This window comes from Azolla caroliniana, unplaced genomic scaffold (assembly GCF_043228905.1).
Source record: "Azolla caroliniana isolate FFs.n. ecotype wild unplaced genomic scaffold, voAzoCaro1.0.p SCAF_21, whole genome shotgun sequence".
Taxonomy (NCBI): Eukaryota; Viridiplantae; Streptophyta; class Polypodiopsida; order Salviniales; family Salviniaceae; genus Azolla; species Azolla caroliniana.
The window spans coordinates 11,657,030-11,801,208 of NW_028230456.1; the positions used below are offsets into that span (position 1 = coordinate 11,657,030).

The 144,179-nt window shown below is 45.2% G+C and overlaps 4 protein-coding genes and 1 pseudogene across 4 annotated transcripts; 3 read left to right on the forward strand and 2 right to left on the reverse strand.

Moving 5' to 3' along the window:
• Positions 1-37,588: 37,588 nt before the first annotated feature.
• Positions 37,589-57,232, forward strand: LOC147850631 (O-fucosyltransferase 2-like). Its single transcript, XM_087336512.1, has 10 exons — positions 37,589-38,140; positions 38,400-38,489; positions 38,615-38,714; positions 38,803-38,876; positions 38,946-39,034; positions 55,434-55,554; positions 55,628-55,771; positions 55,853-56,214; positions 56,334-56,574; positions 56,898-57,232. Exons 1-10 carry the CDS (start codon positions 37,598-37,600, stop codon positions 57,207-57,209), a joined length of 2,076 nt encoding a protein of 691 aa, XP_087192638.1. The 5' UTR covers positions 37,589-37,597; the 3' UTR covers positions 57,210-57,232.
• Positions 45,190-46,102, reverse strand: LOC147850632 (secreted RxLR effector protein 161 pseudogene; annotated as a pseudogene).
• Positions 57,233-60,130: 2,898 nt separating the features above from the next.
• LOC147850633 (pentatricopeptide repeat-containing protein At3g57430, chloroplastic-like) lies at positions 60,131-61,232 on the forward strand. Its single transcript, XM_087336281.1, has 4 exons — positions 60,131-60,344; positions 60,458-60,574; positions 60,694-61,024; positions 61,118-61,232. The coding sequence occupies exons 1-4, from the start codon at positions 60,131-60,133 to the stop codon at positions 61,230-61,232; spliced, it is 777 nt and encodes a 258-aa protein (XP_087192407.1).
• A 9,632-nt stretch (positions 61,233-70,864) lies between these two features.
• On the reverse strand, positions 70,865-74,246 carry LOC147850634 (uncharacterized). The gene is made up of 3 exons (XM_087336282.1): positions 73,956-74,246; positions 73,443-73,739; positions 70,865-71,175 (listed from the first exon to the last, which is right to left on the reverse strand). The coding sequence occupies exons 1-3, from the start codon at positions 74,244-74,246 to the stop codon at positions 71,149-71,151; spliced, it is 615 nt and encodes a 204-aa protein (XP_087192408.1). The 3' UTR covers positions 70,865-71,148.
• Positions 74,247-83,195: 8,949 nt separating this feature from the next.
• Positions 83,196-86,195, forward strand: LOC147850635 (TOM1-like protein 1). The gene is made up of 3 exons (XM_087336500.1): positions 83,196-83,796; positions 84,554-84,793; positions 85,554-86,195. Exons 1-3 carry the CDS (start codon positions 83,269-83,271, stop codon positions 85,980-85,982), a joined length of 1,197 nt encoding a protein of 398 aa, XP_087192626.1. The 5' UTR covers positions 83,196-83,268; the 3' UTR covers positions 85,983-86,195.
• Positions 86,196-144,179: the final 57,984 nt, after the last annotated feature.

Below are 144,179 nucleotides of genomic sequence, written 5' to 3' on the forward strand. Positions count from 1 at the left end.
ATCCGGAAGACCATGATGGCGAAACACCTCCCGCATGAGTAAATCGGTTGTCTCTTGACTAGTGATGGTCTTCGTGCATGGAAGGAAATGCGCCATCTTCGTAAAACGATCGACTACCGTGAGAATAGAATCAAATCCCTTGGAAGGTGGAAGATCCGTAATAAAGTCCAAGGAAATAGATTTCCATGGGCTCTCCGGAATAGGCATTGGCTGTAATAGGCCATATGGATTATGTCGAGGCTTTTTTGATCGGCAACATGTATCACAACTACGAACATAATCCATAACAAAATGGCAAAGCCGTGGCCACCAATATCGGCGAGAAATCAACTCAAAAGTCTTGTGGATGCCGAAATGTCCAGCCATTGGCGTGTCATGACATTGTTGCACGACATTGAGTCGAGAAGGACCGTCAGGCACATACAAGAGAGTTTGTCGAAAAAGCAAACCATCATGCCAATTGAACTGGGTGTAGTCTAGACGAGGATTTTTAGATTGAGAGCTGGAAGCACGATCTGGGATAATATGACTCAAAACCTCTTGGGCGAATGCATCTGTCGCAATCTGCTCCCGAATGGAATCAAGAAGCCTTGAATCTCCTGGTGTGTTGATAGTATGTATTGCCATTACTCGAAGACGATCAGGACCTAAGAGGATTTGCTTTTGACTTTCAAATGCGGCCTCTCCTGGTTGAAGTTCCATATACGAACGTCGAGATAAAGCATCTGCTTTTCCTTATTGCATCCCAGGGCGATATAGAATTACAAAATCAAAACGAGTTAAGAACTGCGCCCAACGAGCTTGTCGACGATTCAAGACTCGAGCACTTTGGAAGTATGTTAGATTTTTGTGATCATTGAAGACAATAATCTGTTGAGAAGAACCCTCCAAAAAATGACGCCATTGTTGAAAAGAATCCACAATGGCAAGAAGCTCTTTGTTGTGAATCTCATAGTTGATTTCTGCGGCTTCAAATTTCCGTGAATGAAAAGCCACAAGGTGCAGTTCGCCATCTTCACCAATCTGGGATAGTATGCTTCCGAGTGCGAAATCAGATGCATCAACTTCAAGTATAAAGCGCCTCATTGGATCGACATGCATTAAAATTGGTGCAGATGTAAACGCTTGCTTTAAACCCTCAAATGCAGAGTTCGCATCTATACCCCATACAAGTGGTTGATTCTTGCGCGTTAGTTGAGTGAGGGGCAATACAATCTTTGAATAACCTTTGATGAACTTGCGATAAAAGTTTGTGAACCCCAAAAAGCATTGTACATCTCGCATAGACTGTGGTGTTTGCCAATCCAAAATTGTTTGAACCTTTGATGGATCCATAGAGATGCCATTTGAAGAGACTATGTACCCCAAAAATTCCACTTGACACTGGTCAAAACTACACTTCTCCAATTTTGCATAGAGACCATACTCTCGTAACCGTTGCAAAACTTGGCGAACATGTATCTCATGCTCCTCTTGAGTTTTTGAGTAGATCAAGATATCATCCAAGTAAACTATGATGAAGATATCGAGGAAGTCTCGAAAAATGTCATTCGCCATATGTTGGAAAACTGTTGGTGCATTCGTGAGACCAAATGGCATCACTGTATATTCAAAATGACCATAGCAAGTGCGGAATGCGGTCTTCCATTCATCCCCAGGACGAATTCGAACAAGGTTGTAGGCACCTCGAAGATTTAACTTTGTGAAATACTTTACTCCACTGAGGCGTTCTAGAAGGCTTGAGATCAATGGTAGAGCATATCGGTTTCTAATAGTTACTTTATTCAAGCCCCGATAATCCACGACCATACGAAGCGTACCATCTTTCTTCTTAACGAAAAAGATGGGTGCACCCGCAGGAGATCTTGAATGTTGGATAAAACCATTTGCCAGGTTCTCATCTATATATTCTCGAAGAACCTCTAACTTCGTGGGCGAAAGGTTATAAATTGGCCCCCATGGAGGCTCTTTTCCTGGCTGCAAATCAATTGGGCAATCATAGGGTCGATGCTCAGGTAATCTATTAGCCTTCACCTTATCGAACACATCGGAGAATTCTATGTACTTCTTTGGTAATTGGACCACCAATTCTTGTGAGCAAGATGAGGGAGTTGCTAAAACCGCAAACACCATCATGTCTTCCTTCCTTCCATCCTCACGTAACTGATGTATAGAGATTGTTGAAATCATGTGGGATCGTAGATCCTTTGTTGGAGTTTCAAGAGACTCGGACTGTACTATGACTTCTTCAATAGTTCTTTTTCTCCAATCAATAGTTGGGTTATGTAACTCAAACCAAGGAAGACCAAGAACTAGAGAGTGCTCTGGACTACTAATGATGTTGAATGAGATGATACTAGCCAAATTACCTAGGACTACACGAATTGATTCAGACCCTTCGACTATATCACCTGATGCTATAGAGCGACCATCGATGACTCCTACAGGTACTGGGTTCGGGAGCTTGTTCAAGATGATGTTTTGGGTCAATGCAAACTCGCAATCCATGAAACAAGAATTGGCTCCAGAATCTAGGAGGGCAGAGGCTAGGACTCGATGACCTGTAGATGTGCTAAGCTCGACTTGTGCAGAAAAAACTCTACTAACTTGATTTGATGAAATGGAACCACAACTAGGTACAGACTCTACATATCTAGGATGGTCCAACCAAATGGCTCCTATTTTGGCCGGACTTATTCATTTAACACATCCTCTAATTGGCTCAAGACATCAAATCTATTCTCATGGCATGGGTTATTAGGCTTAGTAGTTAAGTTATTAGAAGTGATAGTAGAACTCATGGTAGGGTTGTCATGTGCACTTACTTGGTAAACTTGTCATCTAGGTTTATGTGGACAATTCACAGCAATATGTCCTGGACCACCACAATAGAGGCATAGGCGATGCGCCCGACGTCGTTGTTTCTCAACATCTTATAAAGGCCCTCGACGTTGTGTTGACTCTATTTCCATCGGAGTGGGACCATCCCTCGTAACAGGTCTGGGAACTTGTGGCAGTGTTGCGACTATTGAAGCATACGTCTGTTCCGGTTGACGGCGTAGCATTTGTTGACGTTCAGAACGTCGCTCAAATAGGCGATTATCACATCGCACAGCTCGACTAATGGCCTCTGTAAGAGACTTTGGATCTTCGTGGAAAGTAACAAGAAGATCTTTGACATCGTTACGCAAACCCTGACGAAATTGATCCATTAAGGCTGCCTCATCCCAAGGGATGTCACATGCCAAGAGATGGAAATCTGCTGCGTAGGTTGAAGCAGGACGATCTCCTTGTCGGAGTCTTCGAATCTTGTTTATTGCCATTCTAGTGCTATCTGTGTCTCCAAAACTAGCTTGAAACTCTTTAACGAATGCCTCGAAATCCTCCAACAATGGTGATTTCTTCTCTAGAAGTGGTGCAAACCATACTAATGCGGTACCGCTTAGCAAGGTTCCTATTAATCCCACACGAGCAGCATCAGTTGGGTACCGATTGGGATGTAACTGAATCACCAAACGGACTTGATTCAGGAAACCTCGAAACAAAGATCGCGTACCATCAAACTTGGTAGGGAGGCTAATCTTTGGTTCCCTTGGGGAGTTTTGAACCCCCGCCACTTGTTCTCGTAATGTTAATATAGTAGCCTCGAGTTGATGAACCCATTGTGATAACTCCTCATATTGATGAGCTTTCTCGGTACTCACTTGTTGTAAATCCCCGAGTAGCCTATGATTTTCTTGCTCTAATGCCACAAACTTAGTCGTGAGCATGTCGAGCTCAGAAAGGACATGCATATACTCTTGCTTGCTGACGGAGTCCATAACTGAGGGAGAAAAAGAAAGAAGGGAAAAGAAGAAAGCTTGCTAGGTTTATTGGAAAAGGAAACAGAAAGATTCGGTTCAAATTGTCGAGACTCGTGGGTAGAAGATAGAGTGAGAGCGAGAGCGAAAGAGAGAGGGTGTGTGTGTGTGTGCCTGAGAGAGAGAGAGAGAGAGAGAGAGAGAGAGAGAGAGTGAGTGAGAGAGAGAGAGAGAGAGATAAGACTTGAAATAGGAATGAGATTATATTATGATGAAACAAGATTACAATGAGTAAGCTAAGGGCTAAAGACTGGTGTTGAACCGAATGAGTTGAAACGAATGTATAGACAGTTATTTATAGGTCCTTATGGAGTAATCTAGAATGTTCTAGAATATTTTAGATTTTATGATAAGAAATATAATCATGAAATATTAAAGGATGTTCTACAATAATCTAAAATGTTCTAGAATATTCTAATATCTTGTAATAACTAGAAACATAATTATTATAATCACACAACATATATGTTATTACAATGGTTAAGGGTTCAACACATAAACCAAGATGTCGTGGGTTCGATTCTTGATAACCAAAATGTTATCTTCATGACACAGGCCCGGTGAGGAGTGCTCACCGGATGAAGGGACATATTCGAAAATATGTTTCTGAGAGTCCATTGGGGCTATATTTGTAAATAGCCGAAAAGTCATATTAGTATAAATATGACTTAGGGCAAACTTAGTGCGTAGCTGTTGTCATTCTTGTTGGTGCAAGATTTTAGTGTAACCGTGTATAGAGAGAGAGTGTGTGTGAGAGACGAAGAGGACGTTGTCCCTGTTGTAACCGCCGCCTGTGGCGAAGACAGTGAACAAGAGGTCGTTGCCTCTGTGTTCATCTATTGTATATTGTAACATAGTGATAGTTTGCAGTCTGTGGACTACCGTGGTTTTCCACATAAACATCCTGTGTACTCTTCTCTTTACTGTGTCGTGCGTACATTACCTGTTTATCTGTGTTTGATCCTAGACTCGGTTGTGGCCGAGCGTTGTTTTCGGAGCGTGTAGTCCTTTCACGACATTCCCTTATTCTATAAATCAGTGTAAGTGTGTATCACAATGTTCTACTTCAAATTGTAATTATTTACAATTATGCCTTCATAGATTTAGGAATCTTCTACAATTATCATACTCATGATAGGTTTCTCTTTTCTTCATTTTCTTCTTCTTCTTCTTCTATCTACTGTGATTATCACACTCAGGATAGGTTTATGTCTTCTTTTCTCTCTTCTTCTTCTTCTTCTTCATCTTCTTCATCGTCTCTCTTCTATTCTTCTTTCTTCCTTCCTTTGGCTTCTTTTTCACTAAAATCTTTTTTTCTTTTGCTTTTTGTTAGGGTTTTACTTACATTTTCTTTATAAATACGTATTATACCTATTTTTTTATAAATACGTTAAATACCGTATTGGAAAAATGTACATGATATTTGACTGAACAACATTGAGGTATAGTAGTACTATACAAATGATGAGGTACTATACGTATTTAAACGTTAAATACGGGTACGTAAACAACCATGGATCGGAGACGTGCAGGAGCCGGTGGTGGCATTGGTAGACCATGGTTCGGAGATCAACCTGATGTCCATGGACTTCTACAAGAAGGGTAAGTGGCCGATCAACGCCAAGCACGGGTGGAAAATACAAGCGATGACGCGTGCCACGGAGGAACTACACGGGGCCTACCCAAATGTACGAGTGAAGGTCGGCGATGTCGAGATTGATCAGCACTTCTTCGTGCAGGAGACATCCTTGCACCCAGTGATCCTCGGCGAACCGTACATCACGGCAGCACGCATGGAGACGAAGGTGTTGGATAACGGTTCGGCGTATGCCCGAGTGAAGAGCCAAGATGGGCGGCACTCCTTCCGATTTCTAACGGTGTGATCGAACCACGAGTGCAACCGCGAGACCCTCGGCAGCAAAGGTCGAGGGGATTTTTAGAGAGGGCTATCAAGGCATGGGGTCGCAATAGTCTGGACACCCCGAAAAAACCCCACAAGTGTACCATAGGAAGGAAACCCTGTACTATATAGACAGGAAATTTAGGTTCTCCGACAACAGAGGCTGTACAATAACCGGCATTAGCAGCCGGGAGAAGAAGCGGGCGGAGGAACGTCTCAGGGCGTGCAAAGTCCTAGGCCCCGACGAAGTGATAGGCAGCGTCGTGGAGGCGGTCTCTTTCGACAACACCTTGGGAGATCTAAGGAACGTGCTCGAAGAAGGCCTCAATGAAGACCTAACGATTCTAGTTAGTTCGGAACGGATGTACGAAGTCATCGCCGACTTCGAGAAAGGGGTCAAGTCGAATCAGACGACCCGTGTGGATACAAGGTACAAGACTGTGGACCGAAAGGTGAGGCCAATCGTGGCACCCTTGCCGGAGGGCAGCGAGTTACGGATGAAAGGGGTCGCGTCGAACCCAAGTTTACGAGATCCGGCCGGCATAGGACACCGGTTCACCGAAATAACGCTACGGGAGCTCAAGGTCGGTGGGGGTGGCTTTCTACTACCAGTGGAGGAGGAACAATTTCGAAGAATGCTCGGGAGGCACGAGAAGTCCTTCGCATTCTCGCCGGAGGAGATCGGGTGCGTAGACCCGACTGTCGTTGAACCAATGGTTATCTTCACGGTACCACATGTACCGTGGAATCTCAAGCCAATTCCAGTACCCAGAGCTCACATCCCGAAGTTAATGGAGTTGCTGAAGCAGAAGGTGAAGATGGGCATCCTCGAGCTATTGAGTGCCCCGTATTCAAATCGGTAGTTTACCATGCCGAAGAAGAACGGCACATTACGCTTTATTAAGGACCTGCAGCCGGTCAACAAGGTCACCATTCAAAACGTCGAAATCGGACCGACCATTGACGAGTTCGCGGAGGCCTTCGCCGGAAGGTCGATTTACTCGGTCGGGGATCTGTACTCGGGGTACGACCAATTCCAACTAGTCGTAGAGAGTAGGGATATTACGATGATCCGGACTCCCCTCAGCCTAGTGTGGGTGTGTACCCTTCCGCGAGGGACGAACTCAGTAGCGCACATGGTGAATGCGATGAATAAGGTGCTAAGAGACTGTATCCCGAACATTACCATGCCCTTCTTGGACGACATCCCGATCAAGGGATGTCCGGTGGAAGATAGGGACGAAACGATTGGATCAGGTGGGTGTCAGAAATTTGTTGTGGACCACATCGGCAATTGCGAGAAGGTGCTACAAAGGCTGGACGGCACGTGGCTCACCTTCTCTGGGGAGAAATCGGCTTTCAGACAATCGGAAATCATGGTCGTCGGACACTTGTGCAGGCCAGGCCTTATGGCCGGAAACCGTCTCCAACCAAGGTAGAAGCCATCTCCGCGATGAAGGAAGACTACAAGTCGATTACGGAAGTCCGGAGGTTCTTGGGAGCTTGCACGTTCTACCACATCTGCATACCGCATTACGCCCACATCGTGGAGCCACTCTACGGGTTGTTGAAGAAAGGTCGCATATTCGAGTGGAGCGGGGAGCATACAGAGTCGGTCCGAAAAATGAAGGAAGCGCTTGTCGCGGCACCGACGCTCTAGAAAGCGGTTTACGAAAAGGATGTTCCGATTTTTGTAACCATAGACATGAGTCCGATCAGGATAGGATGGGTGATCAACTAGGAGGATGAGAACGGTGCGAGGTTCCCCATTCGGTTCGGTGCGAAAGTACTCAGCTAGCGACAACGAGGATACGCCCAGGTTAAACGCAAACTCTGGGGTATCATTTCGGCGGTCAAGGCCGACAGAGACTACCTGATCGAGACAGAGGTGATAATAGAGACGGATTGTCTACCGATCCTCGGTATGGTTTCCGGATGCGCGACACCGAACCTGGCGATGCTCAGGTGGATCGCGTACATTAACTCCCTAGACCCAGAGATACGACACATTTCCGAGAAGAGCAACACCACGGTCAACATGCTTTTGAGAGAGAGGTTTGATGAAATAGGCCGCGGCTCCTGCCTTATGCATTGTGGGCGGACCGAACTATGCACAGTTCGGTAACCGGGTTCATGCCGGCAAAGCTGATGTACGGGCAGAAGCCGATCATGCCGATGGAGTGAACGATCTCCTCATGGGCCACGGTGGGCTAGAGAGACGAGATGAGCCGGGAGGAGTTGTTAGCAACACGAATCTGACAACTCGAGCGAAGACCAGAGGACGTGGAACAAGAAACGGCGAAGCTGCGTGTGGCGAGGGCATGGAACAAGGGGCAATTCGACCGGATTTCTAAGGCAGGACCACAGGGGCCCTAGACCGAGGAGTGCACGAAACAGGGAGGGGAAGAGAGCAAAAGCAGCGAGCCAACGATTACCGGCTACATACGAGTAGCTAAACGAGGACCGGCATGCAGTGCTCACCGGACCAAACGAAAACACAACTAGCTCTCACCGGCTCACCGGATACACAACAGCATACAAAGAACAAACAGGGGCGCGCTCCAAACCAGTTACGAGACAACTACAAGTTAGAGAGCACACAGATACACCGGGAGACGACAACTCATAGAATTGATTCAACCTAATAAGTGATTACAATGCTCCCAAGACTACAATCGGCACGACAGTGACCGACCAAACACACACCCACGCACACACACCGAAACACCCAGTGGAGCCCCTGTTGGAAGCACTCAGGCTTCTCTCGCGAGCAGAGGCGACCGACCAAAATCTGCAGAGATCAACGAGAATGAGGAGAACAATGCTCGATTCCCAGTCCGACAACACTTCGTCCTCGCCAAAAACGTGATTCCCTTTCAGCCTTCTCCCCTTCCTCTTTATAGCCGTCGGGGAGGTTCTGTCACATCCTATTTACATCGTGTTTATTCTCTGTCCCTTCGAGCAGAGATACACATCGATTTTGTAGCTAATAAATACGGTGTCGAGAAGAAAACCGTCCCGAAGCGGAATCCGGGAATAGTGTGCATGAACCGACCATTACACGCGGGCACAAAGTTTGATGTATTGTACATAGTTAGGTACAAACCGGCCGATGCAAATATCATAAGTAGCGCGTATTCATTAGGTGGGAAATCGAGGAGTATCTCTGTCCGAAAGGACAAAGAATAATGGTGGTGTGACCTGTTCTAACGTCTCTCCCTCCTTGGGCTATAAAAGAGAGGGAAAGGGGTAGAGTCAGGGATCACGTTCTGGGGAGGACGAAGTGTTGTCGGACCGGGACCGAGCTCTTCTCCTCTGTCTTTTTCTGTTGTTGCTCTCTGCATGTTTTCGGGAGGCTGCCTCTGCTTCATGGATAGCCCGAGTGCTTCCAGTAGAGTCTCCATCTCGCGTTTCTGTGTGTGCGTGTGAGTGTTAGGGCGTTGTCGCTCACCGGCTTGCCGGTTGTAACCGTAATCATATATATATATATGTATGTATGTATTCGTCTTGTTTTCCGTTGTTGAATCAGTTGTGAGCTCTGTGTATTGGAGTGTGTGTGTGGCTCGGCCATTGTTCCTGTGTCGCTCCTCCCTCTATTTGGTTATTCCTCCATTCAAGGCCCCCACGGTCCCGCCTTAGTCTCTCCCGCACAAGCGGGACAACACGACAATGTTCTACCTAGTATATTTACATCAGGCCGACCTATTCCTAGTTATGTACAAACTTGTCAATTTACACGTCCACATGTAAAGGTCGGTTCACCTGCTTTATCCACCAATTCCTCTTAAGGCCGGTTTTCTTCACAACAACGGTCTACTAAAGAAGAAGTGGAGGTTCGAATGGACGAGCGAGCATACTTTTTGTTGGGAATATGTCCCTCCAGTGGGAGGAAGAGTTGACTGTTCGGAAAGCCGACTGTCGAAGGGTCAAAAATAGTGATTCGATTGTTTGAGAATTCGACTGTTATTATTATTATGGTAATAATAATGATGATGTTAGGAAACAGATCACTCCGGATGGGGAGAGAGAGGAGCCGAGTTAATAAGGGACTTGGCTGAGGCCGAAACCAGAATCGTGTATATAGCCAACTCGGGAGACTCTACTTGTAAATAGTCTCAATGTGCGCCCCATGAGGGCTAGGTATGTAAATAGCTAGAAAGTTGTGTAAGTATATATGCAACTAGGGCAAACTTTAATATATAGAATAGATAGAGAACAAAAGTTAGAGATTTATTGTGCGTGTGTGCAGAGTGAGAGAGAGGTGTGTGAGCCACGCCATAGTTGTGTGAGTAACAGCAAACACGAAGAGCCCTGTGTGGCTGATCCACTCATAAGAGTGTTGTAATCCTCTTTGTTGTTGTATATCCACGGTCTATAGTGAAGATCTGTTCCCGTGGTTTTCCCCGCTTTAGGGTTTCCACGTAAATCTCTGTGCATAGTTATTTGAACTTGTCTTTGTGGCATCCTTGTGTGATTCGTATTTCAGCGCGTAGTTCATATATTTTGATTTGACCAAACGATTTCTTTCAACACTTTTGCCATCCGAAGGCTGAAGAAATTATTGATGGAGGCACCTGCATTACGGAAGGCGGACTATTCAAACGGCAAGCCCATTTTCATGACCCCAGTCCGACCGGAATTGGATGGGTTATCAACCAAGAAGACGAAGATTGCAACCGATATGCAATTTGGTTTGGTGCGAAAGTGTTAAGTGATAGGCAAAGAAGGTATGCCCAAGTGAAGAGGGAGCTATGGGAAATCGTATCGGTGATCAAGTCTGATCGTGACTACCTTATTGGAGCAGAAGTCATAATCGAGAAGGATTGCCTACCAATCTTGGGTATGATATCTGGTTGTAGTACACCAAATATTGCCATGCTACATTGGATTGCATATATCAAATCACTCAACCCGAAGATCCGTCATGTAGCTGGAAAATATAATGTCGTTGCAGACATGCTATCACGAGCAAGATACAACGGAGAAGAAGATCGACATTCTGATGAAGAGGATGTTGGCTTGGATTTCTTTACAAGTTCCTACGCTCGGGTGCTAACTACTTTCATAGAAGAGGACTACGAAGGCGAATTCGTGGAGATCGGGAAATACTTGAGTTCTCTCCAAAAAGATGAATCATGATCGATAGAAGACTTCCACTAAATTCGGAAGAAGGCGTACAAGTATTTCCTTAAGGATGGATCTCTTTGGAGGCATGCAAAAAAGAAGAATGGAACTTTGATGAGAGTTATCTACAAGCTAGAAGACCGACAAAAACTAATGTCTAAATTTCATGATAGTGTTTTTGCAGGCCATCGAGGAATATGGGCTACATTCGCGAAGCTTAAGGAGAAATATTGGTGGCCGGGCATCTACAAAGATGTAGTAGCTTATGTGGAAACATGTAAGGAATGTCAAATGTTTTCGAATGTTCGTCATCGAGATGAACTTCATCCAACTTACCCGTTGGCTATGCATTACAAGTGGATGATAGACATTGTAATGATGCCAATGGGGCGATGGTAGATGAAGTATCTTGTGCTCGCGAGAGAGGATCTTACCAATCAAGTTGAAGGGCAAGCATTGAGAACTAAGCAGACATCATCAGTATGCAGATTCCTTCTTGAAGATGTTATTTTCAGATATGGATGTGTCGGCAAGATAGTGGTTGATAGAGTCGAGCTGGACGTTGTCGCGAAAATACGACGAGGATACGTGAACTTTGAGGCAGAACCCCGGGGCCTCCAACCGGAAGATATCATATTCGTATGATTATATTAAACAATTAATACAAAATGATAAAGATTCACAAATTTCATTAATAAAGGGAAAGAAAGATTACAATCAATCTCAAGATTGAGATTACAAAAGTTTTATCTTAAGGAGATTGCTAAAATAATAGATTAGAAGAAACTAAGATGGCTAGAGTAATAGATTAGAGGAAATTAAGATATGAATTCTATAGAGATTTAGGGTTCTTGTCTTTGATAAGAGATTATGGTTATATGAGTATTATGGTTTCCGTAGGGAAGATTAGCGTTTTTGAGTGTTATGGCTTTCGTAGGGAAGCTTAGGATTAGGTTATATGAGTATTATGGCTTCCGTAGGGAAGATTAGGGTTTTTGGATTCCGTAAGGAAATTAGGTTTTATGAGAGATATTGCTTCCCTAAGATAAGGGAGTTGAGAAGGAAAAGAAAAAGAAATATCATATGGAGAGAGCCTGAGTGTAAGAAAAAAAATGGAATATATATAGAGTTCTCCCTTGATCATAGCCTTTCCACTTTTTGTTGCATGGCCTCTACTTTTAGTTGCCTAGCTTTTTCTTTTAGTTGAATGTGACCGTCCACATGACCTTTACTTTTTGCATGCACTCCAACTTTAGTTGCTTGCGTCCACATGGCCTTTACTTTAGTTCTCTTCACTTTACTTTAGTTTGTTGCATGATCCAATCTTCCGTCCCTCCGTGTCCAACCTCGTCCGGTAGCCGGTTCCGCCCAATCGCCGAATCCCTCGCCGACCGGTTCCATTTTGCTTGCCGGCCAGTTCCAGTTCCGATTTTGCTTGCCGGCCGGTTCCGGTTTTACTTGCCGACCGGTTCCAGTTCCGGTTTGCTTGCCGGTTTCGGTTTCGGTTTTGCTTACCGGCCGGTTTCCGGTTTTGCTTGCCGGCCGGTTCCAGTTCCAGTTTGCTTGCCAGTTCCGATTCCGGTTTTGCTTACCAACCAGTTTCCAGTTTGCATACCGGTTCCGGTTCCGATTTTACTTACCGGCCGTTTTCTAGTTTTGTTTGCCAACCGGTTCCGATTCCAATTCCGATTTTGTTAACCGGCCGGTTTTTGGTTTTGCTTACCGGCCGGTTTCCGATTTGCATATCGGCCGGTTTTCGGATTTGCTTACCAGCCGGTTTTCGGATTTGTTTACTAACCAGTTTCCGGTTTTAGGGAATTTGGCCACCATCATCCATCAAGACAAAGTGGCCAAAGTGCTCTTAGCACAAATGAAAAATGAGGGAGCTCAAGGTGCTTATATAGCCAGGGCCTTAACTTTCCTATCTATGTGGGATAGTTCTAATTTCCCTATCTTCTCAAACTTTATTTTCACATAACTTGATATGTATTTCTCCATTATAGTAAAATACGTTTTGAAGCTCTTGAGTATATCCATCTTTCTATAGTAAGCTACTAATCTAATCTATAATAATTATTTCATTATTTTTTTACATAATGTGTGAAGATTCACACGACAACGCCAAGGAAGCTAGAGAATTCTTCTCTAGGATGGGAATCAAACTATCTCTTACCATGGCGTATAATCCGGAAGCGAATGGGAAAGTGGAACGTGAACATGGACCGATTGTGAAGGCTCTAGTGAATGCTTGCAATGGGAAAATAGGAGAATGGCCACGTCTATTGCCATTTGTACTATGGGCTGACAGGACTACTCATAGCATGGTGACGGGATACATGCCGACAGAGCTCATATTCAAACAGAAGTCGATTTAATGCCAGTGGAACAAAGTATTGTTTCATGGTTTGCATTGCCATGGCAAGATGAGATAAGTAGAGAAGATCTTCTAGCATTGAGGATTCGACAGTTGGAGCGGAAGTTGGAAGATATAGAAGTGGCTAAAGCGCAACTAAAGAATGCAAGGTTGAAGAATAAGAAATACTTCAACAAACGTAATCAATTTCGTCCGAGGAAAATCATTGAAGGAGATTGGGTGCTGGTCTACGACAGTAGCCTAGACAACCAACATAGTACGGCTCGAAAATTTTCACAACGATGGTTTGGACCATATGTGGTGAAGAAAGTGGAAGATAATGCAACATATCGTTTAGTAGAACTGGATGGTACACCACTTGTTTTGCCAATTGCAGGAAAGAGAATCAAGGTCTTTAAGAGAAGAGAGGCCCCAAATCTTGATCAAGGACGGCCTGGTCAAGGACGCGCGCGCATTTGCAGGTTGCAGTTTGATCGGCTATGGCGCACGGCTCGGTCACGACGTGTGCATGCACGGAGGCGTGCATGGCTCGATCAAGGACGCGCGCTGTCACGTTATTACGCGCGTGCGTGGAGAAAGGCAGGACCACGGGGGTCTTGGACTAGGGAGTGATGGAGCGTAGGAAGTCGTGCTTCACCGTCTCCGGGGCATCCCAGAAGCAATCGAAGAGAGAGAGAGAGAGAGCGTGCGCTTAACACCGACTCACGCACACACACACACAGGCCAACCCGACTCACACCCTTAAGTACAAGAAATGCAGGAAAGGGGAAGCACCCGACACCAACGAAGACGCGAATATACACAGACAGACGCAAGCATATACATATATATATATAAAGAAGAATACATTCCCGGCGTCGGGCTGGACCGAGGTAGGTTACAGTAGTCGTCAGCTGCCAAGCCGCTGGTCGGGGAGCTCACGGGCGCGTCGCGCCGAGCGGGGTCTTGCGCAGGAGATGAGCTAAAGCAAGCCCTAAGCGAACACGAAGGGGAAGAAGAAGAAGAAGAAGAAACTAACTCTAAACCTAACGGTATACCCTCTAATGCAAAATGGGCAACCCCCACAATGGTGCCTTCTCTCTCCTTTTATAGCACAAGGAGGGAAGACCGTTTACAAAAGTGAGACTAAAATATCCCCTTTCATTCAAAGGGGATATTTGCCTTGATTTGGGGTAGGGTGAGATTGATGGCCCCTTAACTCCCACCTCCTCACAAACAACTAGGTACCTATGTACCGGATAGTACCTCTCTCTCTCTCTCTCTCTCTCTCTCTCTCTCTCTCTCTCTCTCTCGTGGATGTGCGTACAACCACATCACCTTTATACCTTTATTACTATTACAAATACATTATGTACGTGTGCAACGTTGCACATCGCTCTTTGGCTCTCGTTGCTCGGGTTTCCGCTTGTGGACGAAAATCTTCACGACATCCGCCCCCACCTAACCGCACATCCTCCGGTATGTGCCAAAACATAGGGGAGAGAACACGAGATTTTCGGCCACGACGACTGACCGAGTCCTTAGCGTCCTCGTGGGCCCACCCGGCTTTGTCTTCCACTTCGAGCAAGACCACCCCGTCCACACGAACCACCACCGCCTTCCGGCCCACCATCCTCGCCGAATGGTCTCGAACCGTCGGCGCCATCCGATCTGCCACACTCGACGATGTTCGCCGAGTCATTGCCTCCACCCGATCCGCCACCGACTACATCCGACCCGCCATATCCGATGCCCGTGCTTTCCTCCCCGTTCGGTCCTCCCGAACGCCGTCGCCGACCCGGTTGCTCTTCCTTTGTCCGCCTCGTATATCCTCTGGATGCGCTCCCGGTCGCATGCCGGATTCCGCCCTTTGCGTGCCGCACACCTCGGCGTGCCGACTCTCTCCGCTCCGCGCTTGCCTTCCGTAGGCTTTCCCCGTATGTCGATGTTGCCCTCCGAATGCGTGCTCGTGCTTCGGTCCTTCAATGACCCCATCACGCGTTTTTCGCTTTCCCCTTTTTCGCCTCTCTCGTAGTAGAGCGTATCGTCATCCCGACCTCCGTGTCGGTGTCCCTCGAGGCTCTCGTTATCGCCTCGCCTCGACTTGCGCCCTCTTGGCCCGCTTGGCCTTGTATGCCCTCCGGGAAGCCGTCGCGCTTTCTCTTCCCGGTGTGTACCCCGTTGTTCTCCGCGCATCTCCTCCGTTTTCCCAGATACGACTCTTCACTCATGCTAATCGTGCTCGGCCCATGTCGTCGATCTTGGTGTTTCGCCGCGCCGTCCTTCGTCCCGCGCTTGCCTCTCGAAGGCTTGACCCGACCGTCATCGTCGGTCAATCGTTGTCGCCCATCCGTTGTATGCATGCTTGTGTCTTGGCCCTCCACCGGCCGTATTGCATGCGTCTCGTGTCGTGCTTCCGCCGTAGACCCGACCTCCGCGTCGGTCTCCAACTCCTCGCCGCCACCCACCGCTTCTTCGTTCTCCTTTCGATCCGCGACCGCCGATGCCTCACGGGTAAGTGTGGAGGGTTCCTCCCACTCTCGGTTCACCACCAAGTCCTCGCCTCTCAAAGGCTCAATCGGTCCACCGTTTCCGGTCACTCGTTGACGCTCTCTCGGATGCATGCTCGTTCTTGGGCCCTTCACCGACCGTAGTGCATGCCTCGTGTTACGCCCTTCATCCGCCGTAGACCCGACCTCCGCGTCGGCCACTTCTTCCTTTGTCACCGTAGCCCGTTCCGACCCGAGCTCGCCATCTTGGACCCGCTCGTCCATCATCTCATACCGGATACCCGCTCCGATAACTTTGTCCGCTTCGGCCTCCGACTCCTCGCCGCCACCCGCCGTCTCTCCAGTCTCACGTTGATCCGCAACCGCCGAAGTCTCTAGAATGGGTGTGGAAGGTCCCTCTCGCTCTCGGTCTTCTAGCAAGCCGTGATCACCGTGCCCACTAGGCCTCCTTCTCGCTCTCACCGACTCCCACCGTAACCGTACCCGGCCGGCTACGAATCGATCAAACAATCCCGGTCTTGCCGGCTTCCTTCGGTTCGTGCCCGGTTGACCGGCCCCCGCTTCACTCTTCTTCTGTTCCGCCTCCCGGTCGGGTCGGATTACCGACCGGCTCATCTTTCGGTCGGGTCGGTTCCCGACTCGCTCCTCGATGCCGCTCCGGACCTCTCCTTCGGTCTTTTCGCACGTGCCCACTCCGGGCCTCTCATCCTCACGGCCACCGTCCATCTCCCCGGTCTTATGTCCGCGCTCGGGCGCAACCGCCGAAGTCTCCGGCCCCGGTGTCGAGGGATCTCGCCTCCGTCCGCTACAAACCTCCTCTTCATCATTTCGGTTTCCCGCCTTGCCGCCGCCACCGTCCGTCTCTCTAGGTCTAACACCGGCTCTCGGGCCGGTTGCCGGAGTCTCTAGGACCGGTGTGTGGAAGGTCGCGGCACCGCCGCTCGTCTCCTCTTCTTCCTCGATTTCGCAAGCCTCGAGTATGCTCGCGAAATCCTCGTAGAACGTTTCGGGCAACCGCGTCCTGAAACTTTCGCCCACTCTCGAAGTGGCGTCCATTGCTCCGTAGATATCGGCCTCATCCATGGCCGTCCTCTTTCCACAAGTCGAGAGGGTCGCTCGCTCCGCACCCTCTCCCACATCGTCGCCGTGGTCGTCCGCCTTGCCGCTGCCACCGTTCATTACCCTAAGTCTCACGCGGGCACTCGGGCCGGCCGCCGGGGTCTCTTGAACCGGTGCGTGTAAGGTAGCAACGCCGCCGCTCGTCGATGCTATGCCCGTAGCCACCTCCATTCAGACATCGTCGTCCGTGGCTACCCCGCCTCCGTATATGCAAGCATCAATTATGCTTGCCGCCTCCTCTTCCATGGTCTCCATACCGTTGTCTCGATTGCCCGCCTTGCCGCCGCCACCGCCCATCGCTCTAGGTCTCACGCCGGCAATCGGGCCGACCGCCGGTGCTTCTAGGGCCGGTGTGTGTAAGGTCGCGGCACCGCCGCTTGTCTCCTCCTCCCTCGATGTTTCGGGCCGCCATGTCCCGAATCCGTAGTTACCGGCCTCCATGGCCGTCCATTCGCCGCAAGACGAGAGAGTCGCTCTTTTCGCACCCTCTCCCATGTCACCATCGTACGCTCTCCCGGCCTCCATATAGGCCCCGTCTTCTTCGTCTAGGGAGGCTTCTTCCACCGCATCCTCCGATCGCCTCCGGCCCGTCTCCATAACAAGCCCTTCTTCGGCTCCGATTTTCGCCTTCACAAGCTCGCATGCCTCCCGTATTAGCACCTCTAGGTCGAGCTCCTCTGAACCGTTTTGCGTTGAGCTCTCTTCCGGCGGTAGTGCGTACCCACTCACCGCTCTCTCTTCTCCGCCGATCGCGGGCCGTGTTGTGGCCGACCGCCTCGCATCATGTTGCCGGCACCCCCACCGATCGAACTCATGTCGACCTCTTCCTTCCGGTTCCATGTACCCGTACGCCTCCAATAGGGCTCCCTCAAAGGACACCCACGACTCATGAGCTTCTCGTAGCTCCTTGACCTCCTTGTGCACCGATACGGCCGCCACTCGAGGAAAATACTCTAGCCGCATCGCCTCGTCTACGCCCCCTTTCGCCATCTCGGCATCGTACGCTTCCAAGAACCTCGGGACATCGTCCCCGTTGAATTGGCCGACTCGATCGACCACCCTCTCGACGGCTTGTTGAGCCACATCTCGCCTCGCCTTTTTCCGTCGCGCATCCATCATGATCTTTGCCATCATCTCCTCGAAGTCGAAGTCTTCTTCAATCTCCATGCTCCCTTGCCGCCCTTCACGTCGGGTTCACCAAAGATGTCGCGTTATTACGCGCGTGCGTGGAGAAAGGCGGGACCACGGGGGTCTTGGACTAGGGAGTGATGGAGCATAGGAAGTCGTGCTTCACCGTCTCCGGGGCATCCCAGAAGCACACCAGAAGCAACCGAAGAGAGAGAGAGAGAGAGAGTGTGTGTGTGTGCTTAACACCGACTCACACACACACACACACGCACACACACAGGCCAACCCGACTCACACCCTTAAGTACAAGAAATGCAGGAAAGGGGAAGCACCCGACACCAACGAAGACGCGAATATACACAGACAGACGCAAGCGTATACATATATATATAAAGAAGAATACATTCTCGGCGTCGAGCCGGACCGAGGTAGGTTACAGTAGTCGTCAGCTGCCAAACCGTCGGTCGGGGAGCTCATGAGCTCGTCGCGCCGAGCGGGGTCTTGTGCAGGAGATGAGCTGAAGCAAGCCCTAAGCGAACACGAAGGAGAAGAAGAAGAAGAAGAAGAAGAAGAAACTAACTCTAAACCTAACGGTATACCCTCTAATGCAAAATGGGCAACCCCCACAATGGTGCCTTCTCTCTCCTTTTATAGCACAAGGAGGGAAGACCATTTACAAAAGTGAGACTAAAATATCCCCTTTCATTCAAAGGGGATATTTGCCTTGATTTCGGGGAGGGTGAGATTGATGGCCCCTTAATTCCCACCTCCTCACAAACAACTAGGTACCTATGTACCGCATAGTATCTCTCTCTCTCTCTCGCGTGGATGTGCGTACAACCACATCACCTTTATACCTTTATTACTATTACAAATACATTATGTACGTGTGCAACATTGCACATCGCTCTTTGGCTCTCGTTGCTCGGGTTTCCGCTTGTGGACGAAAATCTTCACGACAGCGCGCGCACAGAGGCGTGCACAGCTCGTTCAGGGACACGCGCGCGCACGGAGGCGTGCACGGCTTGGTCAAGGACGTGCGCGCGCACTTGGGTGTTCAGTCGCGACACACGGGCCAAACTTTATAGTTGATTGATCATATGGCCGAATATAAAGACGTTGCATACAACTAAAAATGGAAGCATGCAACTAAAAGTGGGGATGCAAAGGAACATCAAGGGCATGATCAACAAAGAAACCCATATATATTCCACTCCCTTCTTTTCTTTTCTTTTCTTTTCTTTTTCTTCTTGGCCCCCTTATCTTATTGAAGTCATAACACTCAAAAACCCTAATAGTTTTATCGAATCCATCCCTTGAGGAAACCCTAACCCTAGTTTTCTCTTAAGTTATATTTCGAATAAACCCTAATTGTTTCTTATCTAAGCCATATCTCACAAACCCTAAACTTTGATAATCCCAATCTTGGGATTGATTGTAATTTTTCTCTTCTTTTGCTAATAAAATTTGCCAAACTTTCTCATTTCCGTTAATTCTTAATACATAAACGTACGAATTTGGTATCCTTTGGCCGGAGGCCCCGGGGTCCTACCTCAAGTTCACGTATCCTCATCGTATTTTCACAACACCGTGCACTATCTTCTCCTTCTTGGTTGATGACCCATCCAATTCCCATTGGGCTCGTATCTACCGTGACGTAGATGGTCATCCCTTCTTTGTAAACGGCTTTCCTTAAAGCTAGTGTTGCCACCAGCAACCCTTTTAACCTCTTCATTGCTACTGTGTGTATTGGTTCCCATTTGAATTTTCTCCTTTTTTCAGGAAGCTATACAAGGGTTCAGCCACATGAGCATAGTGCGGAATCCAAATGTGGTAGAACCCACATGCTTCTAAGAATCTTCGGACCTGTGTCTGCATTCCACATTCTTCTCGCATCTCAGGAGAGGGTTTCCGTCCGTATGGTTCACAAAGATGACCCACTACTAGGATCTTGTGTTGGCCAAATGCCGATTTTTCTCCAGAGAATGTGAGCCCTGCGTCTTCTAGTCTTTTTAGCACTTTTTCATAGTCTTCAATATGATTTGAAGCAAAACTTCGACATCCATCTTGATCTAAAGACTCGTCCTTCTCTGATTCAGGGCACCCTTTAATAGGGATATCATCAAGGAAAGGCATTGTAATATCTGGGATGTAGTCTTTTAGTACTTTGTTCATGGCATTCATCATATGGGCCACCAAGTTAGTTGCTCCTTGTGGTAATGTACACATCCTTACTAGCCCGATGGGAGTCTGTATCGTTGTCATGTCCCGACTATCCAAAGACAATCCCACCATTACGAATGGTGACCTTGTTTACCGGTTGCAAATCTTGGATAAATCTAAGTGCTCCATTCTTCTTCGGCACCGTGAACCACCGATTTGAATAAGACGCATTAGATGGCTCAAGGATTCCCATTCTAATCTTTTCCTTTAATAGTTCTAGCAATCTTGGAATGTGAGATCTTGGAACGAGAATTGGCTTCAAGTTCCATGGCATATGGGGTATTGTGAAGATAACCATTGGTTCCACAAGCATTGGGTCAACACATCCGATCTCTTGTGGGGAAAATGAAAATGCTTTCCGGTTGTCGTGGTTATACGCGTATACGTGCAACAACTAAGGCAGGACCGCGGGGACCTCGGACCAAGGAGTGAAGGAAGAAGAAGGAGAAGAAGAAGACGAGGGGGGGGCGAAACAGGACAGCAAATGAATACTATAGATTACGGGAATAACAATACACAACCGGCTCGGCCGGAGTCAAAGCAAGGGGGCCTAGTCACACAACACACACAGACGCGCGTGAACATCAAGGAACAATGGGGAGCCTTTGTCGAGAGCACACGGGCTTCCTACACGAGCAGAGGCTTCCAACCAAATCGTGCACCAAACAAAAAATGAGAGAGGGACAAAGAGGTCGATCCCCAAACCGACAGCACTTCGTCCTCCTCCAACGCGGATCCCCTCCTCAGTTCTCTCTCCCTCTTTTTATAGACCAAGGAGACTGAGAGCGCTTACATCAAGTAGTTAAACTGCCGCTTTGGACAGAGATTTCCCTCAATATCCGTGCTTCAAACTCCCATATTCCACTCTATCCATGCAAACATTTAAGTACCTATTGAATCCTAGTTCCTAGCACTTACTATTCCTATGTTATTTACATGAGTTTATACATAAAGCCATATTTGAGCACATCCACGCACATTCGGTTACTTTTTCCCCCGTAGCCAGAATTTCCCACGACATCCACCCCCACCAAACCGCACATCCACCGGTATGTGCCGAGAGAAGGAAGGCGGAAATTCCGAACGTTCGTTACTCATCACCCCCCTGATCTGTCGACCTCCCGGTCTACCCCCGGTCCATCCTGCTCGTCGTCCTCGCTCTTGTACTCCAGATCTGGCTCCTCTTCGTGCCGCTTCTTGAAGGCTTTTATCCGCTTCCCCACAACCAGTACCACTATCCTCGTTCTATAGAGATCCGCACGGTGGTACTTGGTGTTACCGTTCGTGCTCGTCACCACGTAAGGCTTGAACCATCTCCTCAGAAATTTCCGCGTAGACTTGTGCTTGTTGTCGAGATTGCTATCGTAAACCAACACCCAGTCTCCTTCCTCGATCTTCTTTGGTCTCAGTCCGTGCGTTCAGTCGAACCGGTCCTTGTTCCTTTCCCGCGCCGCGTACATTTTTGTCTTCGCCCTTTCCACGTTCTCCGCTCGAACTGGCGAATGCTCACTGCTAGTAGCTCCTCTCGACTCATCTTATATGTCCAATTGATCGCCGCCCACGAAGAGATCGTCTGTTCCACCGGCATGATCGGCTTTTGCCCGTACATGAGTTCCATCGGCATGTACCCCATCACCGAACTGTGCGTAGTCCGGTTCGCCCATAACGTGTAAGTCAGAAGCCGTGGCCAATTCCCAACTTGTCCCTCACACGCCCTTACCAATGCCTTCATAATTGGGCCATGTCTGCGCTCCACCTTCCTGTTGGCTTCCGGATTGTACGTCGTAATGAGAGAGAGCTTAACCCCTAAACGGCTGAACAGCTTTTCGATTTCTCGTGCATCCAGCTCCCCTAGATCGGCCACAATCTTACCCACGTACCCATATCGGCAAACCATCTCTTCAATCAGGAACCGACACATGGCCACGGTCGTCTTGTTCTGCAGTGCATGGCCTTCCACCTGGTTTGTTAGATCCTCCCGTGCTAACACCAAGTATTGCATCTACCCTACCCCCATCGGCATCGTGACTAAGTCTACCATCCACTTGAAATGGATTGTCGGTGGGAAGGTCGGGTGTAACTCATCTTTGTGCCGGTTCACGGAATGCATCTGACAGCTCTCGCAAGTCATCACAAAGTGGTGCACGCCCCGGTACATTCTCGGCCACCAATACTTCTCCTTCAGCTTCTCGAAGGTGGCCCACGTTCCACGGTGTCTAAACCAAGGGAGCTCATGGTACTCCAACAGCAGCGGCATCTGATCTTCCCTCCTTATCACTACACAGAGTGGAGTGCCGGTGCATTTCTTCGAGTGTCTCCATATTCTTCCGTTCCGTAGGAAGAACCGATACGTCTTCTTCCGGATTCGGTTTTCTTCATCTCTCGTCCATGCCGCGTCCGGTGTCATCGTGCTCAGAAACCTACCGATCCGGAGCCACTCCCCATCGTACCCGTTCTCATCAAACTCGTTCATGGCCTGAGTACTCCCCTTTCTCGCCATCATTTGAGTTGACTCGAAGAAGTCCACGCCAACTTCTTCGTCTTCCGACACCATGCAGTCCTCGTCATCAAACGGCGTTCTCGAGAGCATATCGCCCATGGCATTTTCTTTCCCGGAGATGTGTTGAATCTCCGGACTCAAGGACTTGATGTACGCGATCCACCTAAGCATAGCCAGCTCCGGAGTTGCGCATCCGGAAACCATACCGAGAATCAGTAGGTAATCCATCTTGATTACTACCTCTGCCCTGATCAAGTAATCCTTATCGGCCTTGACCACCAAAACAATACGCCAGAGCTCGCGCTTAACCTGGGAGTATCCTCGTTGCCGCTCACTCAACACCTTCGCTCTGAATTGGATGGGGAACCTCGTGCCGTCTTCGTCTTCCTAATTGACCACCCATTCGATTCCGGTCGGACTCGCGGTGCCCCTCCCATAGACCGCCTTTCGGAGAGTCGACACCCTCTTCAGCCTCCGAACCGATTCCACGTGCTCTTCTTTCCATTCAAACCTATGGCCCTTCTTTAACAACCCGTAGAGTGGTTCCGTGATGTGCATGTAATGTAGAATCCAAATCTGGTAGAAGGCGCACGCTCCCAAGAATCTACGGACCTCCATGACCGACTTGTATTCTTCCTTCATCGTGGAGATGGCTTCTACCTTCGTTAGAGACAATTTCCGACCATACGGTCTGCACAAGTGCCCCACTACCAAGATTTTGGATTGCCCAAAAGCCGACTTCTCCCCGGAGAAGATAAGACGAGCGCCCTCAAGCCTCTGCAGTATCTTCTCGTAGTCAGAGATGTGATCTACGACAAACCTCCGGCATCCATCCGGTCCAACCGATTCATCCTTAGCTTCCACCGGAAATCCTTGATTGGGATGTCATCCAAGAACGGCATGGTGATGTCCGGGATGAAGTCCCTCAGCACTTTGTTCATTGCATTCGCCATATGCCCCACCGAGTTGGTCCCTCCTTGCGGCAGGGTACGCATCTAAACTAAGCCAAGAGGGATTCGCATCGTCGTGATATCCCTACTCTCCACGGCTAGCTGGAACTAGTCGTATCCTGAGTATAAGTCGCCAACTGAGTAGATCCACCTTCTGGCGAAGACCTCCGCGAACTCATCAATAGTTGGCCCAATTCCTGCGTCCCAGATGGTCACCTTATTAACCTGTGGGAGGTCCTGAATGAGGCGCAACGTGTCATTCTTCTTCGGCACCATGAACCATCGATTCGAATAGGGGGCACTCGAGAGTCGACGGCTCAAGGATATCCATCCCAACCTTCTACTTCAACAACTCCATCAACTTCGGGATGTGAGATCTCAGTACTGGAATTGACTTGAGACTCCACGGCACGTGTGGTACCGTGAAGATTACCATCGGTTCGACAATGGTCGGGTCGACGTGCCCGATCTCTCCCAGCGAGAATGCGAAGGCCTTCCCGTGCCTCTCAAGCATACTCCTGAACCGGTCCTCTTCCACCGCTAGTAGGAAGCCACCGCCACCGATATTCAGCTCTCGTAGCATCTTGTCGATGAATCAGTGTCCTATGCCAGCCGGATCTTGCAAGCTACAAATATGTCTTCTCTTTCGGTTCTCACCAGGTCCTCTTCATCCATAACCGGATCCTATCCAGAGGGATCGATTTTCTAAAAATCTCCCCCTTCACTACGGCATGGGATGTCTCGTCAACCCAATCTGCTTTCGGCACGCATACAACTTGTCGGTTGTCAACACCTTGGTCAACATATCTGACCTGTTCTCCTCCGTGTGGATCTTCGTCAGCACGAACTCTTGATCTTCTACTCTCTCCCGGATCTAGTGGTACCTCCGCTGGATATGTTTCGTCCGAGAATGGTAGGCAGCGTTCTTTGCAAGGTGGATGGCACTTTGACTGTCGCAGTAGAGCCGGTATTCCTCCTGTTGGATCCCTAGCTCTCCGATGAAGTCCTCCGCTGGATATGTTTCGTCCGGGAATGCTAGGCAACGTTCTTTGCAAGGTGGATGGCACTTTGACTGTCGTAGTAGAGCCGGTATTCCTCCTGTTGGATCCCTAGCTCTCCGATGAAGTCCTCCGCTGGATATGTTTCATCCGGGAATGGTAGGCAACATTCTTTGCAAGGTGGATGGCATTTTGACTGTCGCAGTAGAGCTGGTATTCCTCCTGTTGGATCCCTAGCTCTCCGATGAGGTCCTTCATCCAGATTATCTCCTTGCCAGCTTCCACAACTGCCATGTACTCTGCCTCCGTGGTTGACAACGCAACCATCTTCTACAGCCTCGATTGCCACGAAATTGCTCCCCCTGCATAAGTCATGACTTATCTGGATGTAGACCGGCTGGTATCTGCATCAGCCGACGTATCTGAATCGGTCAATCCGTCAAGTTGGGGATTACCGGAGCCGAACTAGAGGCACATACTCGAGGTGCCTTTCAGATACCAGAGTATCCACTTCACCGCGTTCCAGTGCTCTTTAGCAAGATTGCTCATGACCCGGCTCACCACTCCGACTACATATCCAATATCCGGTCGGGTACATACCATCATGTACATCAAGCTCCCGATGGCAGAGGCATATGGTATCTTCATCATATCCGTCTTCTCCGCCTTTGTCCCCAGGCTTTGTTTTCCAGATAACTTGCAGTTTTCTGGAAGTGTCGATCCGACCGGTTTCACCTCCAACATGTTGAACCATTGAAGCACATTTGTCACATACTTCTCTTGTGACAACCACAACAGCTTCTTCGACCGGTCCCGGATGATGTGCATTCCCAATATTTGTCTTGCCAGACCCAAGTCTTTCATTGAGAAGGTCTGGTTTAGAGCCTTCTTCAGCATCTGAATCTTGCCTTGGTCTCATCTAACAATCAACATATCATCCACATATAGGAGGAGTATCAGGAAATCTCCTCCGTCAAATTTCTTCACAAACACGCAGTGATCGGCCTGCGTCTTGTGGTACCCTTGGTCGGTCATGAAGGAGTCGAACTTCTGGTACCATTGTCAGGGGGCTAGCTTCAATCCGTATAAGCTCTTCTTCAACCGGCACACTAGGTGCTCCTTCCCTTTCTTCTCAAATCCTTCTGGTTGATGCATGTAGATCTCTTCTTCGAGGTCGCCATGTAGGAATGTCGTCTTGATGTCCAGTTGCTCTACCTCCAGGTCCATGCTTGCCGTTATGCCCAATACCATCTGGATGGATGTCATCTTTACTACCAGGGCAAAGATCTCATCGAAGTCCACTCCTTTCTTCTGTTGGAACCCCTTCACCACGATCCGGGCTTTGTATCTCGGTGGGTTTTCGGCATCTCCCGATTTTAACTTGTACACCCACTTATTCCGGAGTGCCCTCTTTCCTTTCGGCAACTCCGTCAATTCATACGTGTGGTTCTCATGCAGGGAATCCATCTCGTCCAGCATGGCACTCAACCACTTGCGGTTGTGGTGTCTCTCTTTGCTTCTTCGAAGCATTCCAACTCCCCCTCATCAGTTAGCAACACATGCTCTACATCCGGAAATCTCCAGGGGACTCTTCTCTCTCGGAGAGGATATCTTTGTCCCTGGTTTCTGACTACCAGTTCCTCCGTTTGTTCCTCACCCGAATCCAATTCAGGATCTTGTCCGGTTTCGGTGTCTTCTTCTTCTTCGGTCAGTTCTGTTTCTTGCATAGTTCCTAATATTCGCGTACGTCCAATTTACTAGACGTACGCGAACGTTTGCAAACGTACGCGTATGATACGCGATATTCGTTTGGCTTCTTTTTTTTTTTTGACTTTTTTTTGGTTTTTTAAATTTTTGATATTCATAATATTTTGTGAATAGAAGTGACATCTGACACACATACACACATACACACACACTCTCTCTCTCTCACACGAGAACTGACAGATTTTCTCTCTCTACAAAATCTAGATATCTAATATACATATTACATACTCCCTCACACAGACAAAACCCATAGCTCCTCTCTCTCTCTCTCTCTCTCTCTAGAGTCTAGATATACACTCAATCACTGTCTCCTCACACATGCAAAACAGGGCTTCTCTCTCTAGACCACACACGCTCTCTCTCTCTCTCTCTCCCCCTCACACACACACACTATGTACACCATATACACCATATGTATATATAATATATCTATGTACCGCGTATGGATTTCAATCATACTTGGAGCCTTTTCACGTATGAGTATGATACGAATATTGGCGTTTGAGTATGACACGAATGAGACGTATGGCTAGAACTATGGTTTCTTGTCCGTATCCAGCCGGTTCGTCGAGTGTCATCCGGTTACCGGCTAACATCTGGTTTTCAACCGGGTAAGTCCTTGTGTCCTCAAACCGGTTTTCATTGGATGATCCGGAGTTCATCTTCTTCTTCTCCGACTCCCAGTCGGCAATGGTCCTGCATTCCATGAAGACTATGTCCTGACTCCGGAACACCTTCTTATTGACCAGATCCCACACCCGGTAACCGAACTCATCATCACCATATCCAAGGAATATGCATGGTCAGGACTTCGGATCCAGCTTTGCTCTCTTGTCCTTCGCCACATGCACGTAAGCGAGACATCCGAACACCTTTAGATGCCGGTAGGATACATCCTTGCCGGTCCATACTCTTTGTGGGGTGTGTCTCCTCCAAGGGTATTGAGGGTGATCTGTTTATCACATAGGTCATCGTCGTCAGCGCCTGAGCCCAAAACGTCTTGGGTAACTTGGCATGTGCCAGGATGCTCTGGACTCTCCCCATCACGGTCTGGTTCATCCTTTCGGCTAGCCCGTTCAAATCTGGCATCTTCGGCACGGTGAATTTTTGTCGGATTCCCTTTGACCGGTAGTACTCCTCGAACTGCCCACGGTATTCTCCTCCGTTGTCCGCTTGAACCGCCTTCAGCTTCCGGCCAGTTTCTCTTTCCACTCTCGCGTGGAGTTCCTTGAAGACGGATAGCACCTGATCCTTCGTCTTCAACGGTGAGACCCACAGCTTCCGGCTATGGTCATCTATGAATGTCATGAAGTACTACAATCCAGCATGTGACTTCATGTCCACTTGACACACATTGATATGCACCAGCTCTAGTGGTGCATTCCATCTCATCAATGGTCTTGACCGAAAGGACGTTCGGTTTTTCTTGCCGGCCAGGCAATCGGTGCACTTCTCAAGTTGCACATCCTTCACCGGAATGAGATTGTCTTCAACAAGTCTCTTCATCCCCTTTTGACTCATGTGACACAACCTCTTGTGCCACAGCTCACCGACAGTGTCGGATGCTACATTCAATTCTTCCTGGCATATCCGAGCATGCATCAAGTATAGTGTGTTGACCTTTCGGTCTCGAACCACTATTAGGCTTCCTTTGCTGAATTTCATGACTCCATTCCGGATGCTACCCGTGTAGCCTTCATCAGCTAGCCGATAGGCTGATATCAGGTTCAGTCAAATCTCTGGAATGTGTTGGACATCCTTCAGCAGCAATCTGCATTAGTTGATGTTGTCAACAACACATCTCCTATGTCAACAAATCGGCAGGTCCCTTCATTCCCCATCCGGACACAACCGTGATCTCTGACTGTGTAGGATGAGAAGCACCTCCGGTCCATCAGGTGGAACGACGCTCCAGAATCGACAACCCACATTGTCACATCGCCAACAAGGTTTAACTCATTCTCCTCGGTAATGAGCATCAGTTCTTCTTCACTCGTTGCGATCACCGACGTTGCTTTCCGATTCAAGCCTCTCCGGCCCGAACCGTTTCAGTCCGAACTCTTCTTTGAATCGGTATTGCCGGTTTCTTTCTCTTTCCGGAAATGCCGACAGTTCTTCTAGAAGTGCCCTGGCTTCCCACAGTAGAAGCAAGTAGACCTCCCCCTTTACTTCGACCTCGTCCTCGATTTTTCCCGGTTTTGGGGACTCCGATACCGGCCTCTTCCCCGATTGTGGTCATCTTCCGTGACCAAGGCCTTCGGATCGGTTCCGGACTCCCGGTCCTTCCGGTGACCTTCTTCATCTAGCAAGCTTGATTTTACCCTTGCCAGGGACAATTGCTTTCCTTCCGGCCTAGCGTTTCCCAACGTGACAACTAGCGTCTCCCAACTATCCGGGAGGGAACCGAGCAGGAGTAATGCGAGTACCTCATCGGCAAGATGTACTTCCAACGAGGTTGCCTAGTGGATTAGTCCCTGGAAGGCATTCATGTGCTCCGCCATACTGGGGTCATCCTAGTATCGGAGCCTCACTAGCTTCCAGAATACCGAAACCTGATTAACAGCATTCTTGTTCTGGAACAACTAGCGTCTCCCAACTATCCGAGAAGGAACGAAGCAAGAGTAATGCGAGTACCTCATCGGCGAGAGGTACTTCCAACGAGGTTGTCTGGTGGATCAGTCCCTAGAAGGCATTCATGTGCTTCGCCATGCTGGAGCTGTCCTAGTACCGGAGCCTCACTAGCTTCTAGAATACCGAAACTCGATTAACAACATTCTTGTTCTGGAACATGATGCCGATCTCTCCTAGAGTTCATGAGCCTTACTTTCCTCATTGAAGTTGTTGTACATACTCATGTCGATGAAGCACCGGATGTATGCCATCGTCTTCATGTGCATCACCTCCCACACTGTGGCATCGATCTTATCCGATCTCTTGTCCCCGAATTAAACCGGAAACCAAAGATCTTTAACCACCAGCATATCCCTCATCTTCAACTTCTACACTGAGTAGTTGGAGTCGGTGAGCTTGAACATGCCACCGAACAATTCTTCCATTTCCTGTGTTGTTCCCTCGGATACCAGTTTGAAGAGAACAACATGGAATATTGCTCAGCCACAACCGAGTATTGAATCATTTCAATGAGAATGAAACACAGAAATGGGAAATAAAGAGTGAACGCACGTACACACACAAACAATAGAGAGTACTCAGGATGTTTATGTGGAAAACCCTAATAGGGAAAACCACGAGAGCCCACAGACTCCAATCTATCACTATATGATAAAGGTACAATCAGAGACTCGAAGGCCGACCTCGAGCTCTGTTTCTTCGTCGAGCGGCGATTACAACAGAGTATCGCTCTATATCTCCTCTCTCTCTCTACAATAGTTATACGCATACAACAATATGACAACAACAACCACTATCAAAGTGATTGCCCTAAGTCATATTTATACTTATATGAACGTAGGGCTATTTACAAATATAGCCTCAAAAGGCTTACTCAAAACATATTTACAAATACGTCTTCTCTTCCGGTTCTCACCGGGTCCATCCGATCCGGTTTCCGGATCTCTTCCAGTTCTCACCAGGTCCTCTTCATCCATAACCATCTGGAGGGACCGTTTTCCCAACACATACGAACTAGTGGAGCTGTCGAAAGGAAAGAGGGCACTCCGGAACAAGTGGGTGTACAAACTGAAACCGGGAGAGACTGGAAATCCACTGAGGTACAAGGCCCGGATCATGGTCAATGGTTTCTAGCAAAAGAAAGGAGCTAATTTCGACGAGATCTTTGCCTCAATAGCTAAGATGACTTCCATCCGGACAGTGCTAAGCATAGCGGCAAGCATGGACCTCGAGGTAAAGAAACTAGATGTCAAAACGGCATTCCTCCATGGTGACCTCGAAGAAGAAATCTACATGTAGCAACGGGAAGGATTTGTGGAGAGAGGGAAGGAGCACCTGGTTTGTCGGTTGAAGAAGAGCATATACGGTTTGAAGCAAGCTCCCCAACAATGGTACCGGAAGTTCAACTCCTTCATGAAAGATCAAGGGTACCACAATACGCAAGCCGATCACTTCGTGTTTGTGAAGAAAATTGACGGAGGAGATTTCCTGATATTGCTCCTGTACCTGGACGACATGTTGATTGTCAAACTCCTGGAGGAGCGCTGACGTGTTCCTCCCTTTCCCGGGGGTCTCAACCCATTCCATGAAGTCCCACTTTGACAACCGAAGCGAGTCATCGAACCCGTACTTCTCAAGGAGCCGCCCTTTGAACTCCTCCCAGCTCTGGCAGCCAACCTGCACTTCGAGCACCTCTGCGTGGATGCCTGGTGTCACCACCCGAGGGAATCCGGTCAGCCGCCTATCCTCCAAGATGTTCCTCATTATCATCTCGGCCCGATAGGTCTCCAGATAACTTGTAGCATTCTTCCCTTCAAACCGGCCTATAATGCCGATAATCAACTCAATGGCCTTGTCGAGGGCACTTGTACCCTCGCGAGCGTTCACTAGACGGTCAACGGCCACCGCCATGGCTTCGGCGAGTTCGGACCCTCTCATCTTCTAACACCTCTGCCGCCTTGTTTCACGTCGGGTTCACCAAATATGTCATGTTGTTATGCGTGCGCATAGGAAACCAAGACGGGACCGAGGAGTGCGCGAAAGTAGAGAACGGAGAGAACGGAAGCGATGGATCGGCAAGTACTGGTTGTCGGAAAGCACCGTGCTCATCGAGTCAGACGAGAACACAACTACGCGAGAGTTAGACAGAGAAGCGTGCCTGGTCGGTTACAGAGACAACAACATATTAGAGAATGTCACAATAAAACGAGGAGACCACTTCCCAAAAGGAATTGATTACGACTAACAAGTGATTACAACCGGCACACCGGTGACCAACCAAACACACGCACACACACAGACACACACAGAGCCGAGTTACGTAGTGGAGCCTCTGCCGGAAGCACCCAGGCTTTCCTCATGAGCAGAGGCAACCGACCAAAATCCTGTAGAGATCACATAGAAATAGTGCTCGGTCCCTAGTCCGACAGCACCTCCCCCTTTCTCCTAAAACGCGATACCTGCCAGTCTTTCTCTCGCGCCTCTCATAGGCCGGCGAGGGAGGACTGTCACATCTCCTGTCACATCATCCTTATTCTCTGTCCCTTCGAGCAGAGATACGTTTCGATTTCCAAAATATGTTCTATATATAATCTATTTACATCGCGTTGACCTATTCTTAGCTATGTACAAGTTATTTTAATTCTGTGCGCCTATGTGTACACGTCGGTTCATGCGCTCTGATCCCCAATTCCCTTTATGGCCGGTTTCCTCCATGACAACGTTATTATTTTTCACTCATTGGTGATAAGTAGGACACTTATTTGGTGACACACATGCAAATGGTCTCTGACAAATCATCAGAAATTTTGATCTCCTTTGAGTATTACATAAATGGTGCACAACAATGTTGTAGAGTGGCATTTAAAATTTCTTTATGTGTTAGCAATATGAGATTACATAGAGTGCAACAAAGAGTTCTTAATGATGACATTAGTATTAATGGCAATTACGTTCCAAGTATGAAAGGAGTAGTTGGAAGACATGCAACCAGTTGGATGAAAAATTACTTTGAGCTCAATGGTTACAAATTTGATAACTACACGCGTAGAGAAGCATGCAATGCTTACAAATCTGAGATGTTGACCTCAAGCAAGAAGTACGTTCGTCACCTATATCCAATTTACAAGATTGTGGACTACATGATTTTCAAACGTTATCATACCTCGAAAAGTTTGTATGGGTTACTGTTCAATTTGTGCAAACCTGAAGAGCATGGCTAAAGGTGCCAAAACAACAAAAGAAAAGGACAACCATAAAAAGTTGTTGCAGGAACATCACGAAGCTCAAGTGTTAGAGCGAAAGAGGACAATGGTTCATAGAAAGAAATCATTGAAAAATCCAACTCAATACATGTGTCTAATTATCGATGGCATGGATCAGAAATAGACTTGTCTACCCCATATGAGGAGGCTTCCTAAAGATGTCAATGGCAAATGTCTCGTACAAATGCATGTGGTTGGTTGCTTGGCTTATCCTGGGACGATTAAACCTCATGTCTTCATTACATACCCTAACGTCCATAATGACCCCAACCTTACGGTTACTATGATTCATAGGGTTTTGATGTATTGGGGGCAACCCTTGCCCCCTTTACTCAATGTTCAATTGGACAATACTGCTAGGGAAAATAGGAATTCAACTGTTTTTGGATATTTGACTATGTTGGTGAACCAAGGTGTGCTCAGGAAAATAAAGGTGAATTTCCTTCTAGTTGGTCACACTCATGACCATATTGATAAGATGTTTAGTACATTCTCAAGGCAAATGTCTTGTCATGATGCTTTCACTTTACCTAGGCTGGCTCAAATCATATCTGATGCAGATACACCACGTCCGAAAGTGGTGCACCTAAAGGAGATATATGACTTCAAAACATTCATATCAAATGGTGGGGAGGGAAATTGTAAAGTGTTTAGTCCAACTAAATAATATAAGTTTCAATCACATTTTCTTAATAAAGAGAAACGATTTAACTGTTTCGACATTGTTATATGCAAAGCAATATTCGTCTTCTCCATGTTGGGAGCTTGAATGTGGTTGTCAATTCTTGGTCCATATGCCATCTGCTACAGTTTATGGCGCAAAACAAATACCAATTGAGACGAAAAAGGAATTGCACGATGTATCCGTCGATGAACAAAATAGTCGTTGGATACAAGCCTTAACATATAAAAGGAAGCATATTGATAATGCAAAGAAGTATGTTGCACAAGAAGGTACATCATGGTGGGATGACTTCTTCATTGATCAAGAAAAAATTATTGATAGTTGTGTTGCTAAGTTTTAGAAATGCCATTTACATGGTCTATACAACAATTAGTTGGCTCACAAACATTAGTTCATGCACCCAATGTGAATCTAGAGAATTTGCTTCATCCACAACAAAAAGACATTTACGTGGGACCAAGGTTATAAAAAACAGTAGAATTTAGGATAGTTACTCTTGCATCTTTACTTTTAACCATAATACTGATTGGAGAATACCTTTTTTATTCTTTTGCTTTATAAGATAGGGGGTTGGATCCAAGAAGGATTCGAATTAACCGCATGCGCAGTCCCAACCAACAAAATTCAAAATAACAAGAATATTTTTTCATTCAAAAGTTCAGAAGGATGGATAACCTGTGATTTCCCCTGCAAACAAAAACGAAAAGATCAAAAATTTCCTCGATTCTGCTTGTTCCTATACTTGGTGCCTAACCTAATGGGTCACAAGAAGTTTAGGTGGCAATGAAAATTACAAGAATTGAAGGTTGGCATGTTAATTGCTACTCCTGCAGATGTAAATGACCTCAAGCACCGATTCTAGATTGGTAAAGTGTTGGATGTGGTGATGCGTGAAGACCAAAACGAGATCGATGCTATAATGGTGCATTGGTATAACACTAGAAGTAAAAAATGCATTTATTGGGAAATATACTTTAGAGATGTTGGAATGCGCAAGGTCAAGGGGTAATAGAAAGTAGAAAAGAAATATATGTAATACATCAACCCTTAACATTGCTGAAGTGGATATTATTGTGTATGACTTTACATTGACAAAAGTTGGGTGATTAAGAAAGTCAACAATAGATATAATCATTGAAAAATTACTTGTTCTACAAGGTGTCTCTGATCGAAGGAGAACAAGATTAGCAACTCATGATTTAGAGTCACACCATATGGTTTTAGATGAAGATAATGCTTTGATTAGAACACCTGAAGATGGAGAAGATCAATCACCTTTGTATATTAGTTATAGTAGTGATGCTCACGAAAGGAACAATGACAACTTGTAAAACACTCATAAATGTATATTTTTGCATATAGATGTAACAAATTCATTTTTGTAAGAACTCGAGTGATATAAAAGTTATATTTATTTTGATCCATAAACTCCATCTTGATGGTTGTTGATTCTCAAAACCATTAGTTCTCATGTTCCAGAATTCAATCTGTGATGTCACTTTTCAAATTTGTCCCAAATTTACGTATTTTTAATAATTTAAAATGGTGGAATTTTGAGCATTTTAAACATCTTTATGAGAATATGTGATATTGGTATCAATGTGTTACGTGAAATGGATGTAAAAACCACAAAAGCTTAGGGAATATTGCTTATCCTTCCATTTATGCGCGATCTTTCCACTAGTGAATGTGAACACGTTAATTTGGTCATCATACTTATCATATTTGATCATCATAAATGAAAAGGAGACTCTACATATAATGCATATAAAATTTAATAAGTTAAAACTAGGGTTTAAAGTTAAAAGTTGAAAGTTAGAGCCTATAAGGAAATTTTAGAAGTATTTTTTAACCTATAAACCTTTAAAACAAACCACATAAGCCAAAACCGATAAGCCGCTAAACCATGAAATTCAAAACCAAACCAAATAGTAACATTTGAAACCAAACCAAACTGTTTACTTATCTTCGAACCAATAAACCATTATTAAGCCACAATTTAACGGTTCGATTTGGTTTGAGCTGAAACCGGGCCCATTGCTATTAACAAGATTAACAACCGAGAGAGAGAGAGAGAGAGAGAGGCACACAAGAATGTAATTATAATTTATATCATTCAATAAGTTACAAGAGAAAGAATGGCGACATCATCTACAAACTAGTTACAAGTTCAGTTATATACTAACTAAGCTAGGGCTACTACCCTTTGATCATATTACAAATATGTCCTAGTCTAGTTTGTCCAAATGGGATAATGTGGATACGGCCATTATATCCTCGTATTCGATCTACCAATCAACCTTTTTAGTAACCTAATTTAACTAAATTCCTTCAATGCACACCCCACATCACGACACTATGAAATGGTAAAAAACGAGCCATAGTCCCTTGCTAATAAAACCTGACTTTGTGTTGTGCAATATAAAGAGGAAAGACTTGTAATCCATTCCTCAGAGAAACCAAACCTAGAAAACGTACCTTGCAAGGAATCCCAATCAACACAATCACAAGGTTTCGCAAAATCAAGCATAACAATTGTCAACTTCTGTTTAGATTTGGTAGCTATTACAGTTGATTCCAAAATGTATAAACAATATCCAAGATACTTTGTTCATGAACGAAAACTATTTGTGTTGAGTATATAATTGTAGGTAATATAATTTGAAGGCGTATACTGATTGTTGTAGCCAAGGTTTTATAAACTGTGTTGAGTATTGTAAAAGGGCACCATTTCTTGATATCAAGTAAAGGACCCTCAAAAATAGGTATATGGTAGATAAGTCCTTCTATAAAATGTGAAGGCATACAACCATCACATAGATTTTGTTGGTAGGTTGTACATAAGTCCACCTTGAACAAATCCTAGTATTTAAGGAAAAACATTTGTGTTAGACCATCCATATTTGGGGAAATGTAGGTGGCATAGTTCGAAGGTGCATACTTATTAATTTAGCCAGGATTTTATAAACTATGTTGAGTATTGTAATAGGGCACCATTTCTTGATATCAAGTGAAGGACCCTCTCACTTAGGTGTAACGTAAATTAGTCTTTTTGTAAATGTGAAGGCACATAATCATGATAGAAAATTTGTTGATAGTATGTGCATAAGTCCACCTTAATCAAATCCGAGTATTTAAGGAAAAACGTTAGGGCTAGATCATCCATATCTAGGCAACTATGTTTGAGCAAGTTTTGAAATGCTTCTCTCATTTCATCATAAGAGAAGACTTCTTGTAAATGAATATTCATGTGCGGTGTTATTTTTGGTTCCAAAGTATTCTAGACTTGGGATCTACATGTTAATGGCTTAGTTGAAAAGGTATTTTGTTGATAATAAACTAAAATAGTATTGTGTGGCAATCTTGCTCATCGCACATGTGGGTCTGATGTGATGGTTCCATTCTTATGTTGAAGTTGTCTTTATAATGTGGTGTCATAGAGTGAAGAAAAATTATGGTGTTCCTATATCTCTCATTTGGGTCCACATAGATGCCATACGATGATACGGGAATTCTCCTCTCTTTTTTAGAAGTAAAGTAAGCTCTTGTTTTGATGTCCATGTTGCTCAATTATCTAGGCACAACTTGGATAACGTTCATGCTATTGTTATAAGGAGACTAGAGAAGCATGCCACTGCTTCTCACGTTGATGAAGCATACTAAACCATTCCTTAGATTTACATTTGAAGATTTCCAAGATTTCGTATAAACCATTAGATACCTTCATTGCCATTGAGTCCCTTAGAGTGTTTTTTTGAGACCAGAAATGATCGTCTAACAACAAATTTTTTGGAGTGTTCAGAGTAGACATATCATGGGATCATTGATCCAATGTGGAAAGGATAACCGGAGCATGATCAGAAAAGGTAGTGCCATACATCATGCGGATTGTACTAGTAGTTGTGATAAATTTGCTCGACACATAAAATCTATCTAATCTAGATAGATTAGTACCACTATAAGCTATTTGACTGTGAGAAAGGGAATGAAGACTTTGTGTGAACCACCAAAGGTACATGCCAATTGTAAGGAAAAACTAATTGTTCCGAAATTGCCAATTCATGTCCTTGTATCGTTGCCGAGCTACCTCCTATTCAATCGACAGGATTGTCAATCATGTTGAAATCTCTAGCAATGCACTAGCGCTCAAGCGGAGATAAAGCATTCAATAAATATTGGCAAAATTGTTTGGGAACAAGGGCAGTCAGTGTTAGGACTTAGGAGCATAGATAGACATTCAAGAGTCCTCATCCCATTTATACTCTCCTCCTTTGTTGAGTATAATAATATGTATGTACATACATGATTGATTCTCCGCCATTGAACTGCCGTTGGTGCGTCACAATGTGTGTAAGTATGTTATATACACATGTGATGTGGAGAGAGAGAGAGAGAGAGAGAGATGGATATTCAGATATGCAGAGTTAGAGAAGAGTGAGGGCGGCAGTAGCAGTAGCGTGGGCATGGGCATGGGCATGGGCATGGGCATGAGAAAGAGGAAGGAGGGTACGTCATAAATAAATGGTGCATGGTCCCAACCCCAACAACCCTTCTTCCTCTCGCTGGCATAGCATAGCATAGCATGCATGGCAGGCATCCATCCTGATCCAACCTCTCCTCCTCCTCCTCCTCCTCAGGAGCCGGAGCCGGAGCCGGAGCCGGAGCCGTCCGTCCAAGCTCCACCTCCACCTCCACCTCCACTTACTCCCAAGTATTCCAGATCTCCCTCTACGCCTAGAAGCAGACAAGCTGCTCTTGCCAACTTGAAATTGGACTCCTCATTATCTTCTTTTTCCATAGGTCTCATCCCAGGTTTCTCCACCATTTCGAGTCGCAGTAATTTGTCATCAAAATACTTCTTCGGTCAAGACTCGAGGCTCACCATTGGTTCTCCTGCACACAGTCCTCTGTTGCGGCGACTGCCTCCACCGAGGATCACCTCTACAACTTCTGCTCCACCAAAGTGCAAGTCTAGGAGGAAGTTTGGGTTCCAGGGCAATGCCATCCTTTTCATGTTGTGTTTGCTGCTCTTCTTCTTTCTGTTGGATTGGTGGGCTCTTTCTGAACTTTGGAGCACACCTATGCCAGATGCCAACAATGAAAGCTTTCGGCTTCCACTATCATTGCAAGTAATGGTTATTTGTATTTTGCAGTGACATTGTTGTCTTTAGTAACTATGGTGTAGGCCCACATTTTAATAATCAATCAGTATATATATTAACATTGTTCTTTTTGTCAATCACATCTTGGTTTCTTGCATTTAGAACTTATAGGCATCCATAGGCACCACCATCGCCTCGTACATTTTCATTTTCCAATTTCCAATGAATTCTGATATATAACTTGTTCATTTCCTGATAGTATCGTACATGTATGTTTCATGTATAGGGTGAGTGGAGTCAGTTTCCCAAGGGGGAAAGGTCTCCTGGAGTTATGTATGGGAGACTTCTAGCATTGGCAGCACATGGCCTTGCAGAGGTATAATACATATTTGCATAGCACATTCTGTTTTAGCCCTGTTGAAATTGATATCACTGAAGACATACTGTGATATTATCTATGATGTGTTGATATCACTCAAGACACTCTATGACATTATATAGGATGTCTTGAATCCTGAACCAAAGGAGTTGTGGGAGGAGCCCTTTGCTGATGCTTCTGGATGGAAACCTTGTTCACAAGAAAAAGATTCCAGCAATTGGTGTAAGTCTTTGTGGATTATTTCATGAAATGCCTTAGGCTACGTGTGGCAAAAATAGATATATTAACGTCTCAGGTTTCTTTCTGGTAGCATTTGATTCAGCCCCAAACACAGGGTATATAGTGATCAGTGCGAATGGCGGTCTCAATCAGCAAAGAGTCGCCGTGGGTAATTTTATGCTCATGTTTTTTAAAAGATAAAGGCTATGTACTCAAACAATCATTCGATTGCAGATCTGTAATGGAGTTGCAGTTGCACGCTTGCTCAATGCTACGCTAGTGCTTCCAGAGTTTCAATTTAGTACAGTCTGGAAAGACAACAGGTATCAATGCGTTGCATTTCAAGAGGCTGGGATGCTGCTTTACAAGTGTTTTCCGTAAATTTACATAATCATATCAATGCCCCTATTTTGTCTACTAGTTGAGCTTGATTGTAAAGAAAATACCATAGTGCATGAAATAGAGGTAAACATGAGCTTCTACATGCTCTAGTATATACCTGGAGGTTTGATTGTAAGAGAGAGATGGGGTCATGGCATGAAGGACACAATCTCATTCTCATTCTAAAGATAATATTCCGGTATAGTATGATTGATAGACAAAAGGCTTGATACTTCAATGTTGGTTGTTCAAGATCTTGAGATGTGGTCTGGTCTAAGAGTTGGATGATTCATGGTATAAATGAGCTTCGTCATGTGCAATAGTACATTCCTTGAGGTTGATTGTAAGAGAGAGAGATGGGGCCATACCATGAAAGGAACCAATCACATTCGAAAGATATCATTCTAGTAAAGTACTCAAACACAAAAAGGCTTGATTCTTCGATGTTTGTTTAAGATCTTGAGATGTGGTCTAATCTAAGAATCGGATGACTCATGGAATGCATGAACTTTTACTTGCTCTATAATACATACCTTGAGGTTGATTGTAAGAAAGAGATGGAGTCATGACTCCAATCTCATTTTAAACATAATATTCCAGTATAGTATGACTTAAAGAATAAAAAGCTTGATACTTTGACGTTGACTGTACAAGATCTTGAGATGCGGTCTAGCCTAAGAATCGGATGATTCATCCATTATAGATAGCAGTATACCAATCAATGTATACTGCTATAATCCCACCAAATGTCCCCCAAGATAGTGCTCTATTTGTAGGATTGGATTACTAGGTATCTACCAATTAGTGTGAAACCTATGAAGCCATGGTATATCCAACTACACTTGTATCTTCCAAGGGCATAATATAAATTTCTTCTAATTGCCTACATAGCTTTGAATATGGATCTGAAATTTTTTCCAATTATCAGGGTAATGTATTCCAAGCAACTAGGACATTCCAATTCTGATTCATCCATAGATCCCATCTATTTTACACATGTCTACCTTGGAGTAAACAAAATTTGCCTGAACTCCAGATGCAATAACAGGAATAGATGTATGATGTTGGATTTTGCCCTGAGCTTGGCACAACTAAATGGCTTTAGTGCATGGTTACTGATAAACCACATCAAGCTCTAAGGGAAGAGGGAGAGAGAGCTTGGAGTAATAAAATTTGCCCAAGCTTCAGAGTCAATAAAAATTATAGCTATATGATCTTAGCATTTGCCCCCAAGATTTGCACAACTCAATGGCTTCATTGCATAGTTGCCCTAGGGGATAGATAAATAACTCTAACATTCATGGGACACCGATTCCTATCTATGAGATGGGACCTGGCCCATGCCAAGGATTGAACTTGGGTTCTCTCAAATTTATGACTTTGGGAGAGAAAGAAAGAAAGAAAGAAAAATATTCTATGTCTTTTATGTGGCTGAAATGGCCTATAAGACCAAACAAGAGATTACATCTTAAGTGTTGCCTTGTCTTTGAGAACAACAAATCAAAATAAAATAAATATGACTTAGTAAATATAAAAGCAAATAAGATAAAAAGAGACGACGGAATCTGGTTTTCGACACATGTGATATTCTCAAGTTAGATATATTACAATTGTTGTCATCAAAAGGTCTCTAGCATAGGTCGATCCAGAATGGAGAGGTCTCCGAAGTGAGGGAAGCACCTGCGATGGTGGGAGATAATGGCCTTTATTTGTCAATGACAATGGTGCTGAGGTCGTGGTCCATGGGGCCGGAGCTGACATGCACGACAAATTGCTATTGCCCGATCTATTGTAACCCCTTTGTTATGTCCTGGTCGGGAGCCCATTTGTGTATCCCTTGATTGACTTGTAGCATTAATAGGAGTGATGGGGCCAAAAAAAGTTGTGATTGTTCCTTGTGCATGAGCTTGCGTGGCTGTATTATTGTCTTTCAACAACTTTTCCCTATATCTCTTGAGTTCTAGCAAGCAAAGCCCCAAGCCCCGCTGGTCCTCATATTGCATTACCTCATGTAGAGGGCCAATGCCTTGCTTAAAGAGGCAATGTTATCTCCCACTTATTTCATAAAAATCACTACAATGACAAACATAATGTTCTTTAGATTCCACTCCCCGATGACACAATTGGCAAATTCTTTCTTTTAGAGGTATTCATGCATATTTGCCTACCCCAATATCTAACTGATGTGATTAGTTCGCAGTTGCCCTATCACATAGCACAACACATAGGATAGATGTATGTCCATATAAAGTGGCCTGATGATGAATCCATCCTCCGATGTGTATCTTGTAGTTGGCCATCTTTGTACCAAGTGATATTTTGGGGCTGATCCATGTTATCTTGTTTTCCAAGTTAATAATATCAGTTTGGATCACTCTATTCTTTTTCCACTTTGGTCATATTTAGATGGAGAGAGTCCAAGCTATATTGGAACGGGGGTAGTGCATTTATACTTATGCGATTTGACTGGAACCATTGCTGCATTTCAGCATACCAACAATGAATGTCTCCATTTTCAGCTAGTTGTCTTGATGACATAAGTGCCAACTTTGGGTACCTTTGTTTAGGGAGCTCCCAAAGACATTGGATACATGTCACTGATCGGAACAATGCCTCGGTGTTACAGGTGCTGCTCCTATCTCTGCCCGGATCATATCATGGGGCACTGATGCTTTGCTCCTTACCATGTGGGCAATCATTGACACTAAAGCTCTCTCTAAATCTTTCCAATGTTTTGCCTTGTTAAGACTCGGTCCCCACATCTCTGCTCCATAGAGAAGAGTTGGTGTGACAAGTGTATCAAATTACCATAACTTAGTTCGTGGCTTTTGGAACTGCAAATGTGCACATTTTCTCTCAAACGCACCAAGGGTTGCATATCCACGAGAAAGTCGGGCACAAGCAACCTCTTGTAAGGAGAATCTAGGCCCTAGGTATGCATAGGAGCGTGTGTATTCTATCTTTTCCTTTCCCAAGAAGAATTCTGGTTCTGATATTGTTACCCATGCTTGAGTGGTGTTAAACACCATCACTTTAGTTTTAGCCATGTTTATTGACAAACCTTCATCCGTACAAAATAGTTTTTAGGCATTTAGATGTCTTTGTAGTCCCTTCGGAGAGTTAGAAATCAGCACAATATCATGTAGTAATATTTGTATAGCTATACCTACTAGACATGCTCCCGAACCCCCAAATCTCTCTATGTAATGTGATACCTCATCTATATAGAGACCAAAGAGAGTGGGGTGTGTACCCAATCATCGGAAAAAAAAAAAAAAACTTAGATAAAAGAGTTCTAGTATTGTATAAAACGTGTTATGGTTTCTGTAAAGGGAAAGGCTTGTTCTAGGCCTAGTTTCATTTCCACCCAAATCTCTCGAAAAGGAGTGGGAGGTCAACAGGTTTTGATGTGGGTGTGGCCCGTCGTCCCAATGTAAAAGGTACCCCAACCATAGCTTCTAGGCAGTGTAACTCACACTCCCTTATCTTTTTAATTGCTTCTACACCACAAGTTACTTTGAGGCCAAGGGTGTTTGGTTGTTTTTTGGTTTTTTGCGTCAACAAGGGAGAGGCCGAGTGGTGTAGGTGTGTCCACATTCATCGTCTCCCCCTGTCCCTGAAAAATTTCATTGGTTATATGTTGGTGAATATTAGAAAGGTTATGGTTAACATTTTGTAGCTTATTCTCTCTATGTTGTTTTAGTTCTAAGATATATCTACCTAGTTTCTTTATATCTGGGGTATCTAATAGTTTGGTGAGGGTGAGAGAGGGTCCTAGTATGTCTTGGTATTTTTCCCTGATCTTAGTGTAAGTTGGACACTTGCATTTAAAGTGACACTTATCCTCTATCTCTATGTGACATAATCTATATATCCTTTCCTTTTTGAGGACTCCATTAGTACGACCATTCTCAATCTCAAGTTGGTGAGAGGATATTCTAAGTTGTCCAATGGCAACCCTTAGTGCATTTGGTAAGAATGTATCTAGATATTTTGGTTGTGTAACAAAGCTTAACTTAGTACAACATTTTAGATAGGAGTGGCTTTAGTGGGTTGATCCATTTATATTGAGTGTAAATTTGCTATATTTCTTGGTATATTTCTCTATTACGGTCCTCATAAGATATTAAAGTTTTATCAGTTTCGTGGTTGTACCTAAGAGGAGGTAGGTTATTAATGTCTAGGCCGTTTGCAAGAAGCCAACTCACCAACAATGCTATACCAAAAGCTAGTATCTCCGGACTCATTGAATGATCACAACATGCCTCAAAAGCTTGACGAGATACCTTATTTTGTGATTGGCTATGTATCCTATGAATAAAAACTCCAAGTTGGAAAAGTGCTTCTACTAGCATTGGGGGTAAAGTGAACTTTGCTCTGATAATGGCATGTGGCACTGTCGATTTGCTTCGGAGTTGACGTGCTAATACCCTCACCAATGGTCTCTCTATGCATTCACATGAAAGATGGTAGGCGTAGAGCCCAAAACACTAATGCATACATGAGGGAAGAGGTCACTAATGAGTCGACGAGCCACCCATTAGTTCGTGGCCCTTGAAAGTATGCTTGGTGGCATTGTCTCTCTAAGAGTGAGAGGTATGCATATCCTCTCGTTAGTCTATCTTTGGCTGCTTGTGTCATTGAAAATTCACCTGAGTGACCATTGAAAGTGACTCCAAGATATACATATGATCTAACTACCTCAATTGGTCTATGAGTGAGGTTTAAGTGACATGTAGTCCTAACTCGAGCAGATGTGTGAAAAATAAAGACTTTAGTTTTCCCTAGAGAATAGTTCACTTTACCCCTGATGTTAGTAGAAGCACTTTTTCAACTTGGAGTTTTTATGCATAGGATACATAGCCAATCACAAAATAGGATATCTCGTCAAGCTTTTGAGGCATGTTGTGATCATTCAATGAGTCCGGAGATACTAGCTCTTGGTATAGCATCGTTGGTGAGTTGGCTTATTGCAAACGGCCTAGACATTAATAACCTACCTCCTCTTAGGTACAACCACGAAACTGATAAAACTTTAATATCTTATGAGGACTGTAATAGAGTAATACGCCAAGAAATATGACAAATTTACACTTGATATAAATGGATCAACCCACTAAAGCCACTCCCATCTAAAATGTTGTACTATAAGGAACACTTCATGCACTTCTCTAAGTTAGGCTTTGTTACACGACCAAAATATCTAGATACATTCTTACCAAATGCACTAAGGGTTGCCATTGGACAACTTAGAATATCCTCTCACCAACTTGAGATTGAGCACGGTCATACTAATGGAGTCCCTAGAGAGGAAAGGATATATAGATTATGTCACATAGAGATAGAGGATAAGTGCCACTTTACATGCAAGTGTCCAACTTACGCCAAGATAAGGGAAAAATACCAATACATACTAGGACCCTTTCCTACCCTCACCAAACTATTAGATACCCCAAATATAAAGAAACTAGATACCAATACATACTAGGACCCTTTCATACCCTCACCAAACTATTAAATCTATAGGGACACCAAGGGATTCTAACTGTTGCATAAGCCAAGCACGTGGCACAATGTCAATGCTTTTCGGAAATCCACAAAACAACAATAAATCCTCTTATTGTGGGTTCTACCCTCCTCGATAAGGTCTCAAAGTGTCAATATGTGATCCAAAGTTGTGAACTTTTGAAAGCCTGCCCGTCTAACTGAACGATAGCCGTTTCACTCGGCCCATATACTCAATTCTGACTCTATGATCGAGCCGTATAGTTGAGCCAAGTAATGGCCAATCATGATTGTCCTATATATAGTTGCTTGGGATTGTGAGGTCTCCACTCTTGAGGATTGGCACAATGGTATACTCTGTCCATCTAGATAGTAGGGAAACTTTCACACATAGCTCTATTAAAAATGTGTGTTAGTAATAGGAGTAAAATGTCATGATCATAAATAAAGTGCTCACATAGAAATCGATCGTGATCTTGGGCCTTCCCAAATTGTAACTGATCAATGGCAAATTTTATATTTTGTGGAGTAAAAAAGGTGGATTCATGTGGGTTGTTGGTTCTTGTTTTGAATCAACAAAATTTTACCACTTTAGGATTATGAGAGTATTTATAGATAGGGGAAAAAACCTCCTAAAGAGGGAAAAAATGTCCTTGTGGTCCGAAGTGTGTTCACACATCACTACCAAAATATGTCAACAAATCCCCCTTGGGAGTGATGCGGTGAACAAGGAGCTGGCACTCATGGTTAAGCAAGTGCCAAGCTATGTGGATAGAGATCAATCCACAAATGGCAGTAGGCCTAAAGCTTTGCAGAAAGCTTCAAGCTTCTCCCTAGGCAAAGCCTTTATGAAGAGGTTTGCAATGTTCTCCTGCGTGGGCATATAAGCTAAACTGATCTCTCCAATGGAGAACCTTTCCCTGACATAGTGATAATGCACCTCAATGTGCTTAGTGCGAGCATGGAACACAAGGTTCCTTGCAACTACCGCTTTGACTGTCAGTGAAGATGGTGGTGGCAAAAGACTGACCAACACCCAAATCAGCTAAAAGGCGTCTGAGCCACACACACTCAATTGTAGCTGTGAAAGCTGCCCTATACTCAGCCTCACAACTGGAAGTGGCCACAGTAGGCTGCTTCTTGTTCAACCAAGATATGCACGAGCTACCAAGCATGAAGCAAAAACCACTTGTGGACACACGAGTGTCAAAACAACCAGACCAATCAGAGTCAAAAAAAACATGCAGGTCTGGTGGTAGTGATCCACCCTTGGGATAAAACAATCCAAGTGACTGGGTACCACTCAAGTAGCGAAAGATGTGCTTAATTGCCTGCCAATGCTTAACTCCTGGGCAATGGATAAACCTGCTCATTTGAGAGACAACAAACTGAATATCAGGTCGGGTTATGCATAAGTAAATCAAGTATCCAACTGCTTGCTGATAGAGAATAACATCAAATGCATTTCCAGCATCATGAAGGCTCAAACGTAAACCTGTCTCCATGGGAGGGGCCATAGATTGACATTCACATTCGTGGGGTTCCCATTCAAATGCAAACGAATACGAATACGAATACGAATACGAATACATGGTCAAGTATTCGTTTAACAAAAAAAAGAGAGTACATGAACTCCCTCCTTTTTAGTTTCCTACGACATAAAGAAAGGGACTTGACAATAAAAAGGGGACAATAAAAGAGGAACTTGACACTAATAAATTTTTATAGTAAATGTAAAAGTATTCGTTTTATTTTTAATAAATAAAGGTTCATTAATTCCTCACTTTTTTTGCTCCCAAAATTTATGGATATTTTTATCTGACATTAAAAATGGGACTTCAGACTAATCATATTTCTATAATAAATATAAAAATATTCGTTTTTTAAAAATTAATTAATTAATTAAAATAAAGGTTTATAAACTCGCCAACTTTTTTATTTGACACTAGTGATAAAGGAGAGTTAATATTATTCATATTTTTATAATCTATTGTTTCTTTTTTAGTGAATTAAATTTATTTATTTTAAAAAATTTAATTAATTAATTTTTTTATATTTATTTTGCAAAACGAATGGTTTTATAATATTCTTAGGGCCATTTCGTATTCTCGAATATTGTGAATATCACGCATGGAGAATATCACACATGTGTCAATCTATGGGAGTGGCAATAGGTTTACAGTTTTCAAGGCCAAAATGCGGCAATAATGTGTCAATGTATTTCGATTGACACAAAGCTATTCCACCATCAACTTGCGTAAATTGAATGCCCAAAAATAATGATGCAAATGCCCCAAATTTGACATCTCAAAAGAGGCATGCAAATCAGCCTTAAAGTCAGCAATGTGCTTCTCATTGGGACTAGTGAGAAACATGTCATTGACATAAAACCATGATCAGAAATACATCATCAAGACGCTTAACATATAAGGTGCTTTTAGTTGGACTATTCTCAAAATCAAATGCAATCATATAGGCATGTATCTTTTCATACCAAGAACGTGGTGCTTGCTTCAAGCCATATAATGCCTTTCTCAACCTGCCATTTTTGCACAAAACCATGGGGTTGAGATACATACACTTCCTCATGAAGATCACCATTTAGAAATGTTGTTTTAATGTCCAACTGATGTACATTCCAACCACAATGAGCTGCAATTGCACAGATGCTAGTAACAGTAGTCATACGGCAGGTGGGAGCAAAGGCCTCATCAAAATCAATGCCTTTTTCTTGGGCATAACCTTTCGCAACAAGCCTAGCCTTATACTTGTCAACTGTTCCATCAGGTTTACGCTTCAGCTTATATACCCACTTAGTGCCAATGGCCTTCTTGCTAGGAGGCAAGTCGCATAAAGACCATGTACCAGTCTTCATAATAGCATCATATTCTGATTGCATAGCAGCTATCCAATTTTCTGAATTTTGTGCTTCATCAAAAGATACAGGCTCATTCTCATCACAAAGACTAGAGGCAGCCATAGCATAACAATCTGATGCAAAAGAAGCACTATGAGAACCTGAACAAGTATGGTATGACAAAAGAACATCTAATTTGCTATCATGCAAAGTCTCCAACAGCCATTTAGGCACAGTTTCTGCCTCCTCTATATCAGCCCTCTCATTAATAAGTGCATCATGTAAGTCTGCATCAGAAATAGAATGATTTGCATCATTATGAGTAGCTTTTGAAGGCTGACAAGGTGCCTCAAGTGTCATACACATCTCTGGAGCTAACTGATGTCTCCTTAGTACATGACAGCAATGGCTGAATTGCATCCTCCACAAAAACAACATCACGGCTAACCAGAATGCGTTTAGTTTGTGGATGATACAGACGATAGCCTTTACTTTCAGAACCATATCTAACAAAATACATTTCAATGCTTTATCATCCAATTTTTTGCGTTGTTTAGGCACTAATGCATATGCCAAACAACGAAAAACATGCAGATGAGCAATAGATGGCTTGCGGCCATGCCAAGTCTCATATGGAGTGATAGAGTGCAGTACTTTAGTGGGACACCTGTTAAGTACATATGTTGCACACCTGATAGCCTCAAGCCAGAAACTATGTGGTAAAGCCTGCCTTTTGACCATACACCTCGCCATTTCCATGAGTGACCTGTTCTTTCTTTCAGCAACTCCATTCTATTGAGGTGTATATGGCACTGTACACTGATGTTTTATCCCACGTTCAGCCAGAAATGCATTAAAATCAGAAGACATATACTCCCCCCCCGATCATAACGGAGGGTGCCCATTTTATGTGCCGACAGATTTTCAGCCAAAGCTAGAAACTGTTTGAAGCACAAAAACACTTCGAACTTTGCCTTTAATCGATATACCCATGCATGCTTGGAAAATTCATCAATGAGTCACAAAGTAAAGATAGTTCCCAAGAGAATGTGTCTGCATAGGACCACAAACATCACTATGAACAAGCTGCAATTTCTGCGTAGCTCTAACTGAACCATCTTTTGGAAAGGATGAACACTACATTTTGCCCAAAATACAGCCTTCACAGACATGCTTCCGAGGTGCCTCAAGTTTGGGCAAGGAGGACACCATTTCATATTTCTGCAGGTGAAACAAACTTGCAAAATTCAAATGACCTAAGCGTGCATGCCAAATCTTTGCATTTGAAATAGCCTGAGAATCTTGTATTGCACATGCTGAATCATTTATAGATCTTTCATAATCTATGAGCTTATATAGCCCACGACATAAAATGCTAGAAGCAATAATAACATCGCCATTGGACAGATCATAACCTGTACACCTGTCATCAACAAATTTAACAACCAAGCAAATCTTGGCTAATGCTGAGACTAACAACATATTTTTCGTGATCCCTGGCAAAAATAAAGCATCGGACAAGGTAAAAGAACTACCATCAGAAGTAGTCAAAATGATCTTACCAACTCCCATAATTGGCACAAGTGACAGTATTCCCTGTAGGGGCAGGCTCCAATGAAGTGAAGAAATTGCGCTGCGAGGTAATATGTTTGGTTGCCCCACTATCGAAGTACCAAACGTTTGATTCCACAACAGACATACATTGTTCAAGTGAAGATGGGTCAAAACTGCAAACAACAGTAAATGGCCATTCTTCATTCTGCACAAGAGTTGCAGATTCTGTTTTCGGTGCAAAGACTTCTGCAACGAGTCCTGCCTCTTTTGCAGCCAATTTTGGACAGTTCTTTATAATACGATCAGTTCCTTTACAGTGTTTGCAAAACAGTTTTTGTTTCTGCTCTTGTTTTTATTCATTCACTTGTGAAGTATTAGCAAATCTTTGCTTCCTAGCAAATGAGTTCCATTTACCTTTGCCCTTTTGACTAGCTAGGAAAGCTTGATTTGCAACACGCATAATAGACTTGTTTTGCCTAGACCAATCTTCTTGTAAGAAAATAGAAACTAACTCCTCAAACAATAAGGCATTGGGATTACCTTTCATCATTAAACGAAGGGTAGAAGCAAAACTCTGATATGAATCAGGAAGACCATTTAGAACGGTTTGCAGAAGTGAACTATCTTGTATCATTTCATCAGCAAAAATTAATTGTTCCTTTAAATCTTTGATTTTCGTAAGAAAGCTATCCATAGAATCACCTTTGTTCATGTGCTCACTCTCCAACTGTTTTCAGAGATAATCAACACGAGCCTCATTTCTTGCTTGGTACAAAATGGTAAGAACGGTTTGCACAAGTGAACTATCTGGTATCATTTCATCAGCAGAAATTAATTGTTCCTTTAAAGCTTTGATTTTTGTAAGAAAGCTATCCATAGAATCACCTTCGTTCATGTGCTCACTCTCCAACTATTTTCGGAGATAATCAACACGAGCCTCATTTCTTGCTTGGTACAAAGTGCCCAAGCATCCTTTGCTGTCTTGCAAGAGCGAAGATGGGGAATAATGACACATTTCACAGACAAAACTATCAAAGCATGTGCCTGAGCATCTCTGCCATCCCAACGAAGTTGCTCTGCATTTGGTACAACAGAAAGTGCAGCATGAGCATGAGTAGGATGATCAGCATCCTCGGCAGAATCAGTACCATCAACGTTTGTGTTCTCAACAACATGACGTTTTTCAACCCCCTGAACCACATTCTACAACCCTTTTGCTACTAATACATGGCATCATATAAGCCCAGAGAGGGTAATTTGTTCCATCCAATTTATCCTCAACAACAAGCATCTGAAATACATCATTGCTCTCAGCCATGGCCATTGATTGAACACGTTTTGATGCAGAAAATGGACTGCTGAATGAATAAAAATGAATAACGTATCTCTTTGACTTAGAAGATGAACCAATGAAGAGAAAAGGAAGCAAATTGGATTTCTGTGCAGCAACCGCACAGAAGAGAGTTGTAGAAGACTCAAGGAGATTTTTAGTAGGATTGAATTAACTTGGAAGCATAAAAAAAACACAACTGAAACCGCGGAGAGCAAGAAAACACGCATAAATTTGTTTTGCAGCAGCAGAAAAATGCCACCACAGATGGCGCAGACGGACTGCGTATGGGAGCCATCGCCTTGCTGTTCGCTCGTTGTGTTGCTGCGCAAACGTCGCTTAGTTGCTCTGATACCACTGTTGGGTTCTTGTTTTGAATCACAAAAACTTTACCACTTTAGGGTTATGAGAGTATTTATAGATAGGGGGAAAAAGCCTCCTGAAGGGGGAAAAAATGCCCTTGTGGTCCTAACTGTGTTCACACACATCACTACCAAAATATGTCAACATGGGCGTGAGCCATGTGGGTGGGGAAGTGGAGGCTGCCCCAAGATATCACATCATACCTTTGCATATTCTTGCCACACCTGAGATGAGGTCATTGGGTGGTCGGTTGCCTTTCAATAAACAAATTCCATGCTCTTTTACTTTCTTGTCCTAGAAACAAGCGATACAAATTATCTTCAAATTTACCTAAATAAAATCTCTTTTTCTTCCTTACAAAGTGTTAGAAGGTTGCATTTGTTTGTTTGTGTGTATGAATACCCTAACTTTGTGTTGCAACCTTCTCCTTGTATCACGACCTTCCTTGTCATACCAACTATTTTGTATGAATCTACCAAGTTTGGGGGCATTGCCCTTTGTGTGGGAAAAGACATTTGTGGCTGCTTTATGCAATGACTTTGGCAATCCTTGTGTAACTTCATCTAAAGGTGCAAAAGTATCCAAATCTAGCATGCCATTATATACTCCACAACTATACGCATTAATTATCTCTCGAGTAACTTGGTACTTAGCCAACTCACCCTCCTCCGTAGCATATACATCCCTTGTGCATTCATCATTCACCTCAAAGAATAGATATGCATGATTTGCTGCCAAGCCAATAGGTCTACCGGATATAGTGAACTATGTTATTTCAGGTATAAGAGATGGAGATCTCATCATGTAACTGATTGTGCTTGCACCTCCTTTGGGTTCCAACATGTCAAAGCATCTGATTTGAGCCGTTGTGACAATCCATTATATATCACAAATCCATGTCACCTCCCAAGGCTTGAAAGTGATTGCCATATTCAATTACTTCACTCATATCTTGAGCTTATCCCTTTAGACCAACTTCTTCTGCCATAATTTCTCCATAAAAAGCCTTGTTGGTGTCAAATGTAGTTGTTTATTCATCCTTATTTGTGCATTGAAGTCTCCTAATAGTATTATCCCCTGTATCAGCCAATCTTATGATATCATCATATAATGGTAGATATGGTGATTCACCAAGAGGCGCAAAACCTTGAGTAGGCAGGTGGAAAGTAGCAGATAGCAATATATAGCTCTCTAAGATCCCCTCTTTTGATTCTTATTTACATATTATGTTATGTCCCAAAAATATTGTTAGACTTAACAAGGATCATGTGATGGAGACAAAACAAGGGACAAAATGCTTCATATATTGAGTACAACTCAGATTGTTACAAAGTGTCCCGAGAATTTAGACAAAACCAAAATGTGAATTGGGACAAGTCAGGACGAGTTGGCACAAATCCAATGTGTTTCAAGGAACCGAGAGTATGAAGGACCAAATTATGATCTGAGCAAATGAGCGAATGAATAATCCTTTTCATGCCTTCTCCTTATATAGGGGCTTAGATGGCTGTTGGGACTAGCCGTTGGGGTAGTTAGTAGGGACTACCCGTTGGGCCTCAAGGTTGGGACAAAACATGGGGACACACCTCTTGGGATTGGGACTGCGCTTTCTGGTGAGTCGGTCAATTTTGGGACAGTCTCCCAGGTGGGACAATTGAGGGCACCACATTCACCCAGGTCTTCTAGCGATTGAGTCCCATCAAGGTAATAAAAGAGTGTTAAGGACCTCGATGAGTTGGCCTTGCACCTTGTGTTACTTGGGCCGCCCTTCATCTTTTGCTGTATGGCCCTTCAAGGCAATCCCTCTATTTTCGCTATAGTATGAACCATACGTACCATACATGCATTCGCATTCGAGAATGTTTCAATAATTCCAGTATGGTATAAACACCTGCGAAGTATGGTAAATACCATACTTTTGTATTCATTATTTATTATAAGGTAATTTTTTTTAATGTAAAAACTGTAAAAAAAAAACATGAGAATGTTTTGATAACATACACATTCGTTTGCATTTGTATGAAAAAAAATGTTTGCCAATGCATTTGAGCATATTACGTACTATGATTTTCGCATTTTGGTCAGCTACCTTTGTTGAGCAAACCTTCACTGAAGCCGCCTTGGCTTAGACACTTGTAGCTTGTTCCTCTTCTTCATCTATTTCGACTTGTGCTCCTGCTATTCGAGAGTAACCCCCTATCACCTAGGGCACTCTTAAGCTATGTGTGGTCCACCACACTTGTAACACCCCTTGCATGGAAAAGGCCCTGAGATTCCTCCTTTCTCCCTGTAACACTATGTGGATCGCCGCCTCCAAGCTAGCTGGTTCCAACTTCTCTACTTCCTCACAGAAGGCCACAATCCAAAGGAAACCGTGCAGCCTGTCAAAATCATCCATATTAGTGATTTGCAACATAATTCTTCTATACTTGAATATATTCTTTGAGTTTCCCAAACTCTTGGCTCGTTTGGTGGGACGAAATACTCCCACATCCTTAGGTTGAAGTCCTCTCAATCTTTGAAGGGGCTCCTCTTCTCCACCAAGAGGTACCAATTGTAGGATCTTCTTTGAGGTATCGGCCCGCTACGTCCACCCACACTCGTGGTCTCACACAACATTGCTCTAAGTAGCTCTCCATGTGTGAATCCACTTGTTAAGTATTAGTGACTCCCTTGCACATGCGTACTCCCTCGCAGGGACTAGCTTGTAGCTCCCATACTCTGATTCCTCATCAACTCTCTCCCTCCAGTAACTTCGCCTCCTTCATGAGTGTTGTTCATTCATCTGATTCTTGAGAATTTCCGCCAATTGTGCTATCGCAATCTCCACTGGGCTCAATCCTGTCCATGGCACCACAATTGCTCCTCCTTCTGATTTGCTTTCCTCTTGGTCACTTCTTCCATACACTTCCCCATGTGTTTCCAACTTCCTCTTATTTAGCATTTTCCCTCTCTAATTTGCCTTATTGCTTGATACCAAGTGTTATGTGCCAAAAATACCGTTAGAATTAATACACACAAAGATCACACAATGGAGACAAAATAAGGGACAAAATGCTTCTTATATTATGTACAACTCAGAATGCTACAAAGAGTCCCAAGAGTTGGGACAAAACCAAAATGTGAGTTGGGATGAGTTGGGACAGCTCCAATATGATTTGAGGGAGAGAGAGCACCTAGCACCAGCTTATGATCTGAGCAAATGAGCAGATGAATGATCCTTTAGATGGGCGTTGGGACTAGTTGTTGGGCCTCAGGGTTAGGTCAAAACATGGGGGGGCCTCTTGGGACTAGGATTGAGCTTTTTGGTGAGTCCCAGTCAGTTTTAGGACAATCTCCTAGCTGGGACAATTTGAGGGTACCACATATAATGTGCATCTACATCCTTTTGCACAAGATACACTCTATCATGGAGCTCTTTTTGTACAACACAGTCACTCTGAGCCTCTAGTGCTTCCAGGTATCTGTGGTTGGGGACTGGGGTGTATTCAGTCAGTCCCAAACAGCAAACAATCCCAATCAAGACTGGGACAGTCCCAATTTTCAGTTTCAATGGCTAGTCCCAACAACTAGTGTCAATTATATAAGGAGATGGAACATGAAGGAAGGATCTTTGCAGATTTCATAATTTGGTGATTGGTGCTCTCTCTACCTTTGATCAGATTGGCGTTGGTCCAACTTCTCCCAACTCACATTGTTTGTTTGTTCCAACTCTTGGAACTTTCGTGTAATATTTTCAGTTGTAAATGTTGGGATTAAAGGCCCTTTAGGTTTCTTTAACTAAACTCGAAAAATGTTTTATATTATTTAATATTTTCCAATTCATGTCACAAAAGACAATAACTTCCCCCTTGGATTTGAAGTAAGCAATATCATCTTTTAGATTGGCAAAATGTTTGTCTTTATCCAAACAAGCATAAAAATTAGAATCTTGATGAGCAATGTAGCATCCAACTACAAAAGTGGGCATATCATTTAATCAAACACGCCACCCCTCCTTGTCCTTTTCATTGTGTTGGATTTTTTGTCCATATCAAAGGTGTACATTGTAGTTGCCGAAACCTTGAATCCATTGGGTATCATGCTCCCATGTTTCAAAAAGGATTATGATATCCAAGTCATTGGTCAACTTCTCTATGCCAAATCCCACATTCCATAGGTATCCATCGCGATTCTAAAAGCATAGTCGTAGAAGACATGAATTAGTCCCATAGGTCACATGTCTCTATTTGCCTATATTTCTGTCTTTTGGCACATCCTTAACCTTATTTTTCACTTTTTCTTCATATGCTTTACGATAAGCATTTTGTTTTGAGATTGTATGATCTTTGGTCACAAAGCATTGCGTACCTTTGAGGTACACCTAACTATTTTCGAGTATGATCGTTCACTTGGTATCGTCCGTCATTATGCATACAACATGCCTTTCTCCCGAACGAGCAACATCATGTTTCCCAACTCAGTATGCCCCATGCACATTCACATCTGACATACTATAGTACATATTAAAGAATTCACGAATGATTGTTTTGAGGTAGCGATGTTGCAAGAATTCACCGACGTTAATATATCTTTCTTTCTTTCTTGATTCACCGAAATTGAAAGATATATCAAGAATTCACCGATGTTGAAAGATATATTAACGTCAAGAATGAGGTAGTTGCAAGAGACTAGAGAAGCATAGAGAGAGAGAGAGAGAGAGAGAGAGAGAGAGAGAGATGGGTGTGGATAGCCAATTTGGAGACATCTATGAAGAAAGCTTTTTCATCAACTACTTGAAGGATGATGTAAGAATTGTTAAGGAGCTTCCATCAGAATTGCAATCTCTTGACCTTGAAGCTATTGGCAGCTTTGTAAGTAAGAACTAATTTATAAAGAATGAAAAGATATTTGTGATCTACAAAAACCCTAATTTATTACGTGCAGGTGACTGACATGGAGATAATGAAAGAAGCAAAACTGAGCTTCTATGTAACACACATTCTCCCTATACTTCTGCGCAACCGCGTCGTGCATTTTTTTGGTTTTGGCAATCGGTTGACTTTCGATCCTGTACCATTTGACATACAGGTTGAGCAAAGCAGTTTGTGAGTTTTTGGATATTCTATTGGTTGTTAGATTCTCAGCATTTCATCTATGTATGTTGCACAGAGGCTGAGATGCAAATGCAATTTTCATGCACTGAAGTTTATTCCCAAAATACAGAAGACTGGCGCAATGCTAGTAGGAAGAATGCGTGAAAAAAGTGCACGATGGGGACCTCAAGTGGTGCAAGAAGATAGCTTGACCTTTTCCCAGCTAAATGGTTTACATATGTTAGTGGATGCTGAAAATTCAAGGAAAACTCAATTCCAGAGCAATCTTAAATATCTCGCACTGCATTTGAGGTTTGAAATAGATATGGCTGCATATTCCATGTGTGAATTTGGAGGAGGTGACAAAGAGCGAAAGGAATTGGATGCATATAGAGAGATATATTTTCCAACTCTCAGTTTGTATAAGAAGAACGGAAAGTAAGTTTTCTCCCTGCTTTATTCAGAGTTCTTGGTAAGTTGGTATATATATGATGTGAAGCAATGGATGATTTGGGCTCATGAATGTTCATGTAACTAAGGATGGTGTATACTTCCAGATTGCTTCCAGCTGCACAGCTAAGGGAGGAGGGAAAGTGTCCGTTGACTCCAGAAGAAGCTGTGTTAATGCTTGTGGCACTGGGATTTAAAAGAGAAACCCGTATCTATTTGGCAGGGGCTCACATATATGGCGGTCAATCGCGGATGGTAGCTCTCACATCTCTCTATCCTAATCTAGTTACCAAGGAGGATCTCTTGTCCACGAGTGAGCTCCAACCATTTGTCAACAAGTCATCACAGGTAACTGTCAATGTCTCTGCTTGTTTAAGAAGCCCATGATGCTATTATCCTTATGTAGTAGTATATTTGAGAAAAGTAAGAGGCCAGAAGTAGCTTTGATGTCTCTCATGACTTTGGCAAGCATACATATTGTGAAATGCACATGAAGGAACACATGCACACCACAATATTTATAACCTATTTTTCCAATATTTCTGAGCTGAGATGTTTTAAATACTCTTTGTGGGTTTTAAGTGAATTTGAGGTAATACCTCCTCTTACGCATTGCTAAAAATGATGTGTGTATTATTATTATTATTATTATTATTATTATTATTATATAGCTGGCTGCTTTGGACTTCATTGGGTGTGCTGCTGCAGACATGTTTGCAATGACTGACTCTGGGAGCCAACTCTCATCTCTAGTTTCTGGATATCGGATCTACTATGGTGGAGGTCTGCTGCCCACTATTAGACCCAACAAAAGGCGGTTAGCAAGTATTTTTGCCAAGAATACGACCATCGAATGGCAGGAGTTCCAGGAACGAGTGAGGAAGACTGTGAGGGAAAGCAAGCGAGTTCAAGTACGTCCAGTATCCAGAAGTATTTACAGACATCCGCGGTGTTTGGAGTGCATGTGCAATAATAAACTCTAATGTGCGGATATATAAATAATAAAATAGACAATGCCTTCTTCCCATATGGCTGGCCTAGGAAGAAGAAGGAAGGACCTTGGCGTATATATATTAAATGTGGCCTAATGGGTTGACGTTTTGTAAAAGTATCTCCTCTTTTTGATATCGTCACTATTCCTTTCATTTTCTTTGATCTCTTGTACGCTTATTTGCACAGAATGATAAGCTGAAAAGTACAGTGATGACAAACAAAAGACTAGAAAAACTGTTGTAATCAGTAGCAGCAGTATTAGAACACACCATGAACACTATTAGAAATAATATATGTTGGAACCTAGGTCAGCACCCATTGTTTGTCGTCAATTGATACACAACATTCCATTCATATGTAAAAAGCTTTAGATTATATACTTGTAAACAGTTGGAAAGTTTTACAGATTACTTTCTATTTTGCAGTTGTACTATAGACGATTAGAGTTCTGAGTGCTAGTGTTTCAATTGTACTCTTATATAGAACACAAAAATGTATGAATGTAAAACATCAATGCATTTCAACTTTGAAATTTTGTTTACTGTTGACCCTAATTGGACCATTGTTGCTAGAAGCAATCAATCACAACACAAAACATTTGTTGGCTGTATTATGCATAAAAGTGTCTTAAGAATAAATTAACCACTTTAGATTATGTAAAACTTGACATCTTTTCCATCTTTTATGATATTTGCATGATAATCCTTCATATTTGTCATAGCTTGCTTTGATCGGCTTATATAAGATAAAATTGTGGTTCTTTTTGCTTGTCCTTCATTCTTGCACCAAATTATCCTTTCAAACACAAAACTTGAAAAGAATATTAGGCTTTCAAAAACCCATCGTAACAACGATCATTGATATATTTGTGCATAGCAAGCAATGTATGAAATTGAGTTTGTGTTACAAGAAAGTGTCACCTACTTACTTGCATAGGGTGTTTCTTAAGTCTCCCATTCTCACTTGTTTGTCCTACCTCACTATTAGAGGGGTTAGAGCCACTACGACATTACGAAATTAAAATGAAGGAGGCGGCACACACACAACATGTTATTTTTGTTAAAAAGCAATTGACTTCTTTAGTCATAAAACATTGACCTTTTTTAGAGGCTTTTGATATGTATATGATTGTTATGCAAATCATGAAGAAAACCAGACTGACTCATTCATTATATAGTCCTAAATACAAAAATCTTAGTGCCACATAGACTCCCAAGTCCCAATGTAACTAAGGTGTCTTAGACTTTAGTTACAGGCGCCTAACTCTATGGTTGAACGAATGACACTTGCGCACTGGTGGGACATCTTCTTTGAAGTGCGTAATCCCACAACTCCTTTGGTTCACCTTGTCATCATCTACTTGTCCATTAGGTCATTTTATCCATATGATATATCTATGCATTGTCCATTGATCTCTTTCTCGCTCTTGATGTTTTCTTCATTCTTATCTATATTCTCTCTTTTATGCGCATCCTCCATCCTCCAAGTTCCCTTCACCTAGCTATTGGTTGTCTTTGCTCGTGGTTCATCCTGATGATTGACCATCAATTGTTGTCCCCATTACCTTTCAGTTTGAGCTGCCACAATGATTGCTTGACTCACATCCAACGGTCCTTAAATGGCAATTGGGTTATGTCTCAACAAGTCTTGACTCAACTCTTGGCTGACATCCCAATCTTTGTGCACTTTTGTGAGTGGTTTTTCTCGCTTCATTGTTGCCCGCACTCAATCATCTCATTTTTTCTTCGTTGCTTGTCTCATTGGTGAAAACATTCCCTTCGTGGCGGTATCCCAATGGCCACATGCCAAGATTGCTCCATGGTGACGCAAAATGATGATTCCCAATGTGGACTATATACCCCTTGGCCACAATATGGCCCATGAAAACACAGGTATTACAGTATCAATTGCTTCTTAGTGACAGAGTCCCTTATGCTATTTCTCTTGAGCAAAGATAACCTTAAAAACTTAAGTAGCATTTGGTGGGAGAGAACACAAAATCTACTTGGTGCAATGACATTGCAAATGTTATAATGTATGTTACAAACTAATAGGCAAGTTTTTGAGTTTTGGGGCAATGGTAGTATAGCTTGTTAGCATAGTCCTTGAGTCCAAACCAACATTGACTTCGAACTTTGGGCCATCAACGAGTTGATCTAGAGGTGGAGTAGGAACAACTAGACATGGTTCCAACAATGAGACATTGAACTATGGATGGATATGAACACGAAATGTGATTTCATTGATTTCACTAGAGATCACATTTAAGTAGAGACATTGGCAATCTAGCTTCTCATATGATCTAGTAGTCTTTACATCATGTTATAATAGTTGTACAAGATCTACTGGGAACTTAAGTTCCTCTCCCAATGCCTCAGGACAAGGGGCGATAGCTTGACTATTCGGGTGTTGTCATGGATTGTGAAAAGCAGTTACCTTAAGTAATCTATGAGGAGGATACATCAAAACAAAAGTCTCTCTTGATTAAGGATATGATTCCTCAAAATAATATTGATGTCTCTTTTTCGTCATTATCCTTAGTTACAGGTGATACCCCTCCATTGGAAAAAGTGATGTTAGTCTATTCACATAAATACTCAAGTAAAGATATGATGACAACTAGAGGACAAATATGAGTTGCTAAGGAAAGAAAACATAGAGGAGTAGTTTTGGCAAGAAAACAGATAGTTTCATAATAATTAGTTTGAAATTTCGCTTGCTTGTAGCTTGAAAGCATGGCAACATAAAAAATGATCAAGGAATACACTCATAGTTTGTTTTCCATGCTTTTGACAGAGATGTCGTCATTGCAAATTCATTAGTTGTTATGTATGCGAAATGTGGCTTGCTAACTGAAGCACAAGTATCACGACATTGGTGGATATGTACATAAAATGTGGGTATGCCAAACATGGAGATGTCCAGAAAGCACCTGATTTCTTTGAACAAATGCAAAGAGAGGGAGTGTTTGCTTGATGTGGTCACGTTTCTCTCTATCTTGAAAGCTTGCGGTAGCATTCGAAGCCTTGATAAAGGTCAAAATGTACATGGTAAGATTATTAAAGAGGGCCTTTTGTTTCTGGATAAGGGTAGATTGATTGGAACTGCATTGGTGGACATGTATGGTAAATGCGGGGCACTTGCAAAAGCACAACAAATTATGTTGAACATGAGCATGTTGAAGAAGCATTGAAATGGTTTAAATCTATGAGTTGTGAGGGCTTGTCTCTGGATGCAGCTACTTTTGTTTCTGTCTATGGAATAGCTTGGAATGTGTTGATTCCAAATTATGTTGAACATGAGCATGTTGAAGAAGCATTGAAATGGTTCATATCTATGAGAGTTGTGAGGGCTTGTCTCCGGATGCAGCTACTTTTGTTTCTGTCTTAAAAGCATGTGAGAGCATCAATATATCGAAGGAAGTACACACCAAGACTCAAAGCGAGCCATTGGTAAGGAATAATATTATGGTAGGCAATGCATTGGTGGATGTGTATACCAAATGTGGTGGACTCACTCAAGCACAAGAGATTTTTAGTGGATGTCTTGTTAGAGATGTAACTTGCATGAACACAATTATCATAGGAAATATTCAATATCGACAAGATGAAGATGGCATTGCATTGAATCATTTTGGATCATTGCAATGCGAGAGCATATTGCCAAATATGGTCAATTATTTTTGCATCTTAAAGAGCTGTGGTAATCTAGGGGAGGCCGAGAAGGGCAATATGATACATGCTCGGCTTCATAAAGAAGAGTTGTTTGATAAAGAGATTCTACTTCAGAATGAATTGATTCATATGTATATCAAATGTAGTGCACTTTTAAGAGCAAGAAAGGTGGTTGAAGAAGTTAAGATTGGGGACACTGTATTTTGAACTGCATTCATTTCCAGTTATGCCCAAGAGAAACTTGTTGACGAAGCATTCAACTGCTTGAAACAAATGCAACATGAAGGCCAATCGCCCAATGAGGTGACTATCATTTATTTGCATCTTGAAAGCCTATAGCAGCACATGAGCACTAGACAGTGGTATCGAAATACATGAATTTGTATTAGTAGAGAGAGGATATCAGAACAAAATACTCAAGTTTGCAATGCATTGGTGGATATGTAAAATAAATGTAATATATGCTCACAAAAGCACAAGAAGTGTTTGATGAGCTTTTTGGTTCGAAATATTGTCACTTGGACAACACTTCTTTTAGGATATGCACAACGAGGGCATGGAGAAGAGGTAGGTGCTTCTATGCTTTCAAAGAATTGCACTGTGAGACTGCTATGCCAAACGTAGTTACTCTCTTGCTTGTTTTGTATGTTGAAAGCATGTGGTAGCGTAGCGTTGGAGCAAGTAATAGAAAAAAAGGGGCAGAGAAAAACATTCCTTAAGATAATAAATGGGCAACTACAAGAAGATGTCTTGGTGGACGTGTATGCAAAATGCGGCATAATTGAAAAAGCTCAAACTGAATTTAATGGGATTCAGTGCCAAAATGTGGTATCTTGGACTGCCCTGATATCTGGATATGTGTTAGGAATATGGAGCGGAATCGGGATGATAAAAATTTCAAACACAATTAACACTTGATAAACAATAGATGAAACCACAAGAAAAAAATGAGAGAGTAGATCGAGATTTAACGTGGAAAACCCAAAATTGGGAAAAACCACGGGAACCTTAGGTTCCGAAACAAATTCACTATTTTCTGAGTATACAAAGGTGTTGACAGCCTCTAGAGTTTACTCTAGAGATATGCACATATATTTCAAGGCTACCGCCTTGGATGCAATATTCACCCTACCAGATAGGATAAACAACAGAACAAAAACCAAAAACATAGAACAAATAAACCTATAACAAGTGGACAGAAGAGTTGTTGTGACTCTTTTGGGTAGTCTAGACAACACCTTACTAGATCTCCGTCTTTACACTTGCAACGAGTTCTCACTCTCGATCACCCTGTTCTCGAGCTCTCACACTTGTTTCTGTTTTCTTGCAGAGGCTTTGTTATGTTTTTCTCACACACCTCTTCTTCTCGAATCTCTATTTTTCCAGCCTTAGTTCTATTCACTCATGTGCAGTTTTTCTCTGTAACGCGCTCTATTTTCTTTGGCTTTCTCTCAGTTTTTCCCTCTGTGCGTTTTTTTGTCTATGCCTTCTTTTTATCAGCCTTTTTGGAGTAATGTCTCCTCTTTTCGTATTATCTGCATTCACACATAGACATACAAAACACACACACACACACACACACACACAAGAAAAAAAAGGACACATAAAAAACGTATATATATATATTAATAAACATATAACTTTTTCTTTCTTTAGCTCTAAGTCGATTCGGCGTCGAGCCGAATCAACTCTCAACCTGAATCAACGCCCAACCGATTCAACACTCAGCCCGAATCAGTATCCAGCTGATTCAACACTGAGTTGGTAGTTGGCTCTCAACCAACTCCATGTCATGGTCTCCACTTGAGTGGATAGACCCAACAATTCACCCCCTCCATCTCAAGTGGGGGGCACAACTAGGTTTGCCTTTTGTTTGCAAACATCAAGCTTCTCCCTTGACAAACATTTTGTCATCATGTCGGAGCCATTCTCATTTGTGTGAATCTTTTCAATTTGCATTTGCTTTTATTCAAGCACATCTCTAATCGAATGGTATCTAACATCTATGTGTTTTGATTTAGAATGAAAGGAAGAATTCTTACTTAAATGCATAACTCTTTGGCTGTCACAATACAGAATGAATCTTTCTTGAATCAGCCCCAACTCTTGTAGGAATTTCTTTAGCCATAGCAATTCCTTACTGGCTTCTGTGACAGCAATATATTCAGCCTCCGTTGTGGATAATGCCACGCATTTTTGCAGTCTCAATTGCCAAGAGACCGCTCCCCCTACAAAGATCATTAGATAACCAAGTGTAGACTTTCTAGAGTCAACATCACCAGTCATATCAACATCTGTATATCCATCTAATATAGTTTGGTTCTCACCAAATTTTAGACAGACTCTTGAGGTACCCCTCAGATATCGCATGATCCATTTCACTGCTTCCCAATGATCTTTTCCAGGGTTCGAGAGAAAACGTCTCACTACACCAACTACATGAGCAATGTCCGGCCTCGTGCATACCATAGAATACATTAAACTACCGACGTGAGAGGCATATGGTATTTGTTTCATTCCTTCTTGCTCTTCATCACTCGCAGGGCATTGAGCTGAGCTAAGTTTAAAGTGGCCCGCCCGCGAGTGGAGTGTTGACCGGCTTACTCTTAGCCATGTTGAATCTCTCAAGTACATTCTCAATGTACTTTTCTTGAGACAACCAAAGTCTTTTGCTTGCCCTGTCCCTGGTTATCTTCATACCAAGGATTTGCTTGGCTGGTCCCAAGTCTTTCATGGAAAAAGATTTGTTGAGTTCCTTTTTCAACTTCTCAATCTTGTTGGTGTCTTGACCAATGATCAACATATCATCAACATACAAGAGCAAAATGACAAAATCCCCATATGGGAATTTCTTAACAAACACACAATGGTCTGTGTTTGTTCTATTATACCCATGGTTCAACATAAAGGAGTCAAACTTTTTGTACCAAAGTCTAGGAAATTGTTTTAGGCCGTACAAGCTATTCTTTAACTTGCATACCAGGTTTTCCTTACCTTTGACTCCAAACCCTTCAGGTTGATCCATGTAAATCTCTTCTTCCAAATCGCCATGGAGGAAGGTGGTTTTTACATCGAGTTGCTCAATTTCTAGATCGAGACTAGCTGCAATCCCAAGTACAACTCTGATCGAGGACATCTTCACCACTGGTGAGAAAATCTCCTTGAAATCAATTCCCTTTTTCTGGTTGAACCCCTTCACATCCAATCTTGCCTTGTATCTTGGCTGTGAGCAATGTTCCTCAGTCTTGAGCCTGTAAACCCATTTGTTTTTCAGCACTCTTTTGCCCTTAGGCAACTTTACAAGATCATAAGTGTGATTGTCTTGCAAAGACTTCATCTCATCATTCATGGTGTCAAGCCATTCCTCCTTATGATCATTTGCCATAGCTTCTCTAAAGCTTTCTGGCTCTCCTCCATCTAAAAGCATGACATATTCATGTGGGTTGTATCTAGTAGAAGGTCTTCTTTGTCTCATAGACCTTCTAACCTCTTCCTCTTCTGGAGGAGTTGCTGAAATGTCACCTAGAGTATGATGGTCATGATTCTGCCCATCATCATCGTCCGTTGCATCATCAGCCATATCATCATACTCCTCAGTATCTCCCCCATGACCTTGTGTGTCTTGAGTAGGCATTGGGTGTTCGGTAACTGAAAAATCAAGGGTGAGATCCGGCATTTCATTCGGCTCCGAATCTTGTAAGGTCTGATCCTCAAGGAATACCACATCCCTGCTTCTAATGACCTTCTTCTCTACTGGGTCATAAAGTCTATAGCCGAATTCCTCATGGCTGTATCCCCAAAATATGCATGGTTTGCATTTGTCGTCAAGCTTGAATCTTTCATCTTTTGGGATGTGGACATAAGCCTTGCAACTGAACACTCTTAAGTGTTTGTATGACACCTCCTTACCTGTCCAAACCCTCTCGAGTACATCACCATCCAAAGGGATTGATGGGGACAGATTTATGAGGTCAACGACAGTCCTCATTGCTTCACCCCAAAAAAAAATTGGTAATTTTGAGTCGGATAGCATGCATCTTATCCGCTCACAAATTGTCCTATTCATCCTTTCAGCCACGCCATTGTGTTGGGGTGTTTTTGGGACACTTCTCTCTAGTCTAATACCATGCTCATGACAATATTCCTCAAATCATCCTTGATATTCACCGTCGTTATCGGAACAGATACATTTCAGCTTTCTTCATGTTTCTCTTTCCACGCTTACATGAAAGTTCCTAAAGATTTCAGACACTTGATCTTTAGTCTTTAATGCAAAGCACCACAACTTCCTTGAGAAGTCATCGATAAACGTGGCAAAGTACAATGCTCCCCCAAGAGTTCTATCTTTCATATAACACAAGTCCGTGTGCACCAATTCCAATGGCTGAAATTTTCTTTTGGGGGGCAGGTGTTGAAAGGCAACTCTGTGTTGTTTGCCGGCCAAGCAATCAACACAAGTTTCTAAGTGCATACCTCTTATCTCAAGTAAGATGTTCTTTCTAGCTAGCACCTTGAGTCCTTTCTTACTCATGTGCCCAAATCTCTTGTGCCACAAATCAATAGGGACTTTCTTATCGGCTACATTCACCTCTCCACTGGACACCATAGCACGCATTACATAGAGGGAATTCTCTTTTAGGCATCTTGCTAATACTAGCGAGCCTTTGATGAGCTTCCATTTTCCTTCACCGGCTGAAATAATATTCAGCCGAATGTCCGGTACATGCCTAACATAATTTAATACTAGTTTGCAACCCATGTTCGTGGTTAGAATTATATTTCGTATGCCAACAACCTCTATTATGCCGTGGTTAGCCATTTTGACTTTGCCAAAGTCACCACCGGCATATGACGAGAACATCTCTTGGTATGGAGTAATGTGATATGAGGCTCCCGAGTCAATAATCCAATCAGTTTGTTGGCATGCTAAGCTAACACACACGTCATCACAAGCAATGACAATGACGCCATCACAAGTGGTTGTAGTGGGGTCATTGCTCTTATTATCGGTGGTTCCTTTCTTTTGGTCTTTCTTTTTCTTCCAATAGTCTCTCTCATAATGGTTTGGACCACCACAATAACTACATGAAAAAACTTTCTTGAAGTCTTTTCTACTTCTAGACTTTGACCTCCCCTTAGAATTATTTCTATCATTTTGTGGACCCCTAGCATGGTTTCTTCCTCTAGAGGAGTTGTTTTCTATGACTAAGGCTTTATGGTCAAAGTTGGACTCATGCTCCTTTCATCGTGCTTCTTCATGTAGAAGATTTGACTTAAGCATGTCCAATGTTAGGTCCTTTTGTTGCGTTGCAGTCCCAAGCGTCACAACAAGGGTTTCCCAACTATCTGGGAGAGAGCCTAACAATAACAAGGTCAACACCTCATTTACTAGAGGTATATCTAGAGAGACAATTTGACTTATAAGTCCTTGAAACGTATTAAGATGCTCTGCCATACTAGAGCCATCTTGATACCTAAGTCTTACAAGTTTCCTAAACACATAGACTCTATTCAAAGCATTTTTGGTCTGAAACATACTCTCGATTTTTCTCCAAACTCGTTTGCTTTGGTTTCATCACAAAAATTGTTATATAGACTCAGGTCTATGAAACATCGGATGTATGAATATGCCTTTAGATGTATGGCATCCCAGGTTAATGTATCTATGTTCTCGGGTTTGCTCGTACCATGTAGTACAGGCAACCACATGTCCTTACATACCAACATGTCCCTCATTTTGGACTTCCAAATGGGGTAGTTGGATCCCGTCAGTTTAATCATCCCGCCTAATGATTCCTCCATATTCCAAGTCTTTGCGGAGGTATGAACTTCGCTCTGATACCACTTGTTGGGAATATGGAGTAGAATCGGGATGGTTAAAATTTCAAACACAATTAACACTTGATAAACAATAGATGAAACCACAAGACGAAAACGAAAGAGTACACCGAGATTTAACGTGGAAAACCCAAAATTAAGAAAAACCACGAGAACCTTAGGTTCCGAAACAAATTCACTATTTTCTGAGTATACAAAGGTGTTGATAGCCTCTAGAGCTTACTCTAGAGATATGCACATATATTTCAAGGCTACCGCCTTGGATACAATATTCACCCTACCAGATAGGATAAACAACAGAAAAAAAACCAAAAACACAGAACAAATAAACCTATTACAAGTGGACAGAAGAGTTGTTGTGACCCTTTTGGGTAGTCCAGACAGCACCTCGCTAGATCTCCATCTTTACACTTGCAACGAGTTCTCGTTCTCGATCACCCTGTTCTCGAGCTCTCACGCTTGTTTCTGTTTTCTTGCAGAAGCTTTATTGTGTTTTTCCAGACAACACCTCACTAGATCTCCATCTTTACACTTGCAACGAGTTCTCGCTCTCGATCACCCTGTTCTCGAGCTCTCACGCTTGTTTCTGTTTTCTTGCAGAAGCTTTGTTGTATTTTTCTCACACACCTCTTCTTCTCGAATCTCTATTTTTCCAGCCTTAGTTCTGTTCACTCATGTGCAGTTTTTCTTTGTAACACGCTCTGTTTTCTTTGTCTTTCTCTCAGTTTTTCCCTCTATGCGTTTTTCTGTCTATGCCTTCTTTTTATCAACCTTTTTGGAGTAACGTCTCCTCTTTTCGTATCTGCATTCACACATAGACATACAAAAAGCGCGCGCACACACACACACAAGAAGAAAAAAGGACACATAAAAAACGTATATATATATATATATATATATATATATATTAATAAACATATAACTTTTTCTTTCTTTAGCTCTAAGTCGATTCGGCATCCAGCCGAATCAACGCTCAGCCTGAATCGACGCCCAGCTGATTCAACACTCAACCTGAATCAATATCCAGCCGATTTGACACTGAGTTGGCAGTTGGCTCTGAGCCAACTCCATTTCATGGGCTCCACTTGAGTGGATAGACCCAACAATATGGCCATCTAGGCTATATGAGGAGGTAGTTATTTGAGTTATTCAACAAAAATGATGAGAAGGTATATGTACATAGATAGAGCCAAACTCCTCTCAATCCTAGAAGGAACTCTTTTCCTCCACCAACACATATACATATATGTATGTATATTAGGGACAAACCAATTGTACTAAGGCATATCTTCATTGAGGAATTGATTGGTTATATCCCACCCATGCTCGTTCCTGAACCCTAAACCCTAAACCATCATCCTGGTTCTTCTCATAGTGGTCACTATTGTTGGAGGAACGTAATCCCGGATGAGATCGTTCTCGAAGCGCCGAGGATGATTTTGGAAGTGGTATATGAACCGACATTCAGCAAAATGTCGCACGGGTTTTAATCGGGTTGGAGCCATTGACGTGACAAAAGGAATAGAGAGCTTGTATTTCTGTTTAAAAAAAATTGACTTATGTAGTTACAAACTATTAGCCTTTTATAGACTTTCAACCTATATATTCATTATACGAATCATGATGACATGAAGATATTAGGTTGTTTCATTCGTTGCAAAATCCTAGAGTGGCATGCCAATTACAAAGTCATGGACCCATAATGTTCTAAAACTATGTGCTAGATAGAGCCAAAGTCCTTGTGTAACTAGTGGGAAATTTGGCTTGATTGAACGAATTACAAACACTTATTGACATATATAATTCATGATGAATATAAATATCTTTTGATAATTTAGGTTTATATTCTTCATGGTTATTTTGTGAGGGTTTGATGTTTAAGGTGGGATTGCGGCATGCTGTTTTATAACAATTCTTTTAGCCTATCCACATGCAACCATAAAGTTCAATGTTATTATTTTTGCTAGAAAAAAGTGTTATGGATCCTTATCAGTGTGTTAAAGTTGACCACTATGGATGCATTGTTATAGGTCATATATATGGGCTATCAAATGATGCCTTTAGAAGATTTTGAAACTTCATGTTCCATTCATGACCAACGATGTTGGCACTCATGATAACTATCATGATCATTGAATGAGTTGACTTAAACCTCTTGATAATAAAGGCATTAACAAGAGACTTAAACCTCACTCTCATGCCAACCATCTAGGAAAGTGATAGTGAGTTTAATACAGAATGTTGTCATAGGTGTGCAACATATGTTTGTGCACCAAAAAACATCACTAACATAGCTAATGCACACATTGGCACTCAATATGCGAAATCCACAACCCAAGATGGTCAACACAACGCAACACGAGATGCATTATTTTTCTAAGTAGAAAAGCCATTGTAACTATGAGTACAATTTCTCTAATTCACACACAAAAACATGTCACCAACAACATCACAAATGCATACACTTTTCTAGATAGAAATGTTGTTGTAATGTGGCATGGGCAAAGGCCGAATGTAGGGAAATAAGAGTGAACATAACTATAGTAAATAATTTTTGAAGTAATAAAAAATGAATGGCCTCCTAGCTAATGCTTTGGCTTGTGCAACATAAGGTCTTGGGTTTGAACCTTGTTACATGTGCGTGTGTTAACTACCTCTCCTTTATCTTTTTTGATGGAGGGTTTTGGGTACTCGAAGGTTTTAGCGGTATTTTATTTTCTGATTTTTAGGGTTTGTGAGGTATTTTTTTCTTCATTTTCTTGAGTTTAGTGTTCTTGTGTGTGTTGTGAGGGTGGCTATTGTGCAACTTTCATTCTAATTTATTTCGGCCGTTTATTGGGAACCTTTTGCTTGAAGGAAAGGGAGAGAAACATAGAAAAAGGAGGATCTTCAAGAGAAAGGCACGACCACCGTTTTTTGTGAGCTCATGTCACCAAAACTCAAGAGTTGTTCCTCCTAGTTTATTCCCTTCCTTTGGAACTATATTCGTAAGTGTCAACATCTAAAGTTTGTATTCCCCATTTGAACCATTTCTTGTATACCTTATTTTGGAAAGGAGAATATATTTGTGTGAGCAAATTAGTGGATGTTGGCTCAATCTATGTTTGTCGTATTAAACAAGTGTACTTTTCAAGTCTAAGATTTCTCGACCTAAGCCTAGCTTTCCTTGACTCGGCCCTAAGCTTTCATCATCTTAACCTTGGTTTTTCTCAATTCAAGCCTACACTATCAACTTGAGCTTACCCCAACTTGAATCAAACCTTCGATCTTGACAATGCTATTTCACAAAAAAGGAAATTTAGTCGAGGCAACCCACGAAAGGGCTTTAAATGTCTTCTCCCACAAAATCACAACCTCCTTGGTTCAAGTTCCTGAAGTCAAGTTAAAGTAGCACACACGCCAACACAACCTCACTCTTTATATAATGAACGTAATTTCTTGGGGAGTCCCATCTTAGAGATGAACAATCTTATTTTTTCTAGGAGGTAATTTTGGGCATTGCTCGGCGTTCACCCTAGTAGTACATGCTTAATTGGTTGACATAGAAAAACATATCAAAAGAGGGAGATTTGGTAACCATGCACAAAATTCTATAATTCTTTAAAGCATTCATTGGGGAGCATCAAGGAAAATTGCACCCATGTAAAGAGTATTTCCTAAATAATAATCAAAGATTTTGTATAAACTTCTCCCTAATATATCCAAAGTTATGTCTAATGCAAATAAGAGACAAGGCAATGCACATGGCTATTATTTGTATTCCCCAGATTGATTAATGATGATGTTTCTTATAATTTGCCGATTCTGGATTGATCCTGGCAATTTTCAATTCACAAAGGGTTCAAATCTATTATATATCGCCATTCACTAATGGTGTCTTATTACTGCATTCCAGGAGATGTGGACATTCAACATGTTCTTTTGAAGAGGAACCTATTTCCATAATATAATGCAGAAGTAGACAAAAACCAAACATACAAAAATGAGCAAAAGTGACTGTGAGCTGCAGCCTAACCCACTTTTCATCAAGAATGCATAATTCTTAAATTTCATGGCAAGATGTTTTAACAGATTTGAAGCAAGAACCTCAAATGCATGGCTTGTCTTTGGGGTCTTTGCATGGTCTTATTATCAAGAAAAATATAGTCAACGGTTCAAGGGATTATGGCTGTATTTGAGGGTAATAATGTACTATCCAAGGGTTATGACGATATTCCAAATTACAGATGTGAAGAAATCATAATATTATATTAAGATATAGATATCTGCCAGTGATGCTGAACAATATTCATAATGTAGTGGATAAACATTGGCCTTCTCATGGTTCGATATAAATATGCATCACCATAGTTGGGCAGCACAGCTCGCATCACTAACCTCTTGATGTTTAATTCGTTACATGACCATATCATTTTGATCAATACATGCGGCAAGTTGATGACATCTGCTCGTATACAGTACAGTACAATACAATACAATAATCATCATTACATCTGAGCATTTTATCGTTAAATGTAATTGTGCGTGAGTATATTTTTTTTAAACTTTTATCCACATACAAATTGCTTTATTTGTGACGTTCCCTGTCAGCTCTGTATAATTAATTAGGACAAATAATTTGAAACCTTCACTTGGAGGGAGGGCCATGTAAGGTAGTCATTTTTTAAATGCCCGTCTCTGCGTATAATAGAAGAACTATGATATGAGGTTCTCTCAAGTCAATTATTACACACACCATCTTCTGAAACCCTCCCTCATTGATTGATGTTCTCGGATTAGGAGCTCATTTTCCTCTAACATCTCTCATCTTCATACCCACGTCCTCTTATTGGTGAAATACACAGCCCCACCAATTTCATTTCTACTCCCGGACTTTGGACCGTCAGCTTCCATGGGCAGTCTAATGATTGCCCATGGCTGCACATAAGAGTAGTATATCGGTGGTTGTCTGGTAAGTTTCCTCGCCAAAACCCTAAGTTAGACCTAAAGATCCCAATTCCTGCCTTTCCTTCCCTCATTCACTACAATGACCGGAGACACTGAAGTAATGGAAACTGGGTCAGGTGAAGGTTCTTGACCACACGGATGACGGTACACTTGCAGAAATGCAGCAAATTACAAAAGAATTGACGATGCTGCAGATCCAAGTGACATTTTACAGAGGGGAAATGTAAAAAAGGGTTTGGAAGTGCCGGTTTGCTACTAATCAACTTTTCTACTATGAATATTGGCAGCAGGAGAAGATATTGAACATTCCCACAATAATCAAATCTGATAGGAAGCAAGAAGCTGCTGCATTCAGATGGGCAGCTGCTCAACATATAGAAATGTAATTTGTGTCTAGGCTTCCTAATACGTTGGGAATAATCCCATCAAAGGATAATAATGCCATCAAAGTCCAAGACTGTTAGGTTTTCTGTTTTAGTGTGTAAAATGAGCCTTGGACACCCAAAACTTATATTTTAAAATACTATGTGAAAAGGGTCACACTTAGATGGAGTTAAATACAGTGTGAAAAGGGTTACACATGCATCCTCATCTTTTTAGAGTGAGTCAAAAGAAGAAAAAAAAAGGGGCATTTTTTAGTGTGAAAGAAAAAAAACAGATTTCGAGAGCTTGCGCTCCCTTTCTTGGGCTACTCCTTCAGTGCTCTTGAGTACACTCTTAAACGCCAACATCTCAAACATCACTGCCATGTGCTGTGAGTTTTTGGTAGTTGTTTTTGTGTCTTTTAGTTGGGTTTAGTTGTTGAGGAAATTTTATATTCCTTTCTTTCTCATAGTACTCTTAACTTGTTTAGAGTAGAACTTTGGTGTATAAGATTTACATTGACAGTGAATTATTTCTGGACTAGGTCTCGTGGTTTTTATCTCTTTGAGGGTTTTCCACGTTAAAAATGTGTGATGTATTGTGCATATCTTTTGTTGTGTGATTTCTTGTTTCCTTTGAATAATCTTGCACAATATAATCTCTGTCTCACATAAGTGATTAAAAGATACACAACAAAAACAATGCACAATACACCACAAATTTTTAACGTGGAAAACCCTCAGAGATGTAAAAACCACGGGACCTAGTCCAGAAATAATTAACTATCAATGTAAATCTTTATACACCAAAGTTCTACTCTAAACAAGTTAAGAGTATTATGAGAAAGAAAGGAATATAAAATTTCCTCAACAACTAAACCCAACAAAAAGACACAAAAACAACCACCAAAATCTCACAACACGTGGCAGTGATGGTTGAGACGTTGGCGTTTAACGGTGTACTCAAGAGCACTGAAGGAGCAAGCCAAGAAAGGTAGTGTGAGCTCTTGAAATCTATTGTTTTCTTTCACACAAAAAATGCCCGTTTTTTTTCTTTTAACTCACTCTCAAAAATGAGTATACATGTGTAAATCCATCTAAGTGTTTCCCCTTTTCACATTGTATTTAAAAATATAAGTTTTGGGCATCCAAGGTCCATTTACACGCTAAAAAATGTGGACAGAAAACCTAATAGTAAGGACTTTGATGGCATCCTGGTTTATTATCCTTTGATGGGATTCCAAACGTATTAGGAAGCCTAGACACAAATTGCATTTCTATATGTTGAGCAGTTGCATGTACACATTCATACACAGTTATCGTCTCATGTGTATGTGTAGGTAGGTGTAGGAAGGTGAGGTGCGATTAGACAAGAGCAGCATACAATACAATACATACATACCTTGACTCGGGGCGGAATGAGGATAGTGTCGATACCATGTACGGAGAGAGTGCCGTAGGAGATGAGATCAGGCGCAATGACCCATGACCGATTGTTGATGGATATAAGCGTGGCATCATTCTCGAAAAACACGTTCAACTTGAAGCCATCAAAGAATGTACGCGGTATCCAAGGGTTCCTCATCGTTGCTAGATTAATGATTGATGCAAAATCATGGGGATAATTTATCAGATGATACTTAATAATAGCTGCCGTCAATGTCTTATTCAATGTGGGATCATCAAAACATCCCAACCGCTGCACGCAAGCAAGTACAATAAATGGATTATCACAATATTTCACATCTCCATTAAAATTTTAATAACTATCGAGTCCGTCTAGGTTACATGCTATGCCCTCTTGAAGTTCCGATGAACTGAGAAAACATAAATGCTCAATTTATCATAAACAGGGTTAACTTCTTAAACACGATGCATATAATAATTCAATTTAGTTTCACAACTTACTACTTACTTCGAATGCTGAGTTGATAGGTGCAAAAAGGGTGAAGATAGGTGGCAGAGTGTAAGGTGTGATGTTAACAGCGTTGGCAGCAGCTATAAAGTGAGAATAGGTGGATGGAAGAATTAAGCTGAGGTCGTATGTCGTACATTCTGAAGGAACTATACTAATAATGGTCGTCAGCATCAGGCAATAAGAGATTGCAATCAAACATGTAGTAGTAGTAGTTGTTGTTGTTGTCGTACTCCTGGTAGTGGAAGACACCATCATCCCTCTGGTTGCCATCACCATCACCATACCCATCGATACAGGCAATCGATTCCAAATGTTGTAAAAAACTAATTAGTTAGAATAAAAAAATAGAAAATATAATACGAAAAGGTGCACCTATAACCACCATTATCTATTACAAGTGGTTGGTTGGTCGTAAAGCAGTGAAGGAGCCCAACCCCACCAAGAAGCTTATCACGGTGTCAAAAACGAACATGATAAATAAAGAAACAATATTCGACCATGTCAAACGTTGGAGCAATAACGAATATGGCGGCAAATGCCGCCCAGGTATCATCTTGCACTTATCACATTGAAAAATTTAATGGAAAAAATTATGAACCATGGTATGACCATGGAAATAATATTAGAACACTATAGTTTGTTAAATATCGTCGATGGAACCGACAGGTGCCCCAACATTCATGACCCCACAAAGCAATTGATTTAAACGCTCGCTTGGAAGTCCTCCTTCATATGGAGGACGCACTTAAGCAAAGTGTGAGAACCTTGGCTACCTCCAAACAAATATGGGATAGATTAGAGGCTGATTACCTCCATATTGGTGTACCAAAGATGTCACAAAGATTCGCATGTGTATTGTCCGCGCGGGACCACAAGGGTCTTAGACTAGGGAGTTGGAGTAAGAGGGCTTGCACCTTGTTTGGCCTTTCGAGTTAAGGGCCCATGCGAAGGTGCTCACGAATGTGAAGCGGAGACTTTATTTTGGTCAAGAGATTTAAATGCGGCATTAAGATAAACAGAACAGAACAAGAACAACACCAAGGTTTACAAAATAGATGTCTATAATGCTCACTAGTAAGAAGATTTTTCTTTTACAATGAAGGTCACGTGGACCAGAGCTCAAACCCGAGCTAAAAAGGGAGAACAAACAAGAGGGTTATAAGAAGGGAGGGAGGTGGAGATCCATGATGACAACGACCACCATGCACAAGCACTGCAAGTGAACACTCCAGCACAATGGGAGTATGAGCACACCATCGCACACCACACAAACTATGAGCCACGTACCATGAAAGCCGACCTCACCAACACCACGAACCGCACAAACGGCGAGCACACAGGCCCGTGACGACGAACGCGAGAACAAACCGAGCGCTCCCAACACCAACACACGCTCAAGAACACAATCACTTCCCAAGAGAAGAGGGTGAGAGAGACTGAGGAACCATAAGAACCACAAATCCTAGAAAAGAGAAAAACAGTAGAAACCCTAAAGCCAAAACCCTAATGGTGCTCTCCAAAATGGGCAACCCTCGAACCCTAAAACAAAATGAAGTAGAAGATGAATCCTCAAAACCCTAATCTTCTACCTCCAAATACCAAAATGGGCTACCCGAAATAAGCCCTCTTCTCCCCCTTTTATAGTGGAAAATATGATTATGAATGAAAATGATGACGTTGACATGTTTGTCAAAAGCCAGAGACTTCGCCTTGATGATTTGATCCTTTCAAGACTTAGTTTGCCAAGTTCCATTCAATCCGCCCTCTTGGTAGCTGCCCTACCCCCATCATAGCAAACATTTATAAGCACAAAATTCACATAAGCAAACATTAGCGTCCCAACATTAGTGGCATCAATCTCACAAGAAAATGTCATACTTCATTGGGCAATAAATCAACCCTCATCTCACACCGCACTTTATAGCAAACATTCAAAATACAATAAGAAATCTTACATCAACATACCAATCTACTAACTCCAAATTTTATTCAAGGACCTCTAAATTTAATGATTCAAGAGATTATAACAAATCTAGGTTCCTTAAATCGTTTTGCAAAAATTGTCTAAGGAGTGGACATGAAACAAAATATTGTTATAGGAATTCTAATAACCAAGGGGAAAGAGCATATAAACAAGACCCCTCTTACAATGCATCACATGATGATTATGATCAAAATAATGACATATGTCATAGTGACCAAAATTCCGATGAGGACAATAAAGATTCTTTCATAACCTTCATGGCCCTCACTTCATTTAACCACTCTCCCACTTCAATGTGGATTGTTGATACAAGTGCCGCATATCACCTCACCTCAAGGGTTGAATGGCTTAAAGAATATAAGCCCTTAAGCATCCCTTCCAAGAAAGATTTTGGAATAATAGGGATGAATAAGCCCTTGGACATGGGACTGCCCATCTTGAACTTTTTGATGGGTACTTTGTTGAAGTCAATGAAGTTTATTATATACCTAACATAGTAAAAAACTTGATATCTGTCAATAAACTCACAAATGATAATACATTTGTCGAGTTATACCATAAAAATTGTATCATTCGTCATAAGACAACCTCTGGTCGAGTTTATGTTGTTAATTGTCCAAGACAACGATGTCTTTACCTATTAGGCCGCTCTATGGTGCCTACTAAAGATGCACACCACATAGATGATTGAGACAGATCAAACTATGTGACCGTACTATGGCACTATCAATTAGGTCACCGAAACCATCAAACAATGGTTCACAAGGCTCGACAACGTATAGCAAGTAATACCCTTCCTCGGAAATCAACATTATCCCTTTGCGAAGGGTATATCTTTGGAAAGCTCTCTAACTCGCCATTACCTTCACATTTTACAACGACTACTAAACCCCTCCATTAGTACACAGATATATATATGTGGTCCTCTTATCTACTCCATCCCTATCTGGAATGTATATTTCTTAACATTTATCGATGACTTTACTCATTTCACAATGGTCACTTTTCTAAAGACAAAATTTAGTGATCAAGTCCATGAAAATTCAAAACCTATCAAAAACTTGTAACAAATCAACAAGATATAGCTCTTAAAGCACTTCAATCAAATAATGGTGGAGAATTGAATTCCCAAAACTTCCAAATTTAGTGCCAAATCCCTTATTCATCTCAACACAATTCAAGGGTTGAACGACAAAAATGGTTGTATATGGATGTAACTCGTTGCATGCTCGCCATTGCAAACCTTCGCTGAACATATTGGGAAGAGGTTGTTTCAACTGTTTGTTATATATTCAATAGAACATATAGAATTGGGACAACTCCATTTCCTTTGTGGTTTGGGAAAAGTCCAAATCCAAGAATCTTTGGATGTCTAGCATATGCACTCGTACCCTTAGATGCTTGATAAAAGTTACTAGATAATCACACAGTTAGCGCAATGCAATATTCGTTGGGTATGAAGAATCTCATGGCTATAAGGGTTATCGATTATATGACAGAAAATCCAAAAGATTTATATTCAGTCGATGGGTGATATTTGATGAAGATAACCTAATATCTAATCCTCACCCACATCATTGACCTGAAAAGATACAAGACATAACTACCATATCAAACAGGTCCAACACCAAATCCAACAAAGAAGTAATATCATCACCTAGTAATTCTTGGCGGGCTCCGCCAACTTCCTCAAAAATCTAACAAGACACAATTGACCACATGCCAATTAACCGACTTCCATTAACATCCTCATCTCTACAGGCCCACCGACAAGTTTCACCTTTAACCAATGACTCTACTTATCGCCTCTAGTAACCAAACAATCACAACAAACTGATGTACATGCCCCAATTTTAAACACTAATCCTACCCAAACTAGGAAGAGCCTTAGTCATCACCTAAATATTCATAAGGAGAAACCTTTAGGCAAAACACAACCAACTCACATTAATTTGATTATTCATGTTCCCATCCTTGCAAAAAATCCATTATTCCATTACAAAGATCCTCATGTTGTAATGGCAAAGAAAAAGCCATTGGTCACAAGGACGCAAAAGTAATTAAAATAGGATTTGTGCTATTGCGAAATCACCTAGTTCACTTTGTCCTACATCCACTCCAAGGAAAGTGTGTGCTATTCAAGATATCTACGATCATGTCACCAAGAAAATAGATGTTCTTATTGCGGACCATAAATTTGAAACTGGGTTTGCATTCTCAACACTTGGTTCCCCCTCGATCACATCAAATGTTTCTGATGATCCGTTAAACTATCAATGAGGCCTTGCAAAGTCCAGATCGTGTTGAATGGCAAGCTACCATGAAGAAAGAACTTGAATCTCTTGATGCCAACAAAACATGGACTCTAGTACCACTCCCAACAGGACGCTCACTTATCTCATGCAAATGGGGGTTGAAGAGAGAACTAAACCCTGATGGTACCGTTGCATGTTACAAAGCTCGACTTGTGGCTCGTGCTTTCTCTCAAGTCGAAGGACTCGACTATTCTAAGACATTCTCACCCATTCTCCGTATGGCATCGTTTCGACTCCTAATGGCTCTAGCCACCATTCTTGACCTCGGGGTACATTCTCTCAAGTCAAAGGACTTTGACTATTCTGAGACATTCTCACCCATTCTCCGCATGGCATCGTTTCGACTCCTAATGGCTCTGAAGTCCTGACTTGACTATTCTAAGACATTCTCACCCATTCTCCACATGGCATTGTTTCTACTCCTAATGGCTCTTGCCATCATTCTTGACCCCGAGGTACATCATTTCGATGTACAAACAACATTTCTACATAGTGATTTAATAGAAGAAATCTACATGTCACAACCTCTTGGGTTTGAGCCACGCTCCCAACCAAGTTCTATGTTTGTCGGCTACATCGATCTCTTTATGGACTCGAACAATCTCTAGGATTATGGTTTCAAAACTTTTAACAATTTCATGCTCTCACATAGCTATTCTAGACTATTATCGGAACCAAATATATACATTAGACACTATCATACATCTAATCAATTGTTAATGGTAGCACTATATCTGGATGATATTCCTATAGTTGAAACACCATCTGAAATTACTCAAGTGAAGCCAAAACGTTCAAAGCACTCTCAAAAACAGATTTAGGTTCCTTATCTTATTTCCTAGGCATGCAAGTTACTCATAATCATAGCATCGGCACTTTGATTATTCATCAAAATAAATTCATTAATGAAATTTTGATATCCTTTTGTATGCTAAACATTAAACCTTGTACTACTCCCTAGTCATTGACATGTAACTTGAGTGTATCAGATGGCCCCACCACAAAAAGAGATATTGTTTTTATGAAGCAATTTCTTTTTAAACAATTAATAAGAAAGCTTCGATATTTAGTTACAGGAACTCATCCTGACCTTTGTTTAACAATTAATTATCTTTCACGTTTTATGCATAACCCCAAACTTATGCACTGGAAATCACTTCAGCGAGTTATGCGATATCTAAAACACACATCTAACTATGGATTAACATATAAACGATCCCAATTCAAAAGAACAATCAAATCACTAGTTGGTTGGTCTTGATTCGGATTGGGGGGGATGTTGATTCTCAAAGATCTCATGTTGGTAGGAGCAGTAATGACATGGCAATAAAAAAAAGGGATATGTGACACTCTCATTTGCTGAAGCTGAATTTGTAGCAGTGGTGTTGGCCGCTAAAGACGGACTATGGTTGCAAATAGTGCTAAAGGAACAATTGAAAATCTTCTGCAACAATATATCATGTATCTACTTGATGAAGAATTTAAAGCACTCAAAGAAAACAAAGCATGTGGATTCAATATTTCTACACCAAATATCAAATTATTTACATGATCGATGCATGCAAATGATTGGTTGAACAGAAGAATGCCTCAAGTCGTGTGGCCATGAAAAGATTAACCTAACCTACACACACAGTAATTGCCTAAGGAGAACACAGGAGAAATTGCCATGCATATATATATATATATATATATATATTACATGAAGCTATGGAGATTCTGGAAGTTTTTAATCCTATAGCAAAACACACATCATCAGGGCACAGACAGTTAGGTTCGAGTTTGTGGAGCTCTCCCTGTGACCGGATTTTCTTAAGGCACGTGACTTGTCCCAGAAAGCCTCTCTCGTGTTTGTTTCACATTGTGAAACGCCAGCGCTACCCTACGGATGTGTCTTAAGGACTTATTGGCCCCCTGTGCTCTCGACAAAGATCTCTCTCTCTCTCTCTCTCTCTCGGTTGGGTGACCTGCCTCAATATACATACCTACAGACCCTCCTGCATATGCATGACGACCATCAATTCTCGGTTCCCAGGAGCAAATTAACTTTTAGTCTAGGAGGGTGAACATCCATCTAAGAGGAGAGAAGAGACAATTATATAAGAATAGTAATAGTAGTAGTAGTAATAGTAGTCCCTGCACCAATTTGTTACGACTGCAGCAAAACCACCTACCACCCACCACTACCCTGCATAGAAGAACATATATATATATATATATATATATATGCATGTACATACATCGTGACCACCGCCGGCAGAGCAACACATGATTGATATTACACAGCTCAAATTAACAATATCTAAATTTCATTTCATGTCCGGATGTTAACGAACCAAAAGAAAACGGCGCCCACTCCACTCCATGATGATGCGGAACACAGATGATTAATGAGCGAATGTATTACATAAGAGAGAGAGAGAGAGAGAGAGAGAGAGAGATCGTTGTTACCAGAAAGAAAGATGCTTCCTTCCGATTGGGCAGCAGGCGACGGGGGAATGGGAAGGGGGAAGGGGAAGGGGAAGGGGAAGGGATTACATTAGAAGTGGAATGAAACCGATGGATGGGCGGGAAGGAAGGAAGTTTTATTTTCTTATTTTCTTTATTAATTATTTATGGAATAATATAATAATATGTATATATATATAGTACGTAAAAGGAAGGCTAAGGAGGAGGAGGATTTTTCATTCATTTCTATGTCATCATCATTCATATTTATGAATAGTGAATAGAACGGAATGGGATAGAAAGGAAGGGAGGGAGGGATAATGTATGTTCTTTTTGTTTGTTTGTTTTGTTTTCTTCTTCCCGAGAAACAAGTGAGTCAACAGGCATCCAAATCCTTTGGTTTGGACTACTCACCAACGGAGTCTCACCCCACCCATGCATGCATTAGACAATGAGGAGTTTGGAGTTTGAACAACTGGCATCCAAATCCTTTGGTTTGGCCTACTCACCAACGGAGTCTCACCCCACCCATGCATGCATGCATGCATTAGACGATGAGGAGTTTGACTTCCTTACAAAATGATATATATTGTATGCTTATTCAAAGCTACAAGGCTTTGGCCTCTAATATTTACTCCATTTGTCATTATCCAAGCCTTACATACCTTGCAATTAACCTCAAGTATCTTTATAAGTTCTTATTGTATAATCTCTCTAGCTTTTTGAATTAGCTATTAGTTTCTAATGTCCGCATCGAGTGGCAATTAACGATCCATCAAAAGAAGTACTTGCACATGGCAAAAGACCAGAAGTTGGCAACAAGATAGCATTGGGATAAGTCATAATGGTCCAATATAATTCTATGTGACAAGCATCAATTTAGCTCTCATATTATCATATGATGAGTGTGCCCCTCTAGTAGCACAATTATATCGTCTTGTGCGGAAAGCTTGTGAGGTCACATATCATATTTAGCATTTGAGCCATTATGCTAAGCTTGTGTGGAAAGTCTTTGGCTCAAATTCGGAGTCATTCGATCGCCATCACTTCAAAAGTCGGAGTCAACCTCACGCCACGAAAATAAGTAGAGATGGATACCCAAAACTGCATCGACATGAGAGACAGTGACACCCCCAATGGCTCCTAAACCCATAAAATCACAAGTATGGTATGGGTCACACTATCCATGGGTATATGATAATGGAAACCATAAAAATCAAGTCGCTTGGTGGTGTGTTCGCAAAACATTAACCAAAGGGCAAGGTTGGGACAATAGAGCCACATAATTTTTGCTACCTATACAAAGTTGGATATAAAACACAACATCCGACCACCAAGCTAGGCCCAAAACATAGCCCCCCCCCCCCCCCCCCCCCCTCCCAAACCATTGGCACGTAAACCAATGACATGTCCCTACCCAAAAAGATGGGTTGAGAAAACCAAAGTGCATATGGTGGCAAAATCCAACCCCAGTAATACAAGACGGATATGTCCCAACCCACTTGACAAATTTGGATTCTTCGAATGCAAATAATCAATACCCAAATAACGGCGAAAACCCAGTTCTATGCTATAGAGAAGATCTAAGGATCCCCGCACAATTGCACCTAATGAAGAAATGGGATGACATCCAACAACGATATGACATAAACCGCACGCTGGATGGGTACCCAAAGCCCAACTTGAAGGTCCTCAAACAATGAACAAGGATATGGGCCCCATTAAACAAGCTTCCTCAAACAGGTGGCTAGATTTAAGTCATCTATGTGAGCCCAAAAGCTCATTGGTACAAGCACCCTTTGCCAGGTTTATGAAGGGGAATGCAGAGGAATCAACACACAAGTAATGTCTTTGCGGCATACTCAACTAGATGGACAGACTTCTTAAGAAGTGAGAAATGACAAAAACATGAGGACATAAGGAAGGTGTTTCATGGACATAGATAGTTGATGAGAGAGGTTGAAGAATGTCATGCATTTAGATATAACTTAGAAGGGGAGGGGAGGGGAGGGAAGGGGAGGGGAGGGGAGTGTTGAGGGGTCAAGAAATGCAGAGCCATCCATATATGTATAACAGTACATGTAAAGGAACGAATGAAAGAAGAAGATGTGGTACCAGCAAGCGCAGATACCACCACTCTACTCAAAGGCTCACACAATTCAATTGATTGAAGATTCTAGCGGAGAAGAGTCTACCTACCTACTATGCATGTACATAACTAAAACAGAATATGTATGTACATATAACACACACACACACACACACACACACACACACACACACACACACACACACACAATTGATTCAGTTGTAAGGGGAGGGGGGGCAGCAGAGAAGAAGAGTCTAAGGCAGAAGAAATATATAGTGCGCGACACGAAAAGAATCAGAAGCAGAAGCAGAAACAGAAACAGGGTTAGCAGACAGAAACTGAAATAGGCGACATCTACGTCCCTCTTCCCGCAGGCACGCAGGCACGCAGGCAGGCAGGCGCACACACACAGACACACAGACACACAGACACACAGAGACAGAGAGAGAGAGAGAGAGAGAGAGAGAGAGAGAGATGGGGGATGCATTCATGGACAAGTTCAACATGTTAGGGGAGCGCATCAAGGAGGGCGGTGTGGATCTGGGTCGCAAAATGAGCGCGGGAATGAGCTCCGTGAGTGGTCGCGTGAAAGAGTTATTCCAGGCACCCACGGCTGCGGATCGCATGGTGGAGGAGGCTTCGTCCGAGACTCTTACTGAGGGCCCGGATTGGGAGAAGTGCATGCAGATCTGTGATGTGGTGAACCAGGACCCTGTGATGGGGGTTGAGGTTGTTCGGGCCATCAAGAAACGCCTGGCCCTCCATTCCCGCAACCCTACGGTTCAGATGCTCACTCTCTCCCTTCTCGAGACGTGTGCGAAGAATTGTGAGAAGATGTTCTCTGAAGTAGCGTCAGAACGTGTTCTTGATGAGATAGTGAAGGCTGTGGATGACCCCCTCACGTCACCTGCTGTTCGCCATAAAGCCCTCACACTCATTGAATCGTGGGGTGAGGCCACTGATGAGCTCCGCTACCTCCCTATTTTTGAAGAAACCTATAAGGTAACAATTTCCGTTACCCTAACTCTCCTACACTTCCAAGGATATATGTTTATGTGTGTGTGTGTATATATATATATATATATATATATTTATTTGTATTTATGCTATGAGAGCTTGTATTACTAGAAAACGAGGTGGCATCTCAAAAGAATCGGTGGTCCCTTTAGATGAATCAAAAGTTTGTAGCAAGCATGCACATCAAAATGATACTAATACCTTTTAACTTTACCTCTCTAAAGAGGCCCTTCTATTGTTTTGTGAGGCAATGCTAAGAGGTGATGGTAAAGTCTATATTTTTTTTAACTATCGGAAAGTAGGTATTTATTTCTTGTAATAAATGCAGAGTGAGTGATCTTGATAAATTTTTGCAATATTATTGTTAATCTCTCCAAATTTGTTGGTCTCTAAAGATTGTTTCACCATTGCTTACAAATGCAAACAAGAGGCAATGTGTCCTATCATGGTTTGCATGACATATATAGTTTAATCAAATCAAGTCACATGCTCTGTGATATTGGTGGAAAGCTATTGGCATTTGGTTTGAAAAGTTTGTGTTATAAGGCTTTGAAAGATAGGTTTAGGTTGAAAACGAAAATTGAAAACTAATTAGAAGTCCATAATGACATCTTCTTTCACTTAATCAAAGGAGGGGGGAGGGAGTTCAGTTGACATTTGTCCCAAGAAGTTCAACTCAACTCCTGACCACCAACTATGGCTTACAGGGATCATGCTGACTGAGCTTGATCTTTTGAAACAGAGTTTAAAATTGAGGGGTGTGCAATTTCCTGGACGAGATTCAGAGAGCTTGGTGCCAATATTTACACCACCCAGAACCTTCTCTTTAGAGCCCGAACTTGATGCTGGAGTGGTGATGGAGCCTTCTATTATTGGTCAATATACACTGGAGCAATCCAAGGAGATTTTAGATGTTGCAAGAAATGCTGTGGAGCTTCTCTCAACTGTACTCACGTCATCTCCCCCGCAGGACGTTCTTAAGGTGCACCATTTTTTGTTGTCCAATGTATTCTTTATTATGCTTTTTTATGAATGAACACATATGTACTACTTTAATCCACTTTTTTTTCTGCACAAATAGATATACAAATCTGAATTCTCATGAACCAATTTAATCTACTTATTTTGTGATATGGAAGCATAAAAATCATGCTCCCGAAAAAGTTGTGATGGCAATACAAAAGCAAAATGCATTTTCTTAAATACCATAAATATATGATAAAATAGTGGAAAATGGGTTAAAGTAGAAACTTCCAGTTCTACTTATCAGTCGAGAAAATCATCATTGATTAGATGCTCTTAAAACCCTTGATACTCACGGAAATTGAAGTTTCGAGAAATTTAGGTCAAGTTAAAACAATGGTATCGTTGACAATTGATGGAAAGTCAAGTGGTTATGTAAATTTTTTTTTACAATGATTGATGATAATAGGTTCCAAGCCCAAAGTTTGGTATATATTACATCAGAATCACAAGCCACCACCCTATTATTTTGCTAGCAATGAACTGCTGTGTTGCTTTTCTTCTGTGGCATTCTTCCACCCTCTCTTAATCAGCTCATTGCTCTTGACAAAACACGTTGCTATATTTAATAATACATGAAATACTGTGAGACAATGGGTTTACTAGATTGATAATTTAACCTGTCTACTAATATGTCTTCTAGTGTTTCTCTCAGAAATTCAGTATAACAATGTTTCATAATTCCAACTAAAATCCCGAATTTCCTCTATGTTTGGCAGGAAGAGCTTACGGGTACCTTGGTTGGGCAATGTCGCCAGTCACAGTTGAGCATACAGAGGTTTATTGAAAGAGGCACGAACGATGAACAACTACTTTTTGAAGCACTGAATGTGAATGATGAGCTCCAGCGTGTGCTAGGCAGGTTCCAACAGATGTGTGAGACTCCTATGTTAGTTTCCAATCAGTCATCAGGACCAGCTCTAATACCTGTTGGAGTCGTCGATGACGAAGAGGCTTTAGTCAGTAGAAGTGAAAACTCGTTAGTGAGAAAAGTGTCTGCCAAGACTTTGAATCAAAAGGATGAAGAGGCAACTATTGCAGATTTAGATGAGATGATATTTGGTCGGCCAGGGCCAGAGGCGAATTCACATAAGGACAATTATCAAGGTACAAGGAAAAAGAACAGTGATGATCTTATTGATCTCTAATTTTGATGATGATGAAAAACTTAATGCTGTACCCATGAACCCCATTTATATATAATGGCTGCGAGTCCTCTTGTCACTATCCAGGTGATTTCTCTTAGAGTACGCACAACTTGGATAATATTGAGGTTATAGCAGTCTGTACATATCTGCAATTGGCAACTTCATCGTGTAAGCCCAAATAAATTAATAAACATGGTCATAGTTCACTGTTAAGTATTAAGTGTAAGAACAAGAAATGTAATATTGTGTCAAAGCATTTGAAGGGCCCATCGAGTTTCTAGATCAACAAAATTGAGGTTATAGCAGTCTGTACATATCTGCAATTGGCAACTTCATCGTGTAAGCCCAAATAAATTAATAAACATGGTCATAGTTCACTGTTAAGTATTAAGTGTAAGAACAAGAAATGTAATATTGTGTCAAAGCATTTGAAGGGCCCATCGAGTTTCTAGATCAACAAAATTGAGGTTATAGCAGTCTGTACATATCTGCAATTGGCAACTTCATCGTGTAAGCCCAAATAAATTAATAAACATGGTCATAGTTCACTGTTAAGTATTAAGTGTAAGAACAAGAAATGTAATATTGTGTCAAAGCATTTGAAGGGCCCATCGAGTTTCTAGATCAACAAAATTTCAAATTTCTCTCCATAGCCATGAAGTCCTGGGTTTTGGTAGATAGAAGGTTTTTGTTAGGTTCCAAGTTATCTCTTAATCATGAAAATTCTTAGTGCTTGGGACAATTTATAATTAGTGTAGAATGTTGACCACGATTTTGAGCGCCTATTATAGTGATAATATGATAATTAGACACAAAACGACTAAGAAAAGATTTGGTCCGATGCAATTTAAGGATAAGGTAATAAAACATGAAAAACCTGAGTTGCAGCTAAAACAAGTCAACAAGACACATGAAGATTAAATAACTTGACAAAAAACGTTTGTTGGAGCTATACATGATGGAATAGTGAACTCAATTTTGACCCAAAGAGCTAATAACTTGCACAATTCTCATAATGAAGTTGGCAAGATTTTGAGGTTTGTTCAATCTAAAAACTAGGTCATTCTTGATGTCAATAAAAGCAAGGGTATCAACCATCACATGAGTGATGGCATATGCATGTAGGAAATGCCATTCTCAATCTTTTTCTCACAACTTTCTTGTTGAGTGGTGGATTTATGTGAGGTTAGAAGTAGGTTCCTTTTATAGAAGGGATGTCAAGGCATTTGTAGGGAGCAACAAATTTCAACTTCAAATGTATTTATGGTAAACCTAAAACTAGAGTAGGAAGATGGAAGAGTATATGGCAATATTATGTATTCAAAAGTAGGTTTTATATAAGGGAGAACTTTTGGGAGCTGATTTTTAAATGTTTTAAATACCAAATTTTTATTATATTAAGTTTACTTAGTGTTATTTGTTTGAAAGGCTTTTATGATAATCAAACAAAACTTTTAAAATTGGAGTCATAAGTTAACTCTATCAAAAGACGAGACTGTTGAATATATGATATGATATGATATGCGGAAGAATATGTGAGGACCTGCAAGAAGATGTGTACAACAAACAACATAGACAGAGTAGAGATATGCAAAAAGGTAGAAGGTAAGATAGACACAATTAAGCTCTAATGGAAGCTCTGTTATTCACTTATGTAAAAACTCTTTCTCTTACAATGTTTCAGTTGGGCTTATATACTCAAGCCCTAACTTCGGAATGTGTTCACACTAAGGATAAAAAGTGGAAGGAGTCGGCTTTTTATGCCAACAAACACTTAGGGGATTCAATGATTCTATCCATTAGATGTAACTCAAATCATGAACACTATCTCAACTCAATTTGAGTGATGATCTTGGCATTGGATGATTACACTGTGATGCTAGGGATCAACATGTAAGGCCTTCTATACATTGTTTGTTGCCATAGTGTGTTGAGATATCCAGCTCAACTACACACTAGATGTCGAATACGGGTACATAATAGACGTATTCACATTGTCCCATTGGACTAGGCCACATTTATAAATATTGAAAGGGTAGTTGCCCTAGTTCAAATTGTATTTAAACTGAACTTTGTAACCTACTTGTGTTGTTGTTGCCATTATAACTTCTTGATAATAATACAACTACACAGTTTGTGCCCATTGGTCTCTCGCTCACTCTCTGCACTTGAATCTTGATCTTGTTTGCTAATACAATTGCCTTTGCTTCTCTTGTCAATCAGTTCCTCTTGACCTTGTTCAACATCAACAAGAAGATCTTCATCATATAGAGTGCTGGGTTTGTTCCGCATCTGACAATCACTTCCAACATATGGTATCGGAGCTTGGTTCTGTATTCTAGTGGTGATCGTCTTCTGTCTTCAACAATACTCTTGCATTCACCCCCTTGAAGATCTCCTAGTTGATTTTACTTGATAGAACAAAATCTAAGATTTCAGCTGAATTGAAATCTCTCAGCCGGAAACTGCCACAAGATCACACTCTGTGAGAAGAAATACTTGAAAAATTGCACTCCAATAAGCTAGATCACCCTTGAAGTAGGCCAACCGGTTGTACTTTGTCTTCGTGATTGTAGCTGCTTGGAGTGAGATTTTTCATCGAAACAGTCTCAATCGTGCTTCATCAGGTTAGGCGGCAATCAGACAGGTCATTCGACGTTGTTCACTTGCTCATTGTAACCACCCAAAGCAGATCAGGACTAAAGCACAACCTCGTCTGCGTTCCATTAAGCTAGGTGGCATTCGGACAGGCCAGTCAATGTTGTCCATCCACACGTTGTAGCCACTTGGTGCAGGATCGATGTCCGAAAAGGCACAAACGGCATATAATCTGCTATCAGCTTTGAAATTGGCATAAGGAATCGGATCACCAATAACCGTGCCCAATCCGGCTAGGCATTATTTGGGAAGAACAATCGATTCTATCTCTCCAACTGCCATAGTCACTCCGGATAGGTTTAGTTCAGCATCATTCGAAACCTAATCGGCTAAATAAGCAAATTCAGGTCCAATTCGGTTAGGCACGAATTGGCTGTAGCCACTCTGAATCGAACACATCGACAGTTGAAATAAATTTGGCTCGTGTCCAATCTGTCTAGAACAAATTCAGGTGAGCCAACAAGCTGCACACCCTACCACCATTTGTAGCCGACTCCAAACAAAGCTTACCAAGCCGAAATAGAAGGGCATCAACATTTGGCTCATTCGAGATGAGTCTAAGGAAGTTCAATGGATCGAACTTCAACTTCTGGAAAGGACAAGTGCAGGACTATCTGATTGTCAAAGGTCCGATAGATCTGATTGAGTTCGAAAATCCCCCAGAAGAGTACAAGCCGAATAAGTGGACAAAATTAGATCGGATTTTTCGGGTCACCATTTGGATGCACTTGTTGGAGTCAGTGTACTTCACAATGCAATCATGTTCAATGGCCTTCCAACTCTGGAAGACATTATCGGACACCTGTAAAAAGAAGGTCGTTGCAACAAAGATATATCTGATCTGGTGCCTCTACAACCTTCGGATGAAAGAATCCAATTCGCTCCAAGCACACATAAACAAATATGAGAATTTGAGTTCCCAATTGTCGGCTCAGGGAGTCACTATAGAAGATGAGCTAAAAGCTTTTGTATTGATGAGCACCCTGCCTCCGACTTGGGAAAACTATGTCACCATTGTATGCAATGCATCCAGAACGACCGTAAGCTACTCCGAATTGAAGAGCTCAAATTTGACGGAAGATGCTTTGAGGAGATCATTCGTTCACAATTCGGCCAATGATGCTTTTGTAGTACAGAGTTCGGATGACTGACTGAACAACAAGAGAAGAAGTTCTTCTCGATCGCCGAGTAATCCGCTGTTGTGAAGATTTCTGGCCATAAGAGAAAGAGTGCAAGGATGCACACGAACTAGGGCTTATGTACATAAAACATATATGTAAATACCGAGGTCTAATAAGTACTAGACAAAGATAGTTTATTCGGTATTTTAAGGATCCCATAAAAAGAGGGCAATAATAGGATATGATGGGAGTAAATCGTGTGAGGGATTGCTGATAGGAGTGGCTATCATCAATGCTGATGTATCCAACCTCCCCTTTGTGCTACAAAAGGGGAGGAACGGATCTAAATCGGGGAGTCGTGTTTTGGGGAGAACGAAGTATTGCTGGATTTCGGAGTGGTTAGCTCACTTCATTTTCTTGGGTTTCTTGTTGTCGTGCTGTGAGGCCTCTGTTTTGGAAGCTCGTGTACTCTTGATCAGAGGCTTCCTGGATTCGCTGCGTGTGTGTAGAGCTCGAAGCTCTGTTACCGACCGAGCCCGGTTATACTTCTCTTATTATAAGTTAATCAACTATTTTGTTGCTTTCGGATTTTCCTGTGTCTTTCAGTTTTTGCTTGTATTCTCGTCTTTTCCCTCTCATCTGTGTGTGCATACCCGAGTCTGCTAGCCCGTGGGGTCATTGCTTGCTACCGGGCGGCAGTTCCGGAACAGAGTACGCATCCGAGCCCGTGTGCTCATCATCCGGCATCCGGAGACTGTATGGATTGGATATGTGTCCGTGCCGCGCCCCGACGAAGTTACCCAGAAACGATTTGGATAATCCCCCTTTCGCTTCCCTTACCAGCTCCTTAGTTCGAGACCCCAGTGGTCTTGGCCATTTCGACACATACTTGCGGACTTTCGCGACACCGCGAAGTCGGAGCAAGTCTAAAGGAAGCCGAATATTCAACTATTGCAAAAAGCCTGGACATGTCAAGGCCGACTGCCGCGCCCTTAAAGCAAAGAATGATAAGGCTCAACGAGCTGATCTAAATTGTAGGCGACAAGAGGAGGTCAACTATGTCAGCTCATTAGTCGAAGTATTGATGGACAATCCGAACATACTATTCATTGAGAACTCCGTCAAATTAGAAGTTTTGCTTACGACTAAGGAATCGAGCACAACACTCCTGAATTTGGGTACTTCCAATCATGTGACCCCTCATAGATCACAATTCCGACAATATTTGGCCCCGCATTCCGACTCAGTCCGAGTCAGAAATTCACAACATTGCACTATAATCGGAATCAACACAATATTGGCACTACATAATGTCTGACACGTACATGAGCTCTCAAGTCAGCTGATCTCAGTCAGACAACTTGACGAAGACGACATCCGTGCTGGCTTCTCATCAGGAGGGTGCACACTCCACAGGGGGGAACCTCTTGCTTACTTGAGGTTCAAAAGTACCATCTCTGTACCCATTACACGTCACACGTAGAGAGAGTGGGTTGTTTCCAGTTGATATCCTTGTGTCATCACTATGGCACATACGACTCAGACACTTAGCAAGATCAACATAACACATTCATCTAGAGCAAGATACATCCCCAAACTCTCCTTTTCGAACCACCAATTCTGCAAGCACTGCCAATACAGCAAACAAGCCACAACCTCACACTCGACGGAAGCACCAAGTGAATCGAGTCTGCTTGATTTGGTCCATTTGGACATCTGTGAGCCGATGGCACATTAGCCTCTTGGTGGTGTCTCCTACTTTGTTAGCTTCATCGACAATTCAACTCGTAAGGTGTGGGCATACCTGGCTCGAACCAAAGATCATGTGTTGTCGATCTTCTAGGAATGGCTTGCCATGGTGGAGAACTAGTCCGGACGAAAGCTAAAATGCTTATGGTTCGACAATGGAGGAGAGTTCAAATCAAAGGAATTTGTCAGATTTTGCCAGCAACATGACATTCGACGTGAATATACAATAGCTCCAACACTCTGGACTGTCGGATGGCTTCTAGGCAGAAGCCCTACTTATGACAATACGCATAATCAATATGTTGCCAAGTAGCCTCTAGAACCTCAAATACCTCAAGATTTATGGACCGACAAGATGCCGAATTACAATAAGCTGAGGATTTTCGGAAGATGATCGCTGGAAGCTCGAACAGAGGTCCAGGAAATGCATTCTCCTTGACTATGGACCAGACGGTGAAATCAAATACTGACTCTATAGATAGATCACATGAAGTTCGAACGTTGTCTTCAATGAGTCGGTCGTTCATAAAACGGACGAAAGGCCTATTGAAGTCCGAAGGGTCACTTTCTTGGAACTGTTGACCCTTCATGACGGTGTCCCAAAAATTTGTGTACGTGCGTGCTTTGCACAAGCGGGACCACTGGGGTCTTGGAATGGGGAGGATGTTTTCGAACTTGTCGAAAAGAGGACGATGTTAATGTAAGAGACGGGGAAACCAATGCCACACTTGAAAAGATCAAAGGTTGTACACTTGAGAAGTAGATAAATAAGAAGAAGATAAAGAGGAATATTATATAATTGATGATGATGTTGATGATCTCCCAAAGAGGCCCTACTAGGGTTTTTATAGGTCTGTCTATCCATGCTTCTAACATGCACAAAACCATGGGCTTGGTTGAACCCATGGTTTTTGCGCACATGGATTTTCTTGTGGCATGCATAAAACCATGGGTTTGAAACCATGGTTTTGTGCACACGGTTTGTACGATTGTTTTTTATGCAATTTGAATATGAAAAGGAAAGCATTTAAACTATTTAGTAGTAGCCCTAGTGGTAAGGTAAATGTCTTCTATTTTGGAGGTGCAAGGTTCAAAACCTACTTGCACCCCTCTATATGCATTCAAATGCCTCTAAGCCCTAGGTTTATTTTCATATGTACAAGTGTTTGTGTAGTGTGCATGGAACTACACTTTTTCTCCCACTAGACACACCACATCATGGCATCCACCCCCACCAAACTGTACATCCTCCGGCTGGATAAAATTGTCAAACTTCTTATACCACTACTAGGGTGCCTGCTTTAGCCTATAAAGACTCTTCCCGAGTCGACAGACTAGATGCTCTTGGCCAGCTGCGACGAAACCTTTCGGTTGCTCCATGTAAATTTCCTCCTCTAGGTCGCCATGGAGGAAGGACGTCTTCACATCTAACTGTATAAGCTCCAGGTCCTCGACTGTCAGTATTCTGAGTAGGAATTGAAGGGTGGTCATTTTCACCAATGGTTTGAGATCCCGAGCTCTATCATTCTCTCTGTTTCTCTCTATACTGATTTGAGAGGAAGGTGAGGCCTTTGCTCGCGTAGGAAGCCCTTGTGCTCCCAACCAGAGGCTCATCGTTCTGTGTGTGTGTGCAGAGCTAGAAGCTCTGTTACCGGCCGAGTCTAGTTGTATTTTTCTCTATTTTAAGATTAATCGATTATATCTGTTGCCTTTCGGAGTTTACTGTGTCTTTCGGTTTCTACCTATATTCTCGTTTTTGCTCCCTCGTATTTGTGTGTGCATACCTAAGTGCGCCAACCCGTGGGCTCGTTGCTCGTTATCTGACGGTTGTTCTGGAACAATGTACGCGTCTGAGCCCGTGTGCTCATCATCCGACATCCAGAGACTGGTTCGGATCAAATACATGTCCGGACTACACTCCGACGAAGTTATCCGGAAACGATCTAGATAATCTCTCTCACGCTTCTGGTGTGAATAGTTAAACCCACAAGGACATGGATTTATAGTGCAGGGTGGTAGCGTGTTCCAATGTGATGGGGTGAGTCAGGGCACAAATTCTGAATTTTTTGAGGAGATTTGGCTTATGGTGGCGTGTTTAACGGTCCGACACATTTGGATTAGGCGTTGTAAGTTTGTTTTTCAGCAACAAAAGCTCTCGTGTGGGGAGGTGATGTTAAATATTTGGTTTGAGGTTGTGGCTTGGTTGCGGGGTCGATATGATTCGATTAAGGGGGAATTGGAAGAAACAGAAAGGGCAAGGTCAAAGTTCTTGTTGAAATGGAATGATTCTCCCATGATAGTCAAATCTTCGGCGAGGCCTAAGTGGAATTACTTGGCGCTTAGGTGGCTGTTTCCACCGATGGCTCCCAATATTGTACATGGGTTGTAATTATGTATGTATAATTGAAGCAAAAGTGGGTTAATATAGTCATGTTGCCTGGATAATGTTGCTAGAAAAGAGTTAGTTGGGAGATGTAGAGTCGGGGTAAAAAAGGGGTTTATTTCAGTTTTGTTGGAGTTAAGGGTCGGGTAAGTTTTGGCTCTTTTTATTTGATAGTTTTGTAGTTGTTCCTCCAAGTTGTATATGTTGATCCCATTGTGGATTCGAGTAAAATCTGTTGTAATCTATTTGCTAACTAATGCGAGGTAGTGTGTTTTTGCTGAAAAAAAAATCTCTCTCATGCTTCTCTTATCGGCTCCTTAGTCCGAGATCCAGGTGGTCTCGCTCGTTTCTATACATACCCACAGATTTCTGCGACACTGTACCTGAGCAACACCCCTGAGGTGCCTTTCAAGTGCCTTAGTATCCACTTGATTGCTGTTAGAGACATTAGTTCCCTTAGGTCTATACACATCATTAAAGTAATTGTCAATGTTCTTTCCCTCACTATGTATTGGGTCCCAATGATTTACTACGTGCAAATGGGTATATCAATGGATCTCCCGTACAATTTTTGTTTGATTCAGGAAGCTCACACAACTTTGTGAATGATCGTTTGGTTCAGATATGGGGAATCCAACCCATTGTAAGTGATCACACCTATACGGTGCACTTGGCTGATGGAAGAGTACAATACATCAACGGGGCGATTCATTCATTAGGAATTTCTATTGATGCTTATATAGAGGAAGTATACTTCCATGTACTGAATCTTTGTACCGTTGATGTAATACTTAGAATCCAATCTATATTTAGGTGGGCTAGAACAAGCATAATACAAATTTAGGAGACCTTTTGGTGTACAGTTGGTGTAGTACTAGTCACGATCCTATATTTAGGTGATCTAGTACTAACATAGTACACGTTTAATTCAGGATTTAGTTGTATTGTTGGTTTAGTACTAGTATCAATTCTATATTTAGGTGAGCTAGTACTAGAGCATAGTACTAGGTGTAAAGTTGGCGTAGTACTAGAATCCATCCTATATTTAGGGGAGCTAGTACTAACATAGTACACACTTCATTCTGGAATTAGTTGTACAGTTGGTTTAGTACGAATACCCGATTCCGGAGGATGAGGCTCGTGAACCCTGAGAGGTTCAAGAAGAAGATGAAGGATTTGGTACTCTAGATGAGAGTCCGATCTCATTCCGGCTCAGTGGACCGAATGAGCGACTCAGTCGGGATGACCAGTCGGATGAAGAACCTACGACTAGTGGACACTCTGCCGTGCTCTCTCCGTGCAAGGAACTGAGGAGACGGTTCATGTGCAAAGAGAAGGGGAAGAAGAAGATGCCAGATTACGATACCGGTAGTGAAGGGTCGGATCGGAACGAATCTGACCCCGGAAAGGAAGAAGGCGGATCTTTGTAAAGGAAGTCTAAACCGGCCAAGAAGGGCCTCAACCTAGATAACGAAAAGTTACGCTGGTCAACCCGTCAAAAGAAAACCGTCATGAGGTACGGATACAATGAGTACATGGCGCATCATTATGCGTCCATGACGAAGGTGGCGGAAGTGCGTGAGCCGGAGGGCTATGCAAAAGCAACAAAAGATGCAAATTGGCGTGTTTCTATGGAGGAAGAAATGCGGGCACTAGATGCCAAGGACACATGGGACCTGGTTGACCCACCCCGACAATGCAAACCGATCGGTCGCAAGTGGGTGTACATGGTAAAGTACAACGCCGACGGTTCAGTCAACAGGTACAAAGCCCGGTTAGTGGCGAAGGGATATGCATAGACCCACGAAATCGACTATGATGAGACCTTCGCTCTGGTAGCGAAGATGACGACGGTTCGTGTGGTACTAGCTATTGTTGCGGCAAGGAGATGACATCTTCACCAAATGGACATGAAGAATGCATTTCTTCAAGGTGATCTTGAAGAATGGGTCTATATGATCCAACCTCCTGGTTTCCAATCGGAGATGAACAAGTTGGCAGTGTGCCAACTCAAGAAGTCACTTTACGATTTGAAGGAAGCCCCCCAAGCTTGGAATGCGAAGTTCACGCATCGGTTGCATAAGATGGGGTTGGCGGCCTCAAAGTCCGACTCGTCACTGTTCATCTGGAACGGTCTGGTTTGTATCCTGCTATATGTTGATGATTTAGTCATCACTGAACTCGGACTGGATGAAATCGGCAAAGTGAAGTCCCAACTATCAAACGCATTTGAAATTAAGGACCTGGGGGACCTTCATTATTTTCTTGGGATCAAGGTGATCCGGACCCTTGATGGCATATTGCTCTCAAAAAGACACTACGTGTTGAATATGATGTACAAGTTCGGCATGACGGAATGTCGACCAATCTCCACACTCCTGAACCAGAACCTGAAGCTACGTCCCGACTCTAGACCGGCCTGCGATGAGAAACGGTTCCGAAAAATTGTCGAAGCCTTATATACTTGACGATCACCCAACCCGACATCAGTTATCCAGTCGAGATGATCAACCAGTTCGTACAGAAGCCGACCGTCGAGCATGTTCAGTGCGTACACCGGATACTCCGGTATGTTAGTGGCACGAAGGACCGGGGACTGTTATACCGACATGGTATAGCTAGGAAGCTACTCCGATATACCGATGCCGACTGGGTTGGTGATGCACCAAATCGCTGATCCACCTCCGGTTACATGTTTTCTCTTGGTAGCGCGGTTGTTGCGTGGAGCAACAAAAAGCAGCCAACAGTGGCTTTGTCGAGCATTGAGGCTGAATACCGAGGCGCTACCATTGCCACCTTTGAAGCCATCTAGCTTTGATGATTGCGGCGTGACCTCTGGATTGGTGTACCGATCCTGATCCCGATCTACTGCGACAACATGAGCATCATACAACTCGCCAAGAACCCAATGTTCCATGCTCGGACGAAGCACATAGAAGTGCACTATCACTTTGTGCGTGAGAGGGTTTTGAGCGGTGAAATTGAACTTCGATATGTTCACACATGTCGGTAGGTTGCCGACATCTTCACCAAGATGCCTGAATCGGAGAAGTTGCCACATTTTTCGTAGATGCTCAGCATTCAACGTCTTGATGTGCCGCACTTGAGGGGGAGAACAGGAACGGGAACGGATGGCACCAGACAAGGAGCCGGAGAGGAAGAAAGAACCAAAGGGGGAGATAGGCAAATAAAGAAAGCCAAGCCGATCGAAGGAGTCAGCACATCCGAACAAGTCGGAGCAAGCGGTAGTGGTAGAGTCAAGAAGGACAAAGCCGACCGGGAGAAGGCCAAGACACAGACGTGGTTCGATGTGGTGAAGGGCCTAAAAACGAAAGACAAGTTGGAGACGACCAACTCAGACAAGAGCTGGAACGAATCGGAGGAAGCGAAGCCAATTCAGTTCAAGATTCGGAGGACCCGGATCAACTAATGGCCAAGCGGATGAGAAGGCAACGGAAGTCGACACCGAAACGGAGGATACAATGGGTTGACACGCGCCGAAGTCGTAGTAGTGAAGGATCTGAGATGAGTTTGCTAAGACGACAAGCCGACCGAGGAGGTCGAGGTGCGCGGAACCGGAAGGGTTGCGGGAAACGGGACTGGACCAGACAAGGAGCGCGAGCAAGGCGGAGGAAAGGACCGGCTACTGCGGACATTGACACCATGATCCGACCTCAAGTTGAGCTTGAGGGGGAGTGTTGAGCGAGCAAGCTCAACTGGATCTGGATCGGCTGAATAAGCCAGAGTCGAATCGGTATTTGGAACGGAGAACCGGATCGGTGTCCGGATGATATTCAGAGCCAGGAGCCGGATCGGAATGAAACCGGTAGGCCGTTAGAGGCCTACGGATCCAGCCTAGTACGTAGGCATATTTCTTGGGAGTCAGTGACAGTCTCTCGTATGAGCATTGAAGTACCTGTCAGTACTTCTGTTAGTCCTTTTATGGACATGTATAAAAGTGCTCTCTGAGTAGATTCTATGGACACAGAGTTTTAGAGTGTTATTTTTTAATAGAGTTTATGTTCTACTCTCTCTCTCTCTCTACTGGGTACGCGTACTGTGTGTGTGTTAAGTTTTCTTTTCATCTTTTGTTGCTACCGGCTGAGCCGGTTTGTCAAACGCTTCCGCACGTTTACTTTGACAGTTTCCATGCTCCAACACTCTGGACTATCAGATGGCTTCTGGGCAGAGGCCCTACTTACGGTAGTACACATAATCAATATGTCGCTGAGTAAGCCTCTAGGACTTTGGATACCTCAGGAACTATGGACCAGTAGCAAGCCGAATTACGACAAGCTAAGGATTTTCGGGTGCGAGGCATACACCGTCATATAGAAAGACAATCACCGCAAACTTGCACCAAGGTCCAGGAAATGCATTTTCCTCGGTTATGGACCATATGACAAAATCGGCTACCGACTCAGGGACCCCGAACACAGACAGATCATCCGAAGTTCGGATATAGTGTTCAATGAGTCGGCCATCCATCAATTTGCCGAAAAGCCGACCGAAGTTCGAAGGGTAATTTTTTTGGGTGTGCCAACCCTTCATGAAGGCACAACACACAACACGAGGTCGGCTTCATGGGTAGCCAAAACCTCTAGCACTGACTCGACTCTGCACGACTTGGCACAACCGAACGATTTGGATCTTGACCATCCGATTGAGACACCCGATGCGACTAGTTCAGTCATACCTCAAAGATCCAAGAGTCTCTCACAACCCCTAGAGAGATACTGTCCTGGTATCATCTTTACGGACGCCGGAGATCTGACGTCATATGAAGAAGCATCATCGGCATCTGCCGATTCGGCCACCTGGCATCTGGCAATGGAGTCCGAGATGAACTCCATTCGAGCAAACCAAACTTGGGACTTGGTCAAGCTCCCGAAGAATCGATATGCTCTTTCGTGGAAGTGGGTTTATCGAGTCAAATAGACGTTTGATTCGACCACCCCAAAATTCAAGGCCAGAATAGTAGCTAAGGGTTTTCGACAAGAATATGGCGTTGATTTCGATGAAATATTTTCACCAGTGGTGAAAATGACAGCGCTTAGACTCTTGCTCGGCATCGTGGCAGCCGAGGACTTATAGTTGATTCAGCTAGGTATCAAAACAACATTACTCCATGGGGATCTAGAGGAGGAAATTTATATGGAGCACCCGAAAGGCTTCGTGGCACCCGACCAAGAACATCTAGTTTGCCGACTCAGGAAGAGTCTTTACAGCCTCAAACAAGCACCACGATAGTGGTACAAGAAGTTCAACGACTTCATCCAGTCGATCGGCTTCTCAAAGAGCAATGAGGACCACTACCTCTTCACCAAAACAACTCGAGATGGATCTCCCATCTTCCTCATCATCTACGTGAACTCGTTCGGCAATTGCAGTTGAAGTTTGCCATGAAGGACCTCGGTCCAACAAGACACATTCTCGGCATGAAGATTAGTCAGAATCGAAATCGAAGAAAATTGTTTCTGTCCCAATCTATCTATATTAGACGTGTCCTCGAACACTTCAACATGCAATTAGGAAAATCTGCTTCGACCCCGCTCCCCATTAGCCTTCGGTGTCTTAGCGAGACTGTCCGACATCCGGCTCGGAGGGGGAAATTATGAAGTTGGTACCATATGCACCAACAGCTGGCTCCCTGATGTATGCGATGGTCGCGATGCGGCCTGACATTGCTCACGTCGTAGGAGTCATCAGTAGATTCATGCACAATCATGGTTGATCGCATTGGAACATAGTAAAGCATGTGTTCAGATATCTGGTGGGCACAAAAGACCATGGCATCCTATTCGGTTCGAATGACACATCTGGCGTAGTCGGATACATCGACTCGGACTTTGCCGGATGTGTGGATAGTTGAAAATCGACAACCAGATATTGCTTCAAACTTGGCAATGGAGCGAGCTCGTGGAAATCGAAACTCCAGGAGTGCACTGCTACATCAAAAACCAAGGCCGTATACGTAGCCACGTCAGACACGGCGAAAGAAGCTTTATGGCTCCGTCGGCTCGCATTCACATTTCGACAAGTCAAATCCAACTCGGCTCCAGTTGTCTATAGCGACAGTCAAGGTGTTCTTGCTCTATCGAAAAATCCGGTTCATCACAATGCCTCTAAGCATATCGACGTTCGATATCACTTTGTTCGGGATTGCGTCATGTCAGGGAAAATCGACCTTGAGAAGATACCTATAGCCGATAATGTCGTAGATGGGATGACCAAGTGTCTTTCGGCGGATCGATTATGATCCCTTTGGCACCAGATGGGCGTAATGAAGAATTAGTATGATTAAGTCGGACACTTATGATGTTTTCGAACAATCGACTTTGACACTTCGAAGTTCGGCTTTACTTTCCCCAACTCGGCCACTTCGGCCTCTTGTTTTTTGAAGTTCACCGACTTGAACGAAATTTCAATTTGCTCAAAAACTTTGCATCAAACTGTATTATACATTTATTTCGATTTACAGATTTTCGATGTATACGCCCATTACGGGGGAGTGTTGAATGCGGGTCTCTAATGGACGTATATATAAACTGACTTTGTAATCTAGTTTTGGAGATGTTGAAAATATAGTACATCTTGTGCCTAACGTCTCTCTCATGCATTGCGGTTTCTGTTGATATTGTTGTTGCTATCAATCCACCTTGCTTGTATCTATTTATGATCTTCTCTCTAGAAGAGTGTGATTTGTTCCGCACTAGCGGCCGCGTTTCCAACACGGGGTCTTGGACTAAAGGAGCTAGTGAGAGAAGGAAGGTTGTTCGGATCCTTTCCGGATAACTTGCCTAGATCGATTTCTGAACATGTATCCGATCCAGATTGATCCCTAGGTGCCGAACGGTGAGTGCACGGGCTCGGAGGCGTATATTGTTCTGGAATGGTTGCCGAATAGCAAGGATGAGCTCACGGGCTCACTCACTCAGATACGCAAACTCAACAGGAATAGATCAGAGACAAGGACACGGGAAAGCCCATAGACACGAAGAAACTTAGCGAATTAATGATTAATAGGAAAACAGAAAAGATTACAACTGGACGCGGCCGGCAGAAGAGCTTTGAGTGGGGTGAAGAGGGGACGAGATCCCATGTCTTATTCTTGTAGAGTTCTTGCATCTCCTCATCCATTGCTTCGACCCATCGCAGGTCCTTCATGGCTTCGGAAAATGTTTCCGACTCTCAGACTGTCACCACCTTCATCATGAATACATAATGATATGCCATGTAGTCATTGTAGCGAAATCGGTTGACTACATTCTTCTCTCGGGTGGAGCGCTTTCATTTGTCCTGCTTCGGACTCGGCCTTGACGTGCTTTGGTCGTTCTGAGCTCCTGTGGTCCACTCAACCTGGTTGAGATTGGAATTTCCTCTATTGTGAGCCTCAATCGATCACCCTCCTCGAGTCTATATCAAAGTTGGTTTAGATCGGATCGGATGGAGTTGAGTTAGTTGTGTACCAAGACACTGATTTGTCAAATACGACATCCCTACTCACTCATACCTTCTTGGTAGAGGGGTTGAAGCACTTATACCCTTTTTGTTCGAGTGAGTACCCCAGAAGAATACATTTCTCTGACTTAGGATCAAGCTTCTACCACTTCTCATAGGGAATATGTACAAATGTGATAGAGTCGAATATCCTTACGTGGGATAGATCTGTCTTCTTTCAATAGAATTTCTCGTAGGGGGTGACATTGTGCACTTCGGATGTTGTGCATCGATTCATGAGATAGACAGTCGTGTTCGCTACTTCAGCCCAGTATGATTTCAGCAATGTTTCTCATTCATTAGTCATGTTCACTACTTCAGCCTGTCGAATTCCTTCTTGTCGAAGGTATGTTATGAATGCATCAGAGAAATACTCATTGCCGCCATCCGATCGAAGGCATCGAACATGCCGACCGGTTGCCTTTTCGACTTTGTGTTTGAATTTTTGGAAGTGCGAGAACACCAATCTTTTGCCGCATTGGGAATATCTAGGTGTGACTAGAGAAGTCATCGATGAACGCCACATAGTACCGACAACCTCCGAATGTTGTCGTTTGGGTTATTCCCCATAGATTTGAATGTACTACATCCAGGATCCCTTGGCTTACGTTTATCTCTTTTGAGAACAGTTGTCACTGTTGTTTACTTAATGGGCAGGCTTCGCATACGCCTGCAATCTCCGTCTCGGTAAAGATTTGGAGTTCGATGATGACTCCTTTCGACTTCATTCCTTTGAGCTTCTGGAGATTAATGTGGGCAATCCTTTTGTGCCTTAACTCTATGTCGATGTCGGCGTTATGGCCCTTGGAAAACATTGCCGATTTCATGTCGTGAGAGTCGAGGATGAACATTCGGCCTTCTCTCCATCCACGAGTGATTGTTCAGCCTTCCTTTTCGATGAAGCATCCTCCGTCATTGAACTGAACTTGCATGCCTTGTTCCACAATTTGGCCAACCGAGACCAGGTTCTTCGTTATTGTTGGAACATGCAGGACGTTGCCCTCTTCGCCGAATGGGACATTACCAACATGTAGAATGGGGTGAATTGTGTCATCGCTAGTTTCCACATAGCCGAGTCATTCAAGCTTTCATCGGGGACGCACAAGCGCCCCTATTATAAGTCGGGTAACAACCAGGGAGGTAGAGAGCACCGCGTCTAGCATGGATTCTGACTTAGAGGCGTTCAGTCATAATCCTACACATGGTAGCTTCGTGCCATTGGCTTTTCAACCAACCGCAATGACCAATTATGTGAATCAATGGTTCCTGTTGTACTAAGTTGAATTAATATTGCGGCACCACTCGTCAGTAGGGTAAAACTAACCTGTCTCACGATGGTCTAAACCTAGCTCACGTTCCCTATTGGTGGGTGAAAAATCCAGCACTTGGAACCAATACTTATGAGACGTGATGTGATTGGATGCCTCTAAGTCGACAAACTATACATTTTCCAAATTTGAGGTGCTTGTTTGGCATGATGCCGTCATTGAATTCATCGAATTCACTCTATGCCACATCATGAACATTCTGCTACGATCGTCGTAGTCGGAGTTTGAGGCATAGTTGGTGAGTTGTCGGCTTGTGAAGGTCGGCTCACTCTTCTTCTTCCGACACTTTGCCTCGTAATGGCCGAATTTGCATAGTATTTGCACTAGACAGAGTTGTTTTGCTGGTTGGGTCCGACATGATTCCTCCCCCATCTTCCAGACACTCCCCATCATACGTTTGAAACGTCTTGCTAGTAGTAGAAGTTCTGTTCGCGTTGTCGTGAAGATTTTCAGCAATGGTGTGAAAATCGCATAAAACATACGAAATCTAGTATGAATAATATAAAACAATAATAGTGAAAATACTATTTTACATAAGTTTAATATCTTAGTACAAAAAGATGGAGGTCTTCAAGAGCTTTCGAATGCACTTTACTACATAAGAAACGGAAATCTAAGTCTCAAGTTATTTGGGTAGGAAGTTTGCAAAGGAAAAGAGAAAGATAAAACTATGAGATATCCCACATAGACAGGGCAAATACGAATCTCACCATATATAAGGTAGAGCAAAAGCTGTTATCTTTGTGTCTATGTGTGGAGCATAGAGAGTTCAAGGGGACTTGAACTAACCTACTTGGATGAGTTGGTGTGGCCTAGCTACTTGTAAAAGTTTTTGGCCAACCAAAACTGGCGGTGGAGCCGGTGAGCCGGTGGTAACTAGCGGCGGCAACTGTGCATAAAAGAAAAAGATGTAAGCAAGACTTGAACTTTGCACCTCCAAGATAAGAAGCAATAGGCTTACCATTAAGCCAAATCATTTCTTTAGGGATTATATTTTTATCATTACAACTTTACATGTAAATTGTCATATTAGAGCTTGATTGAGTGACATGTGATGCATGAGTGCTAAATGGCAAACATGCATCACATGCATTCCATGCATTCCATGCATTCCATGCATTGTATGCATGTCTTGTACCCTCACATGCATCATATGCATGGGAGCATCTATAAAAGGGTGGATGAAAAAGATCAGAGGGGAGCGATGTATTAATCAAGAAATTAAAAGTAAGAAATTCGTTATCTAATTGATGTATCAATCTTGTTCTTCAAATCTAAAGTCAAGAGTTCAATATTAATCTCTCTCAATCTAAAGTCAAGCGTTCTATCTTATCTCAAGCTCTCTCTCTCTTTCAATCTATCTGAAATACTTTCTCGCTAAAGCTTGTGCAAACTTCGAATCCTTCCGGTCCAGAACCCCGGCGGTTCCGCCTCATGATCCACACGTAGTGACGGATCTTCACGACAACGGGGTTGCTCTTGGTTGTGGTGACCTTGACCGAATCAGCCTCTTCTTCCACGATGTTGCCCTCTTCCTCCATGAAAATTGGAATAGAGCATGTGTCCTTCTTGCACATTGCTTCTTGTCCGAACATGATTTTCTTCGACCAGTAGCATCAACTAGAGATCGAAGAAGGAGGGAGGATTCTCCCTCGCAAGGACGGCTAACCTTATTGCATCGAACCGAGGCACTAAGCTGCCAAGGCATATCTCCACCATTTCATCGTCGTCAATGTTGACATTGATCGACCCGAGGACATTTCATAGCTCCTTGATCTTCAAGGTGTAGCTGCCGATTGATATGTCCCTCTGTTGAATATTGTTCCACTCTTGATGGAGTTGAAGCTTTCGTACGATCGTGTTGGCCATGAATATCTTTTTGAGATTCCCCCACACGTCTTTTGGCGTTTTGGCTTCTCGAATATAGCCAAGCATATGACCATGAAGGCATGATGCAAGGCAATACAACACACGACTCGTTGCTTACTCCCAAGTTGGATGGTTGACATGTGTGGGCTTGGGTTGATTTTCTTGTGCTCCTTTAATATAACCCCAATAACCTTGGTCGACAAGGTATTGCCGCATCTTATACTCTCAAAATGCAAAGTTGTTTCTGTCGAGTTTCTCAGTAGGAAGAGCGCTTCCCATCTGAGTATTCATGTTGACTAATTGTATTCAGTGAGTTTTGTTCTTCATCATCTCTTGATACGAGTTGTGTAGGTTGCTGCAATAGTGATCGACTGGTTCTTCGTGAACATAGGCTTACACACAACACACATGGATGGGCTTGGATTAGGCTTCCAATTGCTCTGATACCATGTAAAGAATCAGATATGATTTTGTGCAGCGGAAGGGATATGTGTGTGTGTGTGAGAGAGAGACAGACAAATAGACAAATAGACAGACTATATAGAAAACAAGAAAACTGTATTAACAAGAACAAGATAGACATACTTTATAGAAAACAAGAAAAACTGTATTAACAAGAACAAGAATGAACCAGTCGTTACAAAGAGAAGGAGAAGGTGCTTATGTAGTCACCTTCTCTCTATGTTCTCTCACTACAACATCTCTTACAAAACGGTGGCGACTTAACTAACTACCTACTAGATATGTGTCATAGAACACATTTGCACTCAATCGTCTCGAATTTAGAATGTAGTGTTGTTGGGAGATGATGATGCCATTCGGGGTCCAAATTACTTCAATGCCAAGGAAGTAATGGAGCTCCTTCATGTCTTTCAGTTGGAATTGGATGAAGAGGAGCTTCCTGATGTTATTGATATTGGTAACATGCTCTCCTCCAATGACCAAATCGTCAGCCTATATGATAATGAATAAGTGTCCTCTAGAGTCGCTCTGGGTGGACAGGGAATTGTCAGTCTTGGACATTTTGAAGTTGATTGATGAACATGTTGCATTATCATCGAGTGTTATGCTCTGGGCACCTACCCAAGGTTGTAGAGAGGCTTTTTCAGTTGGCAGTTAGATGTGTACTTGACTTGAAGTCGGGTGGTCGTACCATGTCTCATTCGCCTTGAAGAAAGGCGTTCTTTACATCCATTTGATGGAGGTGCCACCTTTTTGTTGCTGCAATTGCAATCACAGTCTAAATGGTAGTAATCTTTGCCTCCAGGGAAAAGATCTCTTCATAATCGACCCCATGAATTTGTGCATGTAGCCTTTTGCAATAAGGCGGGCTTTATATCGATCGATCTAGCAACAACCGATTTCTTTTGGTGAGGTGACGGAGGGACAAGGTTCCAAGTTTCATTCTTGTCGAGAGCTTGCATTTCCTCATTCATCTCTTCGACCCATCGTGGATCCTGAGCGGCTTCGGCAAAACATTTAGGCTCATGGACAGTCGTCACCTTTATCATAAATGCATAGTGATATGCCATATAATCGTTATGTCAGAGTTTCTCATTGGTTCTTGCAAGTACTTTCTTCACTCTGGATGTCCTTGTAATGGGCACGTCAAACTCAGCATACTCACTGTCTAGTGAGTGAGCCAACTCATTTTCATAGGATTCATATTCTGGCATTTTGTTCTTCCCTTTGTCCAATTTCGAACTTGGTCATGACATGGTTTGATCGCTTGGAGGCTCTTGAGGTCCACTCAAATTGGTTGAGATTGGACTTTCTTTAGGTGTAGGCCTCAACTAATCATCCTCCAAGTCTATGTCTAGATTAGCTTCAATCGGTTCGGGTGGAGTCAGCTTAGGTTCGTACCATGATGTCGATTCGTCAAAGATCACATACCCACTCACATGAACTTTTTGGGTAGATGGGTTAAAGCATTTGTACTCCTTTTGCTCAAGTGAGTACCCCACGAGGATCCATATTTTTGATTTTGGATCAAGCATTTGCCGCTTCTCATCAGGGATGTGCACAAATGCAATCAAGCCAAATATCTTGACATGTGATAAGTCCGTCTTTTTCCCAAAGTATTTTTAATGGAGGATAATGTCATGCTCGCCAAATGTTGTGCACTAGGTCATGAGGTAGACAACATAGCATGCTGCTTCGGCCCAGTAATATTTCGGCCGGTTCTTCTCATTCATCATGGCCCGTGCTACCTCGAGGATGTGCCGATTCTTCCGTTTAGCTACTCCATTTGGTTGAACTGTGTGCCAGCAAGTAAACTCCTGCAGAATTCCTTCTTGTCGAAGGTATGCCGTGAAGGCAGTATTCTTTACCTCTGTCCAATAGAAGATATCGTACATGCCGGCCGGTTGCCTTTCCGACTCCGCTTTTAAATATTTGGATTTGTAAGAACATTTCACTAGGTGTCTCTAGAAAAATCATTGATGAATGTGAGGTAATATGGGCATCTTCTGAATGTTGTTGTATGAGTTGGACCCCACATATCTGAGTAGATTACGTCCAGGAGGCCTTTGGTTACATTTCTTTCTTTCGGAAACAGTTGCTAATGTTGTTTGTTGAATTGATAGATTGCATATACACCTTCAATCTCGTTATTCTTGAACGTGAAGAGTTTGATGATGACTCCTTTTTGTCAAAGTTAATACGCGGAAGCTTTGACAAACCAGTTTATCCGGATAGCAATAGAAACATAGAATGATGGTTTAATAGACGCTTAAAAATAGAGAATACATAGGAGAGACAAAGAGAGCAGCAAGCATGAACTCAATTCAAAATAATAACATTATGTACATACTGTGTCCTATATAACACCTTTTATACAAGTCCTTAAAAGGACTGACAAAAGTACTGACAGGTACTTCAATGCTCATACGAGCGACTGACACTGACTCCCAAAAATATGCCTACTTACTAGGCTAGATTCATAGGCCTCTAACGGCCTACCGATTACAATCCGATCCGGCTCCTAATTCCGGATACCATTTGCACACCGATCTGGTTCTCCGTTTCAGATACCGATCTGGCTATGGATTATTCAGCCGATCTGGATCCGGGGGAGCTTGTTCGCTCAACACTCCCCCTCAAGCTCAATTTGAGGTCGGATCATTGTGTCGGTGTCAGTGTCTACCGGTCTTTCCCTCCGGCTCCTCCTGGCATCTTCCCGCCTGGCTCGCGCTCCTTGTCCGGTGTTGTTCGTCTTCCCGCGACCCATCCGGTTCCGTGCATATCGAACCTTCTCAGTCAGCTTGTTTTCTCCTTCAGCCCTTATCAGCTCCCTTGTTGTCATGTTTTCGTGAAGATTTCAGGCCATAAGGGGAAACATAGCCAAATGTGTGTGAATGCAGGCGTGGCACAAGTGCACCCCCCTTTTGTACTAAGATGTGTAAATACTAAGTAATGATAGGGTTTTGGTGATTACTAGGAAGTTAGGCTTTAATAGATGCTTTAATATCACGTAGGTGGAGAAGAATAAAGGGGGGATAATGGGAGAAAATCAAGAAGAGAATCTTGGGGGGATAACGAAAGGTCATTAAACCTAATGTAACGGTCATCCCTTACGCTATAAAAGGGGCGGCCCAGACTGTTTTAGGGGATGTTGGAGGAGAAGATAACTTTGTCATTCAGAGTACCAAAGCTCTCTCTCTTTATCTCTCTCTGATTACGATCGACGACTGAAACTCAGGAAGGTGCATCCTCTGCTCGCGTCAGACGCCCGCGTGCTCCCGACAAGAGAATCATCACTCTGTGTGTGTTTACTATAGAGCTCAAAGCTCTGTTCTCAGCTCAGACCGGTTGTACCGCCCACATGGACACAAAGTACAAGATTGTGAACCGGAAGGTGAGGACAATCACGACTCCCTTGCCGAAGGGCAGTTGGGAATGAATAAAGGGGGTCGCTACCAACTTGAGCTTGCGAGATCTGGTCGGCATAGGACACCGATTCACCGACAAGATGCTACGAGAATTGAAGATCGGTGGGGGTGGCTTCCTACTGCCGGCGGAAGAGGACCAATTCAGAAGAATGCTTGAGAGGCATGGAAAAGCCTTCACATTCTCGCACGGAGAGATCAGGTGCATTGACCCGACCATTGTCAAACCGATGGTAATATTCATGGTACCGCACATGTCATGGAGTCTCAAGCTGATTCAGGTACCGAGAGTTCACATCCCGAAGTTGATGGAGCTATTGAAGCAGAAGGTTGAGATGGGTATGCTCGAGCCGTTGAGTGCCTCTTAGTCAAATCGGTGGGTTACAATACCAAAGACGAACGGCTCACTGCACTTCATTTAGGACTTGCAACCGGTCAATAAAGTGACCATTCGCAATACGAGAGTCGGGCCGTCAATCGACGAATTCACGGAAGCCTTTTCCAGAATATCCATATACTCGGAGTACAACCAATTCCAACTAGTTGTCGAAAGCAAGGACATTACGATGATGCGAACTCCTCTTAGCCTAGTTCGGGTGTGTACCCTACCGCAAGGAGGGACCAATTTGGTGGTGCACATGGTGAATGCGATGAACAAAGTATTGAGGGACTGCATCCCGGACATCACCATACCATTCCTGGGCAACATTCCTATCAAGGGGTGTCTGGAGGACACAAAGGACGAGTTGATCGGGGCAAACGGATGCCGAAGGTTTGTCGCGGACCATATTTCCGTCTGCCAGAAGATATTGTAGAGGCTTGAGGGTGCTCAACTTACCTTATCCAGGGAGAAGTCAACTTTCGGGCAATCGGAGATCTTAGTGGTCGAAAACCGTCCCCATCAAAGGTAGAGGCCATCTCGGCCATGAAAGAAGAGTGCGGATCCGTCACGGAGGTCCGATGGTTCTTGGGAGCATGCGCATTCTACCATATCTGGATTCCGCACTATGCGCATATCACCGAGCCACTCTACGGCTTGCTAAAGAAAGGCAAGAAATACGAATGGGGCGAAGAACACGCGGAGGCAGTGCAGACACTAAAGGAAATGTTGATGGCTGCACCGCCTCTACGGAAAGCCATATACAAATTGGACACTCCGGTTTACATCACAGTGGATACCAGCCTGATTGGAATCAGATGGGTCATAAATCAGGAAGATGAGAACGACGCGCGTTTTCCCATCCGGTTCTGTGCGAAGGTGCTGAACGAGCAGCAACGAGGATACACCCAAGTCAAGCGCGAACTATGGGGCATCCTTTCGGTGGTTATGGTCGACAAGGACTACTCAATCAGGACAGAAGTGATTATAGAAACGGACTGCCTAGCGATTCTCGGTATGGTTTTCGAATGCGCAATTCCAGATTTGGCGATGCTTAGATGGATTGCGTACATCAAGTTCCTGAACCCGGAAATACCATAAATTTCCAAAAAGGACAATGCCATGGCCAAAATGCTTTCAAGAGAGAGGTTCGAGAATGAGGACGACATGATTTCGGAAAACGAAGAAGTCGGTGCGGACTTCTTCAAATCGGCCTGGATGAAGGGAAACAGGCGATGCACTCCGCCCCTGAACGAGTTCGACGAGAACGACTACGATGGGGAGTGGCTTCTAATCAGAAGATTCCTAAGCACGATGACAGTGGACGGGTCATGGACAAGGGAGGAAGCGAGTCGTGTTTGCCGGCAAGGCCAAAGGGCAGGTTAGAGTCTAGAGTGTGAAAGGGGTATTTAATTAGGGATAGGGTGTTATAATTAATAAGTATTATGTTATTTTGAGAAGCGGGCGGACGGACCCAGAATGGGTATGCCGATTCGGATCCAGACTGGATCGTTGCCGGTTGCCGGTTGACACCGGTTTGTAACTTAGCCGGAGACCTATAAAAGAACCTAGCAAGAATGTAATCAGGGATGGATAATTAATAGAAGCGTTATTGTTTTACGTATTGTTTAGTGTCTATTTGGTTACCATCTTGTGCTTGATATAATTAATCTAACGCTGTGTTACGATCATTAATAATGCCGGTTAGTAACCAGTTAAGACCCATTTGAGACCACGGTCCATCCATATCTCACCGTACCACCCTTTGGTGAAGTATTCCATAGGGACACCCTATGTTAGGCCTTGTCCAGCCTAAAGGATAACACAGTTTTTGGCGACCACGACTGCTGTAGTGAGCAAAGAACACCGGGGGATGTATGTCTCGACCGACTAACGACCAAGTCACCAAACGAGGAAGAAGACTAGCTGGGAGACATCAAAGGCCGGAAACCTTCCAACAAGTAGCCGAGGAGATCCGACAGGATCGGTCTTTTCCCAGAGTGCTTCGGAGGTTCGTGGAAGAAGCACTTCGGTTCCAAAAACAACAACTTTCTGACGAGGGCAGTGGTCTAACGAGCCTACAAGAGGCATAATCGCAATTGTAGACGCTTGCCGAAGACAACGAAGACTCGGATCGGATGGCTCACTAACACCACCCGCAGAGAAAGCGGAAAACCGCACACAAGAACTAGACCACACATCTCCGGTACAACCTTCCGAAGACTACACCATGCCGTACCTGTATCCGAAGTACCTGATGACCTTGACGCCGAGGCACACGTCTATGCATTCCTACAAACATGGGAAGCGAATCATGTGTCCCAAACGCTGACCGAACCAGAAGCCGAACGATCAAAAATTGCCGAATTCGGCATGATATTAGAGTGACCGGCGGCCCACTAGCACACAAAGCACCTACCCGAAAACTTTGCCACATTTGAGGCCTTGAAAACAAAATTCCTCCGACTATTCCATAGGCAAGTGGAACAACGCAAACTGGTCGGTCAGTTTTACACAACCCACCAAGAGGAGCAGGAGATGGTGCCCCAAATTATCATCCGGTTTCAAACACTACACAACCAGTTAGCAAGGGCACCTCCAGAGGAGGAGGTGAAAGCAGTGTTTCTGGCCGCTCTACGGGAACCCCTCCAAACGATGTGAGGGGTACTAGATTTCCAGGCCAACATAATGGATCAACTCATCGATCGGGTGCTGGAAATGGATAAACATAGCTCCCTGATGACGATGGGAGCCCTGCAAAGGGCCCTTCCAAATAAGGAGGATCTCAGGTTTCGCCAAGTGTTGCAATGCACAACGTGTCTAAACCCGGGCCATTCGACGGTAGACCGCACAATAAGGACATAGTGTATGATTTGCCACTCACGAGCACACACAACGGACCGATGCGAGTACAATCTGATCAACTGACAAGCAGCAGTGGTGCGGATCATTGAACCAGGTAGCAGTCACGAACCGGATGACGAACGGTTCCGGAGGGAGGAATGATACCGACCAGAATGTGGGGATCAGTACAATGATAGAAGACATGACGACTATGGGCGCGATCGCGATGACCGACGCAGGAAAGGCTACAACCGAGATCGGTATGAACAAGACTACTCCCCGGATTACGACAGGAGAAGAGATGCTTATAACCGGGACCCGTATGATAGGAACCAAAATTATAACGGTAACTGGTATGGTCGCGATTACTCTCCAAGCTACAACCAGAGGTGGGATGACCAACGAGGAGACTACGAAGACCGGTACCGGTAGTGTTACAAGAACAACAGACGCTTTATTAAGAAACGGAACTTTCGGAAAGAGGGTCGTCGGGAGCCGGCAAAGGAGTACCAACGAGAACCAGATAGAGGCATAAGTAGCGCCCAACCGGAACAAAGAAGAACAAAAGAACCTAACCGAGCGGTAACGGGATTTCAACCGGGTACCGGGCCAAAAGTTGAATCTAGCCATACCTAGAAGGCGTATTGTTACTATTGCCTCCAAGAAGGCCATTACAGCAACCAATGTCCAGTTAAAAGTAACGAAAAACGATCGGTAGTCAATATTGTGGTAGCAGAAGTAGCGGATATACAACAAGTCACCACCAGATCAAAAGGAAAGACGATGGAGTGGGAAGCACAGGAGGGCATACGAAAACAGACCATCGAATGGATTGAAAAGGCGAACGAACGCAACATCACCAAAATGAAAGAGCACATGAATGCAATGGAGGAACTCCCCGTAAAGGCACAACCGGAGAACCCCACATGGAAAGCACTTCAGGAATGCCAAATCACGTTACCATTGGGCCGGTTACTACAACTAGTGCCCCAGTTCACCGATGGGTTGAAATTGGCATTGGTTGTGTTAAGTCCTGCACTAGCTCCGGCTTTCTTTTCAAATCCGGAGGAAGGACCGGCAGTGGTGGACACCAAGAGTCCGGCAATCATTGTGATTATTAAAGGACGGGAGCTACCGGGTACGATAGTCGATGGCGGATCAAGAGTAAACGTGATAAGCCTCAAGACATGTGACACTTTGGGAATTCCGGAGTGGGAACCATGCCCATTCTGGCTCTGGATGGCGGACACCAGCTCAGTCTGACCGGCCGGCTTGATCCGAGACTTGGAGGTGACGATCGGAGGCCATGCTTTCCAAATTTCTATGATAGTCCTCCAACTGAACACTCAAGGGGCATACCCGCTACTACTGGGATGACCATGGCTGAGGACTACCCGTATCAAACAGAACTAGCAGAAGAACAATATTACGTTTCGAAGAGGGAAAACGAAAGTAAGGGTACCCACGCAATCGCAAGTAGGCCCCTACAAAGACGTAACCCCACTATATGCCGAAAGCGTGAACATGCGGGCAGGACTGCCCGACGAGGAGGTGGATTGCTACCTTGAAAAGAAACCAAGGATAGTCCCTCTGTTTGAAGTGGACATGAAAGAAGTGGTATCTCCATACATCGTGCAGACGGAAGAGGTCGGCGGGGAACCGGATAAGGATGCAATCCGGGAACTACGGCAAGCATAGGAAGCCTTGGAATGGGAAATGCCGGTATCCTAACGAGTAAAGGCGTCCCTACTAGAAGAAGTAAATTTGGGCACCGGAGAGGAAGCACGTCCGGTACACGTGGCCAAGGAGATGTCACCGGAAGACAAATCAGCAATGATAACATTATTAAAAGAATTCCGAGACGTTGTCGTGTTGTTACGTGCGTGTGTGGAGAAAGGCGGGACCACGGGGGTCTTGGACTAGGGAGTGACGGAGCGTAGGAAGTCGTACTTCACCGTTTCCGGGGCATCCCAGAAGCACACCGGAAGCAACCGAAGGGGGAGAGAGAGAGAGAGAGAGAGAGAGAGAGATCTACGAAGCGAGTGTGGAGGATCCTCCTCTGATCCTGAGTCTTTCGTTTGCCGTCGTCCCCTCGCCCCCACCAGCTTGTCATCCCGGCTTGCCGTGTCAGTCTTCGCTACTTTGACGGAGCTACCGAGATCTACAAAGCGAGTGTGGAGGATCCTCCTCCGGCCTCTCTTGCCATCCCCTGACTCCGACCCTGTGCAGTCCACTAGGCACTTGTCACCTCGTTCCCGGCACCTCCCTTGTGCCGTCTTTCGCTTCCTTCGTTCGGCACCGCCCGTGCCGAACACTGTCCCGTAGTCACGCTTTGATCCGGCCCGCGATGGCCACTTACGAGACTCTTATTCCGTCCCAGGTGTGCCTTTCCGGCCTGACACACCTCCCCGTGTTTGCCCCTACCGGCTCCTTCCGAAACCTCGTGTTATCGGGTCCCGTTCCCTGCCGCCACCGTCCTTCTCCCTAGGTCTCACGTTGCCACGTTGGCCGAACTGCCGGAGTCTCCGGATCGGTGTGAGGGTCCTATAGGACCGGACTCCGTTTCCATGCTTGCCGAGATCCGGGTGTCTTTTGTTTGAGTCCCTCCCGGACTCTCCTCGTGTCTTCCGCGTAGTAGGGTCCCGTTTCCCGCCGCCACCTTCCTTCTCCCTCGGTCTTATGTTGCCACGTTGGCCAAACAGCCAGAGTCTCTGGAACCGGTGTGGGGATCCCGTAGGACCAAACTTCCTTATGCTCACTGACCTTGCCGGAAGCTCCGATTTGGTTTGTGGCCGCCTCGCCGGCCTGATACCTCCTTGCCGTTCGTCGCCTCTATCGTCCGATCACGTTCTCCTGCCGCCACCGATCCTCCCTATAGGACTCACGTCGACTCACGCCGGATCGGTGTGAGGATCTCCGTAGACTGCCCATCCGTAGCCCTTTTGCCTTCGTCACCTCGCCGCCACCGTCAGTATCTTGGTCTTACGTCGACCGCGTTGCCGACAGCCGAAGTCTCTAGAACCGGTGTGAAGGATCCTCCTTGGGCCTCTGATTTGTCTTCCTGACCCTGTCCCGGGTCGTCCCTTTCCGCATGCCGAGAGTGCGGTTTACTCTGCACCTTCTCCCGTGGTACCTACGTACCGTCTCCTCGGCCTCTTCGTAGGCCGGCTCTTTTCCTCCCTCCCGGAATGGTCATCCGGGAGTCCGCTCTGCCCGGTTCTCGTCTGGGCCACCGCCCCTTTTTGTGGTGTCGGTGGATAGCATCCGCTCTGTGATCAATCAAGCCCCGCTTGAGCTTGATTCTCCAATGTCCGGAGTTTCGGCTCCGATGCTGACCTTGCCAGACTCGTTCCGAACCTTTAATCACCTTCCTTCGAATTCGGGCCTCAACGCCGACCCTTGCCAACTCCCTTTGTCGCTCGGCCTCTTCCTGCTGTGATGGCACGCCGTCACGCCCCTTCCTCTTAGCCTTCTTGGCTCGCTCATCGTCTAGCCGTTGGCACACCCTTCCAACCTTCGACCAGTCCTCCGTAAGCCCATTCGCTCCGTCATCGTCTTCGAGCTCAATCCCGATGGCATCCCGTTCCGCTCGGTCGATCGACCTGACGAACAATAGGACCTTGTTCGCCCCCACCAAACCTTGTTCCCGCTCCGGCAGCCGAGCAAGCCGTCGCTCGAACTCTCGGAGCGCCTTGGTCGCACCCCGGTGGGGCTTTGCTGATGCTACCCACTGGTCGAAGTCATGTCGACCCCGGCTCTTCTGCCGTCCTCCGTATGCCTTCAGGAGCGCCTCTTCGAAGGCCTCCCATGAACTATGAGCCTCATGGAGCTCCTTTACTTCCGCATGCATCCGGACAGCTACGACTCGATAGAAGAACCCCAGCCTCAACGCCTCGTCTACGCCACGCTCCTCCATTTCCGCGTTGTAGGCTTCCAAGTAAGATGGGACTTTGTCCCCGTTGAAACGACCAACTCTTTCGACCACTTGCTCAACCGCTTGTTGCGCTGCTTCTCGCCTCATCACCACTCATGCCGACTCCAACACCACTTCGGCCACCATCGCCGCGAGGTCGTCGTCTTCCGACTCCATCCTCCCTTGCCGCCTTTCACGTCGGGTTCACCAAATATGTCGTGTTGTTATGCGCGTGCGTGGAGAAAGGCGGGACCACGGGGGTCTTGGACTAGGGAGTGACGGAGCGTAGGAAGTCGTACTTCACCATTTCCGGGGCATCCCAGAAGCACACCGGAAGCAACCGAAGGGGAGAGAGAGAGAGAGAGAGAGAGAGAGAGAGAGAGCGCTTAACACCGACTCACGCACACACACACACATGCCGACCCGACTCACGCCCTTATGTACAGGAACCGTAGGAAAGGGGAAGCACCTGACACCTACAAAGACGCGAATATACACAGACAAACGTAAATGTATATATATAAAGGAAGAATACATTCCCGGCTTCGAGCCGGACCAAGGTAGGTTACAACAGTCGTCTGTTGTCAAGTCGCCGTCGGGGAGCTCTCGGCTCGTCGCACCCAGCGGGGTCTGGCACAGGAGGTCGAGCCAAAGCAAACCCTAAGCAAAACACGAAGGGGGAAGAAGAAGAAGAAGAAGAAGAACTAACCCTAAATCTAACGGTATACCCTCTAACGCAAAAATGGGCAACCCTTTCACAAAGGGCGCTCCCTTCCTTTTATAGAACAAGGAGAGGGATGCGTTACAATGTGGGATAAATCCCGACTTAACTACTCTTCGGCGCCATAAAGGCGCCCTCGTTATTCACACTAAATGTACATGGGTGCGTACACACGCTGCACCCCGCCGATGTAGCCAATGTTTCCTGGTTTCCGCCTCTGGCCGAAATTCTTCACGACAACGTATTCGCCCGATCCTATGAAGATATGCGGGGACTTCACCCCCAACTCTATCAAGACCAGATTCACCTCAGCAAGGATGCTAAGTCAGTGGCACAATGACACTATCAGATGAACCCAAACTACGCGGCAAGAGTAAAGGAGTGTTGAGAGACAAGCTCAACATTGGCCGGATCGGCTGAAGAAGCTGAGGACCGGATCGGTTGGGACCGATCGGTTAGGCCGAGTACATAAACCGGGAGATCGTTAGGAAAGATATTCCGTGAGGAATATATTTGGGAGTTAGTGTAGGGGCTCTTGATGAGCATTGAAGTACTGTCAGTACTTCGGTCAGTCCTTCTAGGACTTGTATAAAAGTGCTCACTGAGCACGTCTTATGTACAGAGATTGAGTATTATTGTTGAATATAGTTTTTTGTGTTTCTCTCTCTGTCTCTCCCGTGTATACCGTGTAAGCCTAAGCTCTCCATTGAACCTGAGTTTCCTTCCTCTGTTCTGTCTTCATACTTGCTTCCGCACGCTACTTTCTACAAGGAGGAAATTGACAAGCTACTCTGGGTCGGCTTTATCCGACCGGTGAAGAAAGTCACTTGGCTAAGTCCAAATGTTGTAGTGCCGAAGAAGAATAGCAAGATCTGTGTCTACGTGGATTACCGGAAATTGAATGCGGCAACGGTTACCGACGCATTTCCGCTTCCGTTTACGGATGGAGTTTTAGATGCGGTAGCTGGGCACGAGGTTTATAGCTTCCTCGATGGTTTCAACAGATATAACCAAATAAGGATGCACCCGGACGATCAAGAAAAGACAACGTTCGTGACACAATGGGGAGTCTTTGTAGCAGTTGTAGTGACGTTCGGACTCAAGACGGCGCCGGCAACCTTTCAGAGGATTATTATGGAAGTATTTGGAGAATTCATACCGGCATTTATGCAAGTATTATTGGATGACTTCGTGGTATATAGCCAGAAATGGGAACATCTCGACCATCTCAAGTTATGCTTGGAAAAGTGCAGAGGATACCGGTTAAGCTTAAACCCGACAAAATGCGTCTTCGGTGTGACCAGCGGCACATTGCTGGGTCATATTGTTAGCAAGGAAGGGATTGCCGTGGAACCGGATAAGGTCAAGGCTATTTTGCAAGCACCGACACTGACGACCACCAAGGCTTTAAGCCGGTTTTTAGGACAGATCCGGTGGCATAGCCGGATGCTCCGGTACTTGGCAGACCTCGCCACGCTACTATACGTAGTTGTACACCGGACACCATTTAAATGGACGGATGAAGAGGACAAGGCTTACCGCGCACTCAAGGTAATGTAGTCACAAGCACCAATGGTACAACCCTTGGACTGGTCAAAAGAGTTCCATGTCTTCGTGGACACGTCGGATATCGCAATCAACAACGTACTCATGCAACTTACCGAACCTAAGTGGTACCGACCGGCATACTACGCTAGCTGAAAGCTGTCAAAGGTAGAGTGATATTATTCCACTACTAAAAGAAAAGCCCTAGGAATGATATACAATGTCACCAAATACCGTCCTTATTTGTTGGGCCGCAAGTTTTCATTCTATGTAGACCATTCAACGCTTTTATACTTGGTCTCAAAGGCATCACTCATCGGCAAGTTGGCCCGGTGGACATGATTATTACAAGAATTTGAATTTGAGATCTATCACCGGCCAGGTATACAACATGCGGTTGTCGATTACTTGAGCCGGTTAGAATCCAGAGAGATCGGTGACGGTGTTCAAGATGAATTTCTGGATGCCGCATTGTTTAAAATTATAGCAAAAACCACAATAGATGGGACAGTCGCGAGCGAGGACAAATGGCTAACGAATATGCACCAATTCTTAAGCACCGGACTACCCCTAGACGGGATGAACCGGGATGAACGTAAACAGTTGGTGGTGCAAAGCCGGCACTTTTGTCTAGTGCAGGATACACTGTATCATAAAGGGGTGGACGACATATGGCGGTGAACGTTCTGGAGTGATGAAAAAGACACCATTTTATGGGAGGCGCATTGTGGGGTCGCCGAAGGACATTATGTCGGAGAAGCTACGACAAGGAAAATATGGCGTAGCGGCTTATGGTGACCAACGACACTAAAGGACTCGGTCTGATATACGAAGGAATGTGATATGTGTCAAAGAATGGGCCAGCCAACGGAACAATCATGCATGCCGCACTAGCCGATACTACCTCTAGAGCCATTCCAGAAATGGGGGCTGGACTTCGTTGGACCATTCAAGCCACCGACAATGCGAACCGGCAATAGGTACATAATTGTCACCATAGATTACTGTACATAATGACGGGAACTCAACGCTCCTTATACGCAAGGCTCGGCCACAACCGAGCTTAGAATCCTACACAGAAAATGGGAAATAAAGCACGACACGAAGAAGAGAAGAGTACGCAGGATGTTTACGTGGAAAACCCAAACTAAGGGAAAAACCACGGCAGCCCACAGGCTGCAAACTATCATTATGTTAGAATGTACAATAGTGAGTTCACCGAGTCAACGACCTCGTGCTCACAATCTTTGCCACATGCGGCGGTTACAACAGAGGCAACGACCTCTTTCTCTCTCTCTCTCTCTCTCTTTGTACACAGTTACACGCTCTAATCTCGTGCAAAACAGGAATGACAACGACAGTTACTAAAAGTTTGCCCTAAGTCATATTTATACTAATATGACTTTTCAGCTATTTACAAATATAGCCTCGATGGGCTCTCAGAAACATATTTACGAATATGTCTCTTCGTCCGGTTCTCACCGGGCCTGTACCATCCGGTTCTCCGTAGCCGGGTACTCCTCATCCGGTCTTCACCGGGTCTGTATCATCCGGCTCTCCGTAGCCGGGTACTCCTCATCCGGTTCATACCGAGTCTGCACCATCCAGCTCTCCGTAGCCAGGTACTCCTCATCCGGTTCATACCGGGTCTGCACCATCCGGCTCTCCGTAGCCGGGTACTCCTCATCCGGTTCATACCGGGTCTGCACCATCCGGCTCTGTTCTTCTCTCTTCCCATCTGGAGGGACCTGTCTCCCAACACAAAATGGGTGGAAGCCAAGGCACTACGTGACAATACCACGACATCGACGACAAAGTTCCTGTACAAGTACATCTGGTGTCGGTATGGATGTCCAATCGAATTAATCAACGACCAAGGTGGACACTTCCTCAACCAAGTGGTGGAAAGCCTAACAACATTTTATGCGATCGTACACAAGCGAAACACCCCTTATTACCCACATGCCAATGGATTGGCCGAATCCACTAATAAAACTCTGTAGAACATTCTCTGGAAGATTGTCAATGAGAACCGAACCGATTGGGATACAAAGTTGCACAACGCGTTAAGGGTTTACCAGACGACATACAAAACAAGTATTTGGACAACACCATTCCGGTTAGTGTTTGGTCTCGAAGCGGTGATGCCAATAGAATTCCAAATTCCAAGCTTACGAATACAGGTTCGGGAGCGGCTAAGCGAGGAGGAGTCGGAAAAACTCCGGTTAGCAACATATGTGAGCTGGAGGAGCACCAAATAGCGAGCCTAATGTAGATGGAACTTGAGCAATGACGAAGGAAAGCCTTCGTTGACCACCACCGGAAGGGTAATGAGAAGATGTTTGGAATCGGCAAGCCGGTACTAGTCTTCCACATCCGGATGGGCAAGATGCCGTGGAAGCTACGGTTCCGGTGGACCGGACCATATTGGATAACACGAGAGTTCAATGGCTCATATCAGCTCGGAACGTTAGCCGGTTAGGTGTTGGACAAGTGGGTAAATGGGTTCCGACTTAAACCATATTATGGACCCATGCCACAGAACCCATTTCATCAACTGGAGAACAATGCAAAAATAGGCAGTGGCAATCAGTTGGCCGACAACCATGAAGAAAAATAGACAAGGGAGCCTGGGTTACCAGAACTAGAAAAAAGAAAAAAAACATCATGCAAAGGCCAGGAACGAACGAACACCTCGATAAGGTGTGTAGCGGCTATTTAAAGCGTAGTTAAAGTGCACCACGTGTCACATAGTTGCTATTATAGTACATGACGTGCATGCGTGGGAATCAAGAAAGGCGCCAAGCATGGGAACACGAAACCTCCACCTCGTAGAGTCTCTCTCATTTCGCAAACACAGAGCACTTAGCACACAAAGGACAATACAATTGAGCAGACGAGCACAAGAAGCACACACAAGCACATCGACCCTACCCACCCCCGCAGAACTAGACGACGAGATGGAACCTATGGCATTTTCCGAAACAACCAAGAAGTGGTTCAACCAACATGGGTTGGGAGGCTTCCTGAGGATAGCAGAGGCACCGCCGCACGACGAAGTAGAAGAAGTCATGCACAAAATCGACACGGAAGTCATAATGGAGGAAGTAATCCGCGCTCTAATCGGATTGCCGGAAGGGGGTATCTACTCCATCGAGAACCCTTCTCCTGAAACACTAAGCAAGTTTTTTGGCGAGTATTCCCTCGCCAGCAAGGCTCATCGGACACTGGGCGTCGAGGACCCCCTGTTCAGAGAAGTAGCTCGTGTCCTCCACGAGTATGGGTTCATGTACCCCCGACCCCCGGCAATGCCAAAGAACAAAGCTAGTTTCATCATTGCTACATACACAGGGGTGCAAGTGGATTGGTCGGTAATCATCGCCGATTGCTTGCGGACGGCGATAGAATCAATGTAGAAAGACAAGAAATTATGGACGTCCGTGGCTCAATGGCTGACTCTCTTGGCGCCCCCGGTGGAGTTGGTAAAGACTAAGAAGCGGGTTCGAGTAATGGAGACCACACCCAACAAACCTTCAAAACGACAACAACTCTTGGCCAAGCACACGCCCGGATGGAAAGAGGGCAGTACCTCGCAGAAAGGGAAAGAACCACCTAGCCAAAAGAGGCAAGCTGAGATAGAGACACCGGTGGAGCCATTAGTAAGGCCTCTTAAAATCAAGTTGCGCTGACAGGAACAAGAGTCGGACCTCTTGGCAACGAAGATCAATATCAAAACCCAAGAGGAGGAGACGGAGGAAGACCCTGCTGATAACCTCGTACATCGCCAGAAACGTAGCGACGCGGTGTCGTGTTGTTACGCGCGTGCTTGGAGAACGAGGCCGGACCACTAGGTTCTTGGACCAGGAAATAGCTGGGAAGGAGGAGAACGGAAAGGCAACGGACACACTTGCACACGCACAGACACGGGAGCACACAGGAATCACAGTCCAACAACACAGCAAAACGAGACGACTAGAAGTCCGAGTATATGAACACGTATGTATATAAATATATATATATTTATCAAGACAATTACAACTAACAGGACAGCAAGGCGAACACCGCCGCCTGTTCACTCACACACAGAAGAGCGAGATGGAGACTCTGCCGGAAGCACACGTGCGTTCCACGGAGCAGAGTCAGCCTCCCGAAAACCTGCGCAAAAATGGCTATGGAGAGTGGCAGAGGAGAAGGGCTCGGTCCCAGTCCGGCAACACTTCGTCCTCTCTAACGCGCGATCCCTTTTTCATTCCTCTCCCTCTCTTTTATAGCCCATGGAGGGAGGCCGTTGTCATTTGTTACATCATATTAATTCTCTGTCCTTTTGGACAGAGATACACCTCGATTCTCTCCCTATTGAATGTGTGCTACCTAGGATTTCACCTCAGCCGACTTGTACCTACCTACTTACCATACAACGAAAAGTGTGCTCGCGTGTAAGGGCCGGTTTACACACGCTAAACTCGGTTTCCGCCTCGGGACGGTTTTCTTCACGACATCCGCCCCCACCTAACCACGCATCCACCAGTATGCGCCAAATTGGGCTCTTGCTGGAGAAAACCGGTCCATGCTTTACTCATCTTCCAGATCATCATCCGCCTCGGACCGCCCGTCGTCGCTGTCCATGCTGTCCAGATCCAGCTCACACTCATGTCGTTTCTTAAACGCTTTGACCCTCTTCCCCGCTACCGGTATTGCCATCCTCGTACCGTCGAGTTCCACAAGATGGTAGGTCTCGTTATCGTTGCCGCCTGTCACCACGTAAGGCCCAAACCACCTCCTTCCAAACTTCCGCGTTGCCCTGTCGTGGTTGTCGAGGCTGCTGTCATACACTAGGACCCAGTCGCCTTCCTCGATTTTCTTCGGTCGCAGTTGGTGAGTCTGGTCAAATCGCCCTTTGTTCTTCAACCTTGCCAACCGAAGCTGCTTCGCGGCTCGTTCCACGTCCTCCGGCCTTCGCTTGAGCACTCGAATCCGTGCCGCTAGCAGCTCCTTCCGACTCATCTCATCTCTCCAGTCCACCGTGGCCCATGAGGAGATGGTTCGCTCTATTGGCATGATCGGCCTCTGTCCGTACATAAGCTCTGCCGGCATGAACCCGGTTACCGAACTGTGCGTAGTTCGATCCGCCCACAAGGCATAAGGTAGCAGTCGCGGCCAGTTCCCGACTTGGTCTTCACACGCCCGTACTAGCGCTTTGACGATCGGCCCGTGTCCGCGCTCCACCTACCCGTTAGCCTCCGGATTGTATGCTGTGGTGAGCGAGAGTTTGACCCCTAGTCGGTCAAACAGCTCTTTAACCTCTTGTGCGTCCAACTCTCCACGGTCAGCCACGATCTTTCCTACACTCCCATACCGACATATCACGTCCTCGATCAGAAACCAACACACAGACGTGGTTGTTTTGTTCTGCAGTGCTCGGCCTTCAACCTGGTTCATCCGATCCTCCCGAGCTAGCACCAGATACCGCATCTATCCTACCCCCATCGACATCGTTACCAAATCCACCATCCATTTGAAGTGGACGGTCGGAGGGTAGGTCGGGTGAAGCTCGTCCCGGTGTCAGACTATGGAGTGCATCTGACAGCTTTCGCAAGTCGTCACGAACCGATGCACGTCCCGGTACAGTCCCGGCCACCAGTACTTCTCCTTTAGCTTCTCGAACGTGGCCCACGTTCCGCGGTGTCTGGCCCAGGGACTCTCGTGGTAGGCCTCCAACAACTCCTCCTGTTCCTCCTTCTTCGCCACCACTCGGAGCGGGATGCCGTCCCTCTTCTCGGGTGCTTCCATATGTACCTGTCCCAAAGGAAGAATCAATACGCTTTCTTCCGGATCCGGGTGGCGTCTTCCTTTGTCCACGCTGCGTCCGGTGTGATTGTTTTCAGGACCCCGCCGATCTGGAGCCACTCCCCGTCATACTTGCTCTCATCGAATTCGTTAAGCGCTGGAGTGCTCCCCTTTCTGGTTGTCACGTATGCCGCCTTGAAGAAATCTACGCCGACTTCCTCGTCCTCCGAAACCATGCCGTCCTCGTTTTCGAACCTCGCCCTTGAGAGCATGTCGGCCATGGCATTGTCTTTTCCAGAAATGTGTCGTATCTCCGGATTCAGGGACTTGATGTACGCTATCCACTTGAGCATTGCCAGGTCCGGCGTCGCGCATTCGGAAACCATGCCGAGAATCGGTAGGCAGTCCGTCTCGATTATTACCTTTGTCCCGATCAGATAGTCTTTATCGGCCTTCACTGCCGAAATGATACCCCAGAGTTCGCGTTTAACCTGGGCGTATCCTCGCTGTTGCTCACTGAGGACCTTCGCACCGAACCGGATGGGGAACCTCGTGCCAACTTCATCCTCTTGGTTGATCACCCATCCGATCCCGGTCGGACTCGTGTCTACGGTTACGTAAATTGGAGTGTTTTTGCCGTAGACAGCCATTTGGAGCGCCGGTGTCGTGGCAAATGCTTCCTTCATCTTTCAGACTGACTTTGTATGCTCGTCTCCCCACTCGAATTTACGCCCTTTATTCAACAACCCATACAGCGGCTCCACGACGTGGGCGTAATGCGGGATCCAGATATGGTAGAACGCGTATGCTCCCAAGAATCTTCAAACCTCCATAACCGAATTGCAATCATGCTTCATCGCGGAGATGGCTTCCACCTTGGCCGGAGACGGTTTCCGACCGTATGGTCCGCGTAGGTGCCCGACGACCATGATCTCTGATTGCCCGAAGGCCGATTTTTCCTCGGAGAAGGTGAGCCTCGCGCCTTCTAGTCTCTGCAGCTCCTTCTCGTAGTCATCGATGTGAGTTGCCACGAAATTCTGACATCCGTCCGGTCTGATTGTCTCGTCCTTTTCCTCCACCGGGCATCCCCTGATCGGGATGTCGTCTAAGAATGGCATGGTGATGTCCGGGATACAATCCCTGAGCACTTTGTTTATTGTGTTCACCATGTGAGCCGCCGAGTTCGTCCCTCCTTGTGGTAGGGTACACATCCGCACTAGGCCGAGAGGAGTCCGCATCGTCGTAATGTCTCTGCTCTCCACGACTAGTTGGAACTGATCGTACCCCGAGTACAGATCACCGACAAAGTAAATCGACCTTCCGGCGAAGGCCTCCGTGAACTCGTCTATGATCGGTCCGATTCTTGCGTTCCGAATGGTCACCTTGTTGACCGGTTGCAGGTCTTGAATAAAACGTAACATGCCGCTCTTCTTTGGCACGGTAAACCACCAATTCGAATACGGGGCACTCGACGGTTCGAGGATGCCCATCTCCACCTTTTGCTTCAGAAGCTCCATCAACTTTGGGATGTGAGCTCTCGACACCGGAATCGGTTTGAGATTCCACGGTACATGCGGTACCATGAAGATCACCATCGGTTCGACGATCGTCAGGTTCACACACCCGATCTCCCCTGGCGAGAACGCGAAGGCTTTCCCATGCCTTCCGAGCATTCTCCGAAACCTGTTCTCCTCCGCCGGCAGTAGAAAGCCACCCCCACCAACCTTGAGCTCCCGTAGCATTATGTCGGTGAACCGGTGCCCTATGCCAGCCGGATTCCGTACACTTGGGTCCGACGTGACCCCTTTTATCCGCTCCTCGCTGCCCTCCGGCAAGGGTGTACAGCCTTGTACTTTGTACCCACGCGGGCCGTCCGATCCAACCTGATCCTTTCCCCGAAGTCCGCGATGATTTCGTACATTCCCATCGATCCTACCGGAACGGTCCGGTCTTCTCTAAGGCCTTCACCGATCACCTTTCACAACTCGCCCAAGGTGTTGTCAAAAGAGACCGCCTCCACGGCACCGTTGATCTCTTCATCAGGGGAGAGGACTCCGCATCCCCTGAGCCGCTCCTCCGCTCGCTTCCTTTCCCGGCCGCTGACGCCGGCTATAGTACAACCTCCGTTTTCGGAGAACCAAAACTTCCTACCTACTGTACATGTGTTCTTTTGGTACGTCCGGACTACCGCGGCCCCACGCCTTGATAGCCCTCTCTAAAAATCCCCTCGCTTGTCACCGCCAAGGGTCTCGCGATTCCTCTCATGGTTCGGACGTACGGTCATGAATTGGATGGATTGCCGACCGTCCTGGCTCTTGACGCGCGCGTACGCCGAACCGTTGTGTAGCACCTTCGTCTCCATGCGTGTTGCCGTAATGTACGGTTCACCGAGAATCACCGGGTGTGAGGATGTTTCCTGCACGAAGAAATGTTGATCTATCTCGACGTCACCGACCTTTATGCGTATATTCGGGCACGCACCATGCAACTCCTCCGTAGCACGCGTCGCCGCGCGTATCTTCCACCCATGCTTAGTGTTGATCGGCCATTTACCCTTCTTGTAGAAATCCATGGACATCAGGCTGATTTCGGATCCATGGTCTACCAAGGCCACCACCGGTTCCGGAACGTCTCCGATCTTAACAGGGGTCTCCGTGGTCGCTCTGGCCCAGTGCGGCCTCAAATAGTGGCTCCCCGCCAACTCGTCTTCTAGCGCCATGTCCTCTATGTGTGTCGTGGAACTCCTTCTTGGCAATCCCGAGCACTTCCCTTAGCGACAACTCCACTTTGCTGTCGAGGATACGTTCCTCCAGGACCTTTCGCAGGTCCGTGGTCCTTTCGATTTCTGTGCTCAACCGGTACCTGGCCTTCTTGGCTTGATCCGGTGCACCGGTCACACCGGCCTCATTCTGCCTTTGACCCAATCGGGTCTCGTACCGTTGCGAGGGCCCGGCCCCTCCGGTTTTACCTACTTGCTTGTCTTCCACCAGAGCCTCTTAGTTCGGGCATGCAGCTTCAACGAAGCCCGTCTTCTCTTTGACCGGGTCACTCCACCCGGTTACCTCCCGGACCCGTTTTTCCGCGTGGTCCGCTTCTTCTTTCCTTAGCCGTGCGCCATCGAGGCCTTCCAGCATTAGCGGCTAGAATCCAGCTTCGTTCGTCTTCCGGGCCTCACCACCTCCGACCCGGATCCCAGCCCACGCCGAGTAGTGGACGGTCTTCGCGTGGCGAGCCGTCGCTTCTTCCATCAACCGTTTCATAACCCCTCGTCCGACATTCAGGTCCAGGGCCCTTTGGGTCTTGCTAGCGTGCACCCGACCGTTCCATAGGTACACCACATTGGCTCTCATTGCCTCGGCGAAGTCCCCGCAGTCCTTCCGGACGTGGCCGACCGCGTCACACCACAAACACCGGTTTCCAGCTAGTGGCCTTCGGTCAAGGGCTTGTTCGCCGCCGTCCCTCCGTGCATGTGCAATCTGGAGGTCCTTTACCATCCTATTCAGCTCCTCTAGAGCTGCTCCTCCGGACGAGCCTTTGACCATGCCGGTCGAAGTTGATCCGGTCTCGAGCCAGTCTCGGGTCTCTTCCCTTCGCGATGGCGGGGTTGGCTCGAGTTTCCTTGCTGCGATAGAGGTCTCTACCCATTCCATGAAGTCCCGTTTCGAGAGCCGAAGCGCGTCATCAAGCCCATATTTTTCGAGGAGCCGACCTTCAAACTCTTCCCAGGTCCGGCTCTTAGCCCGTACCTCGAGCACCTCCACATGGATGCCCGGCATCGCCACCTGAGGGAATCCGGTCAGTCACCTTTCTTCTGGAATGTCTCTCATTACCATCTCGGCCCGGTAGGCCTCCAAATAGCTCGTGGCGTCCTTCCCACCGAACCGGCCGACGACCGCTTCAATAGCCCTAACGAGGGCGCTTGCGCCTTCGCGTGCACTCACTATCCGATCCACAGCCGAAGCCATGGCTTCCATGAGATCCGACCCCCTCATCTTTCTATTCCTCTGCCGCCTGTTCACGTCGGGTTCACCAAATATGTCGCGTTGTTACGCATGTGCTTGAGGAATGAGGCGGGACCACCGGGGTCTTGGACCAAGAAATAGCTGGGAAGGAGGAGAACGGAAGGGCAACGGACACACTTGCACACGCACAGACACGGGAGCACACAGGAATCACAGTCCAACAACACAGCAAAACGAGACGACTAGAAGTCCGAGTATATGAACACGTATGTATATAAATATATATATATATATCAAGACGGTTACAACTAACAGGCCGACAAGACGAACACCGCCGCCTGTTCACTCACACACAGAAGAGCGAGATGGAGACTCTGCAAAAATGGCTATGGAGAGTGGCAGAGGAGAAGGGCTCGGCTCGGTCCCAGTCCAGCAGCACTTCGTCCTCTCTAACGCGCGATCCCTTTTTCATTCCTCTCCCTCTCTTTTATAGCCCAAGGAGGGAGGCTGTTGTCATTTGTTACATCATATTAATTCTCTGTCCTTTCGGACAGAGATACACCTCGATTCTCTCCCTATTGAATGCGTGTGCTACCTAGGATTTCACCTCAGCCGACTTGTACCTACCTACTTACCATACAACGAAAAGTGTGCTCGCATGTAAGGGCCAGTTTACACACGCTAAACTCGGTTTCCGCCTAGGGACGGTTTTCTTCACGACAACGGAGTAGAAGGGGGACAAATCGGGTCCCGTGAAGGACAACGCACTGACACCCCGTTCCGAGGGACTGGAGCCAAGGAAGGAGGCGGAACCGCTTCAACCAGAACCAATGAAAGAGTTACTGTGCGGCTAGAAGCAACAATGATGGTGGTCCAAGAACCGGTAATCGAATTACCTACCTCATCGGGGCAGCAGGCACAACAACGACAAGAGTTTTCGCTATAGGCACCAATCTAAAAAAGGCTTCCGGGGAGAACAGAAGCCACGCCACAACCAGAACCGGCACGACAACAAGGCATTGGCAATCAATGGCTATGGTGGATCGGCGAATAGGTGGTCCCGAAGAACTTGAGAAGGCCCAGTCGAGGATCCGGAGCATGGAAGAAGAAATTGTGCAGGCCAAAGCAGAGGTGGCTAAGCAGGGCATAGAAGGACCAATACTACCAGAACTTGTGGCTCCGATGAATGTACAGACCAAAAAGATGACATTAACTGAAATAGCACCGGATGCAAATAAGACACAAGAACAAGAACTCGCCACTGTTAGAGAGGAATTAGCAGCCCAAGAGGCCTTAAGGGCTAGAGAACGAGACTTGAAGAAGACGGCGGAACAGGAACAACGGAAAACGACAGAGAACCTTTGAAGAGCCGAGGACAATCTACGGAAGGGGCATCAAGCATATGACCGATTGAAGGAGGAAAAAGAAAAATTGTTGCAAGAAAAGGACAAACTCCGGTGATCGGCGGAAGTCGAGATCAAGCAGCTCCAAGACGAACTCCGGCAATAGAAGGACCGTGAGGACTGGGCCCGACGCCAAGTAAATCAGAGGCTGAAACAGAAAACGGAGGATTTGGATAGGTTGCACTCGGATCACAAGCACCTAGAGGCGGACCAGAAGAAATTGATGGTAGAAGGTGACCGGCAACTAGAGAAGATGTGAGAACTCTGGGATGAAGTCAACATGACGACAGCGGCATTGGCGGAAGAAAGGACCAAGGGAGTCGAAGCGGCAAACACGCTGGTTGAAGCGGCGAAGGACAGAATGGAGCTTACCCGGCAACATCATGAGGAGATGGAACGAGCAAAGATGGCTCTGAACAAAGTTCAGATGACTTATCAGACGCAGTTGATGCAATATCATGAACAAGTTGAGGCAACCGCGATCCTCATAAAGCTGTTATGTGAGAACTCTGGGATGAAGTCAACATGACGACAACGGCATTGGCGGAAGAAAGGACCAAGGGAGTCGAAGCGGCAAACACGCTGGTTGAAGCGGCGAAGGACAGAATGGAGCTTACCCGGCAACATCATGAGGAGATGGAATGACCAAAGATGGCTCTGAACAGAGTTTAGATGACTTATCAGACACAACTGATGCAATATCAGGAACAAGTTGAGGCAACCGCGATCCTCATAAAGCTGTTAAACGATGAAAAGCAGGTCGTAGAGGATAAGTCAAAGATGGGCCTTGGCCGTATTCGAGACATTGTACTGACATGGAGGGACCGGATGAAGAGGTTAGTTGAAGAAATTTCAGTACAGTGGTGGTCCAAATGGGCAAAGAAGGCAGCCAAGTTACAAGTTTTGCGAGCGAATGTGGAGAACCGGCAGAAGGACGACGATAACTTCTACAAACTGGACGCGGAAAGCATTGTGACCATAAGGGAGGAGTTATCGGATGACTTCCTGTCCTCGGCCAGAGAACAAGTGGTGGCGGTGGGTTGACTGGTGGGACAACTAGATACCCAACTCCAGTTCGAGCAATACAAATGAGAGCGGAGACGGCAAATGGCGGCCAGAAGAACGACGACAATTAACATTAGTGACGAAGAGCAATCTCCGGAGCAGACGCCAAACACAGCCGAAACTGAAGGGAGCTAGCCAAATGTAGCTCAAGTGGAGCAGTCGAAGGTAGCCAACCCGCAAGAGCCAGTGCAAGTCGGACGACAGGAGCAAGAGGAGCCCAGAACAGATGAGCCGGAGACAGAAGCCCGGAAGGGACTGTAGCCGGAAAGGAGGAACATGCCGGAGAGCAACAACAACAACAACCACCACAAAAAACGGAGAAACTAACCGAAGAACCTCTAGAACCCTTGGACCAAAGCATTCTGGACATTTTGATGAACGATTGAAAAGGGCTAACCGTGGGTTCGACGTACAATGTATTGTCCCACAAGCATGGCATGTGTTGGCCAGCAAGGCCAAAGGGCCGGTTAGAGTCTAGAGTGTGAAAGGGGTATTTAATTAGGGATAGTGAGTTATAATTAATAAGTAATATGTTATTTTGAGAAGCGGGCGGACGGACCCAGATCGGTATGCCGATTCGGATCCGGACCGGATCGTTGCTGGTTGTCGGTTGGCACCGGTTTGTAACTCAGCCAGAGACCTATAAAAGGACCCAGCAAGAATGTAATTAGGGACGGATAATTAATTGAAGCGTTGTTGTTTTATGTATTGTTTAGTGTCTATTTGGTTACTGTCATGTGCTTAATATAATTAATCTTACGCGTGTGTTACGATCATTAACAATGCCGGTTAGTAATTGGTTAAGACCCATTTGATACCACGGTCCATCCATATCTCTAGTACCACCCTTTGGTGAAGTGTTCCATAGGGACACCCTTTGTTAGGGCTTGTCCAGCCTAAAGGATAACAAGTCGACTCCGGAAGAAGGCGTACAAATTCTTCCTACAAAGCGGGAAAATCTAGCGACATCGAAAGATGCGGAACGACGCACCACTCTGGGTAGTGACGCGATTTGAAGAACAAATAGTGTTGATGAAGGAGTTCCACGAGAGCCCTTGGTCCGGACATTGAGGTACATGGGCCACGTTCAAGAAGCTAAAGGAGAAGTACTGGTGGCCGGGAATGTATAAGGACGTGCACACGAACCAGGTGGAAGGTCGGGCATTTACGAACAAGACCACCGCGGTCGTATGCAAGTTTCTAATTGAAGATGTCATCTGCCGATATGGGTGCGTGGGAAATATTGTGGCCGACCGCGGAGAGCTGGATGCATAGGAGGCCGAGGAGCTATTTGACTGGCTAGGGGTCAAGGTGTCCTTCACAACGACATACAACCCGGAGGCAAACGAGAAGGTTGAGCGGGGTCACGGTGTCGTGAAGAAAACCGTCCACAAGCGGAATCGGTGTACCGGAGCGTAGGAACCGACTCTTCATGCACGTGCGCCTTATGTTGTACATAGGAGATCCTAGGTAGATTCGGTAGGTAGGAAGTAAAGGGGAAACGGCTCCTTCCTTGCCTATAAAAGGAGGGAGACGAGGAGGGGCGAGGGATCGCGGAGAGTCGAGGACGAAGTGCTGTCGGTTTGCGTGCGAAGGCTTCTCTCTCTCTCTCTTTCTGGTTGCAAACGCCATAGCTTCCTTCTGTGCAGGTTTCGGGAGGCCCGCGCTGCTCTGAGGAATGCCCGAGTGCTTCCGGCAGCACCTCCAACCTACTCATTCCCCTCTGTGCGTTTACGAACAGGTATCGGCATCTGTTCGCCGGCCTGTTCGGTTGTAACCGACTTCGTGTTATGTTGTCTTCGTGTTCTTGTTGTTTGTCTTGTCAATACATACATACTTTCATGTCTTTCTGTGTCGCTGTCCCACTCGCGTCTTTGCGTCGAAGGGCCGTGTCCCTGTGAATCTACGCTCGCACGTAGTGGGTCTCTCTCTCTCTTACTCTTCGGTATAGGACCCCCGAGGTCCCGTCTCACTCCACGCATCCGCGAGGAATACCTTGACATATTTGGTGAACCCGACGTGAAAGAGGCGGCAGAAGAGCAGAAGATGAGGGGGTCGGATCTTGCAGAGGCCATGGCTTCGGCCGTGGATCGGATATTGAGCACACGCGAGGGCACCGGTGCCCTCGACAGAGCCATTGAGGCGGTCGTCGGTACGATCGGCCGTTTCAGCGGAAAGGATGCTACGAAGTATTTGGCGTCCTACGGGGCGGAAATGCTGATGCGGGACATCCCGGAAGAGAGGCGTCTTGCCGGGTTCCCTCGAGTGGCGATGCCGAGCATCCATGCGGAGGTGCTCGAGGTACGGGCGGAGAGCCGTACCTGGGAGGAGTTCGAAGGCTGACTCCTAGAGAAATATGGGCTGGACGACGCGCTCCGGCTTTCGAAACGGGACTTCATGGAATGGGTGGAGTCCCCCGGCAAAGGAAGAAACGCGTCGGCACTCCTCCGGGAGTTCGAAGAACGCTTTGCGCGCCTTTTGGCGCTTGACCGAACCATTCTGGATACGAGCCGGGTCCTACTGTTCGTCAAGTCAGTGGACGAGCGGGACCGGGATCAAGACGGCTCCCTGCTGGAAACTGAAGATGGGCTGACAACCAACTGGGCTGCGGTTAAGAGAGTCTGTGGCCGTTTCGACAAACAGCGAGAATGGGCTGACAACGGGGCGGCCGGTGCGGGCTCTGTTACAGCAAGGAGGCTTGAACCGGCACCGCAAGTGCGAAGGGAAGAAACCCGGGAATGGCTCGAAACCGGTCCGACTTCGACCAGCATGGTCAATGGCTCGTCTGGAGGAGCAGCGCTAGAGGAGTTGACGCGGGCGATAAAGGATCTCCAGATCGCCCAGACTCGAAGGGAAGGCGGCGAACCGGCTCGTGACCGACGGCCGGCAGCGGGGAACAAGTGCATGTGGTGCGACGAGGTCGGCCACATTCGGAAGGACTGCGGCGATTTTGCAGAGGCGTTGAGAAACCGGGTGTATACCTGTGGGAAGGCCGGGTGCACGCTAGCGACACCAGGAGGGCCCTGAGCCGAAACGACGGGCGAGGAGGTATGAAGAGACTGATGGAAGAGGCAGCGGCCCGACACGTGGAGGCCATCCACTACTCCGCGTCAGCCGGTATTCGGGTCGGGGGCAGCGAGGCCCGAAAGGAGAGTAAAGACGGTTTCTGGTCGGCAATGCTGGAAGGCCTCGCCGGCGCGCGGCTGAGGAAAGATGAAACGGACCGCGCTGAGAGACGGGTCCGGGAAATAACCGGGTGGAGCGATCCGGTCGAGGAGAAGACGGGCTTCGTAGAAGCCGCTTGCCGGAACTACGAGGCTCTGGTAGAAGAAAAACGAGTGGGGAAAGCCGGAGCGGTCGGGCCCTCACAACGGTACGAGACCCGATTCGGGCAACGACGGAACGATGCCGGTGGGCCCGGCCGGCAAGATAACCCCAGGAAGGGCGGGTACCGACTGGGGACAAAAATAGAAAGGACTACGGACCTACGAAAGGTCCTAGAAGAACAGATCCTCGACAGCAAAGTGGAGTTGTCATTACGGGAGGTGCTAGGGATCGCCAAGAAGGAGTTCCACGACTCCATTGTAGACTTGGTGAAACGGAAGAGACTGTCGACGGAGACGGAACCGGAAAGACCGGTGGAGGTGCGGACGACGCACATCGACGACTCGATGCTGGAAGATGAGTGGGCGGAGAGCCACTATTCGAGGCCGCACTAGGCCCGAGCGACCACGGAGACCCCGGTAAAAATCGGAGGTGTTCAGGAACCGGTGGTGGCGTTGGTGGACCACGGTTCGGAAATAAACCTAATGTCCATGGACTTCTATAAGAAGGGAAAGTGGCCGATCAACACCAGGCACGGGTGGAAGATACGGGCGGCGCGCGTGAACTGCACGGGGCCTGCCCGAATGTGCGAGTAAAGATCGGCGACGTCGAGATTGACCAGCACTTCTTCGTACAGGAGACGTCCTCGCATCCGGTCATATTAGGGGAACCATACATCACGGCGGCGAGAATGGAGACCAAGGTGTTGGACAACGGTTCGGCCTACGCGAGGGTCAAAAGCCAGGACGGGCGCCATTCGGTGCAATTTCTGACGGTGCGGCCGAACCACGAGAGAAACCGCAAATCCCTCGGTGGCGAGAGCCGGGAGGATTTTTAGAGAGGGCTGCCAAGGCGTGGGGCCGAGACAACCCGGACACTCGGAAAAGACCCCACGACTGTACGATAGGTAGGGGATTTTGCTTCTCCGACAATGGAGGGTGTATGATAGTCGGCACCGTCGGCCGAGAAAAGACAAGGGCGGAAGTGCGACTTCGAGCGTGCGGAGTTCTCGGCCCGGACGAGGAAATCAGCGGAGCCGTGGAGGCGGTCTCCTTCGATGACACCTTGGGAATGCTGAGGAAGGTAGCCGGAGAAGACCTTAACGAAGACCGGACGATACCGGTATGTTCCGAAGAGATGTACGAAGTCATTGCGAACTTCAGTCGGGGGCTCGGGTCGGATCAGACGGCCCGAGTTAGCACAAAGTACAAGGCTGTGGACCGGAAGGTAAGGCCAGTCGCGGTACCCTTACCGGAGGGTAGCGAGTCCCGGATCAGAGGGGTTGCGTCGGACCCCAGTTTACGAGATCCGGCCTGCATAGGACACACCTTCACCGACGGAACACTCCGGGAGCTCAAAATCGGTGGGGGCGGGTTCCTACTGCCGGCGGAGGAAGACCGGTTTCGGAGAATGCTCGGAAGGCACGGGAAAGCCTTTGCATTCTCACCGGAAGAGATCGGGTGCGTAGACCCGACGATCGTGGAGCCGATGGTGATATTCACGGTACCGCATGTACCGTGGAATCTCAAGCCGATTCGAGTACCGAGAGCTCACATCCCGAAGTTGATGGAGCTATTGAGGCAGAAAGTCGATATGGGTATTCTCGAACCGTCGAGCGCGCCATACTCGAACCGATGGTTTACCGTACCAAAGAAAAACGGAACATTGCGCTTCATTCAGGACCTGTAGCCGGTCAATAGAGTGACCATCCAGAACACAGGAATCGGATCGACCATAGACAAGTTCACGGAGGCCTTTGCCGGAAGGTCGATTTACTCGGTCGGTGATCTGTACTCGGGGTACGACCAGTTCCAGCTAGCCGTGGAGAGCAAAGACATTACGACGATGAGAACTCCCCTCGGCCTAGTGCGAATGTGTACCCTGCCACAAGGTGAATGCAATGAACAAAGTACTGAGGGATTGCATCCCGGACATCACCATGCCGTTTCTAGACGACATCCCCATAAAGGGGTGCCCGGTGGAAGAGAAGGACGAGACACTCGGGCCGGACGGATGCCGGCGATTCGTAGCAACACACATCGACGACTGCGAGAAAGTGCTACAAAGGCTAGAGGATGCGAGGCTCACCTTCTCCGGGGAGAAATCGGCCTTCGGGCAATCAGAAATCCTACAAAGGTAGAAGCCATGTGGCCAGAAGCCATCTCCGGCAAAGGTAGAAGCCATCTCCGCGATGAAGACCGACTGTAACTCGGTTACGGAAGTTCGGAGGTTCCTGGGGGCATGCGCGTTCTACCACATATGGATCCCGCATTACGCCCACGTTGCGGAGCCACTATACGGGTTGCTGAAGAAGGGGCAAAGATTCGAGTGGCGAGACGAGCACACGGGGTCGGTCCGGAAGCTGAAGGAAGCTCTTACGGCAGCACCGGCGCTCCGGAAGGCTGTCTACGAGAAGGGTACCCCGGTATACATAACGGTGGATACGAGCCCGACCGGGATCGGATGGGTCGTCAACCAAGAAGACGAGAACGGCACCCGGTTCCCGATCCGATTCGGCGCTAAGGTCCTCAGTGAGCGACAGCGAGGGTACGCCCAGGTTAAACGCAAACTCTGGGGTATCGTTTCGGCGGTAAAGGCGGACAAAGACTACCTGATCGGGACAGAAGTGATTATCGAGACGGATTGCCTGCCGATTCTCGGCATGGTTTCCGGATGCGCGACACCGGACCTGGCGATGCTCATGTGGATAGCGTACATCAAGTCCCTGGACCCGGAGATACGACACATTTCCGGAAAGGACAACGCCATGGCCGACATGCTTTCGAGGGCGAGGTTTGATGACGAGGGCGGCATGGTTTCGGAGGACGAAGAAGTCGGCGTGGACTTCTTCGAGGCGGCGTACGTGACGACCGATGGGACGAGCACTCTGGCACTTAACGACTTCGACGAGAGCAAGTACGACGGCGAGTGGCTCCAGATCGGTGGATTCTTGAGGACAATGATGCTGGATGCGTCATGGACGAAGGACGAGGCCAACCGGATCCGGAAGAAAGCTTACCGATTCTTTCTCCGGGACGGATACTTATGGAAGCACCCGAAGAAGAGGGACGGCGCTCCGCTCCGGGTGGTGGCGATGAAGGAAGAACAGGAGGAGCTGCTGACGGCCTACCACGACAGCCCTTGGGCCGGACACCGTGGAACCTGGGCCACGTTCGAGAAGATAAAGGGGAAGTACTGGTGGCCGGGACTGTACCGGGACGTGCATCGATTCGTGACAACTTGCGAGAGCTGTCAGATGCACTCCATAGTCCGACACCGGGACGAACTTCACCCTACGTACCCTCCGACCATCCACTTCAAATGGATGGTAGACCTGGTAACGATGCCGATAGGAGTAGGACAGATGCGGTATCTGGTCCTGGCTCGGGAAGATCTAACGAACCAGGTGGAAGGCCGGGCCCTTCAAAACAAAACGACTGCGGCCGTATGTCGGTTCCTGCTCGAGGACGTAATATGCCGGTACGGGTGCGTCGGGAAGATCGTGGCCGATCGCGGGGAGTTGGACGCCGAAGAGGCCGAGGAGCTGTTCGACCGGTTAGGGGTCAAGCTCTCACTTACCACTGCGTACAATCCAGAGGCAAATGGGAAGGTGGAGCGCGGACACGGACCGATCGTCAAGGCGTTAGTTCGGGCATGCGGAGGTCAAGTCGGGAACTGGTCGCGGCTACTGCCTTACGCGTTGTGGGCTGACCGGACTACGCACAGTTCGGTAACCGGATTCATGCCGGCAGAGCTCATGTTTGGGCAGAAGCCGATCATGCCGATCGAACGTACGGTCTCCTCATGGGCAACCGTGGACTGGAGAGACGAGATGAGCCGGGAGGAACTGTTGATGGCGCGCATACGACAACTCGAGCGGAGACCGGAGGACGTGGAGCAGGCTGCGGAAAAGCTTCGGGTGGCCAGGACGAGGAACAAAGTCCGGTTCGACCGGACGCACCGGCTCCGACCGAAGAAGATCGAGGAAGGCGACTGGGTGCTAGTCTACGACAGCAGCCTCGACAACCAGCACCGAGCGACACGGAAGTTCGCAAGAAGGTGGTTCGGGCCTTACGTGGTACAAAGCGCCAACGACAACGGGACGTACCATCTGGCGGAACTCGACGGTACGAGAATGGCGATACCGGTAGCTGGGAAGCGGATCAAGACGTTCAAGAAGCGTCACGATGACGAGCCGGATCCGGTTGACTTGGACCGCGACGACGAGCGATCCGAAACCGAGGAAGAACCGACGGGCGGAGGATGAAGGTTGGACCGGTTTTCTCCGTCCCAACACAATTTGGCGCATGCCGGTGGATGCGCAGTTAGGTGGGGGCGGATGTCGTGAAGAAAACCGTCCACAAGCGGAATCGGTGTACCGGAGCGTAGGAACCGACTCTTCATGCACGTGCGCCTTATGTTGTACATAGGAGATCCTAGGTAGATTCGGTAGGTAGGAAGTAAAGGGGAAACGGCTCCTTCCTTGCCTATAAAAGGAGGGAGACGAGGAGGGGCGAGGGATCGCGGAGAGTCAAGGACGAAGTGCTGTCGGTTTGCGTGCGAAGGCTTCTCTCTCTCTCTCTTTCTGGTTGCAAACGCCATAGCTTCCTTCTGTGCAGGTTTCGGGAGGCCCGCGCTGCTCTGAGGAATGCCCGAGTGCTTCCGGCAGCACCTCCAACCTACTCATTCCCCTCTGTGCGTTTACGAACAGGTATCGGCATCTGTTCGCCGGCCTGTTCGGTTGTAACCGACTTCGTGTTATGTTGTCTTCGTGTTCTTGTTGTTTGTCTTGTCAATACATACATACTTTCGTGTCTTTCTGTGTCGCTGTCCCACTCGTGTCTTTGCGTCGAAGGGTCGTGTCCCTGTGAATCTACGCTCGCACGTAGTGGGTCTCTCTCTCTCTTACTCTTCGGTACAGGACCCCCGAGGTCCCGCCTCACTCCACGCATCCGCGAGGAATACCTCGACAACGGGCCGATCGTAAAGGCCATAGTACCCCCATGTGAAGGGCAAGTCGGCAATTATTCAAGGCTCCTACCTTATGCGTTGTGGGCGGACTGAACTACGCACAGTTCGGTGACTGGATACATGCCTGCGGAGCTCATGTTCGAGCAGAAACCCATACTATAAAGGTGACCTACGACCGTTTCCCTTCTGTCCCTCTCTACTCTATCTAAGCTTTGTGTGTACACAACGTGAGGGATATTCCTCCTCTTTGCCCGATTCCTTGGTTCAAGACCCTCGTGATCCTGCCCCATTTCTACGCATTTGCGCGGAATTCCGCGACAATAGTGTTAGCGCCCCTTGACCCGTTGGCTCCTCTGTCTCAGCGTCTGCTTCGGCTACCTTTTTGTCTGCTTAGCCTTCAATTAATTCAGCTCCTCTGAATCGAACTCCTCTTCAAAATGGGCCGCCTCCAATTCGTTCTAGCTCTTGTCTGAGTTGTCTATCTCCAAGTCATCCTCAATCTTCACACCCTTCACAACATCGGACCATGTCCGTGTCTTGGTCTTTCTGGCTTTGCCTCCCCCTTTTTCAGTTGGCTCCAACTTGGGCTTTCCATTCCGGTGGCTCCCCCTGCATTCGGTTTCGGGTTCTTCAGCCGTCTCGTGCACTTCGACTTCTTTAGTCGGGCCGAAGTCAAAATCGGTTTCTGACTCGGCTTTTCTGTTGTCTTTCTCATTCCTCCCCCTCAAGTTCGGCATATCGAGGTATTGCACACCTAGTGCACCAGAAAATTGATGCAACTTGTCTAAACCGAGGGGTTTGGTGAAGATATCGGCCACTTCCCGATCCATCGGAACATACACCAATTCTACTTCACCGGAGAGAACTCGCTCACAGACAAAATGATAGTGCACCTCGATGTGCTTAGCCTGGACGTGAAAGATGGGGTTCTTAACCAACTAGATGCTGCTGAGGTTATCGCAATAGATCGTTGTCCGATCAAACACCTCCACTCACAGATCCTTCAAGAGCCTTTTTAGCCATATGGCTTGGCATGTCGCGACAACCGCTCCTCAGTAGTCGGCCTTCGTTCTCGACAGTGCTACTGTCGGTTGCTTTTCACTACTCCAGGAGATTGTGGCGCTCCCAAGTGAAAATGCATATCCAGATGTAGACCTATAGTCGCCGGCATTTCCAGCCCAATCTGCATATGTCCTCATAGTGCATTCTAGTGCCGAGTGTCCGGAATTCAAGCAGGTTGTGCACTGTATTGCTTGCCGAAACCGGAGGTCTTCATCGGATGGTAACGCCTGTTGGAGTGCTCCCAGTGTGAGCCAGGAGCTTGTCTTTTCCATCTCTCTCACCTGCTTAATGACCTGGTCGATGGTACTTGCACGGAAGTCAATTGTCGTGCAAACCGTGCGTAGGGGTTCCCGGAGCGCATTTAGGAATATAGTCCGTAATTCCTCCTCCGGGGGTGCGCAGGCAAGCTGACTATGCATCCGTTGAAACCGGATGACAAACTGGGGAATGCTCTCCCCTGCCTCCTGTCGGATGGTATAAAACAAACCCACCACTATTGTCTGGTTCACCTCCTTTTGGAAAAAATGCAAGAATTTAGCTTTTAAATCTGCGAAGGTGGTGATGGTAGACGGGTCCTGCATCCGGTGCCATCTTGCTGCCGGTCCCTCCAATGTGACGCCAAATTCCGCTATCTTAGAGTGTTCCTCTTCCTCCGGGGTCAATCGTTGGGACACATGGTTTGCTTCCCATGTCTGTTCAAAGGCGTGAACATGAGCTTCCGCGTCCGGATCATCTCTATACTTGGAGTACTGGAACGGCATGTCGTCGTCCGGTATCGGTGCGCGGGCTGGTGGTGTTGGTGGTCGTTCCTGGTTTTTCTCCGGCGTCGGTGGTCTTTCCTCTTCTTTAGGTGATGGAGGCCTCTCCTCCTCGACTTCCGGTGTCGGAGGTCGCTCTTCCTCTGCTTCTGGTTCCGAAGGTTCCAGCCTTAGCCCTTTTGGTTCCGGTGTCGGTAAGGTGTCCGATCCTTCGTCCTCCGGTCCGCCCGGGGTGTCGTTACTGCTACGGTAGTTGTGCACGTTGTATCCCTCTTCGGAATCCGATTCATACGCTGAAAAGGCTTTTGCTTCGCCTTCTCTGTTTGCCAACGCCTGGAGAAGGGATTCGGTTTCCCGGAGGCTGCTTAGGTTGCTGCCGTCGTCCGGGTGCGATGTTTGCTGTAACCGGAGGGACTCCTCCGCTACTCTCCGGATTACGTTGGAAAACGAGCGATCCGCTCTAATTTCCTGCGCCGCTTGCTGGAAAGCCTCACGTCTCCTTTGCCTTTCGGCAAGGCGTTGAGTTCGATCTGTAACCAGGTCGTGCGTTGATCTAGTCATCCATTCATGTCGTCGTTCGCTGCAAAAACAAGACTCGTGGTCGCCAAAAACTGTGTTAACTCTTAGGGCCGGACAATGGCCTAACACAGGGGTGTTACGGCAAGAGGATTAGACTCAATCGCTTAATCCGACTTAATTAGGTTACTTAGCAAGATCGTCCTTAATAATCACACGCGTAAGATATAACAATGAATGCAGAACGGCAATTAACACAGAGAGATAAAAACACTAAGCTTCATTAATTATCCGTTGCTCATTACATTGTATCCAGGCCTTTAAATAGGTTTCTGGTTTGTAGGACAAACTAGACATGTGCCGAAGACAAGTCGGACTTACAAGAAATCCCATCCTGGAGTGAGGGGGAGTTTGTTGGGAATTCGGTCCCTCCGGATGAGATCCGGACGATGTCGTGTTGTTACGCGCGTGCGTGTAGAAGGGGCGGGACCACGGGGGTCTTGGACTAGGGAGTGGAGGAGAAAGAATAGGACATGATATGGAGGCTTAGCTCAAGAGGAGAAGAGGAAAGAATAAGACCACGACATAGAAGGACAGATCAGCGGAGGCAAGATGTTCAACAAGTTATATTAAAACAACGAATGGTTACAACAATGGTGGCCGCCATGGCCGCACCAAACGACTATATCAAAACCCTAAAGGAAAACCCAAGAAGAAAACCCTAACCGAAACCCTAAAACCGAATAGGAGACCCTCGACCTAAGTGGTATGCCTCTCTCCCTCAAAATAGGCAACCCCTCATAAGTGACCCCTCCCTTCCTTTTATAGCCCAAGGAGGGAGGGACCTTACAATGTGGGATAGAATATTTTTCTCTTATTTCTATGCACCATTTCCTAGTATACATGTGCACATGGTGCACACCACCGATTTGCCTATTCCACCCCGGTTTCCGCCTATGGACGAAAATCTTCATGACATCCGCCCCCACCAAACCACACATCCACCGGTATGTGCCAAGAAGGGAGAAGAGGTGAGATTGTTCGACCATGGTGATAAAACCGAGGTCCGCCGTGTCCTCGTTGGCCTTGCTCGGCTTCGTTTTCCATTTCGAGCACGCTCGTCCCTTCCACACGAACCGTCGTAGCATCCCGTTCCACCGTATCCGTCGCACATCCTCGAGCCGACGGCTCCACCCGATCCACCACGTCCACCGTATGTCCCTGAAACATCGATTCCATCCGAACTGTCATATCCACCGCGTTCGCCTTCCTCCCCGGTCGGTCCTCCCGAACGCCATTGCCGATCCGGTCACTCTTTCTTTGTCCGCCACGTAGGTCCTCAGATTAGGCCCTCGGTCACCCCGTTTGCTCGCCGGATTCCGCCCCTTGCGTACCGCTTGTGTTCTATCTCCGGCTCGATCCTCTCTTCGTCTCGAACACCTCGTGCCGATTCCCTCCGTTCCGTGCCCACCTTCCGTAGGCTCTTTCCGTGTGCCCTTGTTGTCCCCCGAATATGCGCTCATTCTTTTGCCCTTAGGCGACCCCATTCCGTGTTCCTTGCCTCTCCTTTGCCCGCCGTGCTCTCTCGTCGTAGAGCGTACCGTCATCCCGACCTCCGTGTCGGTGTCCCTCGAGGCTCTCGTTACCACCTCGCTTTGACTTGCGCCCTCTTGGCCCGCTTGGCCTTGCATGCCCTCCGGGAAGCCGCCGCGTCTTCTCTTCCCGGTGTGTACCCCGTTGTTCTCCGCGCACCATCCTTCACTCTCGTCGTTCATCCGCCGATCCCGGCAACTCACCGCTCCGTTTCTTGCCGCGTGTCTGTCGTTGCCGGTCACTCGTTGCCGCTCTTCCGGGTGCATGCTTGCTTCTTGGCCCTTTGCCGTCCGTAGTGCATGCTCCGTTTTACGCCGTAGTGCATACTTCGTATTACGCGCCTCATCCGTCGTAGACCCGACCCCTACGTCGGTCTCTTCGTCCTTTGTTGCCGTAGCCCCTTCCGACTCTGGCTTGCCGTCTGGGCCATGCTCGTCCGTCTTCACACACCGGGTACCCGTTCCGGTAGCCTCGTCCGTTCCAGTCTCCGACTCCTCGCCGCCACCCGCCATCTCTTCGGTCTTATGTTGATCCGCAACCGCCGAAGTCTCAAGAATAGGTGTGGAGGGTTCCTCTTGCTCTCGGTCTTCCGCCAAGCTGTAATCACCGTGCCTGGTCAGCCTCCTTCTCGCGCTCATCGGCTCCCACTGGGTGTTGTGGCCTGTTGTTACCCGGACCCGGACAGTCAGTTTTACCGAACAGGTGGGAAAGCGTCGAAAAACAGAGTCGGTTCGGATCGACTGTTCGGATCAATGACTCAGCAGTAAAACGAAGAGAACTAAGTTAGTTAGATAATTTTGTAAATCTTGTTAGAGAGTAGGAATAGTTCTTGATGAGAAAAGACCTTCGGTATACCTATAAAAGGGAACCAAAGGCATTGTAAGAGAGGTCGTTTTATTTAGTAATATAAGTTTAAGTTAGGAATATCTGGTACGAATTCTGTGTGTCTCTGTTGTCTATGATCTTAAGTGCAAGCTTCCTAATTTATAGCTAAATAACGATCACGATAATTACCGATTAATATAGCAATTCCGTTCGTAAAACACAATTCCTTGTTAGAACGTTGAGTAGCGACGTTCACTCTTCTGTATCGGTAGTAGTTAGTAATTAGCCGATTAACACAGAAGAATTTTGGCACGCCCGGTTACATCTGCAATTAAGCAGAGAACAATTCGAATGGATGTCGTATGAAGAGGAGGCACCGGTCAGTTGTAAGCGCCCTCGTACAAGGTCAGTTACGAAGGTAGTGCAGCAAGCGTTCATTACGCAAGAACAGCCGGAATCAAGCACAAAGTGGTCGAAACTCCCTGACTTATCCGATCAATTACCTTCAGACGAAAAACAGACGGAAGAGGTATCGTTTTACGACATTTGGGACGATATGCCTTATACTTATTCTAAGTTCCGGGAAGGAACAGATGCAGAAGCACATGTTAGGGATTTCTTAACGACATGGGAGATTAACCATGGAGCTCAGCGATTGTCGGCAGATGCCGAAGATAAGTCAAAAATCGCTGAGTTTGTCTTATCATTAGACGGATATTCCGCTAATTGGTTTGCGCAGAACGGTCTTCAAGGATTTCCATCCTTCGAAGTATTAACTAGTAAATTTTTACAATTATTTCATCAACAAATTCCGCAGAAGGATTTGATTGCGCAATTTTATGCGTTATATCAAGAAAAAAATGAAACAGTATCTCAGTTTGTGATACGATTTCAGAACTTACAGCTTCAGATTTCAAGACCGATTCCAGATAAAGAATTAAAAGAAGTCTTTCTAGAAGCTGTAAAAGAACCATTAAGGACGACATTGAAAGTGTTCGATTTTCGAAATCAGACTATCGAACAAGTCATTGATA

Coding starts and splice junctions, on each gene's coding strand:
- LOC147850631 (XM_087336512.1), top strand. CDS start 37,598: ATGGCAGGCATCCATCCTGATCCAACCTCTCCTCCTCCTCCTCCTCCT. Junction 38,490..38,614: donor CAGCACATGGCCTTGCAGAG/GTATAATACATA, acceptor GACATTATATAG/GATGTCTTGAATCCTGAACC. Junction 55,772..55,852: donor CTGTACCATTTGACATACAG/GTTGAGCAAAGC, acceptor TATGTTGCACAG/AGGCTGAGATGCAAATGCAA.
- LOC147850633 (XM_087336281.1), top strand. CDS start 60,131: ATGGAGATGTCCAGAAAGCACCTGATTTCTTTGAACAAATGCAAAGAG. Junction 60,345..60,457: donor TGCATTGGTGGACATGTATG/GTAAATGCGGGG, acceptor CTCTGGATGCAG/CTACTTTTGTTTCTGTCTAT. Junction 61,025..61,117: donor CAGAATGAATTGATTCATAT/GTATATCAAATG, acceptor ATTCATTTCCAG/TTATGCCCAAGAGAAACTTG.
- LOC147850634 (XM_087336282.1), bottom strand. CDS start 74,246: ATGGGTATGGTGATGGTGATGGCAACCAGAGGGATGATGGTGTCTTCC. Junction 73,740..73,955: donor CTATCAACTCAGCATTCGAA/GTAAGTAGTAAG, acceptor GCTTGCGTGCAG/CGGTTGGGATGTTTTGATGA. Junction 71,176..73,442: donor TCATTCCGCCCCGAGTCAAG/GTATGTATGTAT, acceptor GTATACGAGCAG/ATGTCATCAACTTGCCGCAT.
- LOC147850635 (XM_087336500.1), top strand. CDS start 83,269: ATGGGGGATGCATTCATGGACAAGTTCAACATGTTAGGGGAGCGCATC. Junction 83,797..84,553: donor TTTTTGAAGAAACCTATAAG/GTAACAATTTCC, acceptor CTTTTGAAACAG/AGTTTAAAATTGAGGGGTGT. Junction 84,794..85,553: donor CCCCGCAGGACGTTCTTAAG/GTGCACCATTTT, acceptor TATGTTTGGCAG/GAAGAGCTTACGGGTACCTT.